The sequence below is a fragment of the Manis javanica genome, chromosome X, assembly GCF_040802235.1.
Source record: "Manis javanica isolate MJ-LG chromosome X, MJ_LKY, whole genome shotgun sequence".
Taxonomy (NCBI): domain Eukaryota; kingdom Metazoa; phylum Chordata; class Mammalia; order Pholidota; family Manidae; genus Manis; species Manis javanica.
Genome location: NC_133174.1, coordinates 66,765,065 through 66,909,243, shown reverse-complemented (window position 1 = coordinate 66,909,243; position 144,179 = coordinate 66,765,065). Strand labels below are relative to the sequence as shown.

The 144,179-nt window shown below is 36.0% G+C and overlaps 1 protein-coding gene across 1 annotated transcript; it reads right to left on the bottom strand.

Annotated features, from left to right (window-relative positions):
* Positions 1-25,099: 25,099 nt before the first annotated feature.
* On the bottom strand, positions 25,100-92,065 carry LOC108407652 (gamma-glutamylcyclotransferase-like). Its single transcript, XM_037021168.1, has 3 exons — positions 91,880-92,065; positions 25,572-25,713; positions 25,100-25,299 (listed from the first exon to the last, which is right to left on the bottom strand). The coding sequence occupies exons 1-3, from the start codon at positions 92,063-92,065 to the stop codon at positions 25,100-25,102; spliced, it is 528 nt and encodes a 175-aa protein (XP_036877063.1).
* Positions 92,066-144,179: the final 52,114 nt, after the last annotated feature.

Sequence of the window (144,179 nt, the reverse complement as noted above, 5' to 3'; positions counted from 1 at the left end):
CAGCAATGTTTTCATGCATCATTAAAGGAGAGATAAAATAATTTCACTTATAAACATAAGTTTAAAAAGTTCATAGCTACCAAACCATCCTTAAAAGAAATGTTAAAAGTACTTCCTAAGAGGAAATGGAAAGACCCTAATTGGAAGAAAGAAATTTAAGGAAGGGAGAAATATCTAGTAGTAAAGCAAAAATTTAGTACAGGTAGTAGTTCAATTACTTGAAAGTTAATATGAAGGTACAAAAACAAAAGTAGCAAAACCAATTGCATTTCAAAATTAGTTAATGGAATCACTTAGTAAAAAGATGAAAACAGATATTATATACATAAAACATGGAGGAGGGGGAGTAAGAAATGAAGTCCTGTTAGAATGCATTCAAACATAAATAAAAAAAAATTTAGATTGCTATATTTATAGGATGTCAGATAAGAAGCCCATGGTAATTACAAACCAAAATAAATACACAAAAAGAAGGGAACCCAAATATAACATGAAATCAAGTCATAAAACACAAGAGAAAACAATAAGAGGCAAAGAAAAGATCAGAGAACAAAAACAAGGAAACATTTAACAAAAAGGCAGTAAGTGTATACATATCAATAGTTAATTTAAGTATAAATGGTCTCAATGCTCCAATAACAAAAGACGAAAAAAATATACCATGGAAAGTGGAACAAAAAAACACCTGGAGTTGCAATACTTAGACAAAATAAACTTTAAAACAAAGAGAGTAACAAGAGATAAGGGCCATTATATAATTTTAAATACAGTCTAACAAGAGAATATAACAGTCATAAAAATCTATGCACCCAGTGTAGGATTCTCTAAATATATAAAGCAAATGCTAACAGGCCTGAAGGGAGAAATTGAAAGCAACATGATAGTTGACTTTAGCAACCCACTTACATCACTGAATAGATCATCCAGACAGAATATTCAAAAGGAAACAGAGTCATATAATGAAACATTAGATCACTTTGGCTTAACAGATATATATAGAACATTTTACCCAAAAGTAATAGAATACAAATTCTTCTCATATACATATGGATCATTCTCCAAAATAGATCACATATTAGGACAGAAAACAAGACTCAATTAATATAAAATGATTGAAAATGTATCACAAATCTTCTAAGACCATAATGGTATGAAACTGGAAATCAATTACATGAGAAATACTGGGAAAAAACCCAAAAACACATGGAAGCTAAACATCATGATTCTAAATAATCAGTGGATCAAGCAAGAGATCAGAGAGGAAATCAGTCAATACTTGGAGACAAATGAAAAGAGAAATGCAATGATTCAAAATATGTGAGATGAAGGAAAAGCAGTTCTAAGACAGACATGCATAGCAATACAGGCCCACCTCAGGAAACAATCTAATCTTACAGTTAAAGGATGATGAGACAAAACCCAAATTAGGAGAAGGTTGGACATAATAAAGAATGAGTAGAAATAAATATAATAGCAAATAAAAAAATTGAAAAATGAATGAAACCAAGATATAGTCCTTTGAGAAGTTAAAAATAAAGACAAACCCCTTGCCAGATGTATCAAGAAATTCATAAAGAGGAAATAGATAAACAAAATCAGAAAAGAAAAAGAGAAGTTACAACCAACACAACAGAAATTCAAAGAATTAAAAGAGAGTTTTATGAAATATTATATGCTAATAAAAAACTAAAAGAAAATGGATAAATTCCTAGAAACATCCAGTCTTCTAAGACTGGCATGGAAAGAAACAGAAAATCTGAATAGACCCAATAATAGTAACAAAATTGAACTGGAAATAAAAAAAAACCCTCAACAAAAGTCCAGGACCAGATGGCTTGATGGATAAATTCTACCAAACATTTTAAGATGAAATAATACTTAAACCTTATTACAATATTCCAAAAAGTAGAAGAGGAAGGTATATCCCCAAACACATTTAATGAGCCAATATTATTCTAATACCAAAACCAGACACCACAAAAAGTAAAATTATAGTCCAATATTCCTGAAAATCCTCAACAAAATATAAACAGATTGAATTAAAAAATATGTCAAAAAGATAATTCATCATAAACAAGTGGGATTTATTCCAGGGATGCAAGGAAGATACAATATTCATAAATCAATCAATGTGATACACACATTAACAAAAACAGATAAAAACTTATTGTCATTTCAATAGATGCTGAGAACATTTGACAAAAATTCAACATACATTCATGATAGAACCTCTCAACAAAGTGGGTGTAGAGGGAATATATCTCAACATAATAAAAGCTGTATATAACAAACACACAGGTAACATGATACTTAATTGCAAAAACCTGAAAGCTTTTCCTCTAAGATCAGGAACAAAACAAGGATGCCCACTCTCATCACTTTTATTCAACATAGTACTGGAAGTCCTAGCCATGGTAATCAAGCAAGGCAAAGATATAAAATTCATCCATATTGGTAAGGAAGAAATAAAACTGTCATTATTTGCAGATGACATGATACTATACATAGAGAATCCTAAAGACTCCACCAAAAGATTATGAGAACTAGTAACTGGATTCGGCAAAGTTGCAGGATACAAAATCAATATACAGAAATTTGTTTCATTCCTATATACTTAACAATCAGGTAGCAGAAAGAAATCAAGAAAGCAATTCCATTTACTATTGCATGAAAAAAATCAAGTACTTAGGAATAAACCCAACCAAAGAGGTGAAAGACCTGCACTCTGAAAACTATAAGACACTGATGAAATTGAAGCACAAATAAATGAAAAACTATCACATGATCATGAAAACAAAGAATTAATATTGTTAAAATGGCCATCCTGCCAAAAGCAACTTATAACTTCAATGCAATCCTAACAAAAATACCAATGTCATATTTCATGAATTAGAGAAAATAATTTTAATCTTTTTATGGAACCAGAAAAGACCTTGCATAGACAAAGAAATATTGAGAAAAAAACAGCTAGAAGTATCATTCTCCCTGATATCAAGCTGTACTACAAAGCTTCAATGATTAGCAGAGTATGGTACTGGCACAAGGGTATACCCATAGATCAGTGGAACAAAATGAGAAGCCAAAAATAAACCCATGAATATACTGTCAATTAATATATGACAGAGAGGCATGAATATACAATGGTGAAAAGACAGTCTTTTCATTAAGTGGTGTTGGGAAACCTGGAAACTACATGTAGGAGAGTGAAACTAGATCACTGCCTTACACTATACACAAATGGAAACTCTACATGGATTAAAGATATAAACATAAGATGTGAAACTATTAAAACAGTTAAAGAGAAATATAGGAAACAATCTCATGAAAGATTTACTTCTGAATTCATCACCCTGGACAAAGGAAACAAAAGCAAAACTAAACAAATGGGACTCCATCAAACTAAAAAGCTTCTGCACAGCAAAGGAAACCATCAACAGAACTAAAAGACAACCTACTATATGGGAAAATATATTTCCAAGTGATATATTGAATAAGAGACTGACGACCAAAATATATAAATAAATCATATGCCACAATACTAAAAAAACAAATAACCCAATTAAAAAATGGGCAGAACACTTGAACAATTTTTCTAAAGGAAATACACCGATGGTCAAGAGACAAATGAAAAGATATTCAATATCACTAATCACCAGGGAAATACACATCAAAACTACAATAAGGTATCATTTCACACCAATCTGAATGGCTGCTATCTAAAAGACAAGAAATAACAAGTGTTGGTGTGGATGTGGAGAAAAAGTAACCCTTGTACACTCTTTGGGAATGTAAATTGGTGCAGTCATTATGGAAAATAATATGAGGGTTTCTCAAAAATCTAAAAGTAGAAATATCATATAACCCCCAATTTCACTTCTTGGAATTTAACAAAGAAAACAAAATCACTAATTCACAAAGGAATGCTCACTGCAGCATTATATAGAGTGGTGAAGGTATGGAAATGATCCAAGTACCCATTGATAGATGAATGTATAGAGAAGGAGTGGTGCATATACACAATGGAATATTAGTCATAAAAAGAGGGAATCTTGCTATTTGTGACAATATGGATGGAAGTAAAGATTATCATGTTAGGTGAAATAAGCCAGGCAGAGATAGACAAACATCATATGATTTCACTTATATATGGAATCTAAAAAACAAAACAAACAAAAAAGAAAGAGATCCACTTATAGAAAATATCTTGTTGGTTACCATAGGAAAGTGCCTGGGAGATGTGTAAAATAGGTTAAGGGGATACAAAAATCTGTAATTGTACAATAACTAAAATTAAAATTTCACTACCTGAAATAAAAAAAAGCATTGAGTAGGCAGAAAAACGATGAACAACTTAAATGTAGGTTAATTTAAATTGCAGTATTTTAAGAGGGAGGGGAAAGAATGAAGATAAATTAACAGAGCCTAAGGCATTTTTGGGGCACCATCAAGTATGCCAAAATAGGAGTAATTGATGTAGAAGAAAAGAGGGTTGGATGAAATTTTTATGAAATAATTGCCACAAACTCATAACCTTGATGAAATACATTAATGTACACATCCAAGAAAGTATACAAACTCTAAGAAGGAAAAACACAAATAGATCCACATCAAGATACATTATAAATAAGCTATCAATAGCCAAAGACTAAGACAGAACCTTGAAAGCAGTAAGAAAGATGTGACTCAAGATGTAAATAGATCCTCAATGAACAAACACTTGCTTCTCATAAGAAAACATGAAGACATAAAGGTAGTGGAGTGCCATATTCAAAGCGTTAAAATTTAAAAACTTGTTAAGAATTCTAGTTATAGAAAAACTATTCTTCAAAGTAAAGTAGGAATTAAAAAAAATTTTTTAGTTCCCAGTTCCAAGATAAACAAAAACTGATCAAAGTTTTCACTAACAGACCTACTGAACAAACAATATCAAAGAAGTCCATGAATGAAATGAAGGAATATACAGTAACAAACATAGAAATATGTAGCATGAACAAAGTTAACTTTAGATGTACATATGAGAGAACATACATGTATTTTTTATGTGTAACTTTATTTTCCCATGTAATTTAAAATACAACTGCATAGATCTGTGTTGATAGGCATACAGTGTATAAGATGGAATTTGTTTAACAAAGGTAGCTGAAAGATGGAGGGTTGAGTAAAGAGATATAGGAGGAAAGTTGTATAATACTTAAATTAAATGTTCATATCAATATGATCTAGATTGTTAAAAAATAAATTATATTTGCAACCTCAAAGACAATCAATAAGAAAACAAAATATGGTAAAATAAACTCCTAGAAAATTGAAATGGTACACTAGTAAATATTTAATACAAAGAATGCAATAACGGACATAAGGTATAACAAAATGACATAAGACATACAGAAAATGAACAAAAAATGAATATGGATTGAAAACAAAGAATATTATTGGAATAATTGATAAAAATCATCCAATAATGTGCTATTTACAAAATACATCATAGATTCAAAGTCAAAAAAGTTTGAAAATGTAAGGATGTTAAAAGTTTCACCAAGAAAATAGTAGCAAAAAAGACTTGGAATAGCTATATTAGTATCACATATGACAGACTTTTTGATAAAAATTATGAGTAGATATGTGTAAAACATGTAGTGCTCAAACTATTAATCCATGCAGAAGACAACAATGAAAAACATATGTGGAACTTCTGCTCTAGCATGTAAGGAGCTTGTTAGTCATCATTCCAACTTAGCAATAAGTAAAAACCTAAAATAATTGACAAAACAACTTTTTTTAAGAAATGTGAGACAAGTGAAGACACAGGATAAATTACTGCCCACTATATTGGGGAGACAGACCAGGGTATACAGAGGAACACAATTCACTGAAATAGAAACTCACAAGCAGAAACCTCCATTGAAACTAGTGTTGTGGTAAGAAAATCTAAACTTTAAGTAATGAACTGATAAAGTTTCACTGTGGACAAATCACGGTTAAGAAACTCCAGACTGACCAAGTCATAAGGAGGCCACCATATGTTTGTGAATTCTACCTATAATTACTTGACCAAGTTCTCAGTGAATATAAATAAAAATCCCCTCTTTCTTCTATCAGAAGGCAGGGAAGAATCACTTGGGAATAGGTTAGACCATTCTGTGAATCTTTAAAATGCCTGACCTCAAAAGAAACTATTTTATAAAAGCCTAAAATTCTGGAGGGTTTACTGGAGGCAAATCAACCTGGGAGAATGGAAATTCTCAACACTTGCCTTCTCTCTCCTTTCATGTGTGGGAACAGTAATACATACTGCAACCACCTCTAGCCATCTCATTGCAACTGGGAAAGGTTGTAAATGATAATGGAGAAGCAATATGAAGTTCACAGTCCAGGGAAATAGACTCATTAAGAGACTGAGATCTAATCATGGAATTGTAGAATTATTTTCCCCTATTAACAGCAGTTCCATTTTTCCAGTACATTTCCAGCTATGAAGAAAAGATTACAAGGCATACAGGTGGAGAAAGACAAGTACCAAATGATTTCACTCATATGTGGAGTATAAGAACAAAAGAAATTTGAAGGAACAAAACAGCAGCAGAAGCACAGAACCCAAGAATGGACTAATAGTTACCAAAGGGAAAGGGACTGGGGAGGATGGGTGGGAAGGGAGGGATAAGGGCGGAAGAAAAGAAAGGGGGCATTATGATTAGCATGTATAGTGTTGAGGGGGCACGGGGAGGGCTGTGCAACACAGAGAAGACAAGTAGTGATTTTACAGAATCTTACTATGTTGATGGACAGTGACTGTGAGTGGGGATGTGGGGGGAACTTGGTGAAGGGGGGAGCCTAGTAAACATAATGTCCTTCATGTAATTGTAGATTAATGATACCAAAATAAAAAATAAAAATAAAATAAAAAAAGATTACAAGGCATACTAAAACGTAAAATACAAAAATACAGTTTGAAGAGACAGAACAAGCATTAGAATTGGATGTAGTAGAGATATTAAAATTATCACATCAGGAATTTAAAGCATGTATGATTAACAGCCTAAGGGCTCCTATGGATCAAGTAGACAATATGCAGGAGTAGATGGGAAATATAAGCAAAGAAAAGAAAATTCTAAGAAAGAACCGAAAGGAAATGCTAAAGAAAAAAAATGTTGTAACAAAAATAAAGAATGTCTTTGGTGGGCTTTTACTAGAGTTCCCATGGCTGCATTAATAAACTCTGAGCTTGAGAATATTTCAGTAAAACATTCAAAATTTAAAAGCAAATAGAAAACATATTGTACAAAATAAGAAAATATTCAAGAACTGTTGGCAATGACAAAAGGTATAAATATATATAATTAGAGTACCAGAAGGAAAAAAGTTATATTTGAAACAAAAATGAGTAAGAATATCCCCAAAATTAATAGCAGATAACAAACCACATGTCCAAGAAGCTCAGAGAATATCAAGATAAATTAAAATATTAAAAACAGTACATTGGACATATCATAATTAAACTATACAAAAAGAAAAAATCCTGAAGCAGGCAGAAAAAAGAAACATATTACCACTAAAGGAGCAAAGACAAGAATTGTATGTGTGCTCACAACAGTTATATAAGTGAGAAGATTGTGGAGTGAATTATTTGAAGTGTTTGGAGAAAAAGAGAAACTACCAAACTTGAATTCCATACTTTTTATAATGCTTCATCAAAACTGAAGGATAAATATTACTCAAACAAATATTGAGGAGGAATTGTTTTGCCAGTTGGTCTGACATTCAGAAATATTAAAAGAGTTCTTTAGAGTGAAGGAAAATGATATAGGTCAGAAACTCAGATCTAGAAAAAGAAAGCAAGAACAGCACAGAAGGACTAAATAAAGGTAAAACAAACATAAGTGAACTATTATAAATAATCCTGAAAACAAAGAGCACCATGCCCATATGGGTTCATTGGTGTATGCTGCCAAACATTTAAGAAATTTTACCCACTCTCTACAATTTCTTCTGGAAGACAGAAGCAGAGGGAATACTTTCTAACTTATTCTCTGAGGCCAGAGTTATCCTAATACCAAAATGAAAGACATCACAGGGAAAGAAAGTTACAAAAACATCTCTTATGAACATAGATGTATAAATACTCAATAAAAGTATTATCAAGTCAACTCCAACAATTTACAAAAATATATATTATGGCAAAGTGTAATTTTTCCCAGGTATATAATGCTGGCTAAACTTTTGAAAATCAATAAATAAAATTCATTGTATCAACAGACAAGAAACAGAAGGGAAAGTCACATGATCATATCAGTGGATGCCATGAAAAGATAAGTTGAGAAAATAGTTAAATACATATTTCTAAAGTGATATGAGCCAATCTAAAATCACTATGTAGTGTATGATTCCAAAAACATGACATTCTAGAAGAATGTAAACTATGGAGAAACTAAGATTAGTGATTGCAGGGTTTAAAGAAGAGGGAGAGACAAATAAGAAGAACAGAGGAATTTTAGGAGAGTAAAACTAATTTGTATAGTACTGTGACAGTGGATACATATCTTTACCCATTTACCTAAACCCATAAAATTTACAACACCAAGAGTGAACCTTAATGTAAACTATGTACTTTGGGTGATAATGATATGTCTATATATGTTCAAAATTGTAAAAGTTATACCACCCTGGAGGGGATGCTCATAGTGGGAGGGACCATTTGTAGGAGGTACAAGTTATATGGAACTCTTTGTAATTTCAAGTCAGTTTGTTCTGAACCCAAAACTGCTATAAAAATAAAGTCTATTAAAAATATATATGCACCTAACAATAGGACCTCAAAATATATTAAGCAAAAACTGACAGAAAAGAGAAATAAACAATTCAGCAATAATATTTGGAGATTTCAATAATCCACTTTCATTAATGGATAGGATAACTAGACAGAAGACCAACAAATAGAAGATTTTACAACCGTATAAACTAATAGACCTAACAGACATTTGTATATCTCTATAGACATATGACATATGTCACTCTCAATAGCAGAACACTTAAAAATGTGAAAGATCCATATAGCCAATGATTCTGTAACATCTTCCTTTGTTTATGGATTGTAACCACATTACTGGGGGAAAGGATTTAATAATGTGGGTAACTGTTGAACCACTGTGTTGTATACTTGAAACCAATGCAACATTGTATATCAGAAATACTTCTATAAAACATATGAAAGATTTCAAATCAATAACCTACCTTTCCACCTTAATGAACTAAAACAAAGGAAAACTAAACACAAAGAGAATAATATGAAGGCAATGATAAAGATTTGCATTTGCATAGCTATAAATAGAATCAAGTAGAGAAAAACAATAAAGAAAAATCTGAAATGTTAGTAGTTGGTTGTTTGATAATGTTAAACAAATTGTCAAGGTTTTAGGTTTACCGAGTTAAGAAAAAGACTCACTGAGTAATCTAATTACTAAAATCAGGAATGAACGAGGAACATTACTAAATACCTTGTAAAATTTTAAATAATTATAAGGGAACACTATTAAAAAATCATATGACAAAGAACTAGATATTGTAGATAAAATGAACACATTTTTAGAATGCCACAAACTAACAAAATTCACTAAAGATAAAACACAAAATAGTTTTTTTATGTTTTTATTTATTTTATTTTATTTATTTTGGTATCATTAATCTACAATTACAGAAAGAACATTATGTTTACTAGGTTTCCCCCTTCACCAAGTCCCCCCTACATACCCCTTCACAGTCACTGTCCATCTGCGTAGTAAGATGCGGTAAAATCACTACTTGTCTTCTCTGTGTTGCGCAGCCCTCCCTCTGCCCCCCACGCACTATACATGCTAATCATAATGCCCTCTTTCTTTTTCCCCGCCCTTATCCCTCCTTTCCCACCCATCGTACCCAGTCAGTCCCTTTCCCTTTGGTAACTATTAGTCCATTCTTGGGTTCTGCAATTCTGCTGCTGTTTTGTTCCTTCAGTTTTCCTTTGTTCTTATACTAAACATATGAGTGAAATAATTTGGTACTTGTCCTTCTCTGCTTGGCTTATTTCACTGAGTATAATACCCTCTAGCTCCATCCATGTTGTTGCGAATGATAGGATCTGTTTTTTTCTTATGGCTGCATAATATTTCATTGAAAACACAAAATTTTTATAGAGCTGTAACAAGTTAAGATATGGGTTAGTAATCACAAAACTTAACACTAAAAAAAAAAAATGAAGACCAGGTAGCTTTACTGTGTATTCTACCAAATATTTAAAGAAATCATGAATCACTCACAAAATTTCCAATAAATGGAAGAAGAGGGAATGCTTTCTATTTCATTCTAGGAGCCCTGCATTACCTTGATATCAAAACCAAAGTATAACAAGATAAAACTACAGTACAATAGTACTTATTAACATAAATGCAGATATGCACAATAAAATGTCAGCAAAGGGAATTCAGCAGTATATATATGTAAAGATTGTGGGCCATAAGAAGGTAGGATTTCTCCTTGGAATGTAAGTGTTTTTTGACATGTAAAAATCAATGTATGACATCATATTAATATGGTAATTAAGAACATATAATCTCAATAGATGAAGCAAAAACCACTCAACCAACAAGGAATAGAAATGATCATTATTAACCCGATAAAGGGCATCTGTGCAAAACTCACACTAACTTCATACTTAATTATAAATCACTGAAAGCTTTTCTTCTAATATCAAGTGTGAGTTAAGAATTTCCATTCTTATTACTTCTATTCAAAAGTATACTAGAAGTCCTAGCCAGGTTATTATTGAAAGAAATAAATACTTCATGTTTGAAAATGAAGAAATAAAACTATCTGTATCTGAAGATGATGTAATATTATACATAAATAATCCACAAAAACTAGTAGAGCTAATAAGAAAATTCAGCAAAGTTTCAGGGTATGAAATTAACTCTCAAAATCAATTATATTTTCATACACTAATTATGAAAAATTTGAAATTAAAACTAGTAAACAATTTCATATGTATTAGCACCTCTATAAGATACTTCATGAAAGTCTTAGTTTAACCAAAAGGAAAAAATATATATAACAGGGATGGAGCCAAGATGACAGCATGAGTAGAGCAGGGGAAATCTCCTCCCAAAACCACATTTATTTTTGAAAATACAACAAATACAACTATTCCTAAAAGAGAGACCAGAAGACACAGGACAACAGCCAGACTACATACACACCTGTGAGAACCCAGTGCCTCACAAAGGGGGTAAGATACAAGCTGCAGCCCAGCAGGACCAGAGCGCCCCTCACCCCAGCTCCCAGTGGGAGAAGAGGAGTCAGAGAGGGGAGGGAGAGGGAGCCCAGGACTGCTAAACCTCCAGCCCTAGCCATCCGTACCAGAGCACAGACACACAGTGTGTGGTGTGCTGGATACTAGGGAAACAGGACAGTAAGACCTGTGGGCAGGTCCCTGCAGCCAGTGCCCCAGGAACAAAGAAAAGCAAGTGCTTTTTGAAAGTCTTAAAGGGACAGGGACCCCACAGCTGGACAGAAGCATCCCAGGACATTTAGCCCAGCAGCTGGGAATCCCAGGGAACACTGGGCGCCCTAACCCCCTGGGCGGCAGTGCAGCTTGGAGGCCCCACACGGTGATAAACAGCCTCCAGCCTGTTTCCCCTCCAATGCTGTTCTGCCATATTGGAGCAGCAGACTGAGTTCGGCCTTGCCCATAGCAAATGCAGAGCTTAACTCCATAGCAACTGTGGAGCTTAACTTCACAGCATCTGGGAAAGAATCAGAGGCCCTATCTGCATGAAGCTGCCCAGCACAAGCCACTAGAAGTCACTGTTCTCCCAGAAGAGGAAGGCTACAAACCAGCAAGACAGGACATTCTCCCAGCTGACACACACAACATCTTCCAGTAACTACCTCAATCCCCATGAAAAGGCAGAAAAATTTGATAAAGACCAGATCAACTCAGAGAGTCTCCCATGAAAAGGAAACTGGGGAGTTGGATCGAACCAATCTCCCTGAAAAAGAATTCAAAATAAAGGTCATAACCATGCTGATGGAGCTGCAGAGAAATATGCAAGAGCTAAAGGATAATGTCTGGAGGGAGATTACAGAAATGAAAATATCTCTGGAAAGATTTATAAGCAGAATGAATAAGATGCAATAGGCCATTGATGGAAAAGTAACCAGAGAACAGGAATGCATAGAACCTGATGCACAGAGAGATAATAGGATCTCAAAGAATGAAACAATATTAAGGGAACTGTGTGACCAATTCAAAAGGAACAACATCCGCATTATAGGGGTACCAGAAGAAGAAGAGAGAGAAAAAGGGATAGAAAGTGTCTTTGAAGAAATAATTGCTGAAAATTTCCCCAAAAGGGGGGAGAAAGTAATCTATCAGACCACAGAAGTACACAGAACTCCCAACAGAAGGGATCCAAGGAGGACAACACCAAGACACATAATAATTAAAATGGCAAAGATAAAGGGCAAGGACAGAGATTTAAAGGCAGCTAGAGAGAGGAAAAATGTCACCTACAAAGGAAAAACCATCAGGCTATCATCAGACTTCTCAACAGAAACCTTACAGGCCAGAAGAGAATGACATAATATATTTAATGCAATGAAACAGAAGGGTCTTGAACCAAGAATACAGTATCCAGCACGATTATCACTTAACTATGAAGGAGGGGTTAAACAATTCCCAGAAAAGCAAAAGTTGAGGGAATTTGCCACACACAGACCACCTCTACAGGGTATTTTAGAGGAACTGCTCTAGATGGGAGCATGCCTAAGACTAAATAGATATCAGCAAAGAAAATAAAATCAGAGCAAAGAAAGCAGACCAACTAAATACTAACTAAAGGCAAAAAATAAAATCAACGACCCACAAAAGGAGTTAAAGAAAACGCAAAAGATCATAGAATAAAACACCCTACATATAAAGAATGGAGGAGGAGGAATAAGAAGGGAGAGAAATAAAGAATCATCAGACAGTGTTTATAACAGCTCAATAAGTGAGTTAAGTTAGACAGTAAGATACTAAAGAAGCTAATCTTGAACCTTTGGTAACCACAAATCTAAAGCCTGCAATGGCAATAAGTACATATCTTTCAGTAATCACCTAAAGGTAAATGGACTGAATGCACCAATCACAAGACACAGAATAATAGAATGGATAAAAAAGCAAGACCCCTCTATATGTTGCTTACAAGAAACTCACCTCAAACCCAAAGACATGCACAGAGTAAAAGTCATGGGATGGAAAAAGATTATTGCATGCAAACAGCAGGGAGAAAAAAGCAGGTGTTGCAGTACTAGTGTCAGACAAAATAGACTTCAAAACAAAGAAAGTAACAAGAGATAAAGAAGGACATTACATAATGATAAACGGCTCAGTCCAACAAGAGGATATAACCATTATAAACATATATGCACCCAACACTGGAGCACCAGCATATGTGAAACAAATATTAACAGAACTAAAGGAGGAAATAGAATGCAATGCATTTATCTTAGGAGACCTCAACACACCACTCACTCCAAAGGATAGATCCACCAGACAGAAAATAAGTAAGGACTCGGAGACACTTTAACACACACTAGAACAAATGGACCTAATGGATATCTATAGAACTCTATATCCAAAAGCAACAGGATACACATTCTTCTCAAGTGCACATGGAACATTCTCCAGGATACACCACATACTAGGCCTCAAAAAGAGCCTCAGTAAATTCCAAAAGATTGAAATCGTACCAACCAACTTTTCCAACCACAAAGGAATAAAACTAGAAATAAATAGTACAAAGAAAACAAAAATGCTCACAAACACATGGAGGCTTACCAACATGCTCCTAACTAATCAATGGATCAATGAACAAATAAAAACAGAGATCAAGGAATACATGGAAACAAAAAACAACAACACAAAGCCCCAACTTCTGTGAGATGCAGCCAAACAGTCTTAAGAGAAAAGCATATAGTAATACAGGCATACTTAAAGAAGGAAGAACAATCCCAAAGGAATAGTTTAACACCACAATTATTGAAATTGGAAAAAGAACAAATGAGGCCTAAGGTCAGCAGAAGGAGGGACATACTAAAGATCAGAGAAGAAATAAACAATATTGAGAAGACTAAAACAACAGAAAAATTTAATGAAACCCAGAGCTGGTTCTTTGAGAATATAAACAAAACAGATTAGCCTCTAGCCAAACTTATTAAGAGGAAAAGATTCAACACACATCAACAGAATCAGAAATGAGAAAGGAAAAATCACAACAGACTCCACAGAAATACAAAGAATTACTTGAGACTCCAATGAAAACCTAAATGCTAACAAGCTGGAAAACCTAGAAGAAATGGAAAACTTCCTAGAAAAATAAAACCTTCCAAGACTGACCAAGGAAGAAACACAAAATTTAAACAAACCAATTATGAGCAAAGAAACTGAAGCAGTAATCAAAAAACTACACGACAACAAAACTCCCAGCCCAAATGGATTTACCGTGGAATTTCATCAGACATACAGAGAAGACATAATACCCATTCTTCTTAAAGTTTTCCAAAAAATAGAAGAGGAGGAAATACTCCCAAACTCATTGTATGAAGCCAACATCACCCTAAAACCAAAACCAGGCAAAGACCCCTCCAAAAAAGAAAACTTCAGACCAATATCCCTGATGAATGTAGATGCAAAAATACTCAACAAAACATTAATAAACCAAATTCAAAAATACATCAAAAGGATCATACACCATGATCAACTGGGATTCATCCCAGGGATGCAAGGATGGTACAACATTCGAAAATCCATCAACATCATCCACCACATCAAAAAGAAGGACAAAAACCACATGATCATCTCCATAGATGCCCAAAAATGCATGGGACAAAATTCAACATCCATTAATGATAAAAACTGTCAATAAAATGGCCATAGAGGTCAAGTACCTCAACATAATAAAGGCCATATATGATAAACCCACAGCTAACATCATACTGAACAGCGAGAGGCTGAAAACTTTTCCTCTGAGATCAGGAACAAGACAGGGATGCCCACTCTCCCCACTATTATTCAACATTGTACTGGAGGTCCTAGTCACAGTAATTAGACTAAACAAAGAAACACAAGGAATCCAGATTGGTAAAGAAGAAGTCAAACTGTCACTATTTGCAGATGAAATGATATTGTACATAAAAAACTCTAAAGACTCCACTGAAAAACTACTAGAACTGATATCGGAATTCAGCAAAGTTGCAGGATACAAAATTAACACACAGAAATCTGTGGCTTTCTATACACTAACAATGAACTAATAGAAAGAGAAATCAGGAAAACAATTCCATTTACAATAGCATCAAAAAGAATACAATACCTACGATTAAACCTAACCAAGAAAGTGAAAGACCTATACCCCTAAAACTATAAGACATTCTTAAGAGAAATTAAAGAGGACACGAACAAATGGAAACTCATCCCATGCACCCGGCTAGGAAGAATAAATATAATCAAAATGGCCATCCTGCCCAAAGCAATATACAGATTCGATGCAATCCCTATCAAATTACCAACAACATTCTTCAATGAACTGGAACAAACAGTTCAAAAATTCATATGAAACCACCAAAGACCCTGAATAGCCAAAGCAATCTTGAGAAGGAAGCAAAAAGTGGGGGAGGATCTCGCTCCCCAAGTTCAAGCTCTACTACAAAGCCACAGTAATCAAGACAATTTGGTACTGGCACAAGAACAGAGCCACAGACCAGTGGAACCAAATAGAGACTCCAAACATTAACCCAAACATATATGGCCAATTAATATATGATAAAGGAGCCATGTACATACAATGGGGAAATGACAGTGTCTTCAGCAGATGATGCTGACAAAACTGGACAGGTACATGTAAGAGAATGAAACTGGATCACTGTCTAAGCCCATACACAAAAGTAAACTTGAAATGGATCAAAGACCTGAATGTAAGTCATGAAACCATAAAACTCTTAGAAAAAAACATAGGTAAAAATCTCTTAGACATAAACTTGAGTGACTTCTTCATGAACAAAACTCCCCGGGCAAGGAAAATGAAAGCAAAAATGAACAAGTGGGACTACATCAAGCTGAAAAGCGTCTGTACAGCAAAGAACACCATCAATAGAACAAAAAGTATCCTACAGTATGGGAGAATATATTCATAAATGACAGATCCGATAAAGGCTTGACATCCAAAATATATAAAGAGCTCACACACCTCAACATAGAAAAAGCAAATAATCCAATTAAAAAATGGGCACAGCATCTGAACAGACACTTCTCCAAAGAAGAAATTCAGATGGCCAACAGACACATGTAAAGATGCTCCACATCGCTAGTTATCAGAGAAATGCAAATTAAAACCACAATGAGATATCACTTCACACCAGTAAGGATGGCTACCATCCAAAAGTCAAACAACAATAAATGTTGGTGAGGTTGTGGAGAAAGGAGAACCCTCCTACACTGCTGGGGGTATGTAAATTAGTTCAACCCTTGTGGAAAGCAGTATGGCGTTTCCTCATAATGGTCAAAATAGACATACCATTTGACCCAGGAATTCCAATTCTAGAAATTTACCCTAAGAATGCAGCAGCCCAGTTTTAAAAAGACAGATGCACCCTTATGTTTATCATAGCACTATTTACAATAGCCAAGAAATGGAGGCAACCTAAGTGTTCATCAATAGATGAATGGATAAAGAAAACGTGGTACATATACACAATGGAATATTATTCAGCCATGAGAAGAAAATAAATCCTACCATTTGCAACAACATGGATGGAGCTAAAGGGTATTATGTTCAGTGAAATAAGCCAGGCAGAGAAAGACAAATACCAAATGATTTCACTCATATGTGGAGTATAAGAACAAAGAAAAACTGAAGGAACAAAACAGCAACAGAATCACAGAACCCAAGAATGGACTAACAGTTACCAAAGGGAAAGGAACTGGGGAGAATGTAATGGAAGGGAGGGATAAGGGCGAGGAAGAAGAAAGGGGGTATTATGATTAGCATGTGTAATGTGGGGGGGGATGTGGAGGGCTGTGCAACACAGAGAAACCAAGTAGTGATTCTACAACATCTTACTATGCTGATTGACAGTGATTGCAATGGTGTTTGTGGGGGGAACTTGGTAAAGGGGGACCCTAGTAAACATAATGTTCCTCAAAAAAATTTTTTTTAATAAATGAATGCTGATAGTAAAATAGATATACATATATATATAGCAGATTCACAAAAGCTGAAGGGGAATCAAAGAATACCATCATGGAAAAACAATCACAAGGAAGATAACAAAAGGGAAATAAAAACAAGTACAAGGGGAATACAAAATAGCCAGAAAACAATTACTAAGATGAAATGAGTAATTCCTTACCAATAATTACTCTAAGTAATTATTGTAGTTACTAAGTAATCTTGTATTGAATTCTCAAATCAAAAGACACACTGTGACTGGATGGACATAAAAGCAAGACTCAACTAAATGCTGCGTGTAAGAGACTCTTTGCTTTCATAGACACACATAAGTTTAAAGAAAAGGAATGGAAAAGATATCCCAATCAAATGTAAGCCAAAAGAAGGTGGGCCTAGATAGAGTTTTAGCAGATAAAATACATTTGAAGTCAAAAATGGTAAAAGAGACAAAGCATGTCATTATATAATGATAAAGGACTCAACTCATCAAGAAGATATAATAATAATAAATAGAGCCCCTAAATAGATTAAGTAAATACTAAAAGATATGAAGGGAGAAATATACAATAGTATGATAATAGTAGGAGTTCTCAACGTGCCACTATCAACAAGAGAAAGATCATTTAGAGAGAAAATCCAAAAGGAAACATTGGACTTTAAGCATACCTTAGAAACATTGGACTTTAAATATACCTTAGAGGAAATGGGCATAACAGACAGAAATAAGATATTCCAACCAATGACAGAATACATAGTTTTTCCCAGCACACAGAGAATATTCCCCGGATAAATCATTTGACCGGAGACAAAATAAGTCTTAGTAAATGTAATAAGACTGAAACATACCACAAATATATTCTGCCATAGAGGCATGAAAGTGGAAATTAACAAGAGAAAAATTGGAAAACTTAAAATATTTGGATATTAATCTGTAAACTACTGAGCCATCAATAGGTCAAAGAAAAAATCAAAAGGGAAATCAAAATATATTCCTATTTTCCCCCACAAAAATTGAAATGGAAACAGAACATATCAAACAAATAGATGCTAAAAAAGTAGGTCTAAGAATTTTTAGCAATAAATGCCTATATTAAAAAAAAGAAAGTGTTCAAATAAACAACCTAACTTTATACTTCAAGGTAGTAGAAAAAGAATAGCAAACTAAGCCCAAAATTTAGCAGAAGGAAAGAAATAAGGAAGATCACAGTATCTTCCTTATAGAGAACAGGAAGTCAATAGAAAAGATGAATAAACTGGGAGATGTTTTTTGAAAAGAAACAAAACTGACAAATCATTATATGGACTTGATAAGAAAGTAAAAGCAAAAACTCAAATAAATAAAATCAGACATGAAAGAGGAGACATTATAACTGATTCTACAAAAATAAGTAAGATCATAAGAGATGATTATGAACAATTATACACCAACAAATTGGGTAACAGAAAATAAATAAATTTCTAGCGGCATGCAATTCATCAACTCTTTTCAGGAAAACAAAAAAAGAAACAGACCAATAATGAGTAAGGAGACTGAATCAATAATCAAAAAACATCCCAACACAAATGCCAATGAACATATAGTTTCAGTGGTGCAAGTCTACCAAACACTTAAAGAAGAATTAATGCCAATCCTCAAACACTTCCAAAAAATTGAAGAGAAGGGAACACTCACAAAATTATTTTATAAAGCCAGCATTATCCTGATACCAAAGAAAGATAATGTCACCAGAAGAAAATAAAACTGCAGACCACTCTCGCTGATGAATACCACTGTAAAAATTCTGAACAAAATATTAACACAAATTCAACAGCAAATTAAAAGTATCATACACCAAAATCAATGGGATTTGTATGTGAGATACAAGAGTGGTTCAATAAGAAGAAATCACCACTTTAATAAAGTGAAAAATGAGTCATATGACCTTTTCAGTTGATGCAGTAAAATAATTTGTCAAAATTAAATACCCTTTCATTATAAAAACACACAACAAACTGGGTACAGAAGGAATATAGCTCAACACAATAAAGGTCAAAAGTAGAGCCCACGGTTAACATCATACTCACTAGTGAAAGGTCAAAAACTTTTTCTCAAGGATCAGGAATAAGACAAGCGTGTTCACATTCAACACTCTTATTGGACATAGTAATGGAAATCCTAACTAGGGCTCTCAAGTAAAATAATGAAATGAAAGGCATCTAATACAGAAGAAGTAAAGTTGGTTTTATTTGCAGATGATAAGATCTTAAACAGAAAATCCTAAAGCCTCAATAAAAAAAACTGTTAGAATTAATCAAGGAATTCAGTAAATTTGCATAATACAAAGTCAACATATGGAAATTATTTGTGTTTCAATATACCAAAAAATATGAAAAAGAAATAAACAATTACATTACATCAAATAAAAATATCATAAAAAATAAAATACTTAGGAATAAAATTGACCAAGGAGGTGAAAGATCTGTACATTGAAAAACCACAAGAATATGATGAAAGAAATTGAAGAAGACACAAGCAAATGGAAAAGTATTCCATGTTTATGGATGGGAATAATTAGTATTGTAAAAATACACATACTACCCAAAGCCACCTATAGATTCACTGTAATTTATACACAATGTAATCCCTATCCAAATTACAATTGCATTTTCACATAAATGGAAAAATATCCTAAAATTTCTATGAAACCCCAAAAGACCCCCAAAACAAAAGCACTTCTGAGGAAGAACAAAGTCGGAGGAATCACACTTTATGATTTCAAATTACACTACAAAGCTATCAAAACACTATGTAAGTGGCAGAAAAATAAATATTGAACTAATGGAACAGAATCAAGAGCCCAGGAATAACCCCCTACCTATATTATCAACTAGTATTTGACAAGGGAAACAAGAATACTTAATGGTGAAATGATAGTCTCTTCCACAAATAGTGATAGGATAACCACATGTAAAAGAATGAAATAGGACCCCTATCTTACACCACTCACAAAAAAATAACTTCAGATGGATTAAAGACTTAAACATAGAATCTAATGACATAAAACGTCCAGTAGAAAACATAAAAGAAGCTCCTTGACATTAGTCTTAGCAATAGATTTTTGGTTATGACCTTAAAAAGACAAGTAAAAAAAAGCCAAAATCAATAACTACTACTACATTAAACTAAAAAAACTTCTATAAGGTAAAAGAAGCAATCAAACAAATAAAATGCAACTTACAGATAGGGAGAAAATATGTGCAAACTATATATCTGATCGGGTATTACTATCCAAGACATATAAAGAACTCATGCAACTCAATTACAAAAACAGAAATGATCTCATTTAAAAATGGGCAGATGATCAGAACAGACATTTTTCTAGATATACAGAAGGCCAACAGGTACATGATAAGGAGCTCAACATCACTAATGATCAGGGAAATGCATATCAAAACCATATACCTCACACATGTAAGAATGCTATTTTCAAAAAGATACAAGATAACAAGCGATGGAGAGGATGTAGAGAAAATGGAACACTTGTACATTTTTGGTAAAATTGGTTCAGCCACTATAGAAAATGGAATGGAGGTTCATCAAAAAATTTTAAAAAACAGAACTAAGGTATGATCCAGTAATTCCACTCCTGGGTAAATATTCAAAGGAAATGAAAACAGGATATTTAACATACATATGCACCCATGTCAATTACAGTGTTATTTACAATAGTCAAGATATGTAAACAACCCAATAGTCCATCACACATGAATGGAAAAGAATATTTGATCTATCTATCCATATGAATATATATGCAATGGGATATTACTTAGCCATGAGAAATAAGAAAATTTTGCTGCCTGCAACATGTATGAACTTGAGGGCATTTTGCCTCATGAAATAAATCAGACATGTCCACTTAAATTCTAGCTTCCTTGCTATTTGTACCATATCTTCCTCCACTGAAGTCTTGAACCCCTCAAAGTAATCATTGTGGGTTGGAATCAACTTAATCTAAATTCCTGTTAATGTCAATATTTTGAATTGTCAGGAATTACAAATAATCCTAATGGCATCTGGAATTGTGATTACTTTCCAGAAGATTTTCAATTTATTTTACCCAGACCCATCAGAGGATTCACTATTTATGGCAGCTAGAGACATGAAATATACTTCTTAAACAATAAGACTTGAAATTTAAGATTACTCCTTGATCCAAGAGCTGCAGAATGGACATTCTACTAGCTGGCAACATCAATCTTATTGTACATGTCCATTAGAGATTTTGAAGGACCAGGTGCTTAGTCAATGAGCAGTCATATTTTAGAAGCAATCTTTTTTTTTGAGCAGCCGGTATCAGCAGTGGGCTTAAACTATTCAATAAATCATGTTGTGAACAATGTGCTGTCATCTAGACTTTGGTGTTCCATTGATAGAGCACAGGCAGAGTAGATTTTGTGTAATTCTTAAGGGTCCTAGGAATGTCAATATGTTAAATGAGAATTATCTTCAACTTAATGTCACAAGCTGCATTAGCTCCTAACAGGAGAGTCAGCCTGTCCTTTGAAGTTTTGAAGTTAGGCATTGACTTCTCTTCCCTGGGTATGAAAATCTTTGATGGCATCTTTCAATGGAATGGTTTTTCATCTCCACAGAAAATCTTTTTAGTGTAGCAATCTTTAATAATGATCTTAGCTAGATCTTTTGGATAGCTTGCTGCAGTTTCTACAACACTTGTTGCATCACCTTGTAATATTATGAGACAGCTTCTTTCCTTAAACCTCATGATCTAACCTCTGCTAGCCTTAAACTTTTCTTCTGCAGCTTCCTCACCCTTTTCAGCCTTCAAAGAATTTAAGAGAGTTAGGGTCCTACTCTGGATTAGGCTTTGGCTTAAAAGAATATTGTGTCTGGTTTGGTCTGGTCTGTATCTAGACCACTAAAACTTTACATGAGCAATAAGACTGTTTCATTTTCTTCTTCATGTGTTCACCGGAGTAATATATTTAATCTCTTTCAAGAAATTTTCCTTTGCACTCATAACTTGGATAACTATTTGTCACAAGAGGCCAAACTTTTAACCTATCTTGGCTTTCAAGATGCCTTACTCACTAAGCTTAATCATTTCTAACCTTTGATTTAAAGGGAGAGAGATATGTGAGTCTTTAACTTGAGCATATAGATGCCAGTGTAGGGTTGTTAATTGGCCTAATTTCAATATTGTTGTGTCTCAGAGAATAGGGAGTCACAAGAAGAGCAAGAGGTACAGGGGAATGGCTGTCAGAACACACACATTTATTGATTAAATTTGCCAACTTATATTGGTATGACTCATGGTGTCCCAAGACAATTGCAATAGTAACATCAAAGATCGTTGATCATAGACCATCATATTAAATATAATATTAATGAAAAATTGAAATATTGGGATAATTTTAAAAATATGACAAATAAAAATGTGAGCAAATGTTCAAAAAATGGTAATTGCTCAATACAGTTTTGCTACCAATCTTCAATTTGTAAAAAAAAATGCAGTATCTGATAAGCACAATAAAGTGAAGCACAGCAAAAAAATATATGAATGTATATTAAAAACATTGAATTGTGAACTTTATGTGAAATTTTATGAATTTTTATGTAAATGTATGTGAGTTGTTATCACTACTAATATTTTTTAGATAGGTGAAGGGGGGAAAGCACAAAAATCTTAATCATAATATAAATTAATCATGGGGATGAAAGAACAGTGTAGAGAAAATAGTCAGTAGTACAGTAACATCTTTCTACATTGACAGATACTAACTACATTAGTTGGGGTGAGGATTTAATAACATATACAACTGTTGAATCACTATGTTGTATATTTGAAACCAATATAATATTGTATATCAACTATAATAAAAAATAAATTAAGGAGACTCACAGAAAAAAAGATTGTTATGAGGTTTTATTTTGATTTTAAACAATATTTATCATTCAGTAATATAATAATGTTGAGGTTTATCTAATAAGGGCTGTCATTTATGTAAAAGAGATGAATAAATATAATGTTTATATTTCCATTTTCAGTAGATAATTCTTGTTCTATAGGCTTATCAGTAGTACTTCATAACCTTCACCATAGTATCCATGCCATATGGGGATAATTTATACTAACTGAGAATAGGCTTTCTTAGTTGAATTATCCTTTATGAAGAATTGCTTGATCTTTCCATTACAATCCCATAAACTAACAGTTAAAAATATTAAAAATATCAAAATATAAAGGTTCCAAGCATTCCATATGTTCTTTAGAGCAGAAAACAGTATCTTGGAGTTAGAAATTTAAAAAAATATATGTAAATTTAAAAAGTACTTATAAGCACCTAGTTTTGTCAACTTATAGCTACAACATTAAAGTTTCATTAAAGAGAATATAAAGCAAAGCTATTTGTATTCTGAGTAGTATCTGTGGCCTCCTGAAATAATTCACTTTATTTACTTTAGTCTTTGGATTGTTTCTGGTTCAAAACTGGGAGAAGTACTGTCTGCAATGTTTTACATTAAATATAGTCAGTTTCAATGTATTTTTTGAAACATCAAACAGTTCATATGGTCATTTCCAAAACATCTAGTATACATCTGTTTGCAAAGAGGTACTTTCAAATTAAAGTAAATCAAAAGGCAGAGAACATATAGATTCACTATTTAGTTGGACAGTGTTTGTGGCATTAATATACTGCTAGAAGAATAAAATATTTTGAGTAAATTGATAATTTATTCAATGGGAATAGACTAGGCTTTGTTAGTCCAAGTTTTGAAGCAGTTTGTCCAATGTTTCTGAACATGATTTTTTTCTTTGTAAACTTAGTTTAACATTTTTATTTATTTTAAAAAAAAATCTTTCAAATTTTGTCTGTAATTGTAAAAGTAACACATGCTCAATTAAGTATATGTAGAAAATAGGAAAAAGTAGAAAGAAGAAAAATGTACAGATATAATATTATCAACCCAAAGTAATGATTGTTAAGATTATAGCCGTCTGTAAAAACACACACATCATAGTAGATACGTTAAATAAATATTAGCACAGCTTGTGCATAAGGATTCTTGGATTTGAATTCTAGTTCTACTTACCTCCCCAATAGTCAAAATAAGGATTCTTATTTATTTTCTTATTGCTTTTAAATATTTTCACTATTCTTATTTAATTAAATCTTACATTGACTTACAATTCAAAATTTTAGCCACAAATAGCTGAAAAGTGAAATATTCTATCCGTTTTTGTCTGTTCAGCACCAAGTAAACTGATTTTTAAAATTCTTTTGACAGATTTAAACTAAGTTTATTGAATCAGTCAAGTAGTTTTGCATCTCAGGCTATTTTATTCAAGGATTTTAGAATATTGAATTGTTGAAAACCAATGTCATGCAATCCTCATTAAGTTATTTGCACTTACTATGTGGGAAGCAGTGTAATATACATTTTTAAATCTAGTAGATACTGTTATGAGATGATATGCCAGCTGTTTGATATTGGACAAGTTTCTTTTTTTTAATTCAAAAAATTTTATCATAGTTTACTTTGTTTGCTCTTATTAAGCTGATTTAAAAAATTCCAGAAGAGAACAATTCAGCAGCACCATTAATTTACAAATCTATCCTTTGTCACAGAGCAAGAGTATATTTCAGATTAACTCTAGAAAATAACTTTAAGTGTTCGCAGGAGTACTCACATCCATTTGTCATGAGTTCCAGTGCATCATACTCTCCTTCTCAATTGTCTAACTCCTAATTAGTTACTACTTATAGTCTGAAGATAAAGAATTACCCAAGTGAGATATGCTTTTGGAACATTGTTGAAAATATATTAAACATAGAGATACCCCAAAACCTTGTTCTAAATTTTAAAAACATACTAATGTATAGAGAAAATATCCGTAGATATTTTCTATTATGTAATAATGAGTTTTTATTTCTCTCTTTTTGATAATGTCTTTAATTTCTTCTGAGACTTCTCCTTTGTTGTCATTTGGTTCTATTTCATTTAACTTTTTTTGATACTCCAGTGACAAACAATTCTCTTTTGTGCCCAAGCAGAGGACCTTTTCATACTGGGGTGAAGAGGGTGCACTGTCATAATTTTTCATCTGATAATCAACAGGTTCTTTTACTTCTTGAGTGTAAACATTAACTTATTGGGACATATGTTCCATTTTAACCCCTTATTGCTTACCCAGAAAGCTTAAATTTCCTTTGTTCATTTTCCATACTACTCCCACACGTTATTGCCAGGACTTTGAAAAATGATGCCTATACCTCAATGCCCAGTTTCACTTATTTTACCTTGGGAATTGTCAAAGTCAAGCTTAAAATCTTGCAGGCAAGAGATGCAACTGAACACAGCCAAGGGGTTGTGGAGGTGAATCAGCTCCCTCAGCAGGATGCTACCATAAACAAAATACAAAAAACTCTCCTCCTCCTGACTCTGAAGGTCCTGGCAGGCCAAGTTCACCAAGTCCTGCCAGATGCCGGCACATCCCAAAGATAGGAAAAGGGGTGTGAGCAGAGGAAGACCAGCGACCTCAGTCCAGTAACTGCTGCCTCACCACTTTCAAGTTAGGGCTTGGCAAATTTCTTGACCACTCTTCACTTTATCTGTAAAATGTAAATAATTGTAATTCCTTCTTTCATGTTTTTTTTAAGAATTAAATTGGATAATACATGTAAAACACATACACAATTCCTGGAACATAGTAAGTGTTCTATAAAGGCTTTCTAATATTATGACTATAGGTCTAACACTGTGAAGGATACAGAAATATATGACCTGATTCCTACATTAAAACCTTTTAAAAATATATTTTTATTAAAGTATAGTTTATGTACATATACAGGTTTCAAGTGTACAACATAGTGATTTCACAGTTTTCTACATTAAATGCTTACTCCAGTAAGAATAGTTACTATCTGTCGAGAAAGATATTACACTATTATTGACTATATTCTTTACTGTTATATTTTCATCCATGTGACTGGACGTTTTTTCCAAAGAAGACATGCAGATGCCCAACAGGCACATGAAAAGATGATCAACATCACTAATCATCAGGGAAATGCAAATCAAAACCACAGTGAAGTATCACCTCAGACCAGTCAGAATGGCTAACAGCAAAACAATAAAAAATAACAAGTGTTAGTGAGGATGCAGAGAAAAGGGAACACTCATGCACTGCTGGTGGGAATGTAAATTGGTACAACCACTGTGGAAAGCAGTATGGAGGTTACTCAAAAAACTAAAAATAGAAATACCATATGACCTGGAAATTGCACTTCTGAGAATATAACTGAAGAAAACCAAAATCCCTCACTTGAAAAGGTATATACACTCACTCCTATGTTCATTGCTGCATAATTTGCAATAGCCAAGATATGAAAGCAGCCTAAGTGTTCATCAATAGGTGAATGGATAAAGAAGATGTGGCACATATATGTATAATGAAATGTTATTCAGCCATTAAAAATAAGGAAATCTTTATTTTTGCAATGAAAACATATTTTTTGGTTGAAGAAGTAATACTTGCACATCAAGATGCCAAAATATTTTGACAGTAAATAATACAAAACAATAATACAAGAGATGTCAGAAAGTAGTATGTAAGTGCCAAATTAGGAGATACATTCAGTTTGAGTGATAAGTGAAGGCTCATTAAATAGATTAAATTTGAGATTTACAAATAGAAAAATTAACAACTGAGTTGGAAATCCCCAACAAATGTATACATGTTGACGCAGGATGGTATCAACGAATTAGGCACCCAGACTGGCCTGACTCAACTTAAGGCTTAATATCTTAGCCAAGCTTTAAAAAAGACACTTGTAAAAGAAAAATACCAAAATTTTTAAACTTGTAACTCCTTTCTATTGGAAGTCAATAAGCTCCAATTGATGTTTTCATTATGGTGTTTGTACTGTTTATATAATTCATTTTTATTCTAGATCCCCTTAGCATTTATAGCAGAGAAATTAAAATTTATGTTTAATAAAATGCCCAGCAAACAACTGCAAGAATAAAGCTCTTTTTTTATTTTCTTGTTTGGTATTGATTAATAAGGACTCCTCATTTCTTGTATTATCACTTAATAGCATTTACGATTAAATTTCTGAAAAATCACAGCATGTATTTAACAAGTGATGTATGTTACCAAAGGTCAGAAGAAATCATTGTAGAAGAAAATTTATCACTGGAAATAATTACCAAATTGAATCACCTGGGTTGTGATTCGTTTTTGTATTTTCATTAATAAATTCTGAGCTTATGCTGCTTTGTAATCTAAGGAAAACCTCAAGCTTTAAAAGCTAAAAAAATTCCAAAATATTTATTTTAAAGAATTTTTAGTTTTAGTTCACTTTTTATATCTATTTTATAGCATATTCCTATAATACAATATAAGATGCATGATACTGATAGAATTTAATATCTATCTACTTAACATCTATATTCTAGATTCTTACTACATCCCTACATGATAGTCTCAGTGGGATCCATCAAGAAGCTCAGCCTCCACAACATACCAGCACTAAGACATAAGGAAGCATGGCAGGCTTGTTGGAACTCTGCTTCCTCACTTCCTCCACTGTCAGCAGAGTTCCAGAGAAAATTCTCCACCCACATGCAGCAACAATGAAAGTGAATAAAGTAGTACTAAGAGGAATTAATTGGTATATTATATTTCATGTCCCCCACTCTTCCAGCAGTCCCTAGCTGGGAGTTGAGTCTCCATTATCATTCAGCATCAGCCAGGTGGAACAGGCTGTGGTAGGTGTGGCAGGTGATATACTTCTAGCTCCTGGTTTAGATCAGGGGACTGAGCTTAAAAATCACACGTCTTCAATGAGGTAGTGTGAGTCAGCATTTACAAATTTTTATGGGGCTGTGTAAGTGGAGTCCAGTGGGAGATAATTTCTACCCGCCTCCACAGACCTGTGTATTATAACTAAATAGGATAAGTCCACTCATTTTATTAAAAACCAGGAGAATCACAACTTGAAAAAGAAAAGAAAGTTGAGATGCCAATATTTTCATGAAAGATGTTGGAATTATCTGACAAGGATTTTAATCCATCTGTCAAAGGAAAGGTTTCCATGAGTAATCATGAACACATTTGAAACAAATGAAAAATAGAGAATTTCAGGAAAAGAAATAGAAGGCATAAAAATACCAAAGATAAATTTTAAAAGTGAAAGTATGAGTTAACTGAATTAAAAAAAAAACACTGGATGAGATTAATAGTAGAATGGAAATGACAGAGGTAAATTCAGTGAACTTGAGGACAAATTAACAAAATTTATTCGATGTGAACAACAGAGAGAAAATAAAGTGGGAAACAAAAACAGTCTAGGGGACCTATGAGAAAACAATGAAAGAGATAACATTTATATTATCAGAATCAGAGGAAAGAGAATGGGATTGAAAAATATTCAAAGAAACAATGGCTGAGAACAAATTTAGCAAAAATCATAAACATATAGACTCAAGAATCTGAGAAAACCCAATTAGGATGAAACCAAATAAATCTATGCCAAGACACATCAGAAGTAAACTTCTGAAATCCAAAGATAAAAAAAATATTTTGAAAGCAGCTTGAGAGAAATAATACATTACCTATTTGGAATCACATTCAATTTACGAAAGATTTACCATGTGAAACTATGAAGGCCAGGGCGAAGTGGCATATTTTTCAAGTACTAAAATAAAAGAACTGCCAACTGTAAACTCTCCAGCAAAATGTAAAAATCCAACAAAAAATGACCTTCAGGAATGAAACAGAATTTCTTTTTTAAAAGACACAACAAAATAAACAATCACAAAAAAAACCTAAACCTACAACTACTATATTACCCAGTTATTGCACCCGTGGGCATTTATCCCAGGTAAATGAACATGTGTTCACACAAAAACCTTACACAAATGTTCATAGCGGCTTTATTTGTAGTAGCTCCAAACTGAAAACTACCAAAATATACTTGAATATGTGAGTAGTTAAATAAAATGTGGTATATCCATATTCAACAATAAAAAGGGGAAAAAAAGGTATAGATTTTTTTATAATTAGTCATTTTTCCTCTGCCAGTTTCTTTCTCCCTGAGAGTTTTAATGGTCACTTCTGACAGTTTATCTTCACTTCTAAATTGTTACCTGATATAATTTAGTTTGTATGAAATTTTATTAGTGAAAATTAGACCAGTAATCTTATTAAATCACTTTACTTTTTGCACAAATCCAATTTAATATTCTCCTACTTGAGTATTATTTCACACTTCTTTGAGTGTGAAATAAAATGCAATGGTCTTGTGCTCATACTTTCCTTCTCCTCTTAGAGTCCATTTTAAATATATTTTCGGTTTATGCCACTGTTGTGGTAGTTTAGGTACTTAGAAACATAAGTTGAGTAGATAAATGTATATGTTAAAATATATCTCAGGATCAACACAGTTATCATTATCTGTTTTAGAAGTATGACTGAGAATCCTGGTATGTACCCAAGGGAGCCTATATGCAAAATGACTTTTAATTTTGTAACTATGTCTATTACTTGCAGAGTCTTGCCTGTTCATGTGTGAGCACCAGTAAGTCCACATGATTTGATTTGTATTTCAGTGTCTCTTTTAACTTGGCATATTTTCCTTGAATGTACACTTACCTCAACAACCCCACTGAGTAAAAAAATAAATCTGTTTTCCTTTCACTTCTAGTAAACTGCGCACATTTTTTAGTGAGATTAATAGCATATACATACATTTTTTAAAATCACATCCTTACTTTCCTTTAAAACAGTGGCCCTTATAAATATAGCCTGTCATAAATGGTTGGTGTTAAGGAGATCAGTAAGTGAAAATATAGCCTATACATTCTTGCTGCTCCTAGCAATATACGACATTTTAAGTTAAATTAGTCAATATATATTAAAGCATTTGATGAGTTATAAAACACTCTATAAATATTTAGATTTAATTAAAATTTTTGGCATCTGGTATCATCATGTTTCAGGTGGAAATGAAACATAGGATTATTTTAGGAATCTGTCTGAGGTCATTTGCAGAAATGTGCCAGAATACAGTGCCTGTTTTACCCAACATTATTAAATATTTGACCAGTTTTCAGTAACTTCTATTTTACTCTTTGTTTTGGTAACTTATTCTCAGAAGAACTTCTTTAGAAAATAACTACAGTACTCTTCCACTTGTAAATATCTATTATGGCATTTAGAAAAATTTGAACTTGCTGGAAAATAACATGACATTTCCCATACTCATAAATAATTATACAAAAGAAAATAAATAATATAATTTCTACCTTAAATGTGTTTTAAATGATTATAAATAGTCATTCCATATAAATTTTAAAATTAAATCTACACTAATAATACTGTGACCTTCAAACTACTTATTTGGTGGAGACAGTCATACTGTTTGCTTCTTCCTCAGCAACTGTTATATGGAGTTATATAGAGATTACTATACCAGAGGATAAAAAATTATGTCATTTTTGTGGCTTGTCACAGGATGGTTCTTTTTGTCATTGGGATGATTATTTTTATTTTTGGTCTTTCACCTCCTTGTTATTCCTCCTTCTTCATTGACATGCATCCACCCTGTACCCAATTCCTCAAAGATCTTGTTCTCAGTAATCAGTCACAGGGTCTCTGGAGGTTAAAAAACTTTAAGACAAAATGGAATGCATTTTCTCTGGAAAAATATTTAAACCATTGTAGGAAATGTAGAGGATATTTTAGTAATGGGTCCTGGCCACTGCCTTTCCATTTGCCTTCTTTCTTTCTAAATATGTCACATATGCCTATGAACCCAGATAATCATTACCACAAAAAATATTTTCCTCAAACAAAAAGTATCCACATTTTTCTCTAAACTCACATGTAACGTCCACATGCATGAATTTATGTACAGGCATACCATGTTTTATTATGCTTTGCTTTATTGTGCTTCATATATATTGTATTTTTATCAATTGATGGTTCAAGATTTCAGGAAGTAACTGCAGATGTGGTGGAAATAGCAGAGAACTAGAATTCTAAGTGGAGCTTGCAAATGTGATTGAATTGCTTCAAGCTCATGATAAAATTTGAATGGATGAGGAGTTGCTAATTATGGATAAGCAAAACAAGTGGTTTCTTGAGATGGATTCTACTTCTAATGGATATGCTATGAAATTATTGAAATGATAACAAAGAACTTAGATTATCACATAAACTTAGTTGATAAAGCATCAGCAAGGTTTGAGAGGATTGACTCCAATTTGGAAAGTTCTACTGTGAGAAAATCCAATCAAATGCACTGTATGCTACAGAGAAATCATTCATGAAAGGAAGAGTCAGTCAATGTAGCAAACTTCATTGTTGTCTTATTTTAAGAAATTTCCAGGTACCACAGTCTTCAGCATCCACCACCCTTATCAGTCAGTAGCCATCAACATCAAGGCAAAACCCTTCACCAGCAAAGTTTACAACTTGCTGAAAGCTCAGAAGTATTTGTAAATTATGATATGTAGATTTTTAAGATATAATGCTATTGAACATTTAACAGACTATGGTATAGGATAAAAATAATTTTTATATGTGCTGGGAAACCAAACCAAAAAATTCATCTGACTTGCTTTATTGTGATATTCACTTTACTGCAGTGGTCTCGAACCAAGCCCACCATATGTCAAAGACATGCCTGTATTTATTGATTTATCAGATATGTGTGAGCACCTACTTTGTGCCTGGATCATATTATTCACAGATATACAGCTGTGAATAAATAAAAGGTCCTAAGCTCATGTAGCTTACATCCTTGAAGGAGAGACTGAAAATAAATATATAAATACATATATGTAATTATAATGCTTTGTATTATATTTTTGAGAAGTACTAGGAAGGAATCAAATCCAGGTTCCTTTGACAGTACATGAGATGGGTACCTAATCAAAACTGATATGTTAAGGAAGACCTCATTGTAAAAGTGACATTTATGCTGAGACCTGAGTGATAAGTAGAGTTTTGTGGTCAGAAAACTAGGAGAAAAATCATTCCAGAAGTGTAAACTTTATGTCCAGAGATGCTGAATTGGTAAAGCACTTGACTGAGCAACAGAGAGAAGGTTTGAGTGTCCAAGATATATAGAGTGTGGAAGAATAGCAAAAGGAAAAATATAAAGTAGTGGTTGACATCACAGTCTAGAGTCAAACTCCATGGGTCAAATTCTAGTTCTGCCAAACTTAATATTTGTGGTGCCTCTGGCAAGTTATATAACCTGTCTGTACTTCAGTTTTCTCATCTTTAAAATTACGATGATTGTAATAATAATGATATCATAGGATTTTATGTATTCAGGTAACATTTTATGTAAATCACTTAGAAAAATGCTTAACACATAGTGGTAGGTACTATTATTGCAAAATATTTTGAGTACCACTCCCAGCAAGAATTTGCATCTATGTGTCATCTTTCCGGTAGGTATTAATACACACAATTTGACTCATAAAAGATTAATGTAGGAAAAAACTTCTTTTAGTCTAGTACCTTCATTTCACAAGAAGAGGAGGCTCAGGCTCAGAGAAATAGTTGCTAATAAACCATGTTTAGTTCACAAGTTTATAGATCATCATATCATCACTGATCTTCCAAAATCATTATCCCAATTCTTCAGTTAGTATACATTTTAGTATAGGATTCTATTGTACTTTGGACCTGGAAGAGACATTCTTTCCTGAATGTGGAATGAAGTAATCTTCCAATCTTATAGAAAATTCTGCTGAATGAGAATCTACTTTGCCCATGTTCCATAAGATAACACATTTACTTTCACATGTTCCATAAAACAGGAATAATGCTTAGTTGGTACAGTCATATAATTACTCAGGGATTCATACTTGGACTCATCCCACTTTACCAAGGTGGCAGACAGACAGTACTTCCCAGAAATCCCAAAGGAACAGAAGGATTATTCCTTATTGACAAATATTATACTGGGATCTATTTGCTACTCCATTCCTCAAAGATCTACACTCAGAAACACTTGCATTTCAAGCTTAGATACTCTATTTTATACTAGTTTAGAATATAACATCATATTCTATTTGGTGCAGAGACAATGAAACCCCAGGAGATATTAAGGGCCATCTCTATGTATTTCAGTAAACATTAAGTATCTATCTCCAAAGTCCAAGGAATTTGGTTAGGTCCATGTAGAATATAAAGATAAGGAAGACATATCTCTTGACCTTAAGAATCTTACTATCTAAAAAGCAGTTTAAAGTAAGGGCAGAAATAACTATCTCTTCATAATGTGAAGAATGTACTTAGGGAATTCGGACTAGTTTCTTTAGGGTTAGAACATTAGGTATGTGTATAAAAGCCAAGAAATGAACATGGAAAGGGATACTGAGTACAGATTATTGAACAACCCTATTGTCAAGCCGAGTATTTTGGGCTTAATTATGAAGTAGTGGTAATGTCTATCAACTGTCATAATTAAAACTGCACCCTAACATGTCTCTGGTAGTGGTATGAGGCATAGTTTGGTCTGGGAAATAATTGGACACAGAAAGAAGCAGAAATAGCCTAGGGGTAATAGATTAGGGCTTGAATTAGCATGTTAGTAGAGGTAATGGAATTAGTCATTGCAGATGTGGAATTCATGGATCTTGACAAATGATTCCATTTAAGTGAGTAAGAGGAGTGTGAGATGACTTTATTGTTTTGTGCTAGAGAGAGTGAGGCAATGGTAGTGCCATTTTAAGGATAAAAAGACAAATAGACTGTTTTCTTTGTATGGTATTTATCATCCCATCATGCTCTACTATTTTCTTAATAAATAAATAAACACTGTAGGGTAATGGTTAAGAGCATAGATTCTGAATTCAGATTGTCTGGGTTCAAATTCTGGTTCCACTACTTACTACTTTGTAATTGTGGGAAGTTGTGCAAACTTACCACGCTTCAGGTTCCTCAGTCTGAAAATTTAGAGTGTTAATAACAATAGTATCTACCTCAGAATGTTGCTGTGAGGATAAAGTTAAAACCTGTTAAATGGCTTATCATATTAACTGACATTTAAACAACTATTAAGGAAAGGACAAATGTTTTATTAAGAGTTATGTTTATGTGCTGCATTTGGAACAACATATAAATATGTATTCATATAACAAGATACTTTGGGGAGATTAGGAATCAGCTCTCGCCCATGTAAGAGGGACTAGCAAACATAATATGAATATTAAAATCATTTTGATGAAAAACACAAAAAAGAATAAAAAGAATAAATACATGTTCAATTATAAGCTATTATTACTGTCTTTGAAATTCTTCTAAAACTCAGACTCTGTCCCCCTGGTACAGAATGTTATAAGTACTTACTGGCCACTTGGCATATTAAAAACTCACAAACGAATTGTTTCTACCCTACAACTGGACTTCAAAAAAAGTGAAATGCAAGGGTTAACAAACTTGAATCTTTAAAGAGTCATGAAATGGTCTGTTTCCACTTTCCATCTGGCTTTTATCAATTGTAAGTCAGTATCAGAAGGACTGCTACACAATCAAAACATACAGTCTCCCTAGTCATATAATTCAATTTTATAAATGAATTACTTATGTGCCTATAAGTAAATACATTCCTATGCATGAGGCTATCGACCGCTGTCAATGAGATAATCAAATCCAGGGGAAAATGCTATCCTTGTAAACACTTTAATCTCAGAAAATCTCCCAAATTTCTGGACTATGATGAATCCAATCAGAAACATTTTAGTCTTAGGAAAAGGGCCAGTTAGTAAAAAGATTTTCAGCATAGAACAATAGACAGATGTTAGAAAAAAACCACTTATTTTGTTAGAGAAAGCAAGGGAGTTAAAAAAAACTGCAGTTTTATACCACTTCAATATGTGGAAAACATGGATGAATGCCAAAAGATAGTGAACATCACTCCAGCAGGTGACTATGATGTCTGAAAGACAGAACAAAATAAAGGGCTTTGGAATCTGCCAAACCTGAATATGAATACTGAATCTGCTACTTAACAGCTCTGTGACCTTGAGCAATTAATTCACTTGCCCACCTTGTGCATTGACATATACATATATAAATTAAAACCTACCTCACAGGATTAGACCAACGATGATACAATAACATATATGTAAAGTACTTAGTATAGTGGTGCCTGGCACATAGGCACATAGAGGGCACCAAAATAATAATTCTTCTTAGTCTGTCATTTGTTATAGAATTTAGCACAAGTAATCTAACTTCCTGGCCTTTGTCTGTTTCTGTGATGTAAACAAAACAGTGAGTTACTGAGTAGGGCAAATGTTGGTATAAGTATACTAGTGTTTATGAAGGGAATATTCCTTATGTATGTTAACACACACAAAATCATACCTTAAATTTATAAATCAATTTTTATTTTCCCAAGAGATTTCACATACATTAAATTATATAATCCACACAACAAAGATGTAACATTGACAGGGCAGGTACTTTTATCCCTATTTGACAGATGAAAAAAATGTTGTGATTTCTTCCTACTTGCTAAATTCACAGAGCTAAGACAATGATTCAGGTCTTCTGCTGTTATAGCAAAGTGAACTGATTTAATGTCTGATGCTTTTTTCCCCTTTATTTATTTTTTTATTGAAGTAAGTTATTATACACTATAATATTTCTTTCAAGTATACAACACAGTGATTCAATAGTTATACCCATTATTATATAGTCACCCAACCTATTGTAGTAACTATCAAAATAGGAAGATGTTACAGAACCATTGACTATATTCTCCATGCTGCACTTCCATCCCCATGACCAAATTAAATTATGATTGAGATTTTGTGCCTCTTTATCCCCCTCACCAACACTACTGACCCACCTCAACCCCTCCCCCATAGTAACCACCAGTCAACTCTCAGTTTACATGATTCTACTGCAGTTTTGTATCCTTATATGTGGAATCTAAAAAGAAAAAAAACCAAAATGGGCCTGATGCTTTTTCTAAAACCCTACACAGCTTATCTTCTTTTCATTTCATGAAATTACTCTGTCTTTGCAAGTCAGGAAAGTTCATTGAGATCACCAGGTAGAATATTTTAAACAAATACAAACTTACAAACTACTACTGAGTTTTAAAATCTTGTGAACTTTTTTAAATAATAAAAACAATTCATACACACTGTATTTCAAATGGTATGAAGACATACTTAAAAATTGCCATGTAGGCGGAGCCAACATGGCGGCATGTGTAGGACAGTGGGAATCTCCTCCCAAAAACATATATTTCTGAAAATACAACAAATACAACTAATCCTAAAAGAGAGACCAGAAGACACAGGACAACAGCCAGACTACAGCGAGAGCCCAGCGCCTGGTGAAAGGGGTCAGATACAACACCCGGCCTGGCGGGACCGGAGCAAGCCTCCCACCAGCTCTCAGCGGGAGGAGAGGTATCGAAGCGCAGGGAGGGAGAGGGAGCCCAGGACTGCTAAACACACAGCCCCAACCACCCGCACCAGAGCGCAGACACAGTGCATGTGTGGAGGGCTGGAAACTAGGGAAACAGGGCAGCAAGACCTCTGAGCAGGTTCTGAAGCTGATGCCCCTGTAACAAAGAAAAGTGAGTGCTTTTTGAAAGTCTTAAAAGGACAGGGACATAACAGCTGGATGGAAACAACATAGGTCACAGCCCAGTGGCTGGAAATTACAGGGAAATCCGTTCACACTAAACCCCTGGGCAACAGCTCTGAGACCCCTCATGGAGGTAAACAGCTAAACAGCCCCCCTGTCCATTACACCTCTGGGGCACATCCTCCATACAGGCCGGGCAAGACACAAAGAACCAATCTACACGCAATTACCCAACACAAGCCACTAAGGGTCGCAGTTGTCCCAGCAAAGAAAGCCCAGTAGAAAGTGAAAAGCTTGGCATTCCCAGCTGACAGTAAATAGCACCTATCAACATTAAAAGGCAAAAAAAATGATCCAGATAAGATTAACCCAGACACCTTTGGCATCTGCTACATCTTCCCCTGAGAAGGAACCTGGGGAAATAGATATAACCAGTCTTCCTGAAAAAGAATTCAAAACAAAAGTCATAACCATGCTGATGGATAAGCAGAGAAATATGCAAGAACTAAGGAAGGAGAATACAGAAATAAAACAAGCTCTGGAAGGACTTCAAAACAGAATGGATGAGATGCAAGATACCATTAGTGGAGTGGAAAACAGAGAATAGGAACGCAGAGAAGCTGATGCGGAGAGAGATAAAAGGATCTGCAGGAATGAAAGAATTCTAAGAGAGTTGAGTGACCAATAGACTTGGAACAATATCTGCATTATAGGGGTACCAGAAGAAGAAGAGAGAGAAAGAGGGATAGAAAGTGTCTTTGAAGAAATAATTGCTGAAAACTTCCCCAAACTAGGGGAAAAATAGCCTCTCAGTACACAGAACTCCCATGACAAGGGATCCAAGGAGGGCAACACCAAGACACATAATAATTAGAATGGCAAAGATCAAAGACAAGGACAAAGTATTAAAGGCAGCCAGAGAGAAAAATAAGGTCACCTACAAAGGAAAACCCATCAGGCTATCATCAGACTTCTCAATAGAAACCCTACAGTCCAGAAGAGAATGGCATGATATATTTAATGCAATGAAACAGAAGGGCCTCGAACCAAGACTAGTGTATCCAGCACGATTATCATTTAAATATGAAGGAGGGATTAAACAATTCCCAGACAAGCAAAAGTTGAGAGAATTTGCCTCCCAGAAACCACCTATACAGGGCATCCTACAGTGACAGTTCTAGATGGGAGCACTCCTAAAAAGAGCACAGAACAAAACACCCAAATTATGAAGAAGGGAGGGGGAGGAATAAGAAGGGAGAGTAATAAAGAATCATCAGACTGTGTTTATAATAGCGCAACAAGCGAGTTAAGTTAGACAGTAAGATAAAAAAGAAGTTAACCCTGAACCTTTGGTAACCACAAACTTAAAGCCTGCAATGGCAATAAATACATACCTTTCAATAATCACCCTAAATGTAAATGGACTGAATGCACCAATCAAAAGACACAGAGTAATAGAATGGATAAATCCATATGCTGCTTACAAGAGACTCACCTCAAATCCAAAGACATGCACAGACTTAAAGTCAAGGGATGGAAAAAGATATTTCATGCAAAGCAGGTGTTGCAATTCTGGTATCAGACAAAACAGACATCAAAATAAAGAAAGTAACAAAAGATAAAGAAGGACATAACATAATGATAAAGGGCACAGCCCAACAAGAGGATATAACCATTATAAATATATATGCACCCAATACAGGAGCACCAACATATCTGAAACAAATACCTACAGAACTAAAGGAGGAAACACAACGCAATGCATTCATTCTAGGAGAATTCAACACACCACTCACTCAAAACGACAGATCCACCAGACAAAAAATAAGTAAGGACACAGAAGCACTGAAAAACACACTAGAACAGACAGTCCTAATACACATCTACAAAACTCTACATCCAAAAGCAACAGGATACACATTCTTCTCAAGTGCGCATGGAACATTCTCCAGAATAGACCACATACTAGGCCACAAAAAGAGCCTCTCTAAATTCCAAAAGATTGAAATCCTACCAACCAACTTTTTAGATCACAAAGGCATAAAACTAGAAATAAACTGTACAAAGAAAGCAAACAGGCTCACAAACACATGGAGGCTTAACAACACACTCCTAAATAATCAATGGATCAATGACCAAATCAAATTTGAGATCCAGCAATATACGGAAACAAACGACAACAACAACACAAAGCCCCAACTACTGTGGGACACAGCAAAAGCAGTCTTAAGAGGAAAGTATATAGCAATCCAGGCATATGTAAAGAAGGAAGAACAATCCAAAATGAATGGTCTAATGTCACAATTATTGAAATTGAAAAAAGAAGAACAAATTAGGCCTCAGGTCAGCAGAAGGAGGGACATAATAAAGATCAGAGAAGAAATAAATAAAATTGAGAAGAATAAAACAATAGCAAAAATCAATGAAACCAAGAGCTGGTTCTTTGAGAAAGTAAACAAAATATATAAGCCTCTAGCCAGACTTATTAAGAGGAAAAGAGAGTCAGCACAAATCAACAGAATCAGAAATTAGAAAGGAAAAATCATGACAGACCCCACAGAAATACAAAGAATTATTAGAGAGTACTATGAAAACCTATATGCTAACAAGCTGGGAAACCTAGGAGAAATGGACAACTTCCTCGACCAATGCAACCTTCCAAGACCGACCCAGAAAGAAACAGAAAATCTAAACAGACCAATTACCAGCAACGAAATTGAATTGGTAATCAAAAAACTACCAAAGAACAAAACCTCTGAGCCAGATGGATTCACCTCAGAATAATATCACAAATAGAGGGAAGACATAATACCCATTCTCCTTAAAGTTTTCCAAAAAATAGAAGAGGAGGGGATACTCCCAAACTCATTCTATGAAGCTAACATCACCCTACTACCAAAACCAGGCAAAGACCCCACACAAAAAAAAACTACAGACCAATATCCCTGATAAATGTAGATGCAAAAATACTCAACAAAATATTAGCAAACCGAATTCAAAAATACATCAAAAGGATCATACACCATGACCAAGTGAGATTCATCCCAGGGATGCAAGGATGGTACAACATTTGAAAATCTATCAACATCAACCACCACATCAACAAAAAGATAGACAAAAAGCACATGATCATCTCCATAGATGCTGAAAGAGCATTTGACAAAATTCAACATCCATTCAAGATAAAAACTCTCAGCAAAATGGGAATAGAGGGCAGGTACCTCAACATAATAAAGGCCATTTATGATAAACCCACAGCCAACATCATACTGAACAGCGAGAAGCTGAAAGCTTTTCCTCTGAGATAGGGAACTAGACAGGGATGCCCACTCTCCCCACTGTTATTTAACATAGTACTGGAGGTCCTAGCCACAGCAATCAGACAAAACAAAGAAATACAAGGAATCCAGATTGGTAAAGAAGAACTTAAACTGTCACTATTTGCAGATGACATGATATTGTACATAAAAAACCCTAAAGACTCGACTCCAAAACTAATAGAACTGAAATCGGAGTACAACAAAGTTGCAGGATACAAAATTAACACACAGAAATCTGTGGCTTTCCTATACACTAACAATGAACCAACAGAAAGAGAAATCAGGAAAACAACTGCATTCACAATTGCATCAAAAAGAATAAAATACCTAGGAATAAACCTAACCAAAGAAGTGAAAGACTTATACTCTAAAATCTACAAGTCACTCTTAAGAAAAACTAAAGGGGACACCAACAAATGGAAACTCATCCCATGCTTGTGGCTAGGAAGAATTAATATCATCAAAATGGCCATCCTGCCCAAAGCAATATACAGATTTGATGCAATCCCTATGAAACTACCAGGAACATTCTTCAATGAACTGGAACAAATAATTCAGAAATTCATATGGAACCACCAAAGACCCCAAATAGCCAAAGGAATCCTGAGAAAGAAGAGTAAAGTAGGGGGGATCTCACTCCCCAACTTCAAGCTCTAATACAAAGCCACAGTAATCAAGACAATTTGGTACTGGCACAAGAACAGAGCCACAGACCAGTGGAACAGACTAGAGAATCCAGACATTAACCCAGACATATATGGTCAATTAATATTTGATAAAGGAGCCATGGGCATACAATGGGGAAATGACAGTCTCTTCAACAGATGGTGCTGGCAAAACTGAACAGGTACATGTAGGAGACTGAAACTGGACCATTGTCTAACCCCATATACAAAAGTAAACCCAAAATGGATCAAAGACCTAAATTTAACTCATAAAACCTTTAAACTCTTGGAGAAAAACATAGGCAAATATCTCTTGGATATAAACATGGGTGACCTCTTCTTGAAGGGCAAGGAAATCAACAGCAAAAATGAACTAGTGGGACTATTTTAGCTGAAAAGCTTCTGTACAGCAAAAGACACCATCAATAGAACAAAAAAGAACCATACAGTATGGGAGAATATATTTGTAAATGAGAGATCCGATAACGGCTTGACATCCAAAATATATAAAGAGCTCACATGCCTCAACAAGCAAAAAGCAATAATCCAATTAAAATTTGCTTGGATCTGAACAGACACTTCTCCAAAGAAGAAATTCAGATGGCCAACAGGCACATGATAAGATGCTCCACCTCGCTAATTATCAGAGAAATGCAAATTAAAACTACAATGAGGTATCACCTCACACCAGTATGGATGCTGCCATCCAAAAGACAAACAACAACAAATGTTGGAGAGGCTTTGGAGAAAGGGGAACCCTCCTAAACTGCTGGTGGGAATGTAAATTAGTTCAACCATTGTGGAAAGCAGTATGGAGGTTCATCAAAACGCTCAAAACAGACCTACCATTTGACCCAGGAATTCCACTCTTAGGAATTTACCATAAGAATGCAGCACTCCAGTTTGAGAAAGACAGATGCACCCGTATGTTCATCGCAGCACTATTTACAATAGCCAAGAATTGGAAGCAACCTAAATATACATCAGTAGATGAATGGATAAAGAAGATGCGGTACATATACACAATGGAATACTACTCAGCCATAAGAAGAGAGCAAATCCTACCATTTGCAGCAACATGGATGGACCTGGAGGGTATTATGCTCAGTGAAATAAGCCAAGCAGAGAAAGAGAAATACTAAATGATTTCACTCTTCTGTGGAGTATAAAAACAAGGGAAAAACTGAGGGAACAAAACAGCAGCAGAATCACAGAACCCAAGAATGGACTAACAGGTACCAAAGGGAAAGGGTCTGGGGAGGATGGGTGGGTAGGGAGGGATAAGGGGGGGCAGAAGAAGGGGTTTATTAAGATTAGCATGCATGGGGGGGAAGGGGAGGGCTGTACAACACAGAGAAGACAAGTAGTGTTTCTATAACATTTGGCTATGCTGATGGACAGCAACTGTAATGCAGCTTATAGGGGGGACCTGGTAAAGGGGAGAGCCTAGTAAACATAATATTCGTCATGTAAGTGTAGATTAATGGTAACAAAAAAAAAGAAAGAATGAAAATGGGGATTACTCCCTGGTGGGAAAGAACTAACTGTAAATCAACGATTAATGCATGCTTTAAATATCCTTTATTTTGACCAGTTAAAGGGTGTCAGAAGATCGGCTATGGAGGTACATTTTTCTGAGAATATAACTTTCTCTTAAAAAAAAAAGTAGTTCCTGTGTGGTGACCTCCAGTGAGTTCTACACAATTGTATAAAGGGTGTATAAAAGTGTAGGCAAAGGGTCTGTTTGTCTTTATACAGAGGATCAAAGCCTAATTGGCTACCCAGAAAATGAACTAAGATACGACATGAAGAAGAACATCCAACATCAGCACTCTCTGAAAGACTTATTCCAGAAGATGATCATCAAAAACTTCAACAATGATCCAGGCACTGCTAACGCTGTAGGTGCACTCATGCCACCCGTTCCTGGACTTGCCATGGGAATGAAGAAGGAGATATCTAAGCTGGCCTGTGCATACAGTAAAACAACAAATTTGACTAGATCTATACTGTTGGAACTCAACCAAGAAATAGGAGAAGTGCAAATTGTAGTGCTCCAAAATCTTACAACTGCAGACTACTGTTAAAAGAACATATGGGATATGAACAGTCCCCAGGAATGGGTTGTTTTAATTTGTCTGATTTCTCTCAGACTGTTCAAGTTCAGTTGGACAATATCCACCATATCATAGATAAGTTTTCACAAATGCCTTAGGTGCTTAACTGGTTTTCTTGGTTTCACTGGAGATGGCTGGTAATTATAGGTCTGATGTGGTTATATAACTGTACTCCTTTTATGTTAATATGTGTGTGCAATTTAATTAGTAGTTTAAAACCTGTACATGCTGAAGTTACTCTACAAGAAGGTATGTCAAAGAAATAATCAGGCCTCCCATGTTTTCTTCCGTCTGGTACTTCTATAACTTTTCTTCTTCCTTCCTAATTACAACTCTTAAATAGAATTTGGGCCTCATATCGAATTTACCGAGTATCATAATTCCTCAAAGTGGTAAAGATACCTCAAGACAAATGCTGGGCATAGAAGCCACAGGGCATAAATATGCAAAGAAGTAAAACACTAACCTTTTCAAACAATAAGGCTTCCCTCTTACTTACCAACTTTACATTTCCCTGTATAGCCCTGGAAGATGACTGGCTAGCCAGAGATGGGTAAGATTCCTCAAGGGAGGAACAACCTAAGACAGGCACAGTCACAGGGGGCCCATCAGGTGAGAAATTGGGGATCAACAGACGTGAGGCTTAGCACCTCACCCCCCTGTTCTGAGAGAAATCTCCATCTGTGGAGCTTTTATTGCCCCTGTCTAGCTTGGATTAACACATAGTCTTCAGGCACACACCTGATCATCTACATTTGCTCTCTTACAACACTAAACTATGTTTTCTACCTTTATCTTGCATCTACCTACCACTTCAGCATTTTATTAAAAATAATAATAATTAACAGAGAAATGTATCCACATATAAATCAAGTATAAAAATCAAACAAATATTCATATTTGATTGTTTATAGTTCATAATGCATGATCAAAACCAAAAGTTTCTGTGATGCCTGCCCTTGTACTGTTCATCATGTAAATTATTCACTATGTAAGAATTTGTTCTCCATGTAAGAACTTGTTCGTTATGCTTCAGAAGATTGGAGACTGATGAAAAGTATGCTTGGGGTGGATTAATGATTGTGCATTGAGCATTGACTCCCCTATACAGAATTTTATTGTTGTTAACAATCATTTGATCAATAAATATGAGAGATGCCCTCTCAAAAAAAAAAAAAGTACAGACTTCTAATTGTAAAATAAATAAGTAACCGGGATGTAATGTATAGTATAAGGAATATAGTCAAAATATTGTAACGACTTTGTATGGTGATAGCTGGTAGCTAGAATTATCATGTATATAAATGTTGAATCACTGTGTTGTACAGCTGAACCTAATGTAATACTGTGTGTCAACTACCCTTCAATAAAAAAGAATTATCTACAAAAAAAATTGCCATGTAAACATATGTTACTAAATAATGATGCAGATATTCTAGCTATTTTTCTGCATCTAATGTCTTTCTATATTGTTTTGAGTAGATTCTTAACTATTTCCTATTATCATTTATAATAAAAGTTAATTTCCAATGTAATTTTACCAGGCTATGAGTTGTATGTTAATGTATTACCCAATATAAACATTTACAGTGTTTTAAGGGAGTTTTATTTTAAGTTTCCACAAGCAAGATTTTATAAATATAGCTATTATTATAATTAGCCTAGACTGAGAATCTGAGGAGGCCCAGTTTCTTACCTTTGTATTGCCTCTATTTGAGTTATTGTGAATAAATAACTTAGACACATTTCCTCATTGGTGAAATGAGAAAAGTCACTTTCAGCCCTCAAATTAAATGAGTCTATGGGACACTAGTAAGATATTATTAAGTGAAATGTGCCTATTAACGCAATATTTTCCACATTAACCAGAGTTTCATAAGTGTTTTAACCTCAATTCATAAAATTTATGTAGATTGTTCAAGAATGATATGTGAATTTCTGAATAATTGAGTTTTGGGGTAACAGGCCTATCAGAAAACTTCCAGTTTAATTTTTTGTAGAAAAAATTATACACATCTGCACTGATCTTTAATTCCAAGTTATAGTTTGGGGATTTTAGTTGTAAATAGCTACAAAAGGTAGTATTTTATGACAGGCACATACATTCTTCATTATTTAGACTATCATTGTGCTCTTCTTACAAAGAAGATACAAGTAGATAATAGGCCTTGTTTTATATTTAAGAAAGGCCCAATAAGAGTAATGACCGATAGGTACTAGAGCAATTGTAAGCAGGCTCAAGCAATGAAATACCTTAATGGCCAGCTACTAGAGCCTCCTATAGAAGAGACGGTACTATTGTGGGAAGGGAGGAAAAACAAAAGAGTTTTTTTATTATCCATTCATTTGACTTTTTGCACTCATCATACTTCACACATTTAGAATGAAAATAAAACCGGAAAGAGGAGTTCATTGTAGAAGGAACTAAGTGAAAATGATAGCTCACTTAAAGAATGTCAAGACTACTAAAGGGAAGACACATGAAATGGATTTGGATGAGTAAATTAACTTGAAGTTGGCTCTATAGTCAGAAGTATGCGCTAATATCTGAATTCAGCAAAGTAGCAGGATACAAAATTAATACACAGAAATCTGTTGCATTCCTATACACTAAGAATGAATTAGCAGAAAGATAAATCAGGAAAACAATTCCATTCACAACTGCATCAAAAAGAATAAAGTATCCTGGAATAAACCTAACCAAGGAAGTGAAAGACCAAACCTTGAAAACTACAAGTCACTCTTGAGAGAAATTACAGAGGACACTAATAAATGGAAATTTATCCCATGCTCTTGGGTAGAAAGAATTAATATTGTCGAAATGGCCATCCTGCCTAAAGCAATCTACAGATTCAAAGCAATCCCTATCAAAATACCAACATCATTCTTCAATGAACTGGAACAAACAGTTTGAAAATTTATATGGAACCACCAAAAGACCCCGAATAGCCAAAGCAACCCTTAGAAGGAAGAATAAAGCAGGGGTGCTTGTTCTTCCCAACTTCAAGCTCTACTACAAAGCCACAGTCAAGACAATTTGGTACTGGCACAAGAACAGACCCATAGACTATTGGAACAGAATAGAGAGTTCAGATATCAATTCAAGCATATATGGCCTATTAATATATGATAAAAGAGCCATGGGTATACAATGGGGAAATGACAGCCTCTTCAAGAACTGATGTTGGTAAAACTGGACAACAACATGTAAGCGAGAGAAACTGGATTACTATCTAACCCCATACACAAAAGTAAACTCAAAATGGATCAACGACCAGAATGTAAGTTATGAAACCATTAAACTCTTAGAAGAAAACATAGGCAAAACTCTCTTGGACATAAATATGAGCAACTTTTTCCTGAATGCATCTCCTCGAGCAAGGGAAACAAAAGCAAAAATGAGCAAGTGGGACTACATCAAACTAAAAAGCTTCTGTACAGCAAAGGACACCATCACTAGAACAAAAAGGAATCCTACAGTATGGGAGAATATATTCATAAATGATGTATCCGATAAAGGGTTGACATCCAAAAATATATAAATAGCTCACATGCCTCAACAAACAAAAAGCAAATAACCTGATTAAAAAATGGGGAGAGGAGCTGAATAGACACTTCTCCAAAGAAGAAATTCAGATGGCCACCAGGCACCTGAAAAGATGCTCCACATCACTAATAATCAGAGAAATGCAAATTAAAATCACATTGAGATATGACCTCACAGCAGTTAGGATGGCCAACATCCAAAAGACAAACAACAACAAATGCTGGCAAGGATGTGAGAAAGTTGAACCCTCCTACCCTGCTGGTGGGATTGTAAATTAGTTCAACCATTGTGGAAGCAGTATGGAGGTTCCTCAAAGAACTAAAAATAGAAATCCAGGAATTTACCCTCAGAATGCAGGATCCCAAATTCAAAAAGATATATGCACCCCTATGTTTATCACAGCACTATTTACAATAGCTAAGAAATGGAAGCAACCTAAGTGTTCCTAAGTAGATGAATGGATAAAGAAGTGGTACAGATACACAATGGAATATTATTCAGCCATAAGAAGAAAACAAACCCTACCATTTGCAACAACATGGATGGAGCTGGAGGGTATTATGCTCAGTGAAATAACCCAGATGTAGAAAGACAAGTATCAGATTATTTCAGTCATCTGTGGAGTATAAAAACAAAGCAAAAACTGAAGGAAAAAAACAGTAGTGGACTCACGGAACCCAAGAATGGACTAACAGTTACCAAAGGGAAAGGGACTGGGGAGGGTTGGTGGGAAGGGAGGATAAGGGGAAAAAGGGGCATTATGATTAGCACACATAATGTGGAGGGGGGCACGGGGAAGGCAGGATAGCACAGAGAAGAAAAGTAGTGACTCTATAGCATCTTACTATCCTGATGGACAGTGACTGTAATGGGGTATGTGGTGGGGACTTGATTATGGGGAATATAGTAACCACAATGTTGCTCATGTGATTGTATATTAATGATACCATAATAAAAAAAGAAGAAAGCAAAAAAGAAAATTATATGGGTTTGAATCCTAGCTCTGCCATTTACCATCTGTGAAACCTTGTATAGATTGTCACTCTCAAACTTGGTCCTCTCATCTGTATAATGGTTGTATTTTTAGTACAGTAGTATAGTAAGGAGTAAACAAGGCAATGATACCATGTCCATAGCACAGTGCTTGGTACATTTAAGAACACAATAAATGTTAGCTATCATGGTAGAGGCCTTTCCAAGTATCCATGTACTGGTCCACATTTTCCAGTCCTTTTGTAGATGGGTGAGGCTATGTTATATTATAACTTTTGGCCCATAGTCTGTAAGAGAAAATAATGTGTGTCACTTCGGAATCAAAACCTAGGTAGAGCTGAGTTATTCATGTTCCTCTGTTCCTGGGCTCTTCTGACCAAGGCAGACATGTGTCTCAGTTAGTATAGTTACAAGATGGTAGAGCCATTGCCAGTTTGGTCACTAAGTGAACTAAATAAAAAGTGGAGCTTTTACCAATTCATGTTAGATATGTAACATGAATGAAAAATAAGCTTGTGTTGTTTTAAGTCACTGAGATTTGGGGATTGTTGTTGGGCAATACAGCATAGCCTATCTTGACTGATTTAGTTATTAGCAGCACCAGAAACATTATCAATAGTCAAGGCTGAGTAATAATGTAGTGGAAAGCATAGAGATGGAAATGAACAGACAAGGGTTACATATTTGTTTCTCTCATTAACTATGTTGCTGGAGAAAAATCATTAAATTATTCTATGCTTTTATTCAAACATCTGCAAATGGAGGTAATATTATTAGTCCTTCCTCACAAGATTAATTGTGAGGATAACATATATGTAAATAAACATCTTTTGAATAATTCAAATAATGTAAAAATACCAAGGACTGCTATTTCTGTTTCCCTTGAAGAGAGTAATTGTTTATGTGTACTTTTATAGGGATATAAAGGGGAATAGCTCTACAGTATTAAGTGTATATATTAATTTTTATCCTATCCTGCTTCAAGGTGAATATTCTGTTCATGAGCAGGGAGAAATTCTGCTTTCTTACAAGATACAAATGAATTATTTAGACCATAATGGAAGGATAATGGCATGAGTTGACTTGCTAGATAGTATGAAGAAGAGAAATACAATCTTGCATAAAACTTAATTTACATACTTTTTATTTTAGTGTCATAGCATATTACAACTGGGAATGACTTTAGATATTATCTAATTTAGTGCAATAACCTCAGTTTTATAGATGACTGAATTTTGGCCAAATGACAAATGGTAGTCCTTTAATAACTACTAGGTAATATTGCTTGTGCCTCAATACCATTATCATTTAAGTTCATCAATCTTTATATTTATTACTGATTTTTACATTATCATTTGTCTTTTATTTTTGGAAAATTTCTCTAGTTCTTGAAGATGCTACAACATACAAGTCATTTTATAGGAATTAATTCATTGATGAAAACCATTGAGTGTTTATAAAGATAAAAAACAGATAAAGAGAAATCTTGATTAATAAGTTATCTTTATGAGTAATAATTCACTTTTTTATTTGGCAAATAACATCAAGTCCAAATAGAATGTATGCCTTTATTATTTAAAATATCCATTTACTACATTTGGCAGCATGCTGGTAAAATATCCTTTAAAAATGAATTAAATGTTTTATGAGTAGAGGCCAATTTTGAATAAATTCCATGTAAGGTGGAGTTTAATTGAGAGTTTGAGCAGGTAGCATGTCATTAAAATACCAAATATCTGTCTCCTGCAAACTAATGAGACCACTGTCTTTGTACTGGATAACTTCCATTCAGTGAAAGGGATAGAGTAATGGAAATAAGTTGATCAATGTGACAAAAGTATATTTATCTTACAGCATAGTGTCACTGCTGTTCCATATAGTTAACATAGCCTCTAAAAATGTTTGATTTTCTCCAGCTTCCTTTAATACTAGGTTATTTATGTTGAAAACTATGGAACAATAAGTAGAAACAATCCCAGTACTGTCTCTTCCTTGAGAAACAAATATGCTGACATTGACTTTAATATAATGGCCATCCAGGGTCACCTTAAATAGACTAAAGAGACTGAGTTGTAATAAAGCATAGTTTAACCATTTGTTATTTCTATTTGCCAAAAGCTATATTCATATCTCTATTTACAACTTATATACAAAGCAATGAAAGTACATATGCTCTGTTCCAGTTGTCTGTAGTGATTCAGAATGGTAGTAGTCCATGATATCTGATTCCATCACACCTGTGTAACTTGGTTTAATATAGTGTGTGATTATTGGTTATTATCTTCAGTCCCACCATATATGCTTCAGATTAGTATATCAAGAAGGAAGAGAAAAATAGAATTATTTTTCTACTTTGAGCTTATTTTTGTCATATCTGAATGTCTGCATCAAGAGGAGTCAGCTTTATGCAGTTCAAAGAATGCTGAGCCCACACATTTCCTTACTTTAGTTATCCATTGTTGCAACTGTGTAATTTGAGCAAGTCACCAACATCTCTGGGCATTGCTTTATTCCTCTGTTCTATTTCTATGTTCTTTTCCTGTTCTATAAGTCAGTTATTTTTGGAATATATGTAAAGTTAACTTATCAAGTAAATGTGATCTACCCAAGTTCTGCTGACATTCGTATTTGACCATATTTTCATCAGACAGTGCAAAGCTGATCTTAGATTTCTGTCTGAAAGCTGTGGCAAAGAAGAGAGAAAGCTCTCATGTTTGTCAGGTCCATGAGGGGCTTGGCTGAAAAGAAAAGGAAGGAAACCATTTGATAGGCAGCATATATACTTGCTATTATTCCCCCTAACAGCCAGATTTTTCATGAGTTATATCTAAGAAAATTGTTAGTTTCTTTAAAGTACAGGTAATTGTCCAAAATCTTTAGGCTTGCATATGGTCTACAATCTGTTTTCAACCTCTTCTTGATCGTGTTACCCATGACTTTCCCAATTAGGCTTTTCCTCCAACCAATCTGTATCTTCAATGCTCATTCTTTACTCATTAGCATTGCTCTTCCTATTCCCACAACTAAGGTGTTTTCCTATCCAAATATAACTTATTCTTCCTAACTCCTAGTGGCTAAGGAACATTTAAGAGAAATCAATTTCTATTTTTAGATGAGCTGAAATATGGATCTGTGGTTCTCAGAAACCCTGCCTGAAGTTGGCCTTCTTCCATTAATTGCTGTTTTCTGTATATACTCACACTGCACTGAAATGAGAAGACCAGAAGTTGTCTGCTTTTCTGATATCCTCTTTGACTGCAGCTCTTTTATTTGTGAAGACAGGAGGTCTGAATTAGTTGTTTTTTTAAACTAAGTTAACATTATTTCATGTCATGTAAGTATCATAAACAAAGTCACATAATAGCTGGCCATATGGAATAGAATATAATGATAGCTTGGCAATCTAGTTTGACATTGAAACCTATTTACTGAAAAATCCATCATGTAGTGCTCATACTCAGAGACAAGAATTCAGTTATTAGGCCATGTTTTAAAAGGGGTACTGAAAAAATACATCTTAGGGGATGATCAAGATAATTTGTTTCTGTAATTAAACTCATATAAGGAAAGTTTAAAGGAATATGGGACATATAAATGGGAAAATAATTAATTTTTAGGGACACAATAATTGTCTGCAAACACTTAAATAACTATCATACTGGAAGAGGGTTGCTCTGGGTCTGCACATTATGGTCAATTTGGTACAAGTTATGGGTAATGAAAGTAGTTCAGTTCAAGAAGAACTTCTGAATAAAGATACCATTCAATTAAATGGATTGCTTTAAGAAATGACCTACTCACTGGCATAATGTTCAAGTAGAGCTACGATCATCAGTTAGAGATGTCATAAAAAAGGGAGGTAGATTCTACCTCAAGAATCCCTTCTAAATCTAAGGTTCTCTGAAGATAAACTTTCTGTTGTTGTCCTGAAGAAACACAGGCTTTCTGATACCACATGGTACAAGAGAAACATTTCTTAATCCTTCCTTAATTCTCTTTTCCAATAGGATTATGGTTGGTTCAAATACTTCATAGCTCAGTTAGCTCTACAAGAATTGTGTATATTATTAGTTGCATGTTCCAAAGTAACATTCAAAATCTTCTTGAAAACTTCCATGATAGCTGGCAATGTGAAACAATACCCTGGGTTGTACTGCCATTCCTGCCCGTGCATTTCCCGCCAAGAATAGGTTTACACAATACTTTCAAATTATTTTACACGATACTTTCAACTTATTGAGGATCTGAAGTCAATAAGAGCTGCAATATATTCAAGCATATTATATTATCCATACTCTGTATACCAAATGTTTACAATGGGAAAAGTTAATATTTACATTTATTAATTAAGCTTGATGACGGTGGTATAGAACTTCCAATTTTCTGGGAATAGCATACTGGAAATTAATACAATTGGTATTGACATATAAATTTTCCTGTCACTCATGCCAGATGCTGAAATTAAAAGTGCAATACAAATATGTTTGAACCATGGAAGAGTCACTTAAAATTACTCTAGACATTATAAATATTTAACTCCTGTATTTTTATTCCACTATAAAACAAAGATGAGACATTTACAATCAAATTAATTTAGTTCAGATTATTTCAACATTGGGAACTGCAAAAAATTAACACTTTTTGTGACACATAAAAAGCAATAACTTTATAATACTGGGTTAACATGGTAAGACATTTGAAGCTACATTTACTGAATTATGTAGTAAAGATGATTAGTCATGAAAACAAGAGAAATTTCAAGTAATATAATCTCTGCAAATTTCTCCCTTATGTTTTTGTTTGACTTTATGAATTAGAGCAAAAAATAGAACCAGATTCCTATCAATGAATATATGGTATGCCTTTTCCTAAGTGAACAATAAATCTTCTGTGATCCTCTAGGTTCATTTTTTTGCACATGGAAAGCCTTATTGGTGATGATAGCTGACAGTCATTCCTTGCAACCATTATGGTTTTGGAGAGTAGTTTGCATATTTTGGCACTTTATTTTCAGAAGGAATTGAAATAAGTTGCTGCCAACATTCCACTAAATTATACCTTTAAAGGCCTTTTTGATGTCTCCACTACTTAACTTTAATATTCCTTGAAAATCCTAGAATAACAACAGCTATGCATTCCCTAAAGAACAGCCTCCAATAATCAGACTTTTACAAAGTTCAGGAGGTCGTTTTTTCGTGGGGGAAGTGCTTTAATCAAGATTAATTTTTTCCAGTTTTCAGTAATTGGAGCTCTTCCTGAGTTTTCCTCAACTGTCCTTTAGGATGAAATTATCAAATTTCCATGGCAATTAAATGAAAAACGTTTGAGTGTATGAATCATTCTGTACAATAATCACCAAGGTATAAGTTAAATTAAGTAAGGGGGGGAAAGTGAAGGATTTAGCATGAAGACCATGGGCTCAGAAAATGCAGGTCTGTGGCTGAGATCCTATGCTGTGAGAGTTTTGCTTTCTTGCTAGATGTATTTCTCTGAGCGTGTTTTTCTGTAGCTCCAACCAGACACAGTTGGCTATGGTCAAAAGTTTTATAATCAAGAAAACAAATAACGACATAAAATTAATTTTTATACTACACAGAAAACAAATTTAGACCATAGAGTAACAGTTGCTAATTCGAAGAAGTTTTCTTTTTATTTTAAATGATTTTATAAGTTGCATCACTTACAGATTGTTTTTCAATTATTGTTTGAACAAATACTAAGAAACTTTATATAATAATTCTATACCTACCTGCATACCTCTTCCAGGATATTTCTTGAGACTGAAAAGAACCTACAGCCTTTAAGTACCATTTACTTTTCTCTTCTTGAACAACTGAGTACTCCTAGAGACACACAAAATGTCCCTGACATTCAGCAAATAGTATTCCCTCTGCCCCCAGGTGTGTTGGCATCTGGTAACTATTTTAAGAATTCATGGGAATACTCACGAGAGTATTATATAAATGAAGGTTGGAGAAGACACTGAACCTGAGGTTATATATTATAGCTATATCAGAATCACATATGGGGCTTAAACAAATCCCAGACTTCACTTCCATTTCAACTCAATTATTGCATAGGTTGGGTCTGTATGTGCCCTTTTGTCCCCTATAGTTCCAGGTGCATGCAGACATATAGCAAAATATAGTTTCCAGTGTCTTTAATATGCAGAAAAACTCAGATGATACAAAGCCTCTCAATTTGGCCCCTGACTACTTCTCTAACTTAATTTCTCACCACTTTCCTCCTCAATTTACAAAGTTCCAGCCACACTGGGTTTCTTTAATTACCTCAGTCATGCCAATGTCCTGCCTGCCTTAGGGTATGGACTTCAGTTATTTCATGTACACACCATTAAAATTTTTTTCTAAGTTTTTAAAATTAAAAAACCTCAATTAATAAAGCCATGTAACCATTACAGTAAAATATAAAGAGATGTATTTAAGCCTTATAAAAGGGAAGGCATTTGAGCATGTTGAAACAGCAAACATATTAAGGTAAAGCTCGATAAATTTGCATATATCAAAGATGTTTTAAACTTCTGTATGATAAAGTAAAATATCAAAAATTAAAATACAGAGACAGGGGGGTGGAGCCAAGATGGTGGCATGAGTACAGCAGTGGAAATCTCCTCCCAAAACCACATATATTTATGAAAATATAACAAAGACAACTCTTCCTAGAAGAGACACCAGAAGACACAGGACAACATCCAGACCACATCCTCACCTGCGAGAACCCAGCGCCTCACGAAGAGGGTAAGATACAAACTCCGACTTGGTGGGACCCGAGTGCCTCACACTCCAAATCCGGGTGGGAGGAGAGGAGTCAGAGTGGGGAGGGAGAGGGAGCCCAGGACTGCTAAACACCAAGCCCTAGCCATCCGCACCAGAGCGCAGACACAGTGCATGCATGGGGTCCTGGATATTAGGGAAACAGGACAGTAAGACCTGTAAGCGGGTCCCTGAGGCTGGTGCCATGGGGACAAAGAAAAGCGAGTGCTTTTTGGAAGTCTTAAAGGGACAGGGTCCCCAAAACTGGATGGAAGCATCCTGGGACACTTAGTCTAGCAGGGGGAAATCTGGGCAACTCTGGGCACTCTAAACCCCTGAGCAGTGGGGAGCATGGAGGACCCTCACAGAGATAAATCGCTTCCCAGCCACACCCCCTCCAAGACAGCTCCACCATATTGGAGCAGCAGCCCAAGGCAGACCACGCCAACAGCAACATCGGCGATAAACTGCATAGCAGCCGGGCAGGATTCAGAAGCACTGTCTCCGTGCAGCTGCCCAGAACAAGCCACTAGAGGTCACGGTACGCCCAGGAGAGGAAGGCCACAAACCAACAAGAAGGAAAGTTCTTCCAGCTGTCACTTGTGCCAGCTCTGCAAACTATCTCTATCGCCATGAAAAAGCAAAATTTCAGGCACACCAAGATAACAGAGTCAACACCTGAGAAGGAGACAGACCTAACCAGTCTTCCTGAAAAATAATTCAAAATAAAAATCATAAACATGCTGACAGAGATGCAGAGAAATATACAAGAGCTTAGGGATGAAGTCCAGAGGGAGATTACAGATGACCAGAGGGAGATTACAGACGTCTGGAAGGAGATTACAGAAGTCAAACAAACTCTGGAAGGATTTATAAGCAGAATGGATAAGATGCAAGAGGCCACTGATGGAACAGAAACCAGAGAACAGGAATGCATAGAAGATGACACAGAGAGAGATAAAAGGATCTCCAGGAATGAAACAATCTTAAGACAACTGTGTGACCATAACAAAAGGAACAATATCCGTATTATAGGGGTACCAGAAGAAGAAGAGAGAGAAAAAGGGATAGAAAGTGTCTTTGAAGAAATAAATGCTAAAAACTTCCCCAAACTGGGGGAGGAAAATATCGAACAGACCATGGAAATACAGAGAACTCCCAACAGAAAGGACCCAAGGAGGAGAACACCAAGACACATAATAATTAAAATGGCAAGGATCAAGGATAAGGAAAGAGTTTTAAAGGCAGCTAGAGAGAAAAAGGTCACCTATAAAGGAAAACCCACCAGGTTATCAGACTTCTCAACAGAAACCTTAAAGGCCAGAAGAGAATGGCATGATATATTTAATGCAATGAAACAGAAGGGCCTTGAACCAAGGATACTGTATCCAGCACGATTATCATTTAAATATGAAGGAGGGATTAAACAATTCCCAGAGAAGCAAAACGAGGGAATTTGCATCCCACAAGCCACCTCAACAGTGTATTTTAGAGGGACTGTTCTAGATGGGAGCAATCCTAAGACTAAACATATGTCACCAGAGAAAATAAAATACAGCAAAGAAAGCAGACCAACCAATACTAACTAAAGGAAAAAAATAAAATCAATTACCCACTAAAAGCAATTAAAGGAAACACAAAAGACCACAGAATAAAACAACCAACATATAAAGAATGGAGGAGGAGAAATAAGAAGGGAGAGAAGAAAAGAATCTCCAGACGGTGTATATAACAGCTCAATAAGCAAGCTAAGTTAGGCAGTAAGATACTAAAGAGGCTAACCTTGAACTTTTGGTAACCAGGAATCTAAAGCCTGCAATGGCAATAAGTACATATCTTTCAATAGTCACCCTAAATGTAAATGGACTGAATACACCAATCAAAAGACACAAAGTGATAGAATGGATAAAAAAGCAAGACCCATCTATATGCTGCTTACAAGAAATTCACCTCAAACCCAAGGACATGCACAGACTAAAAGTCAAGGAATGGAAAAACATATTTCAGGCAAACAACAGAGAGAAGAAAGCAGGGGTTGCAGTACTGGCATCAGACAAAATAGACTTCACAACAAAGAAAGTAACAAGAGATAAAGAAGGACGTTACATAATGATAAAGGGCTCAGTCCAACAAGAGGATATAACCATTGTAAATATATATACACCCAACACAGGAGCACCAGCATATGTGAAACAAATACTAACAGAAATAAAGGGGGAAATAGAATGCAATGCATTCATTTTAGGAGACTTCAACACGCCACTCACCCCAAAGAATAGATCCACTGGGCAAAAATAGGTAAGGACACAGAGGCACTGAAAAGTACACTAGAACAGATGGACCTAATAGACATCTATAGAACTCTACATCCAAAAGCAACAGGATATACATTCTTCTCAAGTACACATGGAAAAAAATCTCCAGAATAGACCACATACTAGCTCACAAAAGAGCCTTAGTATATTCCAAATGATTGAAATTCTACCAACCGACATTTCAGACCACAAAGGTACAGAACTAGAAATAAATTCTACAAAGAAAACAAAAAGGCTCACAAACACATGGAGGCTTAACAACATGCTCCTAAATAATCAATGGATCAATGAACAAATTAAAACAGAGATCAAGGAATATATGGAAACAAATGACAACAACAGCACAAAGCCCCAACTTCTGTGGGATGTAGTGAAACCAGCCTTAAAAGGAAAATATATAGTGATCAAGGCAGGTTTGAAGAAGGAAGAACAATCCCAAATGAATAGTCTAACATCACAATTATCGAAAATGGAAAAAGAAGAACAAATGAGGCCTAAAGTCAGCAGAAGGAGGGACATAATAAAGATCAGAGAAGAAACAAAATTGAGAAGAATAAAACAGTAGCAAAAATCAATGAAACCAAGAGCTGGTTCTCTGAGAAAATAAACAAAATAGATAAGCCTCTAGCCAAACTTATTAAGAGAAAAAGAGAATCAAACGAATCAGAAATGAGAATGGGAAAATCACGACACACTACACAGAAATACAAAGAATTATTAAAGACTACTAGGAAAACCTATATGCCAACAAGCTGTAAAGCCTAGAAGGAATGGACAACTTCCTAGAATAAAACAACCTTCCAAGAGTGACCAAGGAAGAAACACAAAAGTTAAACAAACCAATTACAAGAAAAGAAATTGAAATGGTAATAAAAAAACTACCAAAGAACAAAACCCACGGGCCAGATGGATTTACCTAGGAATTTTATCAGACACAAAGAGAAGACATAATACCTATTCTCTTTAAAGATTTCCAAAAAGTAGAAGAGGAGGGAATACTCCCAAACTCATTCTATGAAGTCAACATTAGGCTAATACCAAAGTCAGGCAAAGACCCCACCAAAAAAGAAAACTACAGATCAATATCGCTGATGAATGTAGATGCAAATATATTCAATAAAATATTAGCAAACCGAATTCAAAAATATATCAAAGGGATCATACACCATGACCACGTGGGATTCATCCCAGGGATGCAAGGATGGTACAACATTCGAAAATCCAACAACATCATCCACCACATCAAGAAAAAGGACAAAAACAACATGATCATATCCATACATGATGAAAAAGCATTCAACAAAAATCAACATCTATTCATGATAAAAACTCTCAGCAAAATGGGTGTAGAGGGCAAGTACCTCAACATAATAAAGGCTATATATGATAAACCCACAGCCAACACCATACTGAACAGCGAGAAGCTGAAAGCTTTTCTTCTGAGATCAGGAACTAAACAGGGATCCCCACTCTCCCCACTATTATTTAACATAGTATTGGAGGTCCTAGCCACAGCAATCAGACAAAAACAAAGAAATACAAGGAATCCAGATTGGTAAAGAAGAACTTAAACTGTCACTATTTGCAGATGACATGATATTGTACACAAAAAACAATAAAGACTCCACCCCAAAACTACTAGAACACATGGAATGCATTCATTTTAGGAGACTTCAACACGCCACTCACCCCAAAGAATAGATCCCCAAAGAATACAACAAAGTTGCAGGATACAAAATTAACAAACAGAAATCTGTGGCTTTCCTATACACTAACAATGAACCAATAGAAAGAGAAATCAGGAAAACAATTCCATTCACCATTGCATCAAAAAGAATAAAATACCTAGGAATAAACTGAACCAGAGAAGTGAAAGACCTATACCTTGAAAACTACAAGTCACTCTTAAGAGGAACTAAAGGGGACACAAACAAATGGAAACTCATCCCATGCTCGTGGCTAGGAAGACTTAATATCATCAAAATGGCTACTCTGTCCAAAGCAATATACAGATTCGATGCAATCCCTATCAAACGACCAACAGCATTCTTCAATGAACTGGAACAAATAGTTCAAAAATTCATATGGAAACACCAAAGACCCCAAATAGCTAAAGCAATCCTGAGAAGTAAGAATAAAGTGGGAGGGGGATCTCACTCCCCAACTTCAAGCTCTACTACAAAACCACTGTAATCAAGACAATTTGGTACTGCAAAAGAACAGAGCCATAGACTAGTGGAACAGATTACAGACTCCAGACATTAACCCAAACATATATGGTCAATTAATATTTGATAAAGGAGTCATGGACATACAATGGGGAAATGACAGTCTCTTCAATAGATGGTGAAGGCAAAACTGGACAGCTACATGTAAGAGAATGAAATTGGACCACTGTCTAACCCCATACACAAAAGTAAATTCTAAATGGATCAGGAACCTGAATGTAAGTCATGAGACCATAAAACTCTTAGAAGAAAACATAGGCAAAAATCTCTTAGACATAAACATGAGTGATGTCTTATTGAACATATCTCCCTGGGCAAGGAAAACAAAAGCAAAAATGAACAAGTGAGACTATATTAAGCAGGAAAGCTTCTGTACAGCAAAAGGCACCATCAATAGAACAAAAAGGTACCCTACAGTGTGGGAGAATATATTTGTAAATGACAGATCTGATAAAGGCTTGACATCCAAAATATATAAAGAGCTTACATGCCTCAACAAACAAAAATCAAATAATCCAATTAAAAATGGGCAGAGGAGCTGAACAGACAGTTCTCCAAAAAAGAATTTCAGATGGCCAACAGACACATGAAAAGATGCTCTACATCACTAATTATCAGAGAAATGCAAATTAAAACCACAATGAGGTATCACCTCAAACCAGTAAGGATGGCTGCCATCCAAAAGACAAACAACAACAAATGTTGGCGAGGTTGTGGAGAAAGGGGAACCCGCCTACACTGCTAGTGGGAATGTAAATTAGTTCAACCATTGTGGAAAGCAGTATGAAGGTTCCTCATAATGCTCAAAATAGACTTACCATTTGACCCAGGAATTCTACTTCTAGGAATTTACCCTAAGAATGCAGCACTCAAGTTTGGAAAAGACAGATGCACCCCTATGTTGATGGCAGCACTATTTACAATACCCAAGACTTGGAAGCAACATAAGTGTCCATCAGTAGATGAATGTATAAAGAAAACGTGGTACATATACACAATGGAATATTATTCAGCCATAAGAAGAAAACAAATCCTACCATTTGGAACAACACGAATGGAGCTAGAGGGTATTATGTTCAGTGAAATAAGATAAGCAGAGAAAGAAAAATACCAAATGATTTCACTCATCTGTGGAGTATAAGAACAAAGGAAAAAAATGAAGGAACAAAACAGCAGCGGAATCACAGAACCCAAGAATGGACTAACAGGTACCAAAGGGAAATGGACTGGGGAGGATGGGTGTGTAGGGAGGGATAAGGGGTAGAAGAAGAAGGGGGTATTAAGATTAGCATGCACAAAGTGTGGGGGTGTGAGAAAGGGGAGGGCTGTACAACACAGAGAAGACAAGTAGTGATTATACAACATTTTGCTCTGCTGATGGACAGTGACTGTAAGGGGGGTTTGTGGGGAGGACCTCGTATAGGGGAAAGCCTAGTAAACATAATATTCTTCATGTAATTGTAGATTAATGATAACAAAAAAAAAGAAAGAAAGAAAAGGGGGATTATTCCCTGATAGGATAAAACTAACTGCAAATCAAAGATTAACGCATTTTTTACATATCCCTAATTTTGATCATTTAAAGGGTGTCAGATGATCAGCTATGGAAGTACATTTTTCTGATAATATTCCTTTCTCTTAAAAAAAAAAGCAGTTCATGTGTGCTGATATCCAATAACTTCTTCACAGTGATATAAAGGGCATATCAAAGTGTGTGCAAAGGGTTTGTTTGTGTTTATACAGAGGATCGAAGACTAATTTGGCTACCCAGAAAACAAATTAAGATACGATATGAAGAAGAACTTCCAACATCAACATACTCTGGAAGAGTCATTCCAGAAGATGATCATCAAAAAACTTCAACAAAGATCCTGGCGCTGTTGCAGTTGTAGCTGCATTCATCCCACCGGTTCCTGGACTTGCCTTGGAATGAAGAAGGAGATATCTAAGCTGGCCTGTGCATACAGTAAAACAACAAATTTGATTGGATCTATACTTTTGGAACTCAACCAAGAATTAGGAGAAGTGCAAGTTGCAGCACTCCAAAATCGTGCAACTATAAACTATCTACTGTTAAAAGAACATATGGGATGTGAACAGTTCCCAGGAATGTGTTGTTTTAATTTGTCAGATTTTTCTCAAACTATTCAAATTCTGTTAGACAATATCCGTCATATCATTGATACGTTTTCACAAATGCCTAGGTTGCCTAACTGGTTTTCTTGGTTTCACTGGATATGGCTGGTAATTGTGGGTCTGCTTTTGTTATGTAATTGTATTCCTATTATGTTAATGTGTATAGACAATTTAATTAGTAGTTTAAAACCTATACATGCTGAAGTTACTCTACAAGAAGATATGTCAAAGAAATAATCAATCTTCCCAGGTTTTCTTCCATCTGCTACTTCTATAGCTTTTCTTCTTCCTTCCTAATTACAGCCCTTTAGTAGAATTCATGACTCATATCAAAATTACCGAGTATCATAATTCCTCCAAGTGGTAAAGATACCTCAAGACAAAAGCTGGGCATAGCAGCCACAGGGCATAAATCTGCAAAGAAGTAAAAAGCTAACCTTTTCAAAGAATATTTCTTCTTTCTCACTTACCAACTTTACATTTCCCTGTATGGCCCCGGAAGATGACTGGTTAGCCAGAGACGGGTAAGAATCCTCAAGGGAGGAACAACCTAAGACAGACACAGTTGCAGGGGGGTCATCAGGTGAGAAATTGGGGATCAACAGAGGTGAGGCTTATAACCTCACCCCCCTGTTTTGAGAGAAATCTTCTGCATCCTTGGATGTTTTGTTGCCCTTGTCTAGGTTGGATTAATGCTTAGTCTGTAGGCACACATCTGATCATCTACATTTGCCCTCTTACAGCACTAAACTATGTTTTCTACCTTTATCTTGTATCTACCTACCACTTCAGCATTTTATTATTATTAATAATAATACTAATAATAAGGGAGAAATTTGGGATTCACATATAAATCAAATATAAAAATCAAACGAATAATCATATTTGACCTGATTGTTTATAGTTCATGATGCGTGATCAAAACCGAAAGTTTCTGTGATGACTGCCCTTCCACTCTTCACTATGTAAGAACTTATTTACTATGTAAGAAGTTGTTCACCATGTAAGAACTTGTTAGTTATACTTCAGAAGATTGGAGACTGTTGAGAATTAGGCTTGGTGTTGATTAATGATTGTGCATTGAATCTCCTATACAGAATTTTATTGTTAACAACCATTTGATCAATAAATATGAGAGATGCCCTCTAAAAAAATAAATAATAAAATGGTCAAAAAAATACAGAGACAGATCAGAAAAATATGATATGGAAAGTGTATAGCAAAAGTCTCCTCTCCAGAATTTAAAACAATAAAAATGGTATCAATCAACCCTTTCCCCAAGAATATGGACAAGTAATTCACATAGAAGGAACTAAAAGAAGCCATTGAAAATGTAAAGCTCATCAATATCACAAATAATTTATAATAAGGTAAAGTTCAATACATTTTTCATCCATCAGTTAGTCAAAATTGTGTGGCATTAGTGTTATCAAGTGTTGGCCTTCCACAAGAGTATCCAGGAACCTAGGTTTGATTTTGAAGTTCTACTATCCTTTCAAGGATTGTTTCTTTTGAATGTTAAAGCCAGGTCACTACTATAACCATGTAACAGCTTGTAAAATGAAGATAACCCAATAGTGAACAACTCTATTTTTTACATTAAAATAAACATTTCATTTAAGAACAGCTTTAGATTTACAAAATTTTTGCAAAGATAATAGAAAAGTTCCCATATATCCCAGACACATTTTTCCCTTATATTAATATCTTATATAAGTCCATTTTTTACAACTAGGGAGCCAATGTTAATATTGATATATTAACTAAATTCAATTATTCATTTATACTAATTTTTAGCTAATGTTGTTATGTTCTGGGATTGCACTCAGGATGCTACACCACATTAGATTTAGTCATCATGCCTCCATAGGCTGTGCTTGGCTGTGATAGTTTCTCAGACTTCCCTTGTTTTTGATGACCTGAGCAGTTTCAAAGAGAACTGGTCAGATATTTTGTAGAATGTTCCTCAACTAAAATTTGTCTCAAGTTTTCCTCATGAAAAAGTGAGTTTACCAGAGGTAAAGACCCATTCTCATTACATCATATCAAAGGTACATGCTCTCAACATGACATCAATGATGATGTTAAACTTGACCACTTGGCAGAGTGTTCCAACTCTTATTTCCCTCCCTTCCTCCCTCCCTTCCTCCTTCTTTCCTTCCTTCTTCCTTTTTACATACTCTTTATCATTAAGTCAATAACTGTAGCCCATACATAAGGGGTTCAGTGTTACACTCTACCTCCTTGAGGGGAGAGTATATATATAAATTGTTTGGAATTCTATATTATTACATTTTTAATTTTGCTACTCAAATTATGCCAGCTTTGGCTATTATGACCTCTTCTGGTTGACTGCTTGGTCTCTTTAACATACCCTTATCATTTTTTAGCTTTTTCTTATTCCTAGTTCTATAAATTTCTCCAGGATAATCTTGTACATTTCATACCTCAGTATACATATATACATATGCATGCATGTATATTTATGCATTTATATGCATGTGTGTGTATGTTTATATATATATTCATCTATATGTATATTAAGTTAAACATCAGTTCATATTCATTTATCTTATGATATCTCCAACTCCAATCCAATACTACATGGTTCATTCTAGCTTTTCCTTCTTGTTTATCTATAACCTCCCACTCCTAAAGTAAAAAACCTTTCTCTTACTGTCTTCCATACCTTTACATATCTGCTCAATTCCAGTGACATGTACCATAGTTTCAAAATTGACTTTTACCTCCATGAGAAACAACTTTACCAACTGCCTATGTACAGCTCCGTTTGTTTTCAGACTTCCAAAATCTAGCCATTTCCAAAGTTATTTAGATCAGCACTTCTTTGGCATCACCCATGTCAAAGAGGTTATACCTCACATTTGCAACACAGACGCATAGTTTTGTCACATTCTACGTTACACTTTGGGTACCCCTGACCTCTGAGATGATGTTTTAAAATTTTTAATATATTTATGTTCATTCACTTTTCTATAAAGTTCTATGTATTTAAAAATGTGTAGTGTAATTAAGTGCTATATAAAATAGTTTCACAGCTCTAAAATATTCTCTATGTTTCACTTAGTCAAACCCCATTCTCTTTTCAAATCCCTGGCAACTACTAATCTTTTCTTTTCCTTCTCCAGTTTTAACACTTCCACAATGTCAAATAAATGTAATGGATAGCATGTAGTCTTCTCAGACTGGCTTCTTTCACTTACCAATATACATTTAAGAGTCACCCATGTTGTATTTATTAATAACTCATTTCTTTGTTGAATAGTTGTTCATTCCTGGTTTATCCATTAACCTGTTAAAGGACCACCTTTGTTGTCTCCAATTTTGAGTGATCATGAATCAACTTTGCATAAACTTTTGCATGCAGGTATTTGTATGTGGATATATGTTTCCAGAACAGTTTGGTAAGTACCTATGAGCATGATTGTGGCACCTGTGTCAAGTCTGTGTTTAGTTTATAAGAAACTGCCAAACTGTTTTCTAAAGTGTTTGATTTTTAATTCCCATCCAGATGAATGAGCATTCCTTGTGTTCTGCATCCTCACAGAACTTTGTATAAGCAGTTTTTCTTTAATTTCAACCATTTGAATAAGTTTATAGTATTATCTTGATTTAAAAAATTCTAATATATATATATATAGTAACATCTATAGCTTTGATTTGCATTTCCCTAATGACATATGATGTAAGCATCCCTCATATGCTTAATCACTAGTATATTTTTTTTGGTAAAGTATTCCTCATATCTTTTGTCATTTTTAATTATGTTGCTTTTTATCTTATTGTTGAGTTTTAAATTTTCTTTGTATATTCTGGAAGAGTCCTTTGTGAGATATGCTATTTGCAGGTATTTTTTCCTAGTCTGTGCCTTATCTTTTCATTTTTGAAATAATTTCAGTTTCTTTTGAACATAAAACTTTAATTTTAAAAAGTCCATATTAACAATTAATTTTCTTTTGTGGATTATGCTTTTAATGTTGTATCTAAAAACTCATCACCAAAGCCATGATCATGTAGATTTCTCTTGTGTTATTTTTTAGAAATCTTATAGTTATATATTGTGTTTTATATTCAGGTTTATGATCCACTTTAAATAGTTTTATGAAAGATGTGAGGTTTATGTTAGTTTTTTTTTCTTGCCTCTGAGCATCAATTTTTTCCAAAGTACTTTTTGAAAGATGTCAATTTCCCCTTTTGAGATATCTTGATTTACATCTAAAAAATCAAGTTATTGTATGTGTGAGTCTGTTAGCAGACTATTTGATTCACCATATGTTTGTGTCTATTCTTGTGTCACTACTATATTGTCTTAATTATTGGAGTTTTAAAGTCAATATTTCAATCAATGAGCAATTCATTCATCCACTGTGAATGTACAATGTGTCCTGGCACTGGTGGACAGGAGCTGAGTGTTCTCTGATTCATGGCAACCCTGAGCATTTTCCCAGGACCCTTGCTGTGATAGATGGCTATGAGGGTGAGCCAATTAAAGTGAAGAAAGCCCAAATCTCATTGGGGATAGGACATTTACCCCCAAAGGAGTATACCGTGCACATTTCTCCCATCCCTGAATATGTTTTGGGGGTGGATATCCTGCAGGGCCTGTGGTTACAGACCACTGAAGGTGAGTTCAAACTGAGGGTATGTGTGGTAAAGGCAGTTCTGAGGAGGCATGCTAAGCACTCTCCTGTAGCTCTGCCTGTAACTCAGTGGGTGACAAATATTAAGCAGTATAAATTGCCTGGAGGACACAAGGAAATTGGAGAAACTCTAAAGGAGTTGGAGAGGGTGGGCATCATAAAGCCCACTCATAGTCCTTTTAATTCCCCAGTGTGGCCAGCGAGAAAGCCAGATGGCTCCTGGCATATGACTGTAGACTACAGAGAATGGACTTAAGTCACACCCCCTTTGCATGCTGCTGTCCCCTCTATAGGAGACATTCTGGACACTCTCAGCCATGAGCTGGGAATGTATTGTTATGTAGAATATCTTGCTAATGCTTTCTTCTCTATTGACATAGAACAGGAAAGCCAGGAACAGTTTGCCTTCATGTGGGAAGGCCAGCAGTGGACATTCACTGTCCTTCCACAGGGATATCTTCACAGTCCCACCACCTGTCATGGACTTGTAGCCCAGGACGTGGCCACATGGAAGAAACTGCAAACAGTGTGGTTGTATCACTACATTTATGATATTATGCTCACATTTGGTTGTCTTTCAGATTTAGAAGGGGCAGTTCCTAGACAGTTGCAACCTCTACAGGAAAAAGAATGGGTTGTGAACAGCACCAAGGTTCAGGGACCTGGTTTGTCTGGGAAGTTCTTGGGGGTTGGTTGGGTAAAACTAAAGTTGTACCTGAAGCAGTTATAGACAAGGTCCAGGCTTTCCCCACCCCTACCACTGTGGCAGTATTACAAAGTTTTCGGATCTTCTGGGCCACTGGAGGGTGTTGTCTTACACTCAGCACAAATTCTAAAGCCCTTACGCCGGTTGGTAGGAAAGCACATCAGGTGAAACTGGGGTGAGACATGTGCAGCTGCTTTTACTGCTGCCAAGTGGGCAGTCAAGGCCTTACAGGGCTTGAAAGTAATGGACTCATCAAGGCCCTGTAAACTAGATGTTCATGTAACCAAAGATGGTTATGGATGGGGGCTTTGGCAGTGGTTTGAATGGACAAACCAACCTATTGGGTTCTGCTCACAACTATGAAAGGGAACAGAGGTCTTGTACACCTTGATAGAGAAGCAACTGGCTGCTGTGTACCATGCCTTGCTGGCTACAGAGCCTATCACAGGAACAGCTCTGACCAAGGTAATAACCAACTATCCCATCGCGGGGTGTGTGCAAGACTGGACCCAAAGGCCATGGAGTGGCATGGCACAGACACCTACACTGGCCAAATGGGGGCATATTTGCAGCAGCACAGCCCCTTCTCTATTAGCCCTTTCTGTGGAGAACTCCAAAGCTTACTGGGGCCAGTAACCTATACCAGTGGAAAGAAGGAAGAACTTGCTTTTGAGCCATTGGTAGCTGAGATTCCTTATCAGGAGGGAAAAACCCCTATACCTGAAGATGCTTGGTACACAGATGGCTCTAGTCATGGTTAGCCCCCAAAGTGGTGGGCTGTGGCTTTCCATCCTAAGACTGAGACAATATGGATGGAGGATGGAGAGGGGAAGAGCAGTCAATGGGCTGAGTTGAAGACAGTATGGCTTGTGATCACACAGGAGCCTTCCCCCATAGTTATCTGCACTGACAGCTGGGCTGTCTATTGGGTGTTGAACCCGTGGATACTGACATGGTATCATGCCAACTGCATGGTTGGTCACTGGCCCCTTTGGGGGAAAGAGTGGTGGCAAGACCTATGGGTCTCCAGTCAGACTAAGACTGTCAATGTATATCATGTGACTGACCATTGGCCTTTGGCATCCCCAGTGAATGATGAAGCAGACACATTGGTCCAGGTCTGCTGGCAAGAAGGAAAAGCCTGTCTCTGATGTGGCCCAGTGGTTGCATCAGCATGTCTTGTATGCAGAGTAAAAGACAATGTATATAGCAGTCCAGGCCTCTTTAAAGAAGGAAGAACAATCCCAAATGAATAGTCTAAATTCACAGTTACTGAAACTGGAAAAAGAACTAATGAATCTCAAAGTCAACAGAAGGAAGGACATAATAAAGATAAGAGTAGAAATAAATAAAATTGAGAAGAATAAAACAATAGAAAAAATTAATGAAAGCAAGAGCTTTACTGAGAAAGTAAAGAAAATAGAAAAACCTCTAACCAGACTTATTAAGAGAAAAAGAGAATCTACACACATAAACAGAATCAGAAATGAGAGTGGACAAATCATGACAGAGACCATGGAAATACAAATAATTATTAGAGAATACTATGAAAATCTATATGCTAACAAACTGGATAATGTAGAAAAAATGGACAACTTTCTAGAAAAATACAACCTTCCAAGAAACAGAAAATCTAAACAGACCAATTACCAGCAATGAAATTGAATGGGTAATCAAAAAATTACCCAAGAACAAAACCCTCAGGCCAAATGGATTCACCGCTGAATTTGATCAGACATTAAGAGAAGACATAATACCCATTCTCCTTAAAGTTTTCCAAAAAATAGAAGAGCAAGAAATACTTCCAAACTCATTTTCTGATGCCAACATCCATGTAATACCAAATAAAGGCAAAGAAACCACAAAAAAATAAAATTACAGACCAATATCCCTGATGAATATATATGAAAAAATACTCAACAAAATATTAGCAAACCAAATTCAAAAATACATCAAGAAGATCACAGAACCTGATCAAGTGAGATTCATCTCAGGGATGCAAGGATGGAAGAGCATTCAAAAATCCATCAATATCATCCACCACATTAACAAAAAGAAGGACAAAAAAAACATGATCATTTCCATAGATGCTGAAAAAGCATTTGACAAAGTTCAACATCCATCCATGATAAAAACTCTCAACAAAATGGGTATAGAGGGCAAGTACGTGAACATAATAAAAGGCTATATGTGGCAAACCCACAGCCCACATCGTACTTAAGAGTGAGAAGCTGAAAGTTTTTCTTCTAATATTGGGAACATAACAAAGATGCCTCCTCTCCCCACTTTTATTCAACATAGTACCGGAGGTCCTAGCCATGGCAATCAGACAAAACAAAGAAATAAATGGCATCCAGGTTGGTAAGGAAGAAGTCAAACTGTCACTGTTCACAGATGACATGATATTGTACATAAAAAGCCCTAATGAATCCATGCCTAAATGATTAGAACTAATCTGAATTCAGCAAAGTTGCAAGATACAAAAGTAATACACAGAAATCTGTTTCACTCCTATATGCTAACAATGAACTAGCAGAAAGAGAAATCAAGAAAAAATTCCATTCACATTGTATCAAAAAGAATAAAATAACTAGGAATAAACCTTAAAAAGGAAGTGAAGGACTTATACCCTGAAAACTACATGAGACACCTAAGAGAAATTAAAAAGGATACAAAAAATGGAAATTCATCCCATGCTCTTGGGTAGAAAGAATTAATATTGTTAAAATGGCCATCCTGCCTAAAGCAATTCACAGATTCAATGCAATCCCTATTAAAATACCGACAGCATTCTTCAACAAACTGGATCAAATAGTTCTATAATTCATATGAAACCACAAAGACTTAGAATACCCAAAGCAATTCTGAGAAGGAATAATAAAGCAGGGGGGATCTCACTTCCCAACTTCAAGATTACAAAGCTGCAGTAATCAAGACAATCTGGTACTAGAGCAAGAACAGACCCATAGACCATTGGAACAGAATAGACAGTCCAGATATTAACCCAAGCATGTATGGTGAATTAATATACGATAAAGGAGCCATGGACATACAGAGGAGAAATGACAGCCTCTTCTACAGCTGGTGTTGGCAAAACAGCACAGTTAGATGTAAGAGAATGTGAGAATGGGAGTGGATTACTTCCTAACTCCATACACAAAAGTAAACTCGAAATGGATCAAAGTCCTGAATGTAAGTCATGAAACCATAAAACTCTTATAAGAAAACATAGGCAAATATCTCATGGACATAAACATGAGCAACTTCTTCATGAACATATCTCCACGGGCAAGGGAAACAAAAGCAAAAATGAACAAGTGGAACTACATCAAACTAAAAAGCTTCTGTACAGCATAGGACACCATCAATAGAACAAAAAGGTATCCTACTGTATGGGAGAGTATGTTCATGAATGACATAGCTGATAAGGGGTTGACATCCAAAATATACAAAGAGCTCATGCACCTCAACAAACAAAAGGCAAATAACCCAATTAAAAAATGGGCAGAGGATCTGAACAGGCACTTATCCAAAAAAGAGGTTCAGATGACCAACAGGCACATGAGAAGATGCTTCACATCACTAATCATCAGAGAAACGCAAATTAAAACCACAATGAGATATCATCTCATACCAGTTAGATGGCTAACATACAAAAGACAAACAACAACAAATGTTGGCAAGTATGTGGAGAAAGGGGAACCCTACTACACCGCTGGTGGTAATGAAAATTGATTCCACCTTTGTGGAAAGCAGTATGGAGGTTCCTCATAAAACTAAAAATAGAAATACCACTTGACCCAGGAATTCCACTCTTAGGAATTTACCCTAAGAATGCATGATCCCAGTTTCAAAAAGACATATGCACCCCTATGTTTATCTCACCACCATTTACAATAGCCAAGAAATGAATGCAACCTAAGAGTCCATCAATAGATGAATGGATAAAGAAGACGTGGTACAGATACACAATAGAATATTATTCAGCCATAAGAAAACAAATCCTACCATTTGCAATAACATGGATGAAGCTAGAAGGTATTATGCTCAGTGAAATAAGCCAGGAGAAGAAAAACAAGTATCAAATGATTTCACTCCTCTGTGAAGTATAAGAACAAAGAAAAACTGAAGAAACAAAGCAGCAGCAGACTTACAGAACCCAAGAATGGACTAACAGTTACCAAGGGAAAGGGACTGGGGATTATGGATGGGAAGTGAGGGAGAAGGGGAATAAGGGGCATTATGATTAGCACACATAGTTGGGGGGGTGCACGGGGAAGACAGTATAGCACAGAGAAGACACGTAGGGATTCTATAGCATCTTACTATGCTGATTGACAGTGAGTGTAATGGGGTATGTGGTGGGGACATGATAATGGGGGGAATCTAGTATACCACAATGTTGTTCATGTAAGTGTATATTAATGATACCAAAAAAATAAATAAATGATAAATTTTTTAAAAAGCCGTATAGGTGATTCTGGCACATGCTAAAGTTTGATAACTACTAGTCTAAAATATACAAAATGTGTTCTGGTGTTTCAACTTACCATTACTTTTTTATATGTTGCATATTTTCATGTGTCACACTTTGGACATCACCCTCTGAGATATGTCATGAATTAATTCTGGTTATAGGTTGAGGTAATGAGAGGTGGAGGGATTTTTCCCTTTTGAGGATAAGTAGTCCTTTACAGGACAGCTGTCTAAAGGGTGGTATTTGCCGATATTTATGGCAGTGAGATAAACTTCAAACAAGGAAGAAAGGGTTGTTTCAACAGGCAAAGAAAACTCAGCAGAATTTACAGATTCAACAATCTTAGCTTAATAAGAATTAGCCCATATGTGTCCCTCACAATTTTCAATGGCCACTTATTTCCAAAGAATGCCTCTAATTTTAACATAGCAGAATCTAAAATCTAAAAGTTTCTTAATACAGCTATCAGGATTAGACCTTCAGTTTGATTTTCAAAATTCTTGGTTCTGCAGTTACATTAGATAATGGTTAATTATAGAGCAGCCATTAAATTTTCCTGATCCTTAAACAGAGCTAAGCCAGGAATTTTAAATCCTGAGCTCACAACTTTCTTAACTAAATTTTCAAATATGATCAAAAACAAGGAATCAATATTCTAAATTTTCTCCTTTATTTTCACTGAAATGTTTTATGGTGACAACTCTCTGCTCAACCATAGCCTTGACTTCTCCATGCCTATGATTGTAGGTGTCAACAGATAGTATTTTTTAAATTTATTGAGGAATATTTGACAAACAAAGCTATACATTTAAAACTCAGTGCATGATGATTTGATATGCATATACACTGAGGAATTATTAAGAAGGTGAAGATAATACATCCAACAATTCAACACAGTTAATTGATTTTTTATTTTATGGGGGGTGAGAAGGCTTAAGATCTACTCTCAGCAACTTTAGAATATACTTTATATATTTAATAATATGCTGTATAGTTAACTATAGACACCATGCTGTATATTAAATATTTAGAACTTCTCAAAACTGAAAATTTGTACCCTTTGACCTATGTCATCCCATTTCTCCCTCACTCAAGCTGTTGGCAACTAGCACTTATTCTTTCTATGAAATTGGTTATTTTTTTTCTATTCCACATGCAAGTGATGCTATATAGCATTTGTCATTCTGTGTCTTGTTTCAGTTAGTGAAAAGCCCTCTAGTTTAATACATTTTTTCCTAAATGGTAGGATTTTCTTCTTTTTCCACTGAATAACAGTCCTATATATGTAACATTTCATTTATCCACAGATGGATACTTTAGGTTGTTTCCTGATTTTGTTAAAATGAATAATGCTGCAATGATAATTGGTATGCAGAGAATCTCTTTGAGATAAATTCACTCAGATATATACCCATAAGTAGTATTGCTAGATCATATGATGATTCAATTTTTAATTTTTGAGGCCCCACCATACTGTTTTTTTCCTAATAGCTGTGCCAATTTACATTCCCACTAAGAGGGTATAAAGGTTCCCTTTTCTTCATATCCACACCGATATTTATCTCTTTTCTGTTTTGTAATACCCATTCTAATAGGAGAGAAGTGATATCTCATTATAGTTTTGGTTTGCATTTACATGATGATTACTAATATTCAGCAAGTCCACATACCTACTGGACATTTGTTTATCTTCTTTTGAAGAACATTTATTCAGGCCATTTGACCATTTTTTATTTGTATTTGCATTTTTTGCTACTGAGTTATATGCATTCTTCATATATTGTGAATATTAAACCCTTATCAGATATATGACTTGTAGTTATTTTCTCTCAATTTTTTTTGAGAGGACATCTCTCATATTTATTGATCAAATGGTTGTTAACAACAATAAAATTCTGTATAGGGGAGTCAATGCTCAATGCACAATCATTAATCCACCCCAAGCCTAATTTTTGTCAGTCTCCAATCTTCTGAAGCATAACGAACAAGTTCTTACATGGTGAACAAATTCTTACATAGTGAATAAATTCTTACATGGTGAACAGTACAAGGACAGTCATCACAGAAACTTTCGATTTTGATCATGCATTATGAACTATAAACAATCAGGTCAAATATGAATATTTGTTTGATTTTTATACTTGATTTATATGTGGATCCCACACTTCTCCCTTTATTATTATTATTATTATTATTATTTAAATAAAATGCTGAAGTGGTAGGTAGATGCAAGATAAAGGTAGAAAACAGTTTAGTGTTGGAAGAGAGCAAATGTAGATGATCAGGTGTGTGTGCCTGTAGACTATGTGTTAATCCAAACTAGACAAGGGCAATAAAACATCCACAGATGCAGAAGATTTCTCTCAAAACAGGGGGGTTAAGATTCTAAGCCTCACTTTTGTTGATCCCCAATTTCTCACCTGATGGCCCGCCTATGACTGTGCCTATCTTAGGTTGTTCCTCCCTTGAGGAATCTTACCTGTTTCTGGCTAACCAGTCATCTTTCGGGGCCATACAGGGAAATGTAAAGTTAGTAAGTGAGAGAGAGGCCATATTGTTTGAAAAGGTTAGCTTTTTACTTCTTTGCAGATTTATGCCCTGTGGCTTCTATGCCCAGCATTTGTCTTGAGGTATCTTTACCACTTGGAGGAATTATGATACTCGGTAATTTCGATATGAGGCACGAATTCTATTTAAGGGTTGTAATTAGGAAGGAAGAAGAAAAGCTATAAAAGTAGCAGGTGGAAGAAAATATGGGAAGATTGATTATTTCTTTGACATATCTTCTTGTAGAGTAACATAAGCATGTATAGGTTTTAAACTACTAATTAAATTCGTGCACACATTAACACATTAACATAATAGTAATACAGCTACATAACCAAAGCAGACCTACAATTACCAGCCATCTCCAGTGAAACCAATAAAACCAGTTAGGCACCCTAGGCATTTGTGAAAACGTATCAATGGTATGATGGATATTGTCTAACTCAATTTGAATAGTTTGAGAAAAATCAGACAAATTAAAACAACATATTCCTGGGAACTGTTCACATCCCATATGTTCTTTTAACAGTAGATAGTCTATAGTTGCATGACTTTGGAGCGCTGCAACTTGCACTTCTCCTAATTCTTGCTTGAGTTCCAACAGTATAGATTCAGTCAAATTTGTTGTTTTACTATGCACAGGCCAGCTTAGATATCGCCTTCTTCATTCCAATGGCAAGTCCAGGAACCGGCGGGATGAATGCAGCTACAAGTGCAACAGCTCCAGGATCTTTCTTGAAGTTTTTGATGATCATCTTCTGGAATGACTCTTCCAGAGGATGTTGATGTTGGACGTTCTTCTTCATACCGATCTAAATTCATTTTCTGGGTAGCCATATTAGGCTTTTATCCTCTGCATTAACACAAAGAAACCCTTTGCCCACACTTTGATATGCCCTTTATACCACTGTGAAAAAAGTATTGGAGACCACCACACAGGAACTGCTTTTATTTTTTAAGAGAAAGAAATATTATCAGAAAAATGTATCCATAGCTGATCATCTGACACCCTTAAAATGATCAAAGTTAAGGATATTTAAAGCATGCATTAATCGGTGATTTGCAGTTAGTTTTATCCCATCACGGAGTAATCCCACTTTTCGTTCTTTTTTATTGTTGTTATCATTAATCTACACTTACATGAAGAATATTATGTTTACTAAGCTCTCCCCTATACCAGGTCCCCCCTATATACCCCTTTACAGTCACTGTCCATCAGCATAGCAAAATGTCATAGAATCACTATTTGTCTTCTCTGTGTTGTACAGCTCTCCCCTTTTTCCAAACCCCACCCTTTATGCATGCTAATCTTAATACCCCCATTTTCTTCCCCCCCTTATCCCTCCCTACCCACCCATCCTCCCCGGTCCCTCTCCCTTTGGTAACTGTTAGTCCATTCTTGGGTTCTGTGATTCCGCTGCTGTTTTGTTCCTTCAGTTTTTCCTTTGTTCTTATACTCCACAGATGAGTGAAATCATTTGGTATTTCTCTTTCTCCACTTGGCTTATTTCATTGAGCAAAATACCCTCCAGCTCCATCTATGTTGCTGCAAATGGTAGGATATGCCCTCTTCTTATGGCTGGGGAATATTCCATTGTGTATATGTACCACATCTTTATCCATTCATCTACTGATGGACACGTAGGTTGCTTCCAATTCTTGGCTATTGTAAATAGTGCTGCGATAAACATAGGGGTGCATCTGTCTTTCTCAAACTTGATTGCTGCATTCTTAGGGTAAACTCCTAGGAGTGGAATTCCTGGGTCCAATGGTAAGTCTGTTTTGAGCATTTTGATGAACCTCCTTACTGCTTTCCACAATGGTTGAAGTAATTTACATTCCCACCAGCAGTGTAGGAGGGTTCCTCTTTCTCCACAGCCTCGCCAACATTTGTTGTTGTTTGTCTTTTGGATGGCAGCCATCCTTAGTGGTGTGAGGTGATACCTCATTGTAGTTTTAATTTGCATTTCTCTGATAATTAGCGATGTGGAGCATCTTTTCATGTGTCTGTTGGCCATCTGTATTTCTTTATTGGAGAACTGTCTGTTCAGCTCCTCTGCCCATTTTTTAACTAGGTTATTTTTTTGTTTGTTTGTTGAGGCATGTGAGCTCTTTATATATTTTGGACATGAAGCCTTTATCGGATCTGTCATTTACAAACATATTCTCCCTACTGTAGGGTTCCTTTTTGTTCTATTGATTGTGTCTTATGCTGTACAGAAGCTTTTCAGCTTTATATAGTCCCACTTGTTCATTTTTGCTGTTGTTTTCCTTGCCTAGGGAGATATGTTCAAGAAGCGGTCACTCATATTTATGTCTAAGAGGTTCTTGCCTATGTTTTTTTCCAAGAGTTTAATGGTTTCATGACTTACATTCAGGTCTTTGATCCATTTTGAGTTTACTTTTGTATAAGGGGATAGACAATGGTCCAGTTTCATTCTCCTACATGTAGCTGTCCAGTTTGGACAGCACCATCTGTTGAAGAGACTGTCATTTCCCCATTGTATGTCCATGTTTCCTTTATCAAATATTAATTGACCATATATGTCTGGGATAATGTCTGGAGTCTCTAGTCTGTTCCACTGGTCTGTGGCTCTGTTCTTGTGCCAGTACCAAATTGTCTCGATTACTATGGCTTTATAGTAGAGCTTGAAGTTGGGGAGTCAGATCCCCCCTACTTTATTCTTCTTTCTCAGGATTGCTTTGGCTATTCGGGGTCTTTGGTGTTTCCATATGCATTTTTGAATTATTTGTTCCAGTTCATTGAAGAAAGTTGCTGGTAGTTTCATAGGGATTGCATCAAATCTGTATATTGCTTTGGGCAGAATGGCCATTTTGACGATATTAATTCTTCCTAGCCACGAGCATGGGATGAGTTTCCATTTGTTAGTGTCCCCTTTAATTTCTCTTAAGAGTGACTTGTAGTTTTCAGTGTATAAGTCTTTCACTTCTTTGGTTAGGTTTATTCCTAGGTATTTTATTCTTTTTGATGCAATTGTGAATGGAATTGTTTACCTGATTTCTCTTTCTGTTGGTTCATTGTTAGTGCATAGGAAAGCCACAGATTTCTGTGTGTTAAATTTGTATCCTGCAACTTTGTTGTATTCCGATATCAGTTCTAGTAGTTTTGGGGTCTTTAGGGTTTTTTATGTACAATATCATGTCATCTGCAAATAGTAACAGTTTAACTTCTTCTTTACTAGTCTGGATTCCTTGTATTGTTTTGTTTTGTCTGATTGCTGTAGCTAGGACCTCCAGTACTATGTTGAATAACAGTGGGGAGAGGGGGCATCCCTGTCTAGTTCCCGATCTCAGAGGAAAAGTTTTCAGCTTCTCGCTGTTCAGTATAATGTTGCCTGTGGGTTTTTCATAAATAGCCTTTATTATGTTGAGGTACTTGCCCTCTATTCCCATTTTGCTGAGAGTTTTTATCATGAATAAATGTTGAATTTTATCAAATGCTTTTTCCGCATCTATGGAGATGGTCATGTGGTTTTTGTCTTTCTTTTTGTTGATGTGGTGGATGATCTTGATGGATTTTCGAATGTTGTACCATCCTTGCATCCCTGGGATGAATCCCATTTGGTCATGGTGTACGATACTTTTGGTGTATTTTTGAGTTTGGTTTGCTAGTATTTTGTTGAGTATTTTTGCATCTACGTTCATCAGGGATATTGGTCTGTAGTTTTCTTTTCTGGTGGGGTCTTTGTCTGGTTTTGGTATTAGGGTGATGTTGGCTTCATAGAATGAGTTTGGGAGGATTCCCTCCTATTCTATTTTTTGGTAAACTTTTAGGAGAATGGGTATTATGTCTTCCTGTATGTCTGATAAAATTCTGAGATGAATCCATCTGGCCCAGAGGTTTTGTTTTTTGGTAGTTTTTGATTACCGATTCAATTTCGTTGCTGGTAATTGGTCTGTTTAGATTTTCTGTTTCTTTCTGGGTCAGTCTTGGAAGGTTGTATTATTCTAGGAAGTTGTCCATTTTTCCTAGGTTTCCCACCTTGTTAGCATATAGGTTTTCATAGTACTCTCTAATAATTCTTTGTATTTCTGTGGGGTCTGTCGTGATTTTTCCTTTCTCGGTTCTGATTCTGTTGATTTGTGCTGACTCTCTTTTCCTCTTAATAAGTCTGGCTAGGGGCTTATCTATTTTGTTCATTTTCTCGAAGAACCAGCTCTTGGTTTCATTGATTTTTGCTATTGTTTTATTCTTCTCAATTTTATTTATTTCTTCTCTGATCCTTATTATGTCCCTCTGTCTGCTGACCTTAGGCCTCATTTGTTCTTCTTTTTCAAATTTCGATAATTGTGACTTTAGACCATTCGTTTGGATTGTTCTTCCTTCTTTAAATATGCCTGGATTGCTATATACTTTCCTCTTAAGACTGCTTTTGCTGTATCCCTCAGTAGTTGGGGCTTTGTGTTGTTGTTCTCGTTTATTTCCATATATTGCTGGATCTCCATTTTGATTTGGTCATTGATCCATTGATTACTTAGGAGTGTGTTGTTAAGCTTCCATGTGTTTGTGAGCCTTTTCGCTTTCTTTTTACAGTGTATTTCTAGTTTTATGCCTTTGTGGTCTAAAAAGTTGGTTGGTAGGATTTCAATCTTTTGGAATTTAGAGAGGCTCTTTTTGTGGCCTAGTATGTGGTCTATTCTGGAGAATGTTCCATATGCACTTGAGAAGAATGTGTATCCTTTTGCTTTTGGATATAGAGTTCTATAGATGTTTATTAGGTCCATCTGTTGTGGTGTGTTGTTCAGTGCCTCTGTGTCCTTACTTATTTTCTGTCTGGTGGATCTGTCCTTTGGAGTGAGTGGTGAGTTAAAGTCTCCCAATATGTATTTATTGCATTCTATTTCCTCCTTTAGTTCTGTTAGTATTTGTTTCAGATATGTTGGTGCTCCTGTATTGGGTGCATATATATTTAGAATGGTTACATCCTCTTTATGGACTGAACCCTTTTTCATTAAGTAATGTCCTTCTCTATCTTTTGTTACTTTCTTTATTTTGAAGTCTGTTTTGTCTGATACTAGTATTGCAACACCTGCTTTCTTCTTTCTGTTGTTTGCATGAAATATCTTTTTCCGACCCTTGACTTTAAGTCTGTGCATGTCTTTGGGTTTGAGGTGAGTCTCTTGTAAGCAGCATATGGATGGATCTTGTTTTTTTATCCATTCTATTACTCTGTGTCTTTTGATTGGTGCATTCAGTCCATTTATATTTAGGGTGATTATTGAAATGTATGTACTTATTGCCACTGCAGGCTTTAAGGTTGTGTTTATCAAAGGTTCATAGTTAGCTTCTTTACTATCTTACTGTCTAACTTAACTAGCTTGTTGAGCTATTATAAACACGTTCTGATGATTCTTTATTTCTCTCCCTTCTTATTCCTCCTCCTCCCTTCTTCATATGTTGGGTGTTTTGTTCTGTGCTCTTTTAAGGTGTGCTGCCATCTAGAGCAGTCCCTGTAAGATACCCTGTAGAGGTGGTTTGTGGGAGGCAAATTCCCTCAACTTTTGCTTGTCTGGGAATTGTTTAATCCCTCCTTCACATTTAAATGATAATCGTGCTGGATTCAGTAGTCTTGGTTCAAGGACCTTCTGTTTCATTGCATTAAGTACATCATGCCATTCTCTTCTGGACTGTAGGGTTCCTGTTGAGAAGTCTGATGATAGCCTGATGGGTTTTCCTTTGTAGGTAACCTTTTTTTTTCTCTCTGGCTGCCTTTAGTACTTTGTCCTTGTCTTTGATCTTTGCCATTATAATCATTATGTGTCTTTGTTTTGCCCTCCTTGGATCCCTTGTGGTGGGAGTTCTGTGTACCTCTGTGGTCTGAGAGGCCATTTACTCCCCTAGTTTAGGGAAGTTTTTGGCAATTATTTCTTCAAGAACACTTCCTATCCCTTTTTCTCTCTCTTCTTCTTCTGGTACCCCTATAATGCAGATATTGTTCCGTTTCTATTGGTCACTCAGCTCTCTTAGAATTCTTTCATTCCTGGAGATCCTTTTATCTCTCTCTGCATCAGCTTCTCTGCGTTCCTCTTCTCTCTTTTCTAGTCCATTAATGGTCTCTTGTATCTCGTCTGTTCTGTTCTGAAGTCCTTCCAGAGCTTGTTTTATTTCTGTATTCTCCTTCCTTAGTTCTTGCATATTTCTCTGTAATTCCATCAGGACGGTTTTGACTTTTGAATTCTTTTTCAGGAAGACTGGTTAAATCTATCTCCCCAGGTTCCTTCTCAGGGGAAGATATAGCAGATGCCGAAGCTGTCTGGGTTAGTCTTGTCTGGATCAAATTTTTTTGCCTTTTCATGTTGACCAGTGCAGTTGAGTGCTACTGATGCGTCTATCAGCTTTCCACTTGCCTCCTGGCCTTTCTTTACTGGGACAACTGCGAACCCTAGTGGCTTGTGTTGTGTAATTGCGTGTAGACTGGGTCTTTGCATCTTGCCCGGCAGGTATTGAGGAACCTCCCTTGCTGAATACGTGGCGAGCCTCAGGCTGCTTCTCTGCTTTGGCAGGTCCCTGGAGGGTAATGGGTGGGAGCTGTTTGGCTGTTTACCTCTGTGAGGTGTCTCAGAGCTGTTGCCCAGGGGGTTAGTGCACCCAGTTTTCCCTGTAATTTCCAGCTCCTAGACTGTGACCTGTGTTGTTTCCATCCAGCTGTTGCATCCCTGTCCCTTTAAGACTTTCAAAAAGCACTCGCTTTTCTTTGTCACAGGGGTATCAGCTTTGGTACCTGCTCACCAGTCCTGCTGCCCTGTTTCCCTAGTATCCAGGACCCCACGCATGCACTGTGTCTGCGCTCTGGTGTGGATGGCTGGGGCTGGGTGTTTAGCAGTCCTGGGCTCCCTCTCCCTCCCCGTTCTGACTCATCTCCTCTGGCCGGCAGCTGGAGTGAGGTGTGATCAGGTCCTGCCAGGCCGGGGCTTGTATCTTACCCCTTTCACCAGGCGTTGGGCTCTCGCACATGTGGATGTAGCCTGACTGTTGTCCTGTGTCTTCTGGTCTCTCTTTTAGGATTCGTTGTATTTGTTGTATTTTCAAAAATATATATGTTTTTGGGAGGAGATTCCCACTGTCCTACTCACACTGCCATGTTGACTCCACCTCTTCTTTCTCTCATTTTTAAAGTTTACCTTCTTAATTTATTGTTTCCTTTGCTGTACAGAGCTCCTTATTGTAAAGTATTCCCACTGTTTACCTGAGCTTCTTTTGATTTTGTTTTAGCCTTTTAATAACTGATATTTAATGTTTCATGAACCCTTGTTCATTTTATTTTCCTACTAAAAATTTAATGACATATTTGTTTTTAGCTTTGAAAATGATTTTTTAAAATAAGGTTCAAACAAATAAATGCAAAAATCTTAGCATAGAGCTCAATAAGTGTTGACCTGTGTATACAATACTGTAACCATCACTCAGATCAATATATCAAACATTCTCACTAACTTTTTTCTCCATCTATTTTACCTATTCCCATATCCACCTACTCTATGGCAACCACCCATCTATTTCTTTATGTGTTTATTTCTGTTTTGTTTGTATGATTGCTTTTTGACATTCCACATATAAGTGAAATTATATCATTGTCTTCCTGTGTCTTACTCAACCTAACATAATACCATCCAGGTCCATCCATGAAACTATTGCTACTTTAGTCACTGTTTATTTTTTTTAGATTCCACAAATAATAAGATCTCATGGTATTTTTTTTTCACTTCCTGGCTTATTTCTCTTAGCATAATACCCTCTAGGGCCATCCATGTTGTCACAAATGGAAATGATTCCTTTTTTTGATATTTTGGCTATTATAAATAATGCTGTGACAAACATAGGAGTGAGTATACTCTTTGAATTAGTGATTTTGTTTTCTTTGGGTAAATTCCTTGAACTGAAACTGCTGGCTCATATGAAATTTATAATTTTATTTTTTTAAGAAACCTTCAGAACTTCCAGCAGAGAAAAAGATGGTAGAGTAGGAAGGCAAGGCAGAAACCTCCTCCCAGGAACATAAAAGAAGAAAATAAAGCAAATAAAACTAAACCTGAAAATGACCTGAAGATAGCAGAACTGACTACCTACCCCTGGGGAAGAATAGAAGATCTCACAGAAAGGGTAAAGTGGCAGAGTCATGACTGAAAAGGACCCAAGCCCTTCCCTTGCACCATCCTACTGGTGGGAGAAAGAAGAAAGGAGAAGGGAGGAGATGGGAGCCCAGGATCACTGGACACCAGGTCCTGAAGACCTTTTCTGGGAGCATGAGCCCACATTACATTGGATTCTGTATATTAGCAGGGCTGGACACCAAGGACAATGGAACACTTGGGGAGGCTGAGATTCCAGTCACTTGTGGAGGACAGGCAAACTTCACTGGTTCCCCTCAGACAGATGAAAATCAGGAAATTTGAAAGACTTGCCAGCAGTGGTGATACCACAGGGGTGAGGGTTGGATGGAATTCTCTTCTCAGGATAAAGGGGAGGTAGACAGTACCTTTCCAGACCAACTGCAGTCTAATAGATCAGGAACTCTTGGAAGGCCTTGACAATGCCACTCACAGACAATGCAGACCCAAAGCTTCTCCCTGCACACACTGCTGGCCAACTCAACTGGCCCAGCAGCAGCATTAGACTTTGCTGCCTGGCAGGCAGAGGGAGACTCTCTCAGTTCCAGTTCAGCTCAACTAGGTAGTTGCCTGCAGGAGCCATTCCTGATGACTCCTTCCTCCCCATGGGTGTCCAGTTCCAGTGCAGTGCATTTGGCCTTTGCAGAGCCACACATGAGCCCACCCACCCCATTAAAACTGTAGCCCTACCTTAATTGCCAGGCAAACATGGTGGCCCAACACAGAGTGATTCCAAAAGAGACTTCTGCTCTGATCACAAAAGTACAGGTGAAGCAACCTGACAGCCCAGACTCCTGTCACTACAGAATACAGACAGAATGGTGACTTGCCCACTGCATACTAATAGCTGTGGCCCCCACACTAGAGAGTAGAGAGTCTTGAACTTCTGGGCACCACAGGATGCCTCCTTCATAAAGTTATAACTCCATAGGCCAAGAAGCATAGCAGAGCCGTCTGATATAAAGGCAGAAACACAGAAACCCTGACAAAATGAGAAGGCAGAGTAATATATTCCAAACAAAACTATGGAACAAGATACTAGAAAGAGGGCTAAATAAAACATAGATCACCAATCTTCTTGGTAAAGGTTTCAAAGTTAACATCATAAACATGCACATGGACCCACAGAAAAATATTCAAGATCTCAGGGATGACTTAGAAAAAGATATGAAATATCTGAAAAAGAGCCACTCAGAGCTAGAGAATACAGTATCTGAAATGAAACATAGAATGGATAGATTTAAGAGTAAATTCTTGCAGGTGGAAGAAATTGTGAATGAGATGAAAATTAGGTAAGAGGAACACAGTGAAGCCACAGAAGAGAGAGGAAAAAAGATCTCTAGGAATGAAAGACTAAAAGATCTATGTGACCAATCCAAATGGAATAAAATGCACTTAATAGCGGTACCAGAAAGAGAAGATGGGAACAAAGGGATGGAAAGTCTCTTTGAGGAAATAATTGTTGAAAACTTTCCCAGTCTGGAGAAGGAACTAGACACCCAGGTCATGGAAGCACAGAGACCCCTAACAAAAGGAACCTCAGGAAGACAACACGAAGACATATAATAATTAAATTTGAAAATATCAAGGATAAGGATAGAGTATTAAAAGCAGCTAGAGAGAGAAAAAGGATTACTTTTAAAGGAAACCCCATTAGGCTATGAGCAGACTTCTCAGCAGAAACTGTACATTCCAGAAGGGAGTGGCATGATACATTTAATGTAATGAAACATAAGGACTTACAACAAAGAAACTTCTACCCTAAAAGATTATCACTTAAATTTGAAGCAAGGACTAAACAATTTCCAGATAAGAGTTGAAGGAATTCACCACCACTAAACAAGCCCTACAGGGTATGTTAAAGGGGATAAAGATGCAAATGTTCCTAAGGCTAAATAGCTTTCACCAGCAAAAATATACCCACATTAAAAGCACTAGACTAATTAATTACAAAGCAAATACAAAATTAAAACAAAACATAAGAAGCAAAACCAACTATTCACAAAATCAGGCAAGGGATACACAAAAAGTACAGATTATGACATTTAATACATAAAGTCTGGAAGTGGAAGGATAACAAGTAGAAAAAAATCCACCTTGAGATTGTGCTTGAAGTAGATTAATAAGCAATTTAAGATTCACTTTTAAAGAGTAAGGAACCTATCCTCAAACCTTTGATACACACAAAACTAAAGCCAACAGTGCAATAAGCCCAGCAGAGAAACACAAATACCACATGATTTCACTTATTTGTGGGATATGAAAACAAAGCAAAACAGAAGGAAAAAAAACAGCGGTAGACACACAGGCACTTAGAAGTGACTAGCTGTTTCAGAATGGGAAGAATTGGAATGGGTGCCAGGTGGAAGAGGAAGGTGGATAAGGGGGCACAACAATTTCAAATCACAATAAAATTTGATCACAGGGACTGTTGAACCAATGTAATGAACGTTTGAAATCAACATAAGATTGTATATTAATTAACTTCAATAAACATATAGTAAATCATATATAATTTAAATTAGATCACCTTAACCATCAGAATAAAGACATTTATGGTTGATAAAATAACTAAAGCAAACAATAGATACACAAAATAAATTAATAAATAAATTAAGAGAAATCAAATCACAACACTAAATAACAACATCAAATAACAGTATAAGAGAGGAAGAAAGGAACAGAGGAGCTATAAAAACAACCAGACAATTAATAAAATGGCAATAAGTACATATCTATCAATAATCATCTTAAATGTAAATTCACTACAAGTATGGTACAATATTCATAAATCAATCAAAACCATATATCACATAAAAAAAGGGTAGAAATTACATGATCATCTCAATAATGCTGAAAAAACACTTGACAAAATTCACCATCCATTTACGATAAAAACTCCTAAAATTGGGTATGAAGGGTATGTACCTCAACATAATAGAGGCCATATATGACAAATCCACAGCCAACATACTTTATAGTGAAAAGCGGAAAGCTTTTCCTCTAAGATTGGGAACAACACAGGCATGCTCACTCTCCCTGTTTTATTCAACATAGTACTGGAAGTCCTTGCCACGGCAGTTAGACAACACAAAGAAATAAAAGACATCCAGATTGGCAAGGAATAAGTTAAACTGTACTTGTTTGCAGATGACATGATACTGTACATAAAAATCCCTAAAGAATCCACTCCAAAACTACTAGATCTAATATCTGAATTTAGCAAAGTTGTAGGTTACAAAATTAATACACAGAAATACGTTGCATTTCTACACACTAATGATGAACTAGCACAAAGATAAATCAGGAAAACAATTCCATTCACGATTGCATCAAAAAGAATAAAATACCCAGAAATAAATCTAACCAAGGAGATGAAAGATCTTCACTCTGAAAACTACAAGACACTCATGAGAGAAATTAAAGAAAGCATCAATAAATAGAAATCTATCCTGTGTTCATGGATAGGAAGAATTAATATTGTCAAAATGGCCATCCTGCCCAAGGCAATTTACATATTCATTGCAATCCTTATCAAAATATCAATAACATGTTTAGGTGAACTAGAACAAATAGTTCTAAAACTCATATGGGACTAAAAAGACCCCAAATAGCCAAAACAATCCTGAGGAAGTAGAACAAAGCTGGGGGAATTATGTTTCCTGACTTCAAGCTCTATAAGAAGATACAGTAATAAAAACAATTTGGGACTGGCACAAGAACAGACCCATAGATCAATGGAACAAAAATAGAGAGTCCATGTATAAACCCACACATATATGGTCAATTAATATATGATAAAGAGGCCATGAATATACAATGGAGAAAATACAGCCTCTTTAACAACTGGTGTTGAGAAAACTGGACAGCCATATACACGAGAATGAAATTGGGTTATTATCTAACTCCATACACAAAAGTATTTTCAAAATGAATCAAAGACCTGAATGTAAGTCATGAAACCATAAAATTCTTTAAAAAAACATAGGCAAAATTCTCTTGAACACAAGCATGAGCAACATTTTTCTGGACACATCTCCTTGGGCAAAGGAAATGAAATAAAAAATGAATAAGTGGGACTACCCCAAAATTAAAAGCTTCTGAACAAGAAAGGTCACCATCAGCAGAACCAAAGGCAATCTTCAGTATGGAAGAATATATTCATACATGACTCATCTGATAAAAGGTTAACATCTAAAATATATAAAGAGCTCATATGTCTCAACACCCAAAAACCAAATAACTTGATTAAAAATGGGTGGAGGACCTCAACAGATACTTTTCCAAGGAAATACAAGTGGCCAACAGGCACATGAAAAGATGATCCACATTGCTAATCATCATGGAAAAGCAAATTAAAACCATGAGATATCACATCACATCAGTTAGGATGGCCACTCTTCAAAAGACAAGAATTAACAAATGCTAGCAAGAATGCAGAGAAATGGGAATCCTCCTACACTGCTTGTGGTAATTTAAATTGGTGCAACCCCTGTGGAAAGCAGTATGGATGCTCCTCAAAAAAAACTAAAAATAGAAAGACCATTTGATCCATTAATTTGATTTCTAGGAATTTGCCTGAAGAAAACAAAATCCCTCATTTAAAAAAATATATGCACCCCTATGTTTATCATTGTGCTATTTGCAATAGCCAAGATATGGAAGCCACATTAAGTGTCCATCAATAGATCGATCGATCTATCGGTTTTGATTTGCATTTCCCTGATGATTAGCAATGTGCTGCATTTTTTCATGTGCCTGTTGGCCATCTATATTTCTTCTTTGGAGAAATGTCTGTTCAGGTCCTCCACCCATTTCTTAATTGAGTTATTTATTGGGTATTGTTTTTTGGTGTTAAGGCTTATGAGCTTTTCATATAATTTGGATGGTAGCCCCTTATCAGATAAATAATTAATGAATATATTCTCCCATACTGTGGGAAGACTTTTTGTTCTGCTGACCGTGTCCTTTGCTGTACAGAAGCTTTTTATTTTGAAGTTGTCCTTCTTGTTCATTTTTCATTTTGTTTCCCTTGCCAGAGATGTATTCAGGAAAAAATTTCTGCCTATGTTCAAGAGATTTTTGCCTAGGTTTTCTGATAAAAGTGTTATGGTTTCATGTTTTACATTTAGGTATGTAATCCATTTTGAGCTCACTTTTGTGTATGGAATTAGGCAGTAAGTCAACTTCATTTTCTTGCATATATCTGTCCAGTTTTCCCAACACCAGTTATTGAAGAGGCTGTCTTTTCCCCATTGTATATTCATGGGTCCTTTATTGTATATTATTTGACCATATATGTGTGCGTTTATATCTGGGCTGTCCATTCTGTACCACTGATCTAAGAGTCTGTTCTTATTCCAGTACCGTATTGTTTTGATTATTCTCTCTTTGTAGTATAGCTATAAGTTATGGAGCATAATACACCTAGGCTTGCTCTTCTTTCTCTGGATTTCTTTGTCTATTCAGGGCTTTTTCTTTTGTTCCCCTATGAATTTTAGAACTATTTGTTCTAATTTATTGAAAAATGTTGTTGATATTTTGTTAAGAATTGCAGTGAATATGTAAATTGCTTTAAGCAGGATGACCATTTGACAATGTTAGTCCTGCCTAAACATGGGCCTCAGATAGATTTCCACTGATTTGTGTCTAATTTCTCTCGTAAGTGTCTTATAGTTTTCTGTGTATAGGCCTTTCTCTTCCTCAGTTAGGTTTATTCCTAGGTATTTTATTCTTTTTGATGCAATTGTAAACTGAATTGTTTTCCTGATTTTTTTGCAAGTTCATTTTTAATATATAGGAAAACAACAGGTTTAAGTGCATTAGTTTTGTATCCTGTGACTCTGCTGAGTCCAGTTATTAGTTCTATTAGTCTTTTGGTGGAGTCTGTAGGGATTTCTATGTATAATATCATGTCATCTTCAAATAGTGAGATTGTCTTTACATTTTATGGATAGTTTCCTTTGCCATTCAGAAGTCTTGCTTTGATGTACTTCCAATTGTGTATGTTACATTTCTTTCTTTTGCCTGGAAAGATACATCCAGAAAAATGTACTAATGCATATGTTCAACAGTGTACAACCTATGTTTAATTCTAGAGTTTTATTTATTTTTTCTTATATTTAATTTTTTAATCTATTTTGTGTTTATTGTGTCTGATATAAGACAATCATCCAATTTCTTTTTCATAGAGCTGTCCAGTTTTTCCAATACCATTTATATAAAGACTGTATTTTCCTATTGTACATTCCTGCCTGCTTTTTCATGTATTAATTGAGTATATAGGGCTGGGTTCATTTCTTCACTTTCTATTCTGTTCCAAAGATCTATTTAACTTTTATTGTGCCAGTAACATAGTGTTTTTGATTACTCTGGCTTTGTAATATAGTTTTCAATCAGGGAGCATGATACTGCCATCATTGTTATTCTTTCTCATGTTATTTTGGCTCTTCAGAGTCTTTTATGATTTCATATAAATATTAGAACTATTTTCTCCATTTATGTGAAAAGTGCCATTAGTATTTTAATAGGGATTGTATTGCAATTGTAGACTAGTTTGGATGTTAGGGCCATTTTTATAATATTAATTCTTCATGTCCATGAGCATGGAATATTTTTCCATTTATTTATGTCCTTTACAGTCTTTCACCAATGTATTATGCTTTTTAGAATACAATTCTTTCACCTGTTTGATTATATTTACTTCTCAGCATTTTATCATTTTTGATGTCATTGTAAATGAGATTGACTTCTTAATTTCTGTTAGTTTGTTCTTTGTAAATAGAAGTGCAACAGATTTCTGTACATTGATTTTGTATCCTGCAACTTTACTAAATTAATTTATTAATTCTAATATTACTTTTGTGGAGTCTTTTGTGGTTTTCTATATATAGCGTAATGTCATTTGCAAGTGACAATTTTACATTAGTTTATCAATTTGGCTGCTTTTTCTTTTCCTTGTCTGATTGTTATGTCTGGGACTTCCAGTACTATGTTGAATAAAAGTGATGGGAGTGGATATTTTTGTCTTCTTCCTGATTTTAGAGGAAACACCTTCAGATTTTTGCCATTAATTATTATATTAGCTATTGTTTTGTCATATGGACCATCATTATACCCACTTCCCCATATACCCACTCTGTTGAGAATTTTATTATGAATGGATTCTATATTTTGTCAAGTACTTCTTCAGAATCTATGAAAATGTTAAAATGTTTATTTTTCTTTTCCATTGTTAATTGGTGTATCACATTGATTGATTTGTTGATATTAAACCATTCTTTAATCCCAGGAATAAATCTCTTTTCATCATGGTGAATCTTCCTTTAAAGGTTTTTTTTTTTCAGTAATAATTTGTTGAGGATTTTTGCATCAATGTTCATTAAGGATATTGGTCTGTCATTTTCTTTTTTTTATACTTATTTATCTAGTTTTGTTATCAAGGTGATGCTGCTATTGTAAAATGAATTTTGAAGCTTTCCATTCTCTTCAGTTTTTTGGAAAAGTTTGAGAAGGTATTGTAGTAACTCCTCTTTAAATGTTTAGCAGAATTCTCTGTGAAACCATGTGAATCTGGATTTCTTTTAGTAGTGTTTTTTGTTAACTGATTCAGTTTAACTACTAGTGATTGATCTGTTCAAATTTCCTATTTCTTCATGGTTCAGCATTGGAAGATTGTAATGATTCTAGGAAATTATCCATTTCTTTGCTGGAAAACAATTTATCATAGTAATCTCTTATACTCATTTGTATTTCTGTGGTGTCAGTTGGACCTACTCTTTCATTTCTGATTTGAGTCTTTTCTCTTTTATCCTTGATGAGTGTAGCTTAGGGTTTATAAAATCTGTTTATCTTTTTCATAATATCAACTCCTACTTTCATTCCACTTTTGTTGCATTTTTAGTCTCTATTTAAATTATTTCTACTCCGATCTTGTTATTTCTTCCCTCCTATTAACTTTTGACCTCAGTTTTCTTTTTCTAGGTTCCTTTAGTTGTAGGGATAGATTTTTTATTTGAGATTTATCTTCTTTCTTGAATTAGGCCTTTATTGCTATAATCTTTTCTCTTAGAAGTGCTTTTGCTGCATCCCAAGGACTTTGAATCATGTTTCTATTTTCATTATTCTCTGTATAACTTTTTATTTCCTCTTTGATTTCTTCTTTGACCCATTGCTTGTTTAGTAACATGGTGCTTATCCTCCACATGTTTGTGTTTTTTCCTTTTCTTTTCCTTGTAATTGATTTCTAATTTCATACCAATGTGGTCAGAAGAGGTGGTTGGTATGATTTTAATCTTCTTAAGTATTTGAGACACGTTTTGTGAACTAATATGTGATATATCCAGAAGAATTTTGCATGTGCAGTTGAAAGGAATTTGTATTTCTCTGTTTTAGATGTAATGTTCTGTATACACCTATTAAATCCATTTGGCCTAGTGTGTCATTCCAAGCCACTCTTTCTTTTTTGATTTTCTGTCTGTATGATCTATCCATTGGTGTAAGTAGAGTATTAAAGTCTCCTACCATTATTGTATTACTGTCATTTTTGCTCTTTATGTCTGTTAATATCTGCTTTATATATTTAAGTGCCCCTCTGTTGGGTATCTTCTAGCTGAATTGAGCTCTTAATCTTTATAGAATGTCTTTTCTCTTTTTAGACTTTGTTTTGAAGCTTATTTTGTCTGCATACTGCTGCTCTGGGTTTTTTTCTTTTTTATTTCTATTTTCATGGAATCTTTTTCCATCCCTTCAGCTTCAGTTTTATTAGTATTAAGTGAGTCTCTTCTGGACAGCATATAAATGGATCTATTTTTTATCCATCCAGTCACCCTATGCCTTTATTGGAGCATTTAGTCCATTTACATTTAAGGTAATTATTGATAGGTACATATTTATTGCCATTTTGTTAACTGTTCCCTGGTTGTTTTTGTAAGTCTTCTCCAATCCTTTCTTTTCCTCTTGCTGTCTTTCCTTGTGCATGATGACTTTCTCTAGGCTTTAGTTGGATTCCATTCTATTTTTTATATATCTATTATACATTTTTGGTTTGTGGTTACCATGTGGTCTATATGTAACCTATTATATATATAGCAATATATGTTCCTAGTTAATAGTCACTAAAGTTTGAACACTTTATAAGAGCAGTATATTTTTCATTTTCTCTCTGCTATGTTTTATGTATATGATGTCTTCTTTTAAACCTTTTATTTAGTTAGTCCCTTTACTAAATTTTAGAATTGATTTTACTAATTTTGCCTTTTAAACTTTATATTAGCATTTAAGTAATTGATTAGTTACTATTGTTTGCTTTTGCCAGTGGAATGCTTGTGGCCTTTCCTTTTCCTCTTAAAGAAATCTCTTACATTTTTCGGAAGCCTGGTTTAGTAGTGATGAACTCTTTTAACTTGATTTTATCTGGGAAGCTCATTTTATGTACAATTCTGAATGATCACCTTGCTAGGTAAAGTATTCTTGGTTGTAGGTATTTTCCTTTCAGTGGTTAGAATATATTATGCCACTTGTTTCTGGTCTGTAAAGTTTCTACTAAAAACATGTTCTGATAGTCTTGTAAAGTTTCTCTTTTATGTAAATCATTGCTTTCTCTTACTGCTTTTAAGATTCTTTGTCTTTGATATTTGACATTTTACTTATGTGTCTTACTGTGGATGTCATTGGGTTCAACTTGTTGGGATTTATTGTGCTTTCTGAACTTTGATCTTTGTTTCCTTCCCCAAGTTAGGGAAGTTTTCAGCTATTATATCTTCAAGTTAACTTTCCACCCCTTCATCTCTCTCTGCTACTTTCAGGACTCCCATAATGCAAATATTAGGATATTTGATATTGTCCCAGAGGTACTTTAATCTATCATCATTTCTTATTATTACTTTTGCTTTCTGCTGTTCATCATGCTTTCCATTACACTAAATAATGAAAAGTCTTCTAAATCACTGCATCCTTTAATTGGCTATTGATTCCATCTAGTGTATTTTTTCATTTCTTTCATTGTATTTCTCATATCAGATTGGTTTTTTGTACATTTTCTATCTCTTTGTTGAAGTTCTCACTGAGTTCATCCACTCCTCTCTCAAATGTGCTGAGCATCTTTGTAACCATTAAACTCTTTATCTGAAGATTATTTCATTTAATTATTTTTCTGAAGTTTTGTCTTGCTTCTTTGTGTCAAGAATACTCATGTCTTATCATTTTGTTTGACTTTCAGTGTTTGTCTCTATAGGTTAAGTGAAAGGGCTACCACTCCTAGTCTATGACATATGGCCTTCTGTTGGAATATCCCCTGAATAGACTGTGTATCACTGGCAGTTTTGGCTGGCTGGCTGGAGGATGGATGGTTGTGACCTGGTGTGTCTCAGTGCTGAAGCTCCCTCGAAATTGCCTGGGGATCTCCCATGTGGGTACCAGTCACTGCCATGCTGGTAGAGCAGCTGATATCACTGGGGTGCAGTTTGGGTGTTTCCAATTGGGAATCAGGCTGATGCCTCCTTGGTGGGGTGGCCAGGGGTGGAGGAGAATGGTCTGGTGGTCTCCTGCTGGGTGATGTCTCATGCTGCACTGAGGTCATTTCTTGAGATGAAAGGGCATACTCTAGGAGGCTTCTGGTGTACAGTATCACTGGTGGGGTGACTGTGGATAGAGAGGTATGGTCTGCAGGTACCCTGGGTGGAAATCAGTCAGAGCTGCATTGATGAGGCAGCTAGAGATGGAAGCAGAGTGGGCAGGTTGAATCCATGTGACTACTAACCTAATGTCACCTTGGTGGGACTACTATATTTCTGGAAGATATGTTTGTGTGCAGGTAGGTATGGAAGTCTGCCTTAGTTAAGTCTAGAGCTGGTATATGTGCTATGACTCTGCTCCTGTCCACACTTTCAATATGCAGAAGGGAACATAAGTAATGTTGCTATTTATGCTACTGTTTACACTAGCAACTAGCAATGTGTGGGGGCAATTTTAACAATGAAGCTCACCATGCTTCCATCGGCACTAGCAATGTATAAGGGGAACATACACAATGGTGCTCAGGAGCACCTCTGCTCTTGGAGACAGTACGAGCAGTTCCCCCACAATTTGACTGGTGTTTCAGTTATGAAAATCAGTTCCCTTCCCTAATAGTGTGGTCACCTTTTAAACTGAAAACTCTGGCTTTTTTGTGTGCTCAAACGCAGGAGACTCTACACTCTGGTCCCTCAATGATATGCCTCTCTACTGCAAGGCCACTTCGGGGGTGGGACTCCATTCAATTCTATGTCTCTGTCTCTTCTGCCATTTTTTCATACTTTATTTATCTCTGGTTGTGCAGGAATTCACTCAGATTTCTTCCTCAGAATAAATTTCTTGGTGTGTAGGTATATATTTGGTGTATGCCTGGGTTCAGGCTCTTTCTATACCACCATCTTCTGTCTTAGGTTTATTATCTGTGCTTTTGGTGTCAACAATTGTTGCTAAGACCTATGTTAAGTGTCTTTTAAAACACAAATTTTCTTCTAAGAGTGTTAAATTTTCAGTTGTCATTGTTAGTATTTGATCCATTTCAGATTAATTTTCATGAGTAGTGTAAGATAAGGATTAATTTCATTCCTTTGCATGTAGTTATCCAGTGTTCCCATCACTCTTTTTGAGGAGATAATTTTTCCCTCAAATTTTTATCTTGTATTCGTGGGGCACCTGTCATATATCACTTGAGCATATGTGCATGGGTTTATGTCTTGGCTATCTATTCTGTTTCACTGTACTGCACCTACTTTTATGGCAGTCCCATACTACTTTGATTACTATATTAATATTAGATATAATCATATGTTTTAATATATATAATATATAGTGAAATCAGTAAGTGTAATGCCTTCAGCTTGATTCTTCTTGCTCAAGAAAGCTTTGACTGTTCAGGGTCTTTTGTGGTTACACATATATTTTATGATATTCTTTTTTTATTTCTGTAAAGAATACTACTGGGATTTTGATAGGGATTCCAGGGAATCTGTAGATGAATTTGGGTAGTATGGATATTTTATTTTCTTATCTTTTTAATTTTATGTTTTTATTAAGGTATCATTGATATACAATCACATGAGCCACACTGTAGTTACTGGATTTCCCCCCTATTATCAAGTCCCCACCACATACCCCATTACAGTCACTGTCCATAAGCATAGTAAGATGCTATAGAGTCACTACTTATCTTGTGCTATGCTTCCTTCCCGGGCCCCCCTATATTATGTGTGCTAATCATAATGCCCCTTAATCCCCTTGTCCTTCCTTTCCACCCATCCTCTCCAGTCCCTTTCCCTGGGTTAACTGTTAGTCCATTCTTGGGTTCTATGACACTGCTGCTGTTCTGTTCCTTCAGGTTTTGCTTTATTATACTCCACAGATGAGTGAAGTCATTTAGTACTTGTCTTTCCCCCATAGGTTTATATCACTGAGCATAATACCCTCTAGCTCCATCCACATTGTTGAAAATGGTAGGAGTCGTTTTCTTCTTATGGCTGAATAATACTCAATTGTGCACATGTACCACATCTTCTTTATCCATTCATCTACTTATGAACACATAGGTTGCTTCCATTTCTTGACAATTTTAAATAGTGATGTGATCAACATAGGGGTGCATATGCCTTTTTGAATCTGGGATCCTGTATTAGGGTAAATTCCTAGGAATGGAATTCCTGAGTCAAATGGTATTTCTATATTTAGTTTTTTTGAGGAACATCCATACTGCTTTCCATAATGGTTGAACTCATTTACATTCCCACCAGCACAGTAGGAGGGATATCCTTTCTCCACATCTTTGCCAGCATTTTTTAAGTAGTTCTCTTCTTATTGGCTTAAGCATTTTCAGGATATGAAATTTAGTTAAAATAAAGTAAAGGGCAGAATATACTGCTTTGGTGGATGTACTGTGATTCATTTATCTTGTCCCCCATTGATGGATATTCTATTTGATTCCAGTAATTTGCCATTTCAAAAGTGCATCAATGAATATAATCATACTACTATGATCTAAGAAATCTTTTGTTTCTGTGTCACTTTAAATTTTTTTACTTTGGTATCATTAATATACAATTACATGAGCAACAGTGTGGTTACTAAATTCCCTCCATAATCAAGTACACACCACATACCCCATTACAGTCACTGTCCATCAGTGTAGTAAGATGATATAGAATTACTACTTGTCTTCTCTGTGCTATACTGCCTTCTCCGTGCACCCCTTACACTATGTGTGCTAATTGTAATGCCCCGTTTTCCCCTCATCCCTTCCTTTCCTCCCATCCTCCTCAATCTCTTTCCCTTTGGTAACTGTTAGTCCATTCTTGGGTCCTGTGAGTCTGCTGCTGTTTTGTTCCTTCAGTTTTTCTTTGTTCTTACACTCCACAGAGGAGTGAAATCATTTGACACTTGTCTTTCTCCATGTGGCTTATTTCACTGAGCATAATACCCTCTAGATCCATCCATGTTGTTGCAAATGGTAGGATTTGTTTTCTTATTATGACTGAATAGTTTTCCTTGTGTATATGTACCACATCTTCTTTATCCATTCATCCACTGATGGCCACTTAGGTTGCTTCCATTTCTTGGCTATTGTAAATAGTGCTGCGATAAACATAGGGGTGCATATGCCTTTTTAAAACTGGGATTGTGCATTCTTAGGGTAAATTCTTAAGAGTGGAATTCCTTGGTCAAATGGTATTTCTAGTTTTAGTTTTCTGAGGAATCTCCATGCTGCTTTCCACAATGGTTGAACTAATTTACATTCCCACCAGCAGTGTAGGAAGATTCCACTTTCTCCACATCCTCACCAGCATTTGTTGTTGTTTGTCATTTGGATGATGGCCATCCTAACTGGTGTGATGTGATATCTCATTGTGGTTTTAATTTGCATTTCTCTGATGATTAGCCATGTGGAGCATGATTTCATATCCCTGTTGGCCATCTGAATTTCTTCTTTGGAGAAGTTTCTGTTCAGATGCTGTGCCCATTTTTTAATTGGATTATTTGCTTTTTGTTTGTTGAAGTGCATGAGCTCTTTGTATATTTTGGATGTCAACCCTTTATTGGATATGTCATTTATGAATGCATTCTCACATACTGTAGGATGCCTTTTTGTTCTACTGATGGTATCCTTTGCTGTATGGAAGCTTTTCAGTTTGGTATAGTCCCACCTGTTCATTATTACTTTTGTTTCCCTTGCTCATGGAGATATGTTCATCAAGAAATTGCTCATGTTTATATTCAAGAGAGTTTTGCATATATTTTCTTCTAAGAGTTTTATGGTTTCATGACTTACATTCAGGTCTTTGATCCATTTCGAGTTTATTTTTGTGTAGGGAGTTAGACAATAATCCAATTTCATTCTCTTACATGTAGCTGCACAGTTTTGCCAACACCACGTGTAGAAGAGACTGTCATTTTCTCATTGTATATCCAAGGCTCCTTTGTTGTATATTAATTGACTATATATGCTTGAGTTAATATGTGGACTCTCTATTCTGTTCCACTGATCTATTCGTCTGTTCTTGTGCCAGTACCAAATTGTTTTGATTACTGTGGCTTTGTAGTAGAGCTTGAAGTTAGGAAGCGAGATACCCCCTGCTTTATTCTTCCTTATCAGGATTGCTTTGGCTGTTTGGGATCTTTTGTGGTTCCATATGAATTTTAGAACTATTTGTTCCAGTACATTGAAGAATGGTGTTGGTATTTTGATAGGGATTGCATTGAATCTGTAGATTGCTTTAGGGAGGATGGCCACTTTTACAATATTAATTCTTCCTACCCATGATCATGGGATGAATTTCCATTTATTAGTGTCCTCTTTAATTTCTCTTAAGAGTGTCATAATTTTCAGGGTATAGGTCTTTCACTTGCTTGGTTAGGTTTATTCCTTGGTAGTTTATTCTTTTTGATGCAGTTGTGAATGGAATTGTTTTTTTGATTTCTCTTTCTTCTAGTTCATCATTAGTGTACAGGAATGCAACAGATTTCTGTGTATTACTTTTGTATCCTGCAACATTGCTGAATTCATATTTTAGTTCTAGTAGTTTTGGAGTGTATTCTTTAGGTTTTTTTATGTACAATATCATGTCATCTGCAAAAAGTGACAGTTTGGGTTCTTCCTTACCAATCTGGATGCCTTTTATTTCTTTGTATTGTCTGATTGCCATGGCTAGGGCCTCCAGAACTATGTTGAATAAAAGCAGGAATAGGGGGCATCCTTGTCTTGTTTCTGATCTTAGAGGAAAAACTTTCAGCTTCTCATAGTTAAGTATGATACTGCCTGTGGGTTTGTCTTATATGGGATTAATTAATGTGAGGCACTGGCCCTCTACACCCATTTTGTTGAGAGTTTTTTTTTATCATGAATGGATGTTGCATTTTGTTGAATGCTTTTTCAGTGTCTATGGAAATGATCATGTGGTTTTTGTCCTTCTTTTTGTTGATGTGGTGGATGATGTTGATGGATTTTTGAATGTTGTACCATCCTTGCATCTTTGGGATGAATCCCACTTGATCATGGTGTATGGTCCTCTTGATGTATTTTTGAATTCAGTTTGCTAATATTTTGTTTAGTACTTTTACATCTATTTTCATTGGGGATACTGGTCTGTGGTTTTCATTTTTGTGGTGTCTTTGCCTATATTTGGTATTAGAGGGATGCTGGCATCAGAGAAAGGTTTTGGAAATATTTTTTGAAAAATTTTAAGGAGAATGGGTATTATGTCTTCTCTAAATGTCTGATAAAATTCATGGGTGATAAATACCTAGACGTGAAATTCCTTGATCACATGGTAGTACTACTTTTAGTTTTGTGGGAATCTTCATACTGTGGTGTACAAGTTTGCAGTTCCACCAACAGTACACAAGGCCTTGCTTTTCTCCACATCCTCACCACCATTTTTTATCTCTTGTCTTTTTGGCAAATGGCCAACCTTGTGTGTGTGAGGTGATATTTTATTGTGGCTTTGATTGCAGTTCCCTAATGATTAGTGATGTTGTACACCTTTTTATGTCCCTGCTGCCCATTCATATATGTTTTTTTGGGAAAAATGTGTATTTAAGTCCTTTTTCCATTCTTTGGATTATATTTTTTTTGCTATTGAGTTGTATGAGTTTTTATGTATTTTGGATATTAACCCCTTTTCATATATATGATTTGCAAATGATTTTTCCACTCTGTAGGTTGTATTTTCATTGTGTTGATTATAAATTTTTCTGGCAGAAGCTTCTTAATTTAAGTTAGTATCACTTACTAAGTTTCAATTTTGTTGTTTGTGCTCTAAGTTTTGTATCCAAAATATCATTGCCAAGACCCATGTCAAGAAGCTTTTTCCTATGTTTTCTTCCAGGAGTCTTAAGATTTTATGTTTATAGTTGACATTTGTCATTAATCCATTTTGAGGTGATGCTTGTGAGGTGTAAAATGGATGTCTTTTTCATCTTTCATATGTGAATATACAATTTTCCCAAAACCATTCATTGAAGAAACTATCTTTTTTCCATTGAGTATTTTTGGCATCCTTGACAAATATTAGTTAACAATATTTACAGTTAGTTGTCATATGTGGATGGGGTTCTTTCTAGGCTTTTGATTCTCTTTCATTGGTCTATGTGTCTGTTTTTATGTGAGTATCTTGCTGTTTTATTCCTATAGCTTTGAAATATAGTTTGAAACCACATAGTGTGAATCCTCCAAATTTGTTCGTTCTTAGGATTTTTTTGGTTATTTGGGATCTTCTGTGATTTAATTAAATTTTAGAATTGCCATTAGAATAATTATAGAGATTACATTGCACCTATAGATAACTTTGGGTAGTGTTATATTTTAACAGTATTAATTCTTCCAATTTACAAACACAGGTAAAGGTTCCATTTGTTGGTATCTTCTTTGATTTCTATCATCAGTGAGTTTTAGTTTTTCAAAGTAGATAACTTTCATCCCCTTATTTAAACTATTTTTATGTACCTTATTGTTTTTGAAGACATAAATAGGATTTTTCTTTATATTACAGATAATTTGTGACTAGTATATATAAAAATTACTGATTTTTAAACATTAATTTTATTCTTCAATTTTAATGAATTCTTTGGCTGCATCTAACAACTCTTTGGTAGTCTTTAGTATTATCTATATATAAAATAATTTCATCTTCTAATAGAGATGTTACCTCTTCCTTCATAATTCTGATTATTTTAATTACTTTTTCTTGCCTGTTTATTCTAACAAGGACTTCCAGTACTATGTTAAATAGCAGTTGTGAGAGTAAGCACACTTGCCTTGTTCTGTGTTTTAGAGGACATGCTTTCAAACTTTCACCATTGAGTATGATGTTAGCTCTGGGCTTAAAATAAATTACCTTTATTATTATGAGGTTTATTCCTTCCATATCTAATTTGTTAAGACTTTTTATCATAAACATGTTGAATTTTTACAAGTGTTTTTTGTTGTCCTTTGAGCTGATAATATTTTTTTCTTTCAATCTTTCAGTGTGATATATCACATTGATTGATTTGCATGTTAAACCATCTTTGTATTCCAGGTATACATCCCACTTGATCATGGTGTATGATCTTTTTAAAATACTGAATTTGATTTGCAAGTATTATATTGAGAATGTTTGCATCTATAGTTATTGGGGATATTATCCTATACCTTTCTTTTCTTATATTGTCATTTTCTGGTTTTGGTTAGGATAATACTGGCAATAGAAAATGAGTTTTAGAAAGTTCCCTTTAATTTTTTGGAATAGTTGAAGAAGTATTTGCATTCATCCTTCTTTTAATGTTTGGTAAAATCCACCAGTGAAGCCATCTAACCCTGGACTTTATTTGTTGGGAGATTTTTCATTATTCATTTAATCTTCTTACAAGTAATTAGTCTGTTCAGATTTTATATTTCTTACTGATTCAGTCTTTGTAGATTGTTTGTCTCTAAGTATTTCCATTTTCTTCTAGGTTGTTCAGTTTGTTGGTGTATTGCTGTTCTTAGTAGCCCTTTATGAACTTTTGTTTTTCTGTGATGTCAATTGTAACCTCTACACTTTCATTTATAATTTTGTTAATTTGGATTATTTTTCCTTAGATAGTCTAGCTAATATTTTCTTTTCACTTTTGTTTATCTTTTCAAAATATTGGCTCTTAATTTGGTTAACCTCTTATGTTGTTTTCATGTTCTCTATTTCACTTATCTCTGCTAACTTTTGAATCAGTTATTCTTTTCCTAATTCTTTAAGGGGTAATGTTAGGTTATTTACCTCTTAGAACTTCTTTTGATACATTTCATAAGTTACCATATGCTGTGTTTCCACCTTCCTCTGTCTCAAGATACTTTATTTCTAAATAACTGCAGGATTTATAGAAAGTCAGATTCTCTTAAAACTAGAATTGAAAGATTCTGAAGAGGTGAAGTAGTTTTAAAATACCTTAAAAAAAGCAACAAATTAAATTTAAAAATTACTTAGCCATCATCTGAGGCAATCATTTTATTGTACTACCTTGTTTAATCTTCATGATAGCCCCATAAAGTGTGGATTATGATCCTTATTTTACAAAAAAAGGAAGAAAATCATTCAGAGTACTGATTTTCCTTTTTCATCCAGGCAGTATGATTATTAAACTCCCCAAATAATGTAGTCATTCATACAAAAAAAATTGCAGTGTTTAGGAATTAGGTTATCCACCCACAGTTTTGGTTTCCTTCCTTATTTTGATTGAGCATATCTTCTAGGAGATTATAAGAAAATGATTTTTAAATCATTAAATAGAAGATGAAATCTTCAATAAAATCTTAAAAATGTTTGATAATTTTGCTTGATATATAACTTCATAATTTAATTATGTTCCCTCAGTAATTTTAAGGGAGTACTCCATTGGCTTCTAAATTTCAGAGGTTGTATTGAGAAGTTCTGATGCCATCATGCTTACCGTATCTGTAGCCTAATTCCAGAATTTCCATTTCCCAGTACTTTTTATGATCCTCTCTTTATCTTCAGCATTTACAATGACATTTCTTATTGTTTGCTTTTATATTTATTGTGATAAGTATATTTTAGACCCTTTCAATCTGAAAACTCATGTATTTTATTTACTAAATACTTTCCTTTATTTGTTTGATACTTTTGTTCCTTTATTCTATGTCTTGAATTCTTACATTGGTTTTTGGTTGGGCCTCATGAAATGATCTCCTAGTAGTCCTATCTCTTTTCAACTGTATTTCTTCCCTTTGAATTTTTGTTCTACATAGTAGAAAGGTTCCTTGATTTAATATTTCAACATGTTTACCGTATATTTTTAAATATCTATTAATTATTGATTTTTTAATTTCAAGTGGTCTTTCTTGTTCTTTTACTGTGTTTATAGCATCCCATTCATATTTCCTGGGTATTGTATCTTCTCATTTCCCTTATGCAATTACTCATAGATATTTTTTGCCTGAAGATTTCTGCTCCCTTCATCAACTCTGTTTCCTTGTATTTCCTTTTTTTTTTTTTTGGCCTTGTTTTGTTTTGAATTTTGGGTAAAGGGATTTTCCCAAACACCTGATTACCTTGATTGTTAATTGGAGTTTAAAAGCTACTAAAGGTGGAGACTCAGAGCTGGTCAAGTCTATTCTTTAGCTCTTTCAGGCAAGGATATGACCATTTTTTAAGGTATGCTTCAATTGTCAGTATATTTATACTTTTATTTTTAGCTGGTCTGAGCCCTTCAAGAATTCTTCAGTATTGCCTATGGACATGTCTGGCTTCCAGTAATCTATTAACCCAGAAAATAAAGAGATTTTGAGTACTCCCTGTTCAATCAGAAGGTACTTATTCATACAGTATTTGTTTTTCTCTGCCTGACTTTTTTCATTTAGCATAATGCACTCAAGGTCCATCCATGCTGTCACAAAAGGAAACATTTCATTATTTTATGGCTTAATAATATTCCATTATATGTATATCACATTTTCTATATTGATTTATCCATTGATGAACACTTAAGTTATTTCCATACCTTGGCTATTGTGAATCATGCTCCAATGAATGTGGAAGTGCAGATACTCTTCTAGATTCTGATTTTATTTCCTTTGGGTATATATCCAGAAGTGTGATTGCTGGATCATATGACAGTTCCTATTTTAAATTTTACTAGGAAAATTCATATTGTTTTCCACAATGGCTAGACCAATCTACATTCCTACCAACAGTGCACAAATGTTCCCTTTTGTCCACATTCTAACATTTGTTATTTCTTGTCTTTTTGAGAATAGCCATTCTAACACGAGTTAGATGATATCTCATTGTTTTGATCTGTGAATTCAAAATCTTAAAAATATTTTTCATGGAATTTAACAAGCTGATTCTTAAAATTCATATGGAAGTGTGAAAGTGCATCTATGTATTCTATAATTTAGAAAAAAATTGTGTGAGAATGACTTACAACAGGTTCAAACATATTACACAGCCTGTATTAAAGTAGTGTACTATCGGTTGAAGAGTAAGTACAGATTTACTTTACATAACCATTACTAAATTACTTTTCATCATATTCGTGAAAAGCTACTATTTTTGGATGACTGCTTTTTTTCTGTATAATGACTGAATTATCCAAATACAAACTAAACAAATATGTTATATGAGTTTTGTCTGTAGGCAAAGACACATTCAACAACGTACTGAACACAATAGTTTCTAGTCACAGAATATTATATGGAACTTGAATTATATGCTCTATTTGGATGGGTCCAAATGTTTTCTTTGCATGCACACTCCAAGAGAAAGGGATGTATCATTTTTCAATGTACTCTGTGTATTTGTTATTTCCACTTGTTTTGAAGTGTTCTCACAATTAGCTTTTATTTTGCCCTGAAGTTATTTTTGTGTGGTATGAGTTTATACTTAAGAGCATTCTAAGTGAAAGATATCCATAAAAGTTTTTAGCTTGCCACCCCATTCCAAAGAATGACTCCCTCACAACTCTTTTCCAGAAAGTATCATCTTTTATTAAGACCTTAATTTACTTTTGGGAGGTTGAAATAAACAATCATTACCATTATTTCTTTAAACCGTATTTTTAAATTTTCAAATTGCTGTTAATTATTTATATAAAGTAGTGTTCAATTAATATATCTTTTCTTCTATCTGTAAAACGTGTTTTGGCATCCTTGGGATCAAATGCCTCAAAATGGTTTAATTAAAATTAATAGAATATACTTTTTATTTAAGGGTTTTTCACTTATTATAAAAGATTTCAAGAATAAATTAAATTTTAACTCAGAAATAGGAGTCTACAATAACTGAACAAAGTACAGCACTCAGAGACAGTTATATGTATGGATGGGTATTTACTATTTAGGTAATGATTATATTCAAATAAATGGGAGAGAATGGCTGTCTTGTCAATGGGTTTCAGTCCCGGGAAAATTCACTATGAATTCAGTGAGACCGAGGAATGACAATGGAATGTTCTTGGTGTGAAAAGGTTTATTACCTGGCTTGTTCTCCCAGAGATTGGGTGAGCACTAGAATTATGTCTGCATTCAACAGTCTGCAGGTCTGTAATCCTCCTTCATCTCTGCCTCTGCCAAAAGCACTGGGCAGAGCTCTTTATATAGTAACTCAGTCAATAGTAGCTTATAGCCTACGGGTATGGAAGCAGTAGCCTAGCAGCAAGCCAGGCATATCATTAAGTAGATTAAGCTCAGGTGAGGATCCTGGCCATAGGAACCTTCACTATATCCACACTCCACCCCTCCAGGATTCTAACCTCATGATCTACATGCTCTCAATCTTCCACAATGGTCCCTGTGTGAGAAAACTGGAGCTTTGTAACCAGATTCCACAACAGCAACAGAGGATAACAATACAGAGATAACAAAAAATTTAAGATACAATAAAATTTTGATACAGGTAACAAAAATTATAATAATCCTCAAGCCTGAGGAGGTTATTTCAGCAATATGCAAAACCAGTTCTACTCAGATGAGTTCATGACTCATATTTAGTAGTGGTATGGATAGGGAGCTTCATGAACCCCAGTGAGCAGCAGTTTTTTTGCTAGAGTATGTGTCCAATCCACAAAGACATTAAGGGTATTTTAATGACACCAACATAGGTAAATATTGTCCATCAGGTAGGAAGTATGCAAGAGAGTGATCCTGTAACAGGACTGTAGCAGGAAGGAGATTCCATCCAGGTCCAGAAAACAATACCTTGACCTCTCTCCTTGTGGGGTTTACTGAGGGGCATATATACAGTGCTACTGGAGGTGCATGCACTTGCCATAATGATAAAACAAAACTCCCCAGTAAGATGGCTCTACCTTCTGGCCATTTGGGATATACTACTGTGATTCTTGGGGCCACTCTACTGTTACTCCAGACATACATATCTTTATATAATGACTCTGTCAATAATAGCTTATTGCCTACTAGTGTGGAAGCATTGGCCTAGCTATAGACCAATTACATCACCAACCAATTTAGAGTTAGGTGAGATCCTGGCCATAGGAACTTCCATTTTCCCCAACAAACCTCATTCATTCTTTTTCTCTCATTTTCCCACAGTATCCACAGGCATGGCAGGTGTTCAGCTGACAGTTTGCAGTGAACTATATTGTGATGTGTAGTTGCTTCTTATATTTGCTGATTGTTTTTAAATTTAAACAGTCTGTGTGGAACAGTTTTTTTACTTTAAGTGCCTGCTACATGACATTTTGACCTAAGCAGTTTACCTGTCATCTGCAAACAGATATTTTATAAACTATACAGACTTAAGCAAAGGCATGGATCTTTGTGGGCTTCAGCAAATTTTCATTATATGTGCTTAAAAATTTTTGTTTGTGACAAGAATTTTTAAGATCTGCTTTCTTGGCACTTTCCAATATTAAATAGGTTATTATTAACTATATAGTCAACATGATGTACATTACTTCCCCAAGACCTATTTATTTTACATGTAGAAGTTTATACCACTTGATCATCTTCACCCATTTTGCCAGCCCCTCCCCATAAGTATGGTAACTAACAATTTGTTCTTAGTATCTATGTTTGCTTTTTTTCTTTCTTAGATTCTGTATATAAGTGATATCATATGGTATTTAGCTTTCTTTATCTGACTTACTTCAACTAGTATAATCATATCAAGGTCCATCCATGTTATCTCAAATGACAGTATTCCTTCTTCTTGTAACAGAATAATATCCCGTTGTGTGTGTGTTACATATTCTTTATCCATGTATCTATTGATGGACACGTAGGTTATTTCCATGTTTGGCTATGGTAAGTAACACTGCCATGAACATGGGGGTGGAGATACCTCTTCAACATAATGTTTTAATTTTCTTCAGCTAAATACCCAGAATTGGAATTGCTGTGTCTAGTCACTAGTTTTATTTAAAATGTTTGAGGAATCCAAAAAAATCATCTTAAAGACCAATGTTAAGGAACTAATTACCCGTTTTCTCCTAGAATTCTCATGGTTTCAGGTGCTACATTAAAAGATTTTATCTATTTTGAGTTACTTTCAGTGTATGGTGTCAGATGGCCATTTAGAATTTGTTTTTGCATGTGTATGTCCAGTTTTCCCATCACCATTTATTGAAGTGACTATATTTTTGCCATTGTATACGCTTGGTTCCTTTGTCATAAATTAATTGACCATATAAGTGTTGATTATTTATACCCCTTCTATTTCGTTCTATTGATCCAGGTATCTATTTTTAGGACAATACTATACTGATTTGGTCATTATAGCTTTGTAATATAATTAGAAATGAGGAGTGTCATATGTCCTTTGTTTTTCTTCCTCAAGAGTGTTTTGGATATTTGGGATCATTTGTGCTTCGATACAAATTTTAGGATTGTTTGTTTAATTTTGGAAAAAAATGCTTTTGGGATTTTGATAAGAACTGCATCAAATCTGTAGATTGCTTTGGATAGATGGATAGGCTTTATGCTAAAATTCATGGCATCTTTATGTTGACATTTGATTACTGAAGTACATTAATGTTATCATTTTACATTTTTGCAGAATACCTAGCATCCTATGTTGGGCAACATGGCTATCAATATTTGGAATAAGAAACAAAGTAGATAGTGAACTTATGATTTGGATACAAAGTGGCCTTAGAATTAATATAACTGATATGCTGCACTACCATTTCAGATCCTTCTGGGAGCATTCATTACCCATCTGTGTTCCCAGAAGGAGCAATAGTAAGTATTAGACTATCAGCTTTACAAGGTGGAAACAGAGCTACCCTATAGACTGCAGATTTCCTCCCCTGAGGGAGGCCAGCTACACGTCTAGTGGAATATAGGCTTAATGATTAACCATACTAGGTTAAAGGAAACAAAAAGTTTGGAATTTTGAGGTAGGAGAAATGTTTTCTCAAGCCTGATTTTTTTTCCCATGAGGAATGAGTGTTTAGTGTAACACACTGGTCCTTCTGCTTTTTTACTTTTCCCCATAAATGATTTAATCTCAGTGGAAAATTTGGAAGGAAAATCTTGACATGCATAGAAATAACATATATCTTCCTTTACATGTGTAAGATGGCTTGCCAATAGAATGGATGTATTCTGCTCTTCAACTTTATTCCTTATGTTTTAACAGACTGTTCCCATAGAGGAGGTTTATGGTTGATCATTAATGCCTGATAAGTATAAGTTGATAAATCTATCTAAAGTGTGGTTCTTATTAAGAACCCAGTATTCTCTATGTCACCTCTATTAGTAGAATGTGGTATTTTAGTGTCTCATCTACCTCTCCCAGGGAAGCCCAATTCACATAACAACTCCCCTGAGAAGTATTTTTCTCTAATAATCTCTACCTCCTGTAAACTCAGACAGGATTTATTTCTATTCACACTTGCCTTAGTATTTAATCATCATTGTCTTACATCATTCATTCTGTTATTAAGTATTTATTGTTACCACTGAAGAAAATACTGAGTATTGATGCATAAGAGGTAGACCCTGTCCTGAAATGACAGAGAATCTAAAGAAATATAGAGCAAAAAGAAACCAATGGTTTAAGAGGCATTAAAAGAGACAGAATTCAAAATGAGATGATACAGTTGGAAGGAATATTTTGGAGAGTCCATTAAGGCAGAATAATTTGGGCATGATGTTACTTGGGAAGATATGAAAATTCCATCTGAAAATGGGAGGTGAGAATCATGAGGAGTGAGGACAGAAGAGCAAGAAAACTAGTCTGCTGCAAAAGGTGTATAAAATGAAAGGGTGATGGGAGTGGAAACGTAGGTTGCAACCAGGTTCTAGATGGTTGTGTATGTCAGACTATTTATTTGCTTTTTCCCAGCTTTACTGAGATATAATTGACATAAAAGTTTGCAGATTTAAGTCGTGCAATGTGATCTTTTGATACACATATATTGTGAAATTATTATAACAGTAAGGTTAGTTAAAACCTTTATCACCACACATATTAACATTTCTTTTTCATAAAGAACATGTAAGTTTTACTCTCTGAGCAACTTTAAATTCTGTAACACAATATTGTTAACTATAATCACCATGCTGTATATTATATTTCTAGAACTAATTCATCTTATAACTGAAAGTTTGTACCCTTTGACTGGCATCTCCCATTTCCCTTACTGCCCTGCCCCTGGCAACCATCTTTTACTCTCTGTTTCAATTAGTTTGGCTTTTTTAGATTCTACAGATAAGTGATGCACAGTACTGTCTTTCTTTGCCTGACTTATTTCACCTAGCACAATTCCCACAACTCTATATATGTTGTTGCTGATGGCAGGACTTTCTTCTATCTCATGGCTGAATAATATTTTATTGTGTATTTCTGTGTGTGTTTATGTGTTCATTATCTATTCATCTATTAATTGTCTCCATACCTTGGCAATTGAGACTAATGCTGCAGTAAACATGGGAGTGCAGGTAATCTTCAAGAGGCTGATTTTATTTCCTTTGGATATATATACAGAAGTGGTATTCCTAAATCATATATTTCCATTTTAAATTCTATTAAGATCCTTCATATTGTTTTCAACAGTAACTGCACCAGTTAAAAGTCCCATTGACAGTGTACAAGTGTTCCCTTTTCTCCACATCATCACTTATCCTTATTTCTTTTCTTTTTGATAAAAGCCATTCTAACAGGCATGAGGTGATTAGTCACTGTGATTTTAGCTTGAATTTCCTTGGTTGTTAGTGATGTTTAGTATATTTTCATGCATCTTTTAGCCATTTGTTGACTTCTTTGAAAAAATATTCAGTTGCTCTGCTCATTTTTAAATCAGATTTTTTTTTCTATTGAGTTACATGAGTTCCTTATAAATTTTGGATATTAATCCCTTATCAGATATATGTTTTGCAAACATTTTGTCCCATCTTAGGTTGCTGTTTCAGTGTGTTGTTTACTTCACAATGCAAAACCTTTTTAGTTAGATGTAGTCCCACTTATTCATTTTTTGCTTTTGTTACTTGTGCTTTTGATGTCTAATACAACAAATACATGCCAGGATTAGTGTCAAAGAGCTTTTTCCCTATATTTTCTTCTAGAAATTTTATGGCTACTTTTGTTCTTACATTCAATCAACACAATCGCTATATAATGAAAACAAAGTGGTTGCTTTTGTCACAGAAGAATTTGCTTTTATAAGTTTTGGACTTGGATAGAGTCACTAACTGATCATTGACACTTTGTGGAATATTTTAGGCATACCCTAAGGCTGAGAGATTGCTAAGATTATCTCAGAAGAATTTATTTTACTTAGCAGTTCTATAAAGTGTTGCATTTTATTTTATTATAATTTATTTTTAATTGAGATATAGTTGATATACAATACTATATTTGTTTCACATATAAAACACAGTTATTTAACAGCTGCACACATTATTAAATTCTCACCTCAACTAGTGCAGGTATTATCTGTGAACAATGAAAGATGTTGTAGAACCATTGACTATTTTCTCCATGCTACACTTCTATCCTACGACTAATTTATATTATGATAGTTGTTTTGCGCCTTTTAAAAATTATTTTTGAAACAGCAAAATTTCAGCTGCAGAGTGAATATTTGTTTAAAATAAAGATAAATACTAGTCATTGATGATTGAAAGAAACCAGGAAGCATAAATGATGATATTGAATTCTTAGCTCATATATGATAATATCTTTGTATGGGGGTAACTACACTTACCATGGTGAGCATTTAGTAATATATATAATTCTTGAGTCACTGTGACGTACATCAGGAGCCAATATAATATTGTATAACAACTGGGGGGTCACGGGAAGATGGCGGCGTGAGTAGTTTAGAGAAAACCTCCTCCCCAAAATATAAATATTTATGAAAATACAATAAATACAACTATTCCTAAAAGAGACACCAGTGGATGCAGTACAACAGCCATCTATGTCTGTGAGAACTCAACATCGCAAGAAGAGGGGAAGATACAAGCCACGGCCAGGTGGGACCCAAATGCTCCTCCACCCCAAAACCCAGCAGAAAGAAATGAGTAGGAATGCGGAAGGAGGGAAAACCCAGGACAGCTAAACAAGCAGCTCTAGAAATCCACACCCGGAGCACAGACACAGGTGCACAGGGTGCTGGATATTAGAGAAACGAAAAAGCAAAACCTGTGGGAAGGTCCTCGCAACTAGCACCCCTGAGACAAAAGAAAAGTGAGTGCTTTCTGTAAGTCTTAAAGAGACAGGGACCCTATAGATGGACAAAGTTGTGGTGGCACTGATAGCCAGCAGCTGGGAGTCCCAGGGAAACTTAGGCACCCTAAACTGCAGGGAGGCAGTACAGCTCTGAAGCCCCCCATGGTGCTAAGAAGCCTACCAGTCATTCCTCCAACTGGCACAGAACCCGACACACCGGTACAGTAGAGGGAGAGTGGCAGCGCATGCCAGGGATGGCAGTGCCGGAAGGGAACGGGAGCACATCCGTGCACCAGCAGTGCCAGACGGGACCAAGAGAGGCTTGTGCGAGCCTGCAGAGGCGCTACCAAACAGCCCAGGTGTGGATCGTGCAGACCGGTGGCAGTGAAGCCAGAGGAGCCTGGTAGAGGGCCACGCAGAAGTGCCTCGTGTGCACCTGCAGCAGAGACAGAGGGAGCAGGCATACTCCCAGCAGCTGACTGGAATCCCAGCCCAATGCACAGCTGCCCAGGCCAGTCCCAAAGCCACTGCTGCCACACAGCTGCTCGTCAGGGGTGCTGCTAGCAGAGAGGAGAGCATCTGGCATGCCTTCCACTCACCGCAAGGCTCCGTGCTCCTCTGACGGACACCCTGCCCACAGCAGCTTAGGGCACTAACCCGGTGGCTGCTCCAGGAGTGCAGGTAACCATCACAGGCAGTGGAGAAGGACAAGGCATCCAGCAAACAGGAAACGACTTTCTTCTCCCAGCTGACACATGCACAACCTGCATACAGCCACCGCTATAACCATGAAAACGCAAAAAAATTTAGTCCAATCCAAGATAGTTCAAACAACACCTAAGAAAGGATCTGCAGAGGTAGACACATCCAGTCTCCCTGAAAAAGAATTCAAAATAAAAACCATAAACATGCTGACAGAGCTGGAGAGAAATATGCAAGAGCTAACTGAGGAAGTCCGCAGGGAGAGTACAGATGTACGGAGGGAGATTACAGAAGTGAAACAAACTCTGGAAGGATTTATAAGCAGACTGGATAAGATGCAAGAGGTCACTGATGGAATAGAAACTAGAGAACAGGAACACATAGAAGCTGATGCAGAGAGAGATAAAAGGATATCCAGGAATAAAACAATATTAAGAGAACTGTGTGACCAATCCAAAAGGAACAATACCCGCATTATAGGGGTAGAAGAAGAAGAAGAGAGAGAAAAAGGGATAGAAAGTGTCTTTAAAGAAATAATTGCTGAGAACTTCCGCAACAGGGAGAGGAAATAGTTACTCAGACTACGGAGGCACACAGAACTGCTGAGAGACGGGATCCAATGACATCAACACCAAGACACATAACAATTAAAATGGCAAAGATCAAGGGCAGGTACAGAGTATTAAAGGCAGCCAGAGAGAGTAAAAAGGTCACCTACAAAGGAAAACCTATCAGGCTATCACCAGACTTCTCAACAGAAACCTTATAGGCCAGAAGAGAATGGCATGATATATTTAATGCAATGAAACAGAAGGGCCTTGAACCAAGGATACTGTATCCAGCAAGATTATCATTTAAATATGAAGGACAGATTAAACAATTCCCAGACAAGCAAATGTTGAGGGAATTTGCCTCCCACAAACCACCTCTACAGGGTATCTTAGAGGGACTGCTCTAGATGGGAGCACTCCTAAAAAGAGCACAGAACAAAACACCCAACATATGAAGAATGGAGGAGAAGGAAACAGAAGGGAAAGAAATAATCATCAGACTGTGTTTATAATAGCTCAATAACCGAGTTAAGTTGACAGCAAGGTAGTAAACAAGCTAACATTGAACCTTTGGTAACCACAAATCTAAAGCCCGCAATGGCAATAAGTACATATCTTTCAATAATCACCCTAAATGTAAATGGACTGAGTGCACCAATCAAAAGACACAGAGTAATAGACTGGATAAAAAAGCAAGACCCATCTATATGCTGCTTACAAAAGACTCATCTCAAACCCAAAGACATGCACAGATTAAAAGTCAAGGGATGGGGGGGCGGAGCCAGGATGGCGGCATGAGTAGAGCAGTGGAAATCTCCTCCCCAAAACACATAGAGTTATGAAAATATAACAAAGAAAAATCTTCCAAAAATAGAGACCACAGGACACAGGACAACATCCAGACCACATCCACACCTGCAAGAACCCAGCACCTTGGGAAGGGGGTAAGATACAAGCCCCAGCCCGGTGGGACCCGAGCACCCCTGCCCCTGGCTCCCAGCGGGTGGAAAGAAACCAGAGCAGTTTTTTTTTTTGGTGAGTGGTTTTTGGAAGCCTTAAAGGGACAGGGCTCCCGTTGCTAGGGAGGCAGGGTGGGGGGACTGGTGAGCGGGTGCCTGGGACCAGCGCCTGAGGACAAAGAATATCCCGCGTTTTTCCCTGCGGGACGGGTGGGAGGGTGCCTGAGACCGGCACCTGAGGACGGAGGAAATTGCGCGTTTTTCCCCCTTTTTTTTTCTCTTTTTGGCGAGCGCATTTTGGAAGCCTTAAAGGGACAGGGACCACGGTGCTAGGGAAACAGAGAGGCAGGACCGGTGAGCGGGTGCCTGGGACCGGTGCCTGAGGACAAAGAATATCCGTGTCTTTCCCTGCGGGACCAGTGGGCGGGTGCCTGAGACCGGCACCTGAGGACGGAGGAAATCGCGCGTTTTTCCCCCCCTTTTTTTTTTTTCTTTTTGGCGAGTGCTTTTTGGAAACCTTAAAGGGACAGGGACCCCGGGGCTAAGGAGGCAGGGCAGCGGGACTGGTGAGCGGGTGCCTGGGACCGGCACCTGAGGACAAAAAATATCGCGTGTTTTTCCCTGCGGGACTGGTGGGCGGGTGCTTTTTGGAAGCCTTGAAGGGACAGGGACCCTGGTGATAGGGCGACAGGGCAGCAGGAAAAGTGAGCGGGTGTCTGGGACCGGTGCCTGAGGACAACAAAAAAATTGCGTGTTTTTTCCTTTTTTTTTTTTTTTTTTCTGTTCCCTCTCTCATTGTTGCTGTTGTTTTGGTTTGGAGAGGGCTTTTTGGAAGTCTTAAAGGGGCAGGACAAGTCACTTAGACCAGAGGCAGGGAATCAGGGAATCTCTGGGCACTCTAAACGCCTGGGCAGCAGGGAGCACAGAGGCCCCTTATGGAGATAAATAGCCTCCCGACCACTCCCCCTTCAACGGGGCTCCACCATTTTGGAGGAGCAGCCCCAGCCAGGCCACGCCCACAGCAACAGCGGAGATAAACCCCATAGCAACAGGGCAGGAAGCAGAAGCCGGGTCTCCACACAGCTGCCCAGCACAAGCCACTAGAGGTCGCTATTCTCCCAGGAGAGGAAGGCCACAAACCAACAAGAAGGGAAGCTCTTCCAGCGGTCACTTGTACCAGCTCTGCAAACTATCTCTATCACCATGAAAAGGCAAAACTACAGGCAGACAAAGATCACAGACACAACACCTGAGAAGGAGACAGACCTAACCAGTCCTCCTGAAAAAGAATTCAATATAAAAATCATGAACATGCTGACAGAGATGCAGAGAAAAATGCAAGAGCAATGGAATGAGATGCAGAGAAAAATGCAAGAGCAGTGGGATGAAGTCCGGAAGGAGATCACAGATGTCAGGAAGGAGATCACAGAAGTGAAAGAATCCCTGGAAGGATTTATAAGCAGAATGGATAAGATGCAAGAGACCATTGAAGGAATAGAAGCCAGAGAACAGGAACGTATAGAAGCTGACATACAGAGAGATAAAAGGATCTCCAGGAATGAAACAACACTAAGAGAGCTATGTGACCAAGCCAAAAGGAATAATATTCGTATTATAGGGATACCAGAAGAAGAAGAAAGAGGAAAAGGGATAGAAAGTCTCTTTGAAGAAATAATTGCTGAAAACTTCCCCAAACTGGGGGAGGAAATAATCGAACAGACCATGGAATTACACAGAACCCCCAACAGAAAGGATCCAAGGAGGACAACACCAAGACACATAGTAAATAAAATAGCAAGGATCAAGGACAAGGAAAGAGTTTTAAAGGCAGCTGGAGAGAAAAAGGACACCTATAAAGGAAAACCCATCAGGCTAACATCAGACTTCTCGACAGAAACCCTACAGGCCAGAAGAGAATGGCATGATATACTTAATGCAATGAAACAGAAGGGCCTTGAAACAAGGATACTGTATCCAGCACGACTATCATTTAAATATGATGGTGGGATTGAACAATTCCCAGACAAGCAAAAGCTGAGGGAAATTGCATCCCACAAACCACCTCTACAGGGCATCCTACAGGGACTGCTCTAGATGGGAGCACTCCTAAAAAGAGCACAGAACAAAACACACACCATATGAAGAATGGAGGAGGAGGAATAAGAAGGGAGAGAAGAAAAGAATCTGCAGACAGTGTATATAACAGTTCAATAAGCGAGCGAAGTTAGGCAGTAAGATACTAAAGAAGCTAACCTTGAACCTTTGGTAACCACGAATCTAAAGCCTGCAATGGCAATAAGTACATATCTCTCAATAGTCACCCTAAGTGTAACTGGACTTAATGCACCAATCAACAGACATAGAGTAATAGAATGGATAAACAAGCAAGACCTATCTATATGCTGCTTACAAGAAACTCACCTTAAACCCAAAGATAAGCATAGACTTAAAGTCAAGGAATGGAAAAACATATTTCAGGGAAACAACAGTGAGAAGAAAGCAGGGGTTGCAGTACTAATATCAGACAAAATAGACTTCAAAACTAAGAAAGTAACAAGAGATAAAGAAGGATACTACATAATGATAAAGGGCTCAGTCCAACAAGAGGATATAACCATTCTAAATATATATGCACCCAATACAGGAGCACCAGCATATGTGAAGCAAATACTAACAGAACTAAAGAGGGAAATAGACTGCAATGCAATCATTGTAGGAGACTTCAACACACCACTCACCCCAAAGGATAGATCCACCGGGCAGAAAATAAGTAAGGACACACAGGCACTGAACAAAACACTAGAAAAGATGGACCTAATAGACATCTATAGAACTCTACATCCAAAAGCAACAGGATATACATTCTTCTCAAGTGCACGTGGAACATTCTCCAGAATAGACCACATACTAGCTCACAAAATGAGCCTCAGTAAATTGCAAAATATTGAAATTCTACCAACCAATTTTTCAGACCACAAAGGTATAAAAGTAGAAATAAATTCTACAAAGAAAACAAAAAGACTCACAAACACATGGAGGCTTAACAACATGCTACTAAATAATCAATGGATCAATGAACAAATCAAAATAGAGATCAAGGAATATATAGAAACAAATGACAACAACAACACTAAGCCCCAACTTCTGTGGGACGCAGTGAAAGCAGTCTTAAGAGGAAAGTATATAGCAATCCAGGCACACTTGAAGAAGGAAGAACAATCCCAAATGAATAGTCTCACATCACAATTATCAAAACTGGAAAAAGAAGAACAAAAGAGGCTTAAAGTCAGCAGAAGGAGGGATATAATAAAGATCAGAGAAGAAATAAACAAAATTAACAAGAATAAAACAATAGCAAAAAATCAATGAAACCAAGAGCTGGTTCTTCGATAAAATAAACAAAATAGATAAGCCTCTAGCCCAACTTATTAAGAGAAAAAGAAAATCAACACAAATCAACATAATCAGAAATGAGAATGGAAAAATCACGACAGACTCCACAGAAATACAAAGAATTATTAAAGACTACTATGAAAACCTATATGCCAACAAGCTGGAAAACCTAGAAGAAATGGACAAATTCCTAGAAAAATACAACCTCCCAAGACTGGCCAAGGAAGAAACACAAAAGTTAAACAAACCAATTACGAGCAAAGAAATTGAAACAGTAATCAAAAAACTACCCAAGAACAAAACCCCAGGGCCGGACGGATTGACGTCGGAATTTAATCAGACACACAGAGAAGACATAATACCCATTCTCCTTAAAGTGTTCCACAAAAGAGAAGAAGAGGGAATACACCGAAACTCATTCTATGAAGCCAACATCACCCTAATACCAAAACCAGGCAAAGACCCCACCAAAAAAGAAAACTACAGACCAATATCCCTGATGAATGTAGATGCAAAAATACTCAATAAAATATTAGCAAACAGAATTCAACAGTATATCAAAAGGATCATACACCATGACCAAGTGGGGTTCATCCCAGGGATGCAAGGATGGTACAACATTCGAAAATCCATCAACATCATCCACCACATCAACAAAAAGAAAGACAAAATCCACACGATCATCTCCATAGATGCTGAAAAAGCATTTGACAAAATTCAACATACATTCATGATAAAAACTCTCAGCAAAATGGGAATAGAGGGCAAGTACCTCAACATAATAAAGGCCATTTATGATAAACCCACAGCCAGCATTATACTGAACAGAGAGAAGCTGAAAGCATTTCCTCTAAGATCAGAAACAAGACAGGGATGCCCACTCTCCCCACTCTTATTTAACATAGTACTGGAGGTCCTAGCCACGGCAATCAGACAAAACAAAGAAATACAAGGAATCCAGTTTGGTAAAGAAGAAGTTAAACTGTCACTATTTGCAGATGATATGATACTGTACATAAAAAAACCCTAAAGACTCCAATCCAAAACTACTAGAACTGATATTGGAATACAGCAAAGTTGCAGGAAACAAAATTAAAACACAGAAATCTGTAGCTTTCCTATACACTAACAATGAATCAATAGAAAGAGAAATCAGGAAAACAATTCCATTCACCATTGCATCAAAAAGAATAAAATACCTATGTATAAACCTATCCAAAGAAGTGAAAGACTTATACACTGAAAACTACAAGTCACTCTTAAGAGAAATTAAAGGGGACACTAATAAATGGAAACTCATCCCATGCTCATGGCTAGGAAGAATTAATATTGTCAAAATGGCCATCAGGCCCAAAGCAATATACAGATTTGATGCAATCCCTCTCAAATTACCAGCAACATTCTTCAATGAATTGGAACAAATAATTCAAAAATTCATATTTAAACACCAAAGACCCCGAATAGCCAAAGCAATCCTGAAAAGAAGAATAAAGTAGGGGGGATCTCACTCCCCAACTCCAATCTCTACTACAAAGCAATAGTAATCAAGACAATTTGGTACTGGCACAAGAACAGAGCCACAGACCAGTGGAACAGATTAGAGACTCCAGAAATTAACCCAAACATATATGGTCAATTAATATTTGATAAAGGAGCCATGGACATACAATGGCAAAATGACAGTCTCTTCAACAGGTGGTGATGGCAAAACTGGACAGCTACATGTAGGAGAATGAAACTGGACCATTGCCTAACCCCATATACAAAGGTAAACTCAAAATGGATCAGAGACCTGAATGTAAGTCATGAAACCATTAAACTCTTGGGAAAAAAACGCAGGGAAAAACCTCTTACACATAAACATGAGTGACCTCTTCTTGAACATATCTCCCCGGGCAAGGAAAACAACAGCAAAAATGAGCAAGTGGGACTACATTAAGCTAAAAAGCTTCTGTACAGCGAAAGACACCATCAATAGAACAAAAAGGAACCCTACTGTATGGGTGAATATATTTGAAAATGACAGATCCGATAAAGGCTTGACGTCCAGAATATATAAAGAGATCACACGCCTCAACAAACAAAAAACAAATAACCCAATTAAAAAATGGGCAGAGGAACTGAACAGACAGTTCTCTAAAAAAGAAATACAGATGGCCAACAGACACATGAAAAGATGCTCCACATCGCTAATTATCAGAGAAATGCAAATTAAAACTACAATGAGGTATCACCTCACACCAGTAAGGATAGCTGCCATCCAAAAGACAAACAACAACAAATGCTGGCGAGGCTGTGAAGAAAGGGGAGCCCTCCTACACTGCTGGTGGGAATGTTAATTAGTTCAACCATTGTGGAAAGCAGTATGGAGGTTCATCAAAATGCTCAAAACAGACCTACCATTTGACCCAGGAATTCCACTCCTAGGAATTTACCCTAAGAACGCAGCAATCAAGTTTGAGAAAGACAGATGCACCCCTATGTTTATCGCAGCACTATTTACAATAGCCAAGAATTGGAAGCAACCTAAATGTCCATCGGTAGATGAATGGATAAAGAAGATGTGGTACATATACACAATGGAATACTACTCAGCCATAAGAAGTGTAAAAATCCAACCATTTGCAGCAACGTGGTGGAGATGGAGAGTATTATGCTCAGTGAAATAAGCCAAGTGGAGAAAGAGAAATACCAAATGATTTCACTCATCTGAGGAGTATAAGAAGAAAGGAAAAACTAAAGGAACAAAACTGCAGTGGAATTACAGAACCCAAAAATGGACTAACAGGTACCAAAGGGAAAGGAACTGGGGAGGATGGGTGGGCAGGGAGGGATAAGGGGTGGGGAGAAGAAGGGGGCTATTAAGATTAGCATGCATGGGGGGAGGGAGAAAGCGGAGGGTGGGCTGCACAACACAGAGAGGACAAGTAGTGACTCTACAGCATTTTGCTAAGCTGATGGACAGTAACCGTAATGTGGTTGTTAGGGGGGATCTGATGTAGGGAAGAGCATAGTAAACATTGTATTCTTCATGTAAGTGTAGATTAAAAATTTAAAAAAAAAAGAAAGAAAGAAAGAAAGAAAGAAAGAAAGAAAAGGGGGATTACTCCTTGAAAGGATAAAACTATTGCAAAATCAAAGATCAACCCATGCTTTAAATATCCTTAATGTTGATCACTTAAAGAGTGTCAGAAGATCAGCTATGGAGGTACTCTTTTCTGATAATATTCCTTTCTCTTAATAAAAAAAAAAAAGCAGTTACTGTGTGCTGACCTCCAATGAGTTCTGCACAGTGGTATAGAGGGCATGTCAAAGTGTGGGCAAAGGGTCTATTTGTTTCTATGCAGAATATCAAGGCCTAGCTTGGATACCCAGAAAATGAACTAAGATACGATATGAGGAGGAGCTTCCGGCATCAGCACTCTCTGGAGGACTTGTGCGGGGGATGATAATCAAAAAGCCTCCACAGGGATCCAGATGATGCTGTGGTTGTGGCTGCATCCAGCCCACCGTCTCCTGGACTTGCCATAGGAATGAGGAGGGAGATGGCTAGACCGGCATGTGCATACAGTGAGACCATGAATTTGACCGGATCTGTACTGTTGGAACTCAACCAGGAGTTTGGAGGGGTGCAAGTTGTAGCAGTCCAAAATCTCATGACTATAGACTATCTATGGTTAAAAGAACATATGGGATGTGAACAGACCCCAGAAATGGGCTGCTTTAATTTGCCTCATTGTTCAATTACAGTTGGACAATATCCATCATATCATAGATAAATTTTCACAAATGCCTAGGGTGCCTAAATGGTTTTCTTGGCTTCACTGGAGATGGATGGTAATTATAGATTTGCTTTGTTTATGTCACCATATTCCTATTATGTTAATATGTGTGTGCAAATTAGTAGTTTAAAACCTATACATACTTAAGGTACTCTACAAGAAGATATGTCAAAGAAATAATCAATCCTCCCATGTTTCCTTCCATATGCTACATCTATAGCTTTTCTTCTTCCTTCCTAATTACAACCCTTAAATAGAATTCGTGCCTCATATCGAATTTACTGAGTATCATAATTCCTCCAGGTGGTAAAGATACCTCGAGACAAGTGCTGGGCATAGAAGCCACAGGGCATAAATCTGCAAAGAAGTAAAAAGCTAACCTTTGCAAACAATATGGCTTCTCTCTCACTTACCAACTTTACATTTCCCTGTATGGCCCCGGAAGATGACTGGTTAGTCAGAGACGGGTTAGATTCCTCAAGGGAGGAACAACCTAAGACAGGCACAGTCGCAGGGGGGCCATCAGGTGAGAATTTGGGGATCAACAGAGGTGAGGCTCAGAACCTCACCCCCCCTGCGTTGAGAGAAATCTTCTGCATCCGTGGATGTCTTGCTGCCCTTGTCTAGCCTGGATTAATACTTATTCCATAGGCACACACCTGATCATCTGATCATCTACATTTGCCCTCTTACAGCACTAAACTATGTTTTCTACCTTTATCTTGCATCTACCTACCACTTCAGCATTTTATTAAAAATAAAAATAATAATAATAATAGAGAGAGAAATGTGGGATCAACATATAAATCAAGTACAAAAATCAAATGAATATTCATATGTGACCTAATTGTTTATTGTTCATAATGCGTGATCAAAACCGCAAGTTTCTGTGATGAATGCCCTTGTACTGTTCACCATGTAAGAATTTATTCACTATGTAAGAATTCATTCACCATGTAAGAACTTGTTCGTTATGCTTCAGAAGATTGGAGACTGATGAGAATTAGGCTTGAGATGGATTAATGATTGTACATTGAGCATTGACCCCCCCTATACTGAATTTTATTGTTGTTAACAACCATTTGATCAATAAATATGAGAGACGCCCTCTCAAAAAAAAAAAACAATTCCAGGGGAAAAAGGTCCAGTTGTAGATATACATTGGAATCAAACCCCATGGAGGTGGTGATTATTAAAAAAATGACATGAAATTATTGTTTTCCAACATTCGAGGGAAAAATTAAAACTGATGAGTAAGTGCAGACAAAAAAAAATTAAACGAATATTCATATTTGACCTGATTGTTTATAGTTCATAATGCGTGATCAAAACCGAAAGTTTCTGTGATGAATGCCCTTGTACTTGTTATTCACTATGTAAGAATTCATTCACCATGTAAGAACTTGTTCGTTATGCTTCAGTAGATTGGAGACTGAAGAGAACTAGGCTTGAGATGGATTAATGATTGTGCATTGAGCATTGACCCCCATACAGAATTTTATTGTTGTTAACAACCATTTGATCAATAAATATGAGAGATGCCCTCTAAAAAAAAACACACTTATTTCATAATACGAAGGATTTAAAAAATGAAACATTGCTCAATGGGGTTAACCTTTTAGGCAACACAGTCAAAATGGCATTCCTTTAGATCCCTGCTCCTAAAAGTCCACTTCACAGCATAAAAAGTTCAAAACTAAAAGCTACTGTCAACTGAGAGAGTATTCAGCATTTATACTCACAGACCTAGAACTAGGGGTGAGATGGGGGTGAAAAAGTATGAGAAATAACAGTGTTTATCCTCAAAAAAAATTCTCATCTGCAACTTACTTCTATGTAAAATAACTATTTTTTTTCTGATCAAACAAATCTTCCTAAAGAACTTATGCGATTTTAAATAATGGCATTAAAGAATTTAAATTAAACTTCTAAAAAAAAAAAAGAAAAAAAAAGTCAAGGGATAGAGAAAGATATTCCATGCAAACAACAGAGAGAAAAAAGCAGGTGTTGCAAAACTAGTATCAGACAAAATAGATGTCAAAACAAAGAAAGTAACAAAAGATAAAGAAGGATATTACTTAATGATAAAGGGTTCAGTCCAACAAGAGGATATAACCATTATAAATATATATATATGCACCCAATACAGGAGCACCAACATATCTGAAACAAATACTAACAGAACTAAAGGAGGAAATAGAATACAATGCATACATTTTGGGAGACTTTAACACACCACTCACTCCAAAGGACAGATCTACCAGACAGAAAATAACTAAGGACACGGAGGCACTGAACAACACACTACAACAGATGGACCTAATAGACATCTATAGAACTCTATATCCAAAAACAACAGGATACACATTCTTCTCAAGTGCACATGGAACATTCTTCAGAATAGACCACACACTAGGCCACAAAAAGAGCTTCAGTAAATTCCAAAAGATTGAAATCCTACCAACCAACTTTTCAGACCACCAAGGTATAAAACTAGAAATAAATCGTACAAAGAAAGGAAAAAGGCTCACAAACACATGGAGGCTTAACAACATGCTACTAAATAATCAATGGATCAACGACCAAATTAAAATGGAGATCCAGCAAAAATGGAAAAAAAATTACAACAAACAAAGCCCCAACTTCTGTGGGACGCAGCAAAAGCATTCTTAAGAGGAAAGTATATAACAATCCAGGCATATTTGAAGATGAAAGAACAATCCCAAATGAATAGTGTAATATCACAATTATCAAAATTGGAAAAAGAAGAACAAATGAGGCCTAAGGTCAGCAGAAGGAGCGACATAATAAAGATCAGAGAAGAAATAAATGAAATTGAGAAAAATAAAACAATAGAAAAAATCAATGAAGCTAACAGCTGGTTCTTTGAGAAAATAAACAAAATAGGTAAGCCTCTATACAGACTTATTAAGATAAAAACAGAGACAACGCACATCGACAGAATCAGAAATGAGGAATAAAAAATCACGACGGACACCACAGAATTACAAAGAATTATTAGAGAATACTATGAAAAACTATATGCTAACAATCTGGAAAACCTAGGAGAAATGGACAACTTCCTAGAAAAATACAACCTTCCAAGACTGACCCAGAAAGAAACAGAAAATCTAACAGACCAATTACCAGCAACGAAATTGAATCGGTAATCAAAAAACTACCCAAGAACAAAACCCCAGGCCAGATGGATTTACCTCTGAATGTTATCAGACATACAGAGAAAACATAATATCCATTCTCCATAAAGCTTTCCAAAAAATAGAAGAGGAGGGAATACTCCCAATCTCATTCTATGAAGCCAACATCACGCTAATACCAAAACCAGGCAAAGACCCCACCAGAAAAGAAAACTGCAGACCAATATACCTGATGAACATAGATGCAAAAATACCCAACAAAATATTAGCAAAACGAATTCAAAAATACATCAAAAGGTTCATACATCATGACCAAGTGAGATTCATCCCAGGGATGCAAGGATGGTACAACATTCGAAAATCCATCAACATCATCCACCACATCAACAAAAAGGACAAAAAAACACATGATCATCTCCATGGATGCTGAAAAAGCATTCGACAAAATTCAACATCCGTTCATGATAAAAACTCTCACCAAAATGTGCATTGACGGAAAGTACCTCAACATAATAAAGGCCATATATGATAAACCCACAGCTAACATAATACTGAACAGCGAGGGGCTGAAAGTTTTTCCTCTGAGATCGGGAACAAGGCAGGGATGCCCCCTCTCCCCACTGTTATTCAACATAGTACTGGAGGTCCTAGCCACGGCAATCAAACAAGACAAAGAAATACAAGGAATCCAGATTGTTAAAGAGGAAGGCATACTGTCACTTTTTGCATATGACATGATATTGTACATAAAAAACCCTAGAGACTACACTCCAAAACTACTGGAACTAATATCGGAATTCAGCAAAGTTGCAGGATACAAAATTTACACACAGAAATCTGTAGCTTTCCTATGCACTAACAATGAACTAATAGAAAGAGAAATCAGGAAAATAATTCCATTGACAATAACATCAAAAAGAATAAAATACCTAGGAATATACCTAACAAAGGAAGTGAAAGACCTATACCCTGAAAACTACAAGACACTCTTAAGAGAATTTAAAGAGGTCACTAACAAATGGAAACTCATCCCATGCTTCTGGCTAGGAAGAATCAATATCGTCAAAATGGCCATCCTGCCCAAAGCAATATACAGATTCGATGCAATCCCTATCAAATTACCAACAGCATTCTTCAATGAACTGGAACAAATTGTTCAAAAATTCATATGGAACTGCCAACGATCCCAAATAGCCAAAGCAATTCTGAGATTGAAGAATAAAGGGTGGGGGGGATCTCGCTCCCCAACTTCAAGCTCTACTACAAAGCCACAGTAATCAAAACAATTTGGTACTGGCACAAGAACAGAGCCAAAGACCAGTGGAACCAAATAGAGACTTCAGACATTAACCCAAACATATATGGTCAATTAATATACAATAAAGGAGCCATGGACATATAATGGGGAAAGGACAGTCTCTTCAACAGATGGTGCTGGCAAAACTGGACAGCTACATGTAAGAGAATAAAACTGGATCACTGTCTAACCCCATACACAAAAGTAAACTCCAAATGGATCAAAGGCCTGAATATAAGTCATGAAACCATAAAACTCTTAGAAAAAAAATAGGTAAAAATCTCTAGGACATAGACATGAATGACCTCTTCTTGAACATATCTCCCTGAGCAAGGAAAACAAAGGCAAAAATGAACAAGTGTTACTATATCAAGCTAAAAACCTTCTGTGCAGCAAAGGACACCATCAATATAACAAAAGGATATCCTACAGTATGGGAGAATATATTCATAAATGACAGATATGATAAAGGATTTACATCCAAAATATATAAAGAGCTCACACCTCAACAAACAAAAAGCAAATAAACCAATTAAAAAATGGGCAGAGGAGCTGAATAGACAGTTCTCTAAAGAAGAAATCCAGATGGCCAACAGGCATATGAAAAGATGCTCCACGTCTCTAATCATCAGAGAAATGCAAATTAAAACCACAATGAGATATCACCTCACACCAGTAAGGATCACCATCATCAAAAAGACAAACAACAACAAATGTTGGTGAGGGTGTGGACAAAGGGGAACCCTCCTACACTGCTGGTGGGAATGTAAATTAGTTCAACCATTGTGGAAAGCTGTATGGAGGTTCCTCAGAATGCTCAAAATAGAAATACCATTTGACCCAGGAATTCCACTTCTAGGAATTTACCCTAAGAATGCAGCACTCCAGTTTGAAAAGGCAGATGCACCCCTATGTTTATTGCTGCACTATTTACAATGGCCAAGATATGGAAGAAACCTAAATGTGCATCGGTAGATAAATGGATAAAGAAGATGTGGTACATATACACAATGGAATATGACTCAGCCACAAGAAAAAACAGATCCTACCATTCGCAACAACATGGATGGAGCTAGAGTGTATTATGCTCAGTGAAATAAGCCAGACGGAAAAAGACAAGTACCAAATGATTTCATTCATATGTGGAGTATAAGAACAAAGGAAAACTGAAGGAACAAAACAGCAGCAGAATCACAGAACCCTAGAATGGACCAATACTTTCCAAAGGGAAAGGGACTGGGGATGATGGGTGGGAAGGGAGGGATAAGGGCGGGGAAAAAGAAAGAGGCCATTACAATTAGCATGTATAGAGGATGGGGGGCACGGGATGGCTGTGCAACACAGGGAAGTCAAGTAGTGATTTTATAGCATCTTACTATGCACATAGACAGTGACTCTGAAGGGGTATGTGGGGGGGGGACTTGGTGAAGGGGGAACCTAGTAAAGATAATGTTCTTTCTCTAATTGTGGATTAATGATACCAAAAAAAAGGAATACTCTATGCTACTCCATTAATACATCCTGAACCAATACTATGCTGCTTTAACTATAATATTTTATATTATAGTTGTTCAAAAATTCATATGGAACTGCCAACGATCCCAAATAGCCAAAGCAATTCTGAGATTGAAGAATAAAGGGTGGGGGGGATCTCGCTCCCCAACTTCAAGCTCTACTACAAAGCCACAGTAATCAAAACAATTTGGTACTGGCACAAGAACAGAGCCAAAGACCAGTGGAACCAAATAGATAATAATCCAAACATATTTCAAGCGAATCCACTCTCCTGTTTTCTCTTCAGGAAAAGCTTGACTATTTTAAGTCTTTTTCATTCCTTCATAAATTTTAGAATCTGCTTATTGGGGTTTTAATTGGGAGTGCAGTGTCTAAATCAATTTAGGGTAGGGTTGGTATTTTTTGTGATATTGAGTCTTTCAATCCATGAATATGGTGTTGTTTTCCATTTATTTAGGTTTTCCTTAATTTTTCTAAATAAAATTTTATAGTTTTATGCAAAAAAAATTGCATAACAATTATATGTCAATAAAATTACATAACCCTTTAGAAACCAACTTTGAGGAGATCACCTGGGGACTGTTTAAAGGAAACACATTGCTTTTGCCTTTTGACTCTCAATTCATTTGATAAAACTCAAGTATTCCCAAGCATATACTTATGAGTATTGTTTGAGGAGCAAATGACCTAAACAATACTCTGAATCCAAACATAGAAAGAGAGAAAATTACATTCAGATAGTGCACCTGGTCTTGTATGTCTATGAAATACTTTAAATTGGATAGAGAATAGTAATATGAAAAATAGTGAATAATTATGTGGTTATTAATGGTTCTTAAATTTTTATTTGGCATAGTACTTAACTTTACATACTTCAAATCTTCTCAAGATTTCATTTTGTACACCTACAAACTTGTTTCAATTTTTATAATACATTTTAAAATATTTTATTGAAATATAGTTGATATACAATATTATAGCAGTTTTAAGTATTCAGTACAGTGATTCAATAATTACACACATTGTTAAATCCTCACCCCAACTACTGCAGTTATTATCTGTCAACAAAAAGATGTTACAGAACTACTGGTTACACTGTCAGTGCTACAATTCCATCCCCATGACAAACTTATACTATAAGAGTTTTGTGCCTCTTTATTCCCCAAACCTACCCCACCCACATATGCTAACCCCTCTCTTATGGTAACTATCAGTTACTTCTCAGAGTCTTTGATTCTACTGATGTTTTATTCATTTTGTTCAGTTTGGTTATATATTTCACAAATACGTGAAATAGTATGGTATTTATGTTTCTCCTCTTGACTTATTTCACTTGGCATAATACCCTTTAGGTCCATCCATGTTGTTGTAAATGGCAATATTTCTTTTTCGTGGTTGAATAATATTTCATCATGTATATTACTACCTATTTTTTACATATTTATCTAATGATAGATGCTTTGGTCACTTTCATATCTTGGCTATTGTAAATAATACAGCAATAAACATAGTTGTGCTTATATATTTTCAAGTCAGAGATTTTGTTTTCTTTTGGTAAATTCCTAGAAGTGGAGTTACTGGGTCATACACCATATCTATTTTGAGTTTTATGAAGAACCTCCATACTGCTTTCCATAGTGGCTGCAACAATTTACATTACCACCAATGGTGTAGGATGGTTCATTTTTCTCCACATCATTGTCAACACTTGTGGATAAAAAAGGATAAAGATTTGATAGCTGGAATCTTAGAGCAAGGTATCAAGGTAGAAGTGCAATGAGGAGAGCCATGTAATAGCATAGGTCTTCTTTTGGGAACAGGTGTCAATGTTGGGATTTCATAATATTATTAAGTGTTTTTTTCTTCCTGAATGAATGTTCCTGGTTATTTTTTACATATTAAATTCTTAGTAATAAAATGATCATAACATATAATTATTTTCTGCTCTACCAATACCTTTAATATACTTTATCACACTGTGCTCACATCCTCCCAGTGAAGTAGGCAAAGAGATGTTAATACCATTTTACACATGAGTAATTTTTAAATTGAAGCTACTTAGTGATCTGCCTATCACTACCTAATCAGCAAGAAGTACCAAGACTTTCAATAAAGTCTTATGACTCTAAACCTAGAGTTCTTCTGCAACCTACCCTATTCTAAGATGTATAATAAATATTATTTATAAATCTGAAAAGAAAATTACTATAAAATGAAAAATAGTTATTATTAAAATTATATTGAACAAAACTTCCTCTTGCCAGAAGGATTCAAAATAATAAGTTCAGGATTTTTCATTATGATGTTATCTATCAGGTTCTGTCATTTCAACTCCTTAAATATCTCATGTTCATCCCCACAGCTTGCTACTGCTCAAATTAAGGCTCTAGACAATTACAGTAACCTCCTGACTAATATACAGTTCTCCAGTATCACATTTCAATACGTTCTCCACACTGTTATCACAGTGGTCTTGTGTGATCATGTTATTTCCCTGGTTGTGATTCCCTATCACCTACAGAATGTAAACACACTGATCAGTAATACATGCAAGACTCTCCAACATCTTTACTTGGCCTCCACATTATCTTCATATTCCAATATTCCAATTACACATCCTGTGACCCGGACATAATCAATTACTTAGAGGTACCCTGAATATGTGATGCTTTTTAAACCTCTATGCCCTGGTATATGTGACCATGCCCATTATCAGTCCGGTTACTTACCTCCTTTTTTCTTTGAAACTGCATCCTTCTGAAACCATCAGAAAAAACATTACTGGAGTTTCATAGGTTCATCCATGTATTTTTACAATATTTTGAATATAGTATAGTTTATTTCATTCATTAGTCTTTTTCCCCCCACTGGACTTTGAATTTTTTAGGCCAGAGTCCTGACATATTTCTCTTTGTATATCCAGAATCCACCATATATGGCATATAGAATACTGCAAGACAGAATTATAACTAAATCTATGAAGTAAAACCTAAGATTTTCTGTTTCTAAAGTACTCCTTGGATTTTGATAATACCAATCCAAAGCTTGTGTTTTGGAAACACTAATGTACAGAGCATTGCTGAATGTTTGGGAGGCACCATATTGTTGTGGAAAGAGTATTACTCTAGTGCTTGGAGACTTACAGCTTTTTGGATAGCACATTTGTCCCAAAATCCTGTGTCAACTTTCCTAGAATCAATTATGTAAATATTGACAAAATGTGTAGCACATATATACTAAATGTTAAAATTTTTTAAATATTTTATTAGGTGATATGGGGCAGGACCTAAAAGAAATATGTTTAAAAATATAAATCATAGCCACCAGAATCTTGTAATAAATATAAGGAGACAAAACAAACACCAGGCAAATTTACCTGACAATATAAGGTAGTATATGCTAAATAGTTCAATTAATAGTACAGACTAAAATCATTGTAGGAGCTTAGAAGAGGGAGATTCCACTGAGGCATAGGAAAATCAGGGATGTGTTCACAAAAGAAAGTAGTTCTTCAAGAACCATCAGTGGAGAAGAGAAAAGAAGACATTATAGAAGGAATGATCCCTATTATTGCAATAATTTTAAAAATTAAGCATACCAAATTCACATTCTTAAGTGAACCTCTCAACTTTGAAAGTAAAAAAAGTTGGTTACATTTCAACTTCTATATGAAATATGGGAAATTGTCTAAATATGTATGCCAGAAAGCTTAGAAAAAACAGAATTTTAAAAGATACTTATTTTCTGGCAGAGGAAAAGATGGTGGTGTGTGTAGTGTGGTGAAAATCTCCTTCCAAAACCACATATATTTTGAAAATACAGCAAGTACAGCTATTTCTAAAAGAGTGAAAAGAAGTAAAAGTACACCAGCTAGTCTACATCTGGGAGAAGCAATCATCTCACAGTAAAGGGTAAAATACTAAGCCACGACCCAGTGGGACCTGAGCACTACCCCCACCAGAGCTCACCAGAGGGAGGAAAATCAGAGCATGGAGGGAGTGACAGCACAGGACTGTTAAATACCCAGGCTTAGAAATCTGCCTCGGGAGCACAGCCCCACATTGCAAGGTGCTCTGGAGATTAGAGTAGCTGAAAAGCAAAGTCTGAGACTAAGACTGTGAATAGGATTCTACAACTGGCTGCCCTGAAACAAAAGAAAACTAGCCACTTTAAAAGTCTTAAAGGGGCAAGGGTTTAACAGGTGGACAAATTCATCCTGGCACACTCCACCCAGCAAGCTTGGAACTGTCAAGTGCTTCAGGTGACTTATTCCCCTGGTTGGCAATGCAGCCCCGAGGCCCCTCCACGATAAGCAGCCTGCCAATCTTTCTTCCCCACTGACATCTATGCACAAATCAGAAGTCCTCACCACTGGGGAAAATTGTATAGAGGGCAGCCCTTCCTATAGCAACTACACAGCTTAATGCAGAGGCTTCTCCCTGTGCATGGCTAACTGGCCCAAACCCAGAGGCTGCTACTTATGCATGGTTAATTGGCACAGACAGTGGAGATGGGTGTAGAGACCAGGAGGCATGAAGGGGTTTTGTTCTATTGGCCGAACATGTGCAGCTCACCTGCAACCCCTGCCAGTGCCTTAGCCATCATGAGAGCTGCCCTGCCCACAGCAGCTTAGGGGATTAACCCAGAGGCCACTACCTGTGTGGTAAACTGGCACAGACAGCAGAGAATGGCACAGTGACTGGCAAGCAGGAAGGGACTTTGTCCTCCCACTGACACCCCCACCACTCACCAGTGACCACTCCCATCATGCAAGGACTATGAGAAGGCAGAAGAACCTTGTTCAATCCAAAATCCCTCAAACACCATAAAGAGGGCTCGGTGAGACTGAAATAACAATCTTCCTGAAAAAATTCAAAATAAAAGTCAAAATCATGCTGAGGGAGCTACAGAAAAGTATTTAAGAGCTAAGGGACGAATTCAGGAGGGAGATAACACAAATGAAACAAACAGTGGAGGGAGTAAAAGCAGACTAGATGAGGTGGAGGAAACTGATAATGGAACAGAAATCAGAAAACAGGAATACAGATTAGCTGAGGCAGAGAGAGAAAAAAGGATCTCTAAGAATGAAAGAGTAATAAGAGAACTGTGTCCCCAACCCAAATGGAACAATATTCACATTACAGAGGTACCAGAAGAAGAGAGAGGAAAAGGGATAGAAAGGGTCTTTGAAGAAATAATTGCTGAAAACTTTCCCAATCTGGGGAAGGAAATAGCCTCTTAGGCCATGGAAGCCCACAGATCTCCTAACACAAGGGACCCAAGGAAGACAAAACCAAGACATATAGTAATTGAAATGGCAAAGATCAAGGATAAGAACAGACTATTAAAAGCAGCCAGAGAGAGAAATAAGATAACATACAAAGGAAAGCCCAACAGGCTATCATCAGACTTCTCAGCAGAACCATTACAGGCCAGAAGGGAGTGGCATGGTGTACTTAATGCAATAAAGCAGAAGGGCATCAAACCAAGAATACTTTATCTGGAAAGATTATCATTTAAATGTGAAGGAGGGATTAAATAATTTCCAGATAACAAAAGCTGAGAGAATTTACCTCTCACAAACCATCTCTATAGTGTACTCTAAAGGGAATGTTCTAGACGGAAATATGAATAAGGCTAATTAGCCATCACCAGAGAAAATAAAACCACAGCAAAGGAAGTAGACAACTAAATACTGACCAAATGCAAAATTAAATCAGCTATCCAAAGAGTCAGTCAAGGGATACACAAAGAGTACATAATATTACACCTAACATGTAAAGAGTGGAAGAGGAAGAAAAAGAAAGGAGAGCAAATGAATCATCAGACTGTGTTTATATTAACCTAATAAGTGGGTTAAGGTAGACTGCTAGATAGTAAAGAAGCTGCCCTTGAACCTTTGGTAACCACAAATCCAAAGCCGGCAATGGTAATAAGTATGTATCTATTGATAACACCCTAAATGTAAATAGAATGCATCTCCAATCAAAAGACACAGAGTAACAGAATGTATAAAAAGCAAGACCCATCTATATGCTGCCTACAAAAGACCCACTGCAAATCCAAAGACATACACAGACTAAAAGTGAAGGTATGGAAAAAGATATTTCATGCAAACAATAGGGAGAAAAAATTTCAGTGCTTTCATCAAAATAGACTTCAAAACAAAGAAACTAACAAGAGACAAAGAAGGACATAAGCATTATAAATATCTATGCAGAATTTTATTGTTGTTAACAACCATTTGATCAATAAATATGAGAGATGCCCTCTCAAAAAAAAAATATCTATGCACCCAACACAGGAGCACTTACATATGTGAAACAAATACTAACAGACTTATATGGGGAAATAGAATGCAATATGTTCATTTTAAGAGACTTCAGCAGAAAACTCACTCTAAAGGACAGATGAAACAGACGGAAACAAGTAAGGACACAGAGGCTCTGAACAACACATTATAACAGATGGAACTAACAGACATCTATAGAATATTACACCCAAAAGCATCAGGATACACATGCTTCTCAATTGCACATGGACCATTTTCAAGAATAGACCACATACTCAGCAACAAAAAGAGCCTCAGCAAATTCAAAAAGATTGAAATTGTACCAACCAACTTCTCAGATCACAAAGGTATGAAACTAGAAATAAATTGTACAAAGAAAACAAAAAGGATCACAAACACATGGAGGCTTAAAAACATGCTCCTAAATAATCAATAGGTCAATGACCAAATTAAAACAGAGATCAAGCAATATATGGAGACAAATGAAAACAACAGTGCGATGCCCCAAATTTTGTCGGACTCAGTGAAGGCAGCTCAAAGAGGAAAGTATACAGGAATCCAGGCTTATTTAAAGAAGGAATAGCAATCCCAAATGAATAGCCTAAAGTCACAATTATTGAAACTGAATGAAGGACAAATGAGGCCAAAAGTCAGTACAAGGAGGGACATAATAAAGATAAGAGAAAAAATAAAGTTTTGAAGGAAAAACAATAGAAAAAATTAATTAAACCAATAGCTGATTCTCTGAGAAAATAAACAAAATAGATAAACCTCTAGCCAGACTTATCAAGAAAAAATGAGAATATACGCACATAATTAGAATTATAAATGAGAAAGGGAAAATGACTACAGATACCAACAAGATATGAAGAATTAATAGAGAATACTATGAAAAATTATATGCTAACAAACTGGATAACCTAGAAGAAATGGAGAACTTCCCTGAAAAATACAACATTCCAATACTAAATCAGGAATAAACAGAAAACCTGAACAGACCAATTACCAGCAATGAAATAGAATTGGTAATAAGAAAACTACCCAAAAACAAAATCCCCAGACTAGATGGCTTCACAGATAAATTTTATCAGATGTTTAGAGAATACATAATACCCACTGTTCTTAAAGTTTTCCAAGAATTAGAAGAAGCAGGAATACTTCCAATCTCATTCAATGAAGCCAGATCACTCTAATACCAAAACCAGGCAAACACACTATAGAAAAAGGAAACTATAGACCAATATTCCTGATGAGCATACATGCAAAAATACTCCACAAAATATTAGCAAACCGAATTCAAAAATACATCAAGAGGAACACACACCATTATCAAGTGGGATTCATCCCAGGGATACAAGGATGGTACATTTGAAAATCTATCAACATCATCTGCCACATCAACCAAAAGAAGGACCAAAACTACATGAACATCTCCAAAGATGCTTAAAAAGCATTCAACAAAATTCAACATCCATTCATGATAAAAACTTTCAACAAAACGGTACAACATTTGAAAATCCATCATTATCATCCAATATATCAATAAAAAGAAAGGCAAGGACTGGGGAGATGATTAAAGATGGCAGTGTGAGAGGAGACAGAGGCTTCCTCCTAAAAGCATATACAATTAGAAAATAAAGTTGGTGCAACTAATACTGAGAGAGCAACAGGAAAGTGGACTGCACTAGAGTGCATACACCTGGAGAAAAGAGTAGACCTCACAGAACAGGGTAACATACTAAAGCTGTGGCCTGGCAGGACCCAACACCTTCCCCCACCCCCGATCGTCAGCAGGAGGAGTAGAAATGGAGCAGGGAAGGAGTGGAAGACCTGGGACTGATGAATACCTAGCTCTGGAGATATGCTCTGGGAGCACAAACCTACATTTCATGGTGCTTTCATGATACTTGCATAATTACGGGGTTGGAATACTAATATATGCAGAATTCCTGGAGAGCCTGAAATTCCAGCTGCTTGTGGAAAGTAGGGATCCATATCTGGCTGCTCTGGAACAAAAGCTTATACATGTGTGCTTGGCCCACTGGTCCGGCAATGGAGGCAGGCATAGCAGCCAGGAAGCAGGAAACAGCTCTTTCCACCCCCCAGGCATCAATACTGCTCCCCTGCAACTCCTGTCATTGGTTCAGGGGCTGAGCAGCTTCAGAGAGTAGAGCTTCTGGACACTAGAGGGTGTGATATACAAATATGAAATACCAAAGGAACCTTGCCCAGAGTAAAATTAATATAACTCCAGAGAAAGATTTAAATGACATGGATGTTATGACTCTTCTTGAAAAGAAGTTCAAAATAAAAATCATCAACATGCTAATGGAGGTATGGAAAGATATCCAAGAACTCAAGAATGAATTCAGGTCAAAGATCCAATTGTTGAAGAGCACAATGGAGGGTATTAAAAGCAGGTTGGATATGATGGAGGAGACGATAAATGAAATAGAAACTAGAGAAGAGGCATACAAATAAGCTGAGGCACAGAGAGAAAAAATGATCTCTAAGAATGAAAGAATATTGAGATAAATGTGTAACCAATCCAAATGGAACAATATTCATATTATAGGGATAACAGAAGAAGAAAAAGAGAGAGAAAGGGATAGAAAGTGTCCTTGAGGAGGTAATTGCTGAAAACTTCCCCAATCTGGGGAAGAAGATAGTCTCTCAGGCTATGGATATCCACAGATCTCCCAACACAAGGGACTCAAGGAAGACAACACCAAGACATATAGTAATAAAATTAGCAAAGATAAAGGATAAGGACAGACTATTAAAAGCAGTCAGAGAGAGAAATAAGATTATACACAAAGAAAAGCCCATCAGGCTAATATCACACTTCTCAACAGAAACTGTACAAGCCAGAAGGGTGTGGCATGATGTATTTAATGCAATGAAGCAGAAGGGCCTTGAGCCAAGATTACTTTATCCAGCAAGATTATAATTTAAATCTGAAGGAGGTATTAAACAATTTCCAGATAAGCAAAAGCTGAGAGAATTTACCTCCCACAAACCATCTCTACAGTCTATTTTAGAGGGACTTCTATAGATGGAAGTGTTCCTAAGGTTTAATAGCTGTCACAAGAGGTAATAAAACCATAGTAAAGAAAGTAGAACAGCTAATTACTAAGCAAATGTAAAATTAACTATTCCCAAGGTCAATCAAGGGTTAGACAAAGAATACAGAATATAATACCTAATATATAAAGAATAGAGGAGGAAGAAAAAGGAGAAACAGAAAAGAGCCTTTGGATTGTGTTTGTAACAGCATATTAAGTGAGTTAAGTTAGACTCTTAGATGGTAAGGAAATTAACCTTGAATGTTTGGTAACCAGGAATCTAAAGCCCGCAGTGGCAATAAGTACATACCTATCAATAAACACCCTAAATGTAAATGGACTGAATGCACCAATCAAAAGACAGAGTCACTGAATGGATAAAAAAACAAGACTCATCTATATGCTGCCAACAGGACACTCACTTTAAACCCAGAGACATACACAGACTAAAAGTGAAGGGATGGAAAAAGATATTTCATGCAACTAACCGAGAGAAAAAAGCAGGAGTTGCAGTACTTGTATCAGACAAAATAGACTTCAAAATACAGAAAATAACAAGAGACAAAGGACATTATATAATGATAAAGGGGTCAATCCAACAAGAAGATATAACCATTATAAATATTTATACTCCCAACACAGGAGCACCCACATATGTGAAACAAATACTAACAGAATTAAAAGGGGAAATAGAATGCAATGCATTTGTTCTAGGAGACTTCAACACTCCACACACTCTGAAGGACAGATCAACCAGACAGAAGATAAGTAAGGAGACAGAGGTACTGAAAAACACAACAGATGGACCTAAAATACATCTACAGAACTCTACACCCAAAAGCAATATACACTTTTCTCAAGTGCACATGGAACATTTTCAATAATAAATCATATACTAGGCCACAGAAAGAGCTCCAGTAAATTCAAAAAGATTGAAATTGTACCAGCCAGTTTCTCAGACCACAAAGGTATGAAACCAGAAATAAATTTTTCAAGGAAAATGAAAAATCCCACAAACACATGGAGGCCTCACAACATGCACCTAAATAACCAATGGATCAATGACCAAATAAAAACAGAGATCAAGCAATATATGGAGACAAATGACAACAATCATACAACACTGCAAAATCTTTGGGATGCAGCCAAGGCTGTGCTAAGAAGAAAGTATATTGCAATACAGGCCTACTTCAAGAAAGAAGAACAAGCCCGTATAAGCAGTCTAAACTCACAATTAATGAAACTAGAAAAAGAACATCAAATGAGTCCCAAAGTCAGTAGATGGAGGGATATAATAAAGATTAGAGGAGAAATAAATAAAATTGAGAAGAATAGAACAATAGAAAGAATCAATGAAAGCAAGAGCTGGTACTTTGAGAAAATAAATGAAATAGATAAACCCCTAGCCAGACTTATCAAGAAAAAAAGAGAGTCTACACATATAAACAGAATCAGAAATGAGAAAGGAAAAATGACTATGGACACCACAGAAATAAAAAGAATTATTAGAGAATACTATGAAAAATTATATGGTAAAAAACTGGATAACATAGAAGAAATGGACAACTTTCAAGAAAAATACAACCTTCCAAGACTGAACAAGGAAGGAACTGAAAATCTGGACACTCCAATTACCAGCAACGAAATGGAAGCACTAATAAAAAACCTACCTAAGAACAAAACTCCTGGACCAGATGGCTTCACCGCTGAATTTTATCAAACATTTAGTGAGACCTAATACCCATTCTCCTTAAAGTTTTCCAAAAATTAGAAGAGGTTGGAATACTTCCAAACTCATTCTATGAGGCCAGCATCACTCTAATACCAAAACCAGCCAAAGACACCACAAACAAAGAAAATTACAGACCTATATCCATGATGAACATAGATGCAAAAATACTCAACAAAATATTAGCAAACTGAATTCAAAAATACATCAAAAAGATCATCTATCATGATGAACTAGGATTTATGCTAGGGATACAAGGATGGAACAACATTCAAAAATCCATCAGCATCATCCACCACATCAACAAAAGAAAGGACAAAAACTGCATAATCATCTCCACAGATGCTGAAAAAGTATTTGACAAAATTCAACATCCATTCATAATAAAATCTCTCAACAAAATGGGTATAGAGAGCAAGTACCACAACATAATAAAGGCCATATATGACAAACCCACAGCCAACATCTAACAGTGAGAAGCTGATAGCTTTTCACCTAAGAACGGGAACAAGACAAGGATGCCCACTCTCCCCACTTCTATTCAACATAGTACTGGAGGTCCCAGCCACAGCAATCAGACATTACAAAGAAATAAAAGGCATCCAGATTGGCAAGGAAGAAGTTAAACTGTCCCTGTTTGCAGATGACATGATACTGTATATAAAAATCCCTAAGGAATCCACTCCAAAACTACTAGAAGTAATATCTGAATTCAGCAAAGTTGCAGGATACAAAATTAACACACAGAAATCTGTGGCATTCCTGTAGACCAACAATGAACTAGCAGAGAGAAAAATCAGGAAAACAATTCCATTCACAATTGCATCAAAAAAATTAAATACCTAGGAATAAACCTAAGGAAGTGAAAGACCTATACTCTGAAAACTACAAGACATTCATGAGAGAAATTAAAGAATTTTCCAATAAATGGAAACACATCCCATGTTTATGAATAGTAAAAATTAATATTGACAAAATGGCGATCCTGCCTAAAGCAATCTATAGTTTCAATGCAATTCCTATCAAAATACCAACAGCATTCTTCAACAAACTAGAGAAAATTGTCCTAAAATTCATATGGAACCACAAAAGACCTCAAATAGCCTAAGCAATCTGAGAAGAAAGGATAAAGCAGGGGGAATTACACTCCCCAACTTCAAGCTCTACTGCAAAAGCACATTAATCAAAACAATTTTGTAATGTAACCATTGTGGAAAGCAACATGGAGGTTAGTCAAGAAACTAAAAATAGAAATACCATTTGTCCCAGGAATTCCACCCATTGGAATTTACCAAAGAATATAATTTCTCAGTTTCAAAAAGATATATGCACACCTATGTTTATTGCAGCACTTTTTACAATATGGAAGTAACCTAAGTGTCCATCTGTAGATGAATGGATGAATGGATAAAGAAGATGTGGTACATTTATACACTGGAATACTCTTAGGCCATAAGAAAGAAACAAATCCTACCATTTGCAACAACATGGATGGAGCTGGACGGTATTATGCTCAGCGAAGTAAGCCAGGTGGAGAAAGACAAATGCTAAATGATTTCCCTCAACAGTGGAGTATAACAATGAAACAAAACTGAAGGAACAAAGTGGCAGCAGACTCAGAGACTCCAAGAATCAACTAGTTGTTACCAAGGGGAGGGGTGTGGGAGGGCAGGTGGGCGGGGAGGGAGAAGGGGACTGAGGGGTATTATGTTTAGTATACATGGTGTGGGGGATCACAGGGGGAGCAGTGTATCACAGAGAAGGGACAGAGTGGATCTCTGGCATCTTGCTGCACTGATGGACAGTGACTGCATTGGGGTATGGGTGGGGATTGATAATATGGGTAAATGTAGTAACCACACTGTTTTTTCATGTGAAACCTTCATACGAGTGTATATCAATCATAACTTAATAAAAATTTTAAAAATAAAACAAAAATATATAAATAAAAAGGACAAAAATTACATATTCTTCTCCATAGATGCTGAAAAAGCACTTGAGAAAATTCAAAACCCATTCATGATAAAATCTCTCAACAAAATGGGTGTAGAGTGCAAGTATCTCAATATAATAAAGGCCAAATATGGCAAACCCACAGCCACCATCATACTTAACATTTAAAAGCCTAAAGCTTTTCTAATATTGGGAAGAAGACAAGGATGCCCACTCTCCCCACTCTCATTCAACATAGAACTGGAGGTCCTAACTATGGCAATCAGACAACACAAAGAAATAAAGGCATACAGATTGGTAAGGAAGAAGTGAAACTGTCCCTGTTTGCAGATGACATTACATGGTACATAAAAAGCCCTGAAGAATCCACTCCAAAATGATTAGAACTAATATTGGAATTCAGCAGTGTTGCAGGATACGAAAGTAATACACAGAAATATGTTGCATTCCTGTACACTAATGATGAATGAGCAGAAAGATAAATCAGGAAAACAATTCCATCAAAAAGAATAAAATACTTAGGAATAAACTTAACCAAGGAAGTGAAAGACCCATACCCTGAAAACTATAAGACACTCCTATGAGAAATTAAAGAGGATACTAGCAAATGGAAACTCATGCCATTCTTTTGGCTAGGAAGAATTAATATCATCAAAACGGCCATCTTGCCTAAAGCAATATGCAGATTTGATGCAATCCTTTTCAAATTACCAACAACATTCTGCAACGAACTGGAACAAATAGTTCAAAAATTCATGTGGAAACACCAAATACCCTGAATAGCCAAAGCAATCCTGACAACGAAGAATAAAGCAGTGGGGATCTCGCTTCCCAACTTCAAGCTCTACTATAAAGCCACAGTAATAAAGACAATTTGGTACTGGCACAAGAACAGATGCATAGACCAATGGAACTGAGTAGAGAGCCCAGATATAAACCCAAACATATATAGTCAATTAATATATGATAGAGGTGCCATAGATATACACTGGGGAAATGACCGCCTCTTCAACAGCTGGTGCTGGCAAAACAGGGCAGCTACATCTAATAGAATGAAACTGGATTATTGTCTAACCACATACACAAAACTAAACTCCAAATGGATCAAAGACATGAATGTAAGTCATGAAACCATAAAACTCTAAGAAAAAATGCTGGTAACAATCTCCTGCACATAAACATGAGCAACATCTTCAAGAACATATCTCCATGGGCAAGGGAAACATAAGCAGAAATGAACAAGTGGGTCAATATCAAACTAAAAATCTTCTGTACAGCAAAGAACATGATCAGTAGAAGAAAATGACATCCTACAGTATGGGAGAATATATTCACAAATGACATATCCAATAAGGGATTGACATCCAAATTATATAAAAAGCTCATGCACCTCAAAAAACAAAAAGCAAATAACCCATTTATAAAATGGGCAGAGGAGCTGAAAGACACTTCTCCAAAAAAGAAATTCAGATGGCCAACAGGCACATGAAAAGAGGGTCCACATCCCTAATCATCAGATAATTGAAAATTAAAACCACATTGAGGTATCACCTCACACCAGTTAGAATGGCCAACATCCAAAAGACAAACAACAAATGTTGGCAAGTATGTGGAGAAAGGGGAAACCTCTTACACTGCTTGTGGGAATGTAAAATTGATCAACCATTGTAGAAAGCACTATGGAGGTTCCTCAAAGGGCTCAAAATAGAAATACCATTTGACCCAGGAATTCCACTCCTAGGAATTTACCCTAAGAATGCAGCAGCCCTGTTTGAAAAAGACATATGCACCCCTATGTTTATTGCAGCACTATTTTCAATAGCCAAGAAATGGAAACAACCTAAATGTCCATCAGAAGATGAATGGGTAAAGACGATTTGGTACATATACACAATGGAATACTATTCAGCCTTAAGAAGTAAACAAGTCCTACCATTTGCAAAAACATGGATGAACTAGAGGGTATTATGCTCAGTGAAATTAGCTAGGCAGAGAAAGACAAATATCAGATGTTTTCACTCATTTGTGGAGTATAAGAACAAAGCAAAAACTGAAGGAACAAAACAGCACCAGACTCACAGATCCCAAGAATGGACTAACAGTTACCAACGTGATAAGGATTGGGGAGGATGGGTGGGAAGGGAGGGATAAGGGGGAAAAAGGGGCATAATGATTAGCACATATAATGTAGGGTGGTGGACATGGGGAAGGCAGTATAACACAGAGAATCAATTAGTGATTCTATAGTATCTTACTATGCCAATGGACAGTGACTGTAATGGGATATTTGGTGGGGAATTGATAATAGGGGCAGTCTAGTAACCATAATGTTGATCATGTAATTGTACATTAATGATAGCAAAATAAAAATAAACATGCAAAACTCTCTTGGACATAAACATGAGCAATTTCTTCATGAACGTATCTCCATGGGCAAGGGAAACAAAAGCAAAAATAAACAAGTGGGACCTATATCGAAATAAAAAGCTTCTGTCCAGCAATGGACACCATCAGTAGAACAAAAAGGCATCCTACATTATGGGAGAGTATATTCATAAATGCCATATCCGATAAGCTGTCCTCATCCAAAATATACAAAGAGCTCATGCACCTCAACAACAAAACAAATAACCCAATTAAAAAATGATTGGAGTATCTGAACAGACACTTCTCCAAAGAGGAAATTCTGATGGCCAACAGACACATGAAAAGATGCTCCACATCACTAATCTTCAGAGAAATGCAAATTACAAACACAATGAGACATAACCTCACACAAGTTAGGATGGCTGACATCCAAGTGACACACAACAACAAATTCTGGCAAGGATGTGGAGAAAGGGGAACCCTCCTACACTGCTGGTGGGAATGGAAATTAGTTCTACCATTGTGGAAAGCAGTATGGAGCTTCCTCAAAAAAGTAAGCATAGAAATATCATTTGACCCTGGAATTCCACTCCTAGGAATGTACCCTAAGAAAACAGGATCACAGATTCAAAAAGTCATATAAACCCCTATATTTATCACAGCACCATTTGCAATAGCCAAAAAATGGAAGCAACCTAAGTGTCCACCAGTAGATCAATGGATAAGGAAGGGGTGATACATATATGCAATTAAATATTATTCAGCCATAAGAAGAAAACAAATCCTACCTTTTGCAACAACATGGATGGAGCTAGAAGGTATTATGCTTCGTGAAATAAGCCAGGTGGAAAAAGACAAGTACCAAATGATTTCACTCATTTGTGGAGTATAACAACAAAGCAAAAACTGAGGGAAGAAAACAGCAGCAGACTCACAGAACTCAAGAATGTACTAACAGTTACCAAAGAGAAAGGATTGGGTCGGGTGGGTGGGAAAGGAGGAACAAGGGGATCAAGGGGCACTATGATTAGCATGCATAATGTATAGTACAGATAAGACAAGTAGTGACTCTATAGCATCTTACTATGCTGATGAATGGTGACTGTAATGGGGCCTGTGGTGGGGACTTTATAATGCAGGAATCTAGTAATCACAATGTTGCTCATGTGATTGTATACTAATGATACTATAATAAAGAAAAGATACTTGTTTTCTGAAAAAAATGGAAGGATATATCACCTTTTCTCTACTTTCCATTTTATCTGTTTTCCTTTGAAGACATATCTGTGTAACAATAAACTAAAAGTGTAACAAATTGAACACTTTTCTATTTTAAAATCAAATGAGATTTTTCTGTGCTCATTGACAATTCTTTCATTCATTACATTTTACCAAAATGTTATTATAATGAGATAGGCAGGGTTATTGTAACATGACTGGTTGTTGAAAAGGAATATTTTTAAAATACAAAGTTATGTATATTTAGAAATATGATCATTTTCATGAGCATTGATCCTCCATATTGAATTTATCAGTTTTCTACTTATGTTTGGCCTCCTGTGTAATATTAGCAGAGAAAAGGAAATGACATGGTGGTGAGAGTGAGTTTGGCAGACAAATAAAAACAGATGAATTAGTAAAACAGCAAGGAAGATTAGATTATTTACAGTATCCAAGATATGGAACCAACCTAAATGTCCAACAATAGATGAATGGATAAAGAAGATGTGGTACATACACACAATGGATTATTACTCAGCCAAAAAGTAGTCTTGCCATGTGTAACAGCATGGATGAACCTAGATGGTATTACGCTAAGTGAAATAAGCCTAGCAGAGAAATACAAATACCATATGATCTTATTTACTTGAGGAATATATATTACAAAACAAATAGAATAGAATGAACAAAATAGCAGTGGACTCATAGACACAGAAATGTTGAGTGGTTACCATGGAGAGTGTTTGGGGTGTGTGGGTGGGAAGAGTGAGGGGAATAAAGGGGCACAAAAATTCTCAATCATAATATAAGTTGGTCACTGGGATAGTAATACAGCATGGAAAATATAGTCAATGATTCTATGACATCTTTCTGTTTTGACAGATAGTAACAGCACTGGTGATAGTAAGGATTTAATAATATGAGTTACTGTTAATCCACTTAGTTTATATTTGAAACCAATATAAAATCATATGTCAAAGGCAGTACAATAAAAAAGGGAAAAAATTAGATTAATTTTTTAAAAGAAATAGTTGTAAAAATTACATTGACATTAGATTGGAACTTGTGTTTAACAAAATAAAAGCAAGAATTAGTAGCATTTTATCACTTGGATTTAGGGATTTTATTCATATTGCTATGGGAAACAAAAGCACAATATTTGTAAGTGACATATGTGATGAAGGGTTAATATGCAAAACATAAAAGGAACTCATACAACTCAACACCAGAAAATCATCCAATTAAAAAATGGGGAGAGGCAGAGCCAACATGGCGGTGTGAGTAGGACAGTGGAAATCTCCTCCGAAAAACACATATATTTTTGAAAATACAACAAATACAACTAATCCTAAAAGAGAGACCAGAAGACACAGGACAACAGCCAGACTACATCCACACGTGCAAGGGCCCAGCGCCTGGTGAAAGGGGTAGGATACAAGCTCCGGCCCAGTGGGAACTGAGAGCCCCTCCCCCCAGCTCAAGGAGGGAGGAGAGGAGTCAGAGCAGGGAGGGAGAGGGAGCCCAGGACTGCTAAACACACAGCTCTAACCATCTGCATGAGAGCGGAGACACAGTGCATGTGTGGAGGGCTGGAAACTAGGGAAATAGGGCAGCAAGACATCCGAGCAGGTCCTGAAGCTGATGCCCCTGTGACAAAGAAAAGCAAGTGCTTTTTGAAAGTCTTAAAGGGACAGGGACGCAACAGCTGGACAGAAACAATCCAGGTCACAGACCAAAAGCTGGAAATTCCAGGGAAACCCGGGTGCACTACCCACTGGGCACAGCTCTGAGACCCCTCATGGAGGTAAACAGTCAAACAACCCCCCATTCTTTACCCTCCAGGGCCCTGCCAAAGCAGAGAAGCAGCCTGAGATGGGCCATGCCCTCAGCAAGGGAGGTTCCTCCATACTGGCCGGGCAAGACACAAACACCCAGTATACATGCAATTGCCCAACACAAGCTACTAGGGGTCACAGTTGTCCAAGTAAAGAAAGGCCAGTAGCAAGTGGAAAGTTTGGCTCTCCCAGCTGACAGTCAATAGCACCTCTCAACATGAAAAGGCAAAATAATTTGATCCAGACAAGACTAACCCAGACATCTTGAGCATCTGCTACATCTTTCCCTGAGAAGGAACCTGGAGAGATAGATTTAACCACTCTTCCTGAAAAAGAATTCAAAACAAAAGTCATAACCATCCTCATGGACTTGCAGAGAAATATGCAAGAACTAAGGAAGGAGAATACAGAAATAAAACCAGCTCTGGAAGGACTTCAAAACAGAATGTACGAGATGCAAGAGGCCATTAATGGACTAGAAAACAGAGAACAGTAATGCAGAGAAGCTGATGCAGAGAGAGATAAAAGGATCTCCAGGAATGAAAGAATTCTAAGAGAGCTGAGTGACCAATCGAATGGAACAATATCCGCATAATAGGGGTACCAGAAGAAGAAGAGAGAGAAAAAGGGATAGAAAGTGTCTTTGAAGAAACAATTGCTGAAAACTTCCCCAAACAAGGGGAGGAAATGGCCTCAAAGACCACAGAGGTACACAGAACTCCCATGACAAAGGGATCCAAGGAGGGCAACACCAAGCACATAATAATTAAAATGGCAAAGATCAAAGACAAGGACAAAGTATTAAGGGCAGCCAGAGAGAAAAAAAAGGTCACCTACAAAGGAAAACCCATCAGGCTATCATCAGACTTCTCAACAGAAACCCCACAGACCAGAAGAGAATGACATGATATACTTAATGCAATGAAACAGAAGGGCGTCGAACCAAGATTATTGTATTGAGCACAATTATCATTTAAATGTGAAGGAGGGATTAAACAATTCCCAGACAAGCAAAAGTTGAGGGAATTTCCCTCCCACAAACCACCTCTACAGGGCATCTTAAAGGGACTGCTCTAGACGGGAGCACTCCTAAAAAGAGCACAGAACAAAACACCCAACATATGAAGAAGGGAGGAGGAGGAATAATAAGGGAGAGAAATAAAGAATCATCAGAACGTGTTTATAATAGCTCAACAAGCGAGTTAAGTTAGACAGTAAGATAGTAAAGAA

Excerpts from the sequence above, each read along its gene's own strand:
- LOC108407652 (XM_037021168.1), bottom strand. The coding sequence starts at position 92,065 with ATGACCTCAGTGCAGCATGAGACATCACCCAGCAGGAGACCACCAGAC. Across the intron at positions 25,714-91,879 it reads CCCACATGGGAGATCCCCAG|GACTTGGTGAACTTGGCCTG; the intron begins GCAATTTCGAGG and ends GGCATCTGGCAG. Across the intron at positions 25,300-25,571 it reads CAGTTGCATCTCTTGCCTGC|AGGTCCTCTGCTTGGGCACA; the intron begins AAGATTTTAAGC and ends CCCAGTATGAAA.